This window comes from Microtus pennsylvanicus, chromosome 3 (genome assembly GCF_037038515.1).
Source record: "Microtus pennsylvanicus isolate mMicPen1 chromosome 3, mMicPen1.hap1, whole genome shotgun sequence".
Classification (NCBI taxonomy): Eukaryota; Metazoa; Chordata; class Mammalia; order Rodentia; family Cricetidae; genus Microtus; species Microtus pennsylvanicus.
Window position 1 is genome coordinate 143,317,916 of NC_134581.1, and position 143,550 is coordinate 143,461,465.

A 143,550-nucleotide genomic window follows, 5' to 3' on the forward strand; every position below is an offset into this window, starting at 1 on the left:
ATTTCTGCACTCCAGTTCCATTGGCTTAGAAATCTCTGCTCCATGGGTCTGCATGTGGGTGAGGAAGTGCTTGGAGCTGCAGAGCAGAAGGGCCACCCTAGATGATGTGCTGCATCATCTCTTCAGTCTCTCTCTCTCTCTCTCTCTCTCTCTCTCTCTCTCTCTCTCTCTCTCTCTCTCTCTCTCTCTCTCTCTCATTTTTCTGTGTGTAGTCCTGGCTGCCCTGGAACTCGCACTGTAGACCAGGCTGGCCTCAAACTCACAGAGATCCGCCTTCTCTGCCTCCCGAGTGCTGGGGTTAAGGGTGTACACCACCACTGCCTTCAGTTTTCTTTTTCCCAACCAATGGAATGATTCCAAGAAATAAGCACACAGGTTAAAAGGCTATGTAAACTGTTTGAAGTTTATTTATAAATTACAAGGATACACTTACTAGGGCTGGCATTTAAAATTTTTTACCCTTCTTTGCTTTTTAACTTAGCTAAAATTCTTGCTTGCTCTTATTTTGAAAGTAATTATTGTCTATGCTAGGGACTGAACCCGAGGCTTCCTTGCCCTCACCCAAGATTGCCAAATTAATTTTACTTCCACCAACCTATTTGCTCTTGGCCATAGCAAGGCAAAGACCAGTGCATCCTTCCCTGGATAGGAGGGTGGGTTCATCTCAGGAGACCCTCAAGGAAGCAATGGAAGCATTTGTTCTGGTCAGCTCAGGCCGGTGTGGAGCAGAGGAACTGGTGTCCTTCTTGGAGTGTTGCCTTCATCTCATTGAACTGAGCCAACTGGCAGGCCTCTTCCAGTCCCAGCCAGCGGTAGGCTTGATGCTCCTGGGAGAGGCAGATCTCTACATTGTAGTCTTTCACCTCTGCCAGCCAGTAAATCACTGTTTTCGGCTTCTTCCAGGCCACATAGTTGAGCTCCCTTCTGAATCCCTCAATGATGGTCAGCTGGCTTGCTTCTATGCCTGTTTCCTCCCGAGTCTCTCGCAAGGCTGTTTCCAAGTCAGTCTCTCCAAGGTCCACATGGCCTGGGTAGGAGGAAATAAAGAAGAATCTGACTTTCAGGACAGGTGGTAGAAAGCCAGGGACCTTCCTGGGAGTGCCTGGGCTAAAGGCAGGCTGCGGGTCACGGTACCCTAATATCCCTAGGGAGGCTGTAAGGCAGACCGTGTCAGTTCTCAGGTCTGAGAAATCCCTCCTTCCTACTCCATCTTTGTAGAGAGTGACAAAAATGTGCTTGGCAGGTCAGATTCAGATATTGCTTCGTTATTGCTGTGCCACGTGTCACACTTGGGGCTGTGTGCACAGGAGGAAGGCGCTCTACCACTAAGCTACAGCCCCATCCCAGAACACGGACTGCCTTCTGGTGTCCGCGAGATGGCTTTCCTCAGATCTCTGCTTTCCCATTCCTTTGAGTTTTCTCCCTATTTTACTCACAGGGACCCCTTTTCTTGGAGACCTTAAAGTAATTTTGTAAGGAGAGGCAGTCTCTTGCAGAGTGGGGGCCAGCTGAAAGCCCCAGTGAGGACTCAACACTCTACAGTAAACAGGCGCAAGCCCCGTACTGCTGCCCAGCAGCTGTTTCCAAGTAGCCATCAAGGCGTTCTCAAATTGTTTTCATCCTCCTAACTGAGCAAGGCCAGATTTCAGACTCACAGGGAAAGTCGTGATGGGAACTTAAGACTACGGACAAGCCAAGAGCCAGTTCTAAGAAAATTTGTTGGCAAGACCCAAATCAAAGCCGACAGCTGCCAAGAAACTGTTGCAGCAACACTTGAAGCTCTGCAGACTGTGGTGGCCCCCAGCTTTACCCCTAGGCCTTTCCCACAAATTCTTAGTGTCCCAGAAGGGCCCAGAAGCAATGAAAAGGTTCTGTTAACCTGTATCTCCTCCTGGCTCTGGCAAGTTGCTGAGGGGCCCTCCTAGTTCAGTCAGGAGCTCATGAGGAGCAGGAACTGACAGCTGTTCCCTCGTTGGCCTGAAGGTGGAGCTATACACTAGGAGTTCTACCTCTCAGGGGTCTGGGCAGCAGCCTAGAGGCTGCTGAAAGGAAAATAGGAACTTGGCACTTCTGGAATCCATTCTAGCCACCCGCTTCCGGAGAAAGTTTTTGTGCACACCACTTCCTACGGTGTGCACACACCGCACTGATAATGTATTGAGGAAGAAAAGTAGGAGGGGCCAGAAGACACTGATTCAGGGTGCACACCCCCACACAGCTATCTGCAAATCTTAGGATACCCGCCCAGGAACTCTTCAGTCTGCTGCCCACCAATGCTAGCAGGGTAACTTCATCCCAGGTCAGAGACAAAGATGATTAGGAGAGGTCCTTTGACATCTCCAAGTGAGAGGACCCGCAATGTGACTCCGGTGATCAGAAGATAAGTGTGAACACTCCTAGCTACAGTAATTTGTGGCACCTCTCTCTTACCCTGTTCTTCCCTGTGCAACTCAAATGTGCAAAAACTTCTTTTCTGTTGCCATGTCTTGTTTTCTTTCAATCTCAGCTGTCTGTCTATGCCTCCCCATCCTACCCTTCTGTTTTTATCTGTCGGGGCTGTTGACTCTGGGGCCTCATCCCAGAAAGTGCCAGAGCCAATCTGTTATTGCTCACTGGGACCATCCCAATGGCCTCAATCAAAGATGGCTTCATCCCCATCTGAAGCAGAGTTGGATTAAATAAAGACATTTTAATGTAAGTGTAGCATGAGAATTTTTTTTTTCCTTTTTTGGCGTTTCAAGACAGGATTTCTCTGTGTAGTCCTAGCTGTCTTGGAACTAACTTGTTCTATAGATCAGGCTGGCCTTGAATTCAGAGACCCGGCTGCCTCTGCCTCTGCTGGGATTAAAGGTGTTAGCCACCATTGCCCGGCAACATCAGAATTAACAGAAAAAGAGGCAGTCAGAAAAAGTAAGACACACCCAATAGCATGAGTGGGCTTCTAAGAAGAGTTATGAAAATACATACTCAGATGGCACGGGCTCAGGGGGCACTCCGTTCACCTCTTCTCACATAGTCTGCCTTCTCTTTTAGGAACATCCAAGGGGATCTTTTGTACCCTTAAAATAGCATCCAGAATGCTAGTGAATGAAAACCTACTTACATATACATCTTGGCCATGTCAAAGGTTCCAGGCCACTGGACTTTCTTTACCTTTTTGCCTTTTGAAGACCTAACTAGCTCTGTCCCGGGTGCTCAGTGAGGAGCCCAGGCAAAGGTGGCTGCTGAGACTACAAGCCCAAGGTCTCTATGATCTTCACGGCCTCTTGGTCTGAGAAGGACCCTTCCATTCCTGCCAGAATATGCCAGTGGCCTATGACCAGGAAAGCCAGCTGCTCTGCGCCTCTAACAGCCCCGAACTCATACTCCCTGGACGTGTGGTCCACAAAAGAAAACCCTAGTGACAGGAACACTAAACAAAGACGCAAAGGATCTTATCAAGTTAAATCAGAAAAAGGGCAGGAAGAAAACATGGGATTTTTTAAGTCAAGCTCTACTTTGGTAGATGAAAAACTCAGAAAGGTAGGCACACAGCCGTCATTTTACTCAGTTTCGACAGTCCCAAGTCCTGGCCCAGTGGCTCTTCTCCTGTCTAGCCATGCATGGGCTGGAGCACAGGTGAATGACAGAAATACACCAGGTGCTTTGTCTCCTGGGTCAGCTGCAGAATCCTATTTCTAGGTCTGGGCTGGCCTAGAGACCTCATACATAGAAAAGATTAAGTGCTCTTGCCTCTCCCACCTCCTCCTGCTGTACCCTTACTGGGAAACAAGCCTTGTAGGGAGTCTGTCAGGGTGGATTCCTGAGCAGAGCTCGGCATTTCCCCAAAAAGCTAACCCCTGTGCCCGTACCTTTGGGAGGAGTCCAGTGGTGAATGCCATTTGATGCCTGCAGCAGCAGGAACTCAATTGTGCTGTTGTCCACCTTGGGAATAAGGTGTCTTCGGAAGATGATCAAGCCACATGCTCTCAGGGCCATGCTCTCTCTATGAAGTTAAAAAAGAAGTGAAACACTGGGAAGCTGTACACAACAGGAAAATCCACACATGGGGCATAGCTGGAGAATAGGAAGGACTGGCTAACAGTGATCTCAACCCACAAAAGGACAGACAGCATGCCAAGAAATGGAGGTTAGTTTCTTAGTTTTGCTATTGTTGAGAAAATGCCTCTAGAAGATTAGTCTGTAGGCAAGTGGAATATTTTCTTGATTAATGGTTGATGTAGGAAGACCCAGCACACCGAAGGTGGGGTCATCCTTAGGTAGGGGGTATAAGAAAGCAGGCTGGCCAGACAGTGGTGATATGAGTCTTTCAGTCCTAGCACTGGAAAGACCAAGGCAGGCAGATCTCTGAGTTCAAGGCCAGCCTGGTAAAAAAAGTGAGTTCTAGGACAGCCAGGGCTACACACAGAAACCCTGTCTCAAAAAACTAAAACTAAAACAAAAAACTGAAAATATGTGTATATACATACATACATACATACATACATATAAATAAAACAGGCTGAACAGCCAGGCATGGTAGTGTATACCTTTAATCCCAGCACTCAGGAGGGAGGAGAAAGAGGCAGGTGGAATTCTGTGAGTTCGAGGCCCAGCCTGGTCTACAGAGTCAGTTCCAGCAGTTTCAGGACAGTCAAGGGTACACAGAAAAAACCCTGTCTCAAAATCAATCAATCGATTGATAGATCAATCAATCAATCAATCAGCCTGAGCAAGCCAAGTAAGCAGTGTTCCTCCATGTTCTCTGTTTTAGTTTCTGCCTTGAGTTCCCTGCATGACAAACTATAAACTCTAAGCTGAAATAAGCCCTTTCCTCCCCAAGTTGCTTTTGGTTATGGTGTTTGTCACAGCAATAAGAACATAACTAATACAGAGGGGCATCCAGGGTTAGGAACGAAGCTTTGTCTGTAACTACTACAGGACCCTGATAACCACCCGCATCAAGGGGCTTCTACCCTGAGGTTCAGGTCTCCCTGTGAAACTTAAGACTCGTTTGTATGCATTATGAGACTACAGGGACTCAGCAACTAACTCACTGAAACAGAAAAGACACTAGGAACGTGTTACAGTTAAGCTCACAATCCCATTTCCCTCAGCCTATATCCCGAGTCCTTAAAGCAGAGACTCCAGTGGGGTCACTTAGGTAGTCTGATACACCATGACACTTTTGTTCATTTCTCAGTCTCACATTCATGTCTATTAAGTCAAATATGCATTTGGTCCAAATGAAAAGTAAAAACCACCAATGGTTAAAAAAAGAAAGAGGGAAGGAAGGAAGGAAGGAAGGAAGGAAGGAATCTCTCCTTCACTATCACGATTGTTCACAGCATGAATCTGGGGCCTAGACTTGGAGGATAACAGTTCTACCTAAAGAGGCTGCTATGAGGGCTGCGTAATCACCATTTAGTTTTCTTCCTTCTTTTTCTCATTAATGCAGCTCTGGCTGGCCTCAAATTCACAGAGCTCCACCTGCCTCTGTCTCCAGACTTCTTAACTGTGATACAATTCTATAGTGATTTAGAAAGTGCCTCGCACATACTAAAACCTCAGTAGATTTCTGTGGAATAATATCTGGAAGGGGGCCACTGAGATGGCTCAAGGGGTAACCAAGGGTGAAATGCTTGCTGCAGAAGCCTGACAACCCATGTAAAGAGTTCACACCAGAAAAGTTGTTCTCTGACCTTTACACATGTGCTATGCAGTGCAGGGGAACATGCATGTGCACATACACACGCACACATAGAGCTAAGAAATCACAAAGGAAAAATGTGATAGGCAACAATGTGACCTCCTCTGAGGGATTCTCATAGGCTTACTGAAAGAAGGGGTGTCTGAGGAGAGAAACAAGAGACAAAAGACAAGTCCATGAAGGGAGGAGGGGAGAATGTGGTTCAAGGTGGAGGGTAGCACCCTGGGCAGTAAGGTACTGAAGTAGGATGGCAGAACCAAAAGAAAGCTACGTGCTATTTCCTTGCTGGTGTGATGGCGCACACCTGCAATCCCAGCACGACAGAGGCAGAAGCAGGAGGATCACTGAAGATTTGCAGACGGCCTGGACTACATAGCAAAACCTTGTCTCAAACTAAAGAATAAACAAAGAGAGGAACTCTTGGCTGTCAAAGGCATAAGAGTCAGGCCCACACCCCTCTTCTGAGTAATTCTCAGGATTGCTATCAAGTGCTATTTTAGGGATTTCTCACAAATAAACCAAACACCTTTTCCTCTCCTCTCCTTTTTGCTTCTTTTTTACTTATTTATTTAGGTTTTTTTTTTTTTGTGGTTGGAATCAAAAAGAAGCTTCATGCATGTTAGGCTTATCACCAAGCTACAGACACCCAAACCATTCTAAAATGGTGGGTGGGAAGGTCTTAAGAACTAGAAATGAACTCAGTGTTTTGTTGTTGCTTTTGTTCACTTTGTGTGTGTGTGTTGTTTGGGGGTTTTTTGGGGGAGGGGGGGGACGACAAGGTTTCCCTGTGTAGCCTTGGCTGTCCTGTAATTTGCTTTGTGGACCAGGATGGCCTCAAACTCAGAGATCCTCTTGCCTCTGCCTACCAAGTGTTGGAATTAAAGGTGTGCACCACCTGGTATATCACTTTTTAAAAGCATTGGTGTGGGAATGGTTAGTGACATTTCAGTATATACATCTATGTCTGTGGCACACACGCGCGCGTGCACACACACACACCATTAAAAATGGGATAGAACCAAATGTTTTGGCTGTAAGAAAATATTTTTGGATATATTAATTGAAAAAATTATGGTACAGAATATGTATAATGAGATCTTTTTTGAGTTAAAAAATTCATATGTAAAGTAGTAGTACATAGGCTTTTATGAAACACCATGTTCTATTTTCCTGGACTCCTTCTTTATGCTGAGAACACTTCCCATTCTGGAAGCCACAAAGAACACCTTGTCACTGCAGAACTACTGAACAAGTATTTTAATCACTGGCTTAGAGTTTATGTAGAAACTATGATCCTATATCCTTCCTACAATTAGAAAGTAATAAATGTAGGGTACCTTCCTCTTGCCTCTTGAAGAGCTCCATATAATGAATGCCAGAGCCCTAGGAAACCTCAGAAATCTAAAACTAGGCCGGGCGGTGGTGGCGCATACCTTTAATCCCAGCACTCGGGAGGCAGAGGCAGGCGGATCTCTGTGAGTTCGAGGCCAGCCTGGTCTAAAGAATGAGTTTCAGGACAGGCTCCAAAGCTACAGAGAAACCCTGTCTCAAAAAAAGAAAAATAAAATAAAAATAAAGACAAAAAGAAAAAAAACAGAGCATGAAAATAGAAAGATACCTTCATGAAGGACAGGAATGACAGGTCTTGGGTGGCCATGTAGACCCATAAAAAAGAGGAAAGGCTAGTATTTTCCTTTGGAGAGGAATGGGAGTAGGGAGAAAGTCTTAGCATAGTAGAAAAGGTGCATTCTAGCAGTGTGTAAAGAAGCGGCACTGAAGAAACAGTCTGGCCTATAATCTGATCAGACAGCTAAGGAAAGATGCTGATTCTATGTATGCTTGACTCACAGGGAAGACAATCTTCTAAAAAGGGAGAACTCCCCATTGCCCTTTCAATTGGCTTAAACCAGCTGTGTGTACTAGAAGCCTATTCTCAACTCATATAGACAACTCTTCCTGCTTAACCCTTTGAAAACTATTGCTTATTTATAGTTATTGTTGTGGGGGCTATAGGTATGACATGGCACATGTGTGAAATTCTCTCCTGTTTTTATCTGTTCCAGTGATTGAACTCATTGTCCAGCTTAACAGCAAGCATTTTACATCTTAAGCCACATTGCTGGCCCCATTTCTTTGCTTTATTTTGGTTTCTTTCTGTGTAACAGCCCTAGCTGTCCTGGAACTAGCTCTGTAGACCAGGCTGACCTCAAACTCACAGAGATCTACCTGCCTCTGCCTCCTGAGTGCTAGGTTTAAAGGTGTGCACCGACATGCCCATCTAATAATTTTATTTTCTATGCATTGATGTTTTGCCTGCATGTATGTCTGTGTGAGGGTGTCAGGTCCCCTGGTACTAGAGTTACAGACAGTTGTGAGCTGCCATGTGGGTGCTGGGAATGAATCTAGGTCCTCTGGAAGAATAGGCAGTGCTTTTTATGGCTGAGCCATCTCTCCAGCCCTAATTTAACTTTTTGTTTGTTTGTTTGAGACAGGGTTTTGCTGTAGTTTTGGAGCCTATCCTGGAACTCGCTCTGTAGACCAGGCTGGCCTCGAATGCAGAGATCCACCTGCCTCTGCCTCCCAAGTGCTGGGATTAAAGGTGTGCACCACCACTGCCCAGCTCTACTTTTAACTTTTGAAATAGCTCAAGTGTTACCTTTTTAGTGAGGTCTTCAGGCTTGTAATAACTCTATAAATCTCTACTTATTAGATGCCATCAGAGAAGACTCTGACTCACAGACACTTGGGATCTGGACACGAGGCAAGTACTCTAACCACTATCCTATCTTCCTAGCCCTTGGTTTTTCACGATGGGATACTGCTATATAGTTCATGCTTGGTCTTGAGCTTATTATGTAGTTCAAGCTAGCCTCAATTTTGAGATCCTCCTACCTCAGCACAAACTATGTCCAGCTCAGGTTTATATTTTGTGTATTTTGAGAGCTAGTAGAGAAATCATGCAAGCCAGTCACCTCCACATCTGCTGCTGGGCCTAAAGCCTAGTAGTACTAGCAATCTGGGGGCGGGGCTAGACGTGAAGTAGAGGACAGCAAGGAAACTACAACATGTGAGAGCACATGGAGACAGTGAGCACATCTGGAAGTCATGAAGATAAACGACAACCCTAGACTTCCTTTCATTGTTTCTAGGCTTGGTGACACAGATGGCAGTGGGTAAAACCAGAGCCCTCCAGAGATGGAGGCCATCTTAGAGCGGAAGAGGAGGATTCAGTATGAGCTGAGATTTCTTCAGGCCTAGATGCTGTCTTTCATCAGCAAGGCGAGTCAGCAGACTGGTACAAAGATGTGTGCACTACAGCCATGCCAGCTCTGTGCTGCACAACATCCTGGCTGTTTCACTCCAGCTTTCCAGATCGCATGCAGACATTTGCTGTGGGCAGTACTGAGCTAGAACCATTAAGAAGGGGATTCTGGGGCTGGAGATTTGGCTCAGTGCTTAAGAAAGCACTTACTTGTTCTTGGAAAGGATCCAGGTTCAATTCCCAACATCCACATGGAGGCTCTCCCCTCCTTGGGCGCTAGGCATGCATGTGGTTCACAGACATATATGCATATAAAACACTCATGCACACACACACACACACACACACACACACACACACACAATCCTTAAAAAAGAGATTTCTGGGAAATGTAGTTCCAGTATAGCTAGAGTCACCCAGTACAAAGCCACTTTAAGTATGCATCCCTTGTAAGGTAAGTCTCTGTTGGTACCTCTGGCGAGAAAGAACCAGACTCAGTCTGTTTCCTTGGGACCCAGCTCAGAAGCTCAACAGATGTTCATTGACTCAACAGAACTCTTTCCCCACCTCCCACTGAAACAAATGTTTAAGTATGTTCTGGGGCCCTGGGAAACAGCTCAGTGTTTTCTTGAAGAGTGCCATTTGCATAAAAGTCAATGGAGCTATTGTTGGTTTTCTGGTTTTTTGGAGAAGAAGGAGCTGGAACTATCTAGGGGCTTGATAGTATTCAGCTCTCATACATTCTCCAAGTGTATTCAAACCTCAGGGGGTTAAAGAACACAGCATCCAATATGCAAATATGCCTGCAGCCAGGATTGCAGAGGTGAGAACTCCAGGCTGACAGCAGGCAATTCACACTTCAGAAAAGTGGCAGAGTGCCTGAGGTGGTTAGAAGAAAAGAAAAGAAAAAAAAACCCTCAATGTCATCACAAGGTTCCAGAAGCTAAGGAAAAATGCTCTTGACTTTCTCCACACACAGAATTTCCTCAGTCTAGGATATTCGGGGGGGGGGAGGGGGTTACAGACAAACGGCCATGCTGCCATGGTCCAACAATTCATCAAATTAATCAAGAATGCTACTGCAGTTACCTGCAAAAGCTCTCACAAACACATATTTTTATTTGCTTGCTTATTTATTTTGTGGGGCCAGAGCGTGAACTCAGACTTCACACATGTGAGGTAAGCACTCTCCAACTGAGCCATACCTTCAGTCTTTACATAACAGATTCCCTAGACCCTCCTCACATCCCTTAAACCAGTGTTTCAAGCCACTCTGCTGTCCGGCATCAAGACTGTGTCACCTACACTGCAGCTTTTAACTACTAAAGTTGCTACAGGGCAACCCTGTAAGGCCAGGCATGGTGGCACATGCCTGTAATCCTAGCATTCAGGAGACTGAACTTGTGTTACAGATCTTGTCTCAAACAAACAAGTTCAAAGGAGGATTCTTTCCTTTTCTTTTCTTTTCTTTTTTCTTTGTTTTGTTTCTCTGAGTAACACTGGCTGTCCTGGAACTCACTTTATAGACCAGGCTGGCCTCGAACTTGGAGATCCATCCTCTGCCCACTAAGCATTGGGATTAGAGGTGGGTACCACCACCGCCCAGAAAAGGACGATCATTTAAGACCTATGTTTAGTTTATAAGGAAACAGATTTTTAAGACAGGGTCTCACTGTATAGCTCAGATGGAGAAATGTAGACCAAGCTGGTCTTGTATTCAGAGACCTCTCTGCCTTCCGAATGAAGACGAAGGCCTGCACTAATGTGCCTTTCTAAAGCTGAGATCTTAAGAAAGAGTAAGCCAGACTTAGTGACACACACCTTGCACGGGTAGCCTCAATACTTGGAAGGCAGAGAGGCAGCAGTATTAGGATATCAAGGCCAGCTTTCACTACATATAAACTTGAGGTCTTCTGGACCACATAAATCCTGTCTCAAAAAGTAAAATAAACATAAAGATTAAAATACTTGCCTAGTGGCATAAATGGCTGGTAATATGATTTGAATCCAGAGAAATCTAACTCCAAAGCTTGTAATTTTTTTTTAACAGTTCTGCTTATCATGAAATAGAGTTAAAGGTACACATGGCTCTGAGAACATGCACAAGTGATTAATAAAATCACCACCAGTTTTAAAACTCCTTTGTCTTTAATCTGGACTCATCTGGAGACTGTTTAGGATGTCTGGCTGAAACTTTTCCACAAAACAGGTTTTAAGCAGGGAAGATGGAGGTAACCAAAGCCAAGTTAGGTAGGGAAAGTGTCTCCTGAAGCTCCTAAAAGTCCAATTTGACAAGGGTGTCCTTGACTTCACTGCTGTTTTCTAAGAAATAGGAACCTAAAACCACAGGTTTTTGCCTAAATCTGGTGTCTAGAAAATTTGCACATGCTCCTGAAGAGGAAGAGCAACTCTGCTTGCTCCCAAGCAGCTCCATGGGACTCCCTGCCCATGGCCTCCTCTACTACTTCCTTCTTTGTTCTTGGAGGAAGAATGAAGCATCTGTCCAGATAAAGATTTCTTGTAATAAAAATAAAAGGAAGAAAAGAAAAAAAAGAAAAAATCCTAGTTATATGAAAATATTAGAAACAAAGAAAATGGTCCCCCAACTCTACCTTTCTCTGGGCCTCTGCTTCCTCTCTGGGAGATCAAGCTGCTGAATCACTTTGCAAACTTGGCTATTTGGCTGAGGGAGAAAACAGGAGAGTTTTACCTGCAATGACACACCGGCTTCTAGGATCAGGGCAAAGTCAAACAAGGTTGGAACAAAAATGTTTCTTAGGGAAATTTTGTTATGTGGCCTTTTGGTGCCACCTGCTGTTCAGCTATGGGAAGGAACCCTAAGTGATTCTGATACTGGCGCCTACAGAGGGATTTCCCATCTGTTGCCTGCTGAATGTGTACAGCTGGACAGAAGGGTGAATGTGAAACTGAACACTACAAATCTCTCACGTTCCAGAGGTTCACAGTCCAGTGAAAGCAAACGGCATTCAGACAGATGTTACAAAGTGTTTCATACATCATAAGGATGTATGTAAGACAGAAAGACAGGCTGGCCAGGCAGTGATGGTGCACGCCTTTACTCCCAACACTCATGAGGAGAGGCAGAGGAAGGCAGACCTCTGAGTTAAAGGCCAGCCTCGTCTACAGAGTTCCAGGACAGCCAGGGCTACACAGAGAAACCCTGTCTGGGTATGGGAGGGGAAAAAAGACAGTGAAAAAGATCTTTAGGTCAAAGGAGTACCTCGTAAGGATGTGCATGTGTGCATGCGTTTTTCACCTGGGTGTTAGGGTCAAACTTAGGCCCTCACACCCATACAGGATACTTTCTGTCCAGACTGAGCCCAGTCTGGGGCACCATCATAAAGACCTCACACATAGAATGGCGTTCCATTGGTAAGCAGCTTGGCTTACATTGGTTTTTAATATTTTATGTATTTCTTCATTTATTTTAGACAGGATCTCACTATATGACCTCTGCTGACCCAGAACTCTCTATGCAAACCAGGCTAGCTTCATACCCAGTGATCCATCTGTTTCTGCCTCTGGAGTGATGGTATTAAAGACATGCCACCAAGTCTGGCTTAATTTATATCCTGTAGACAATAAGGACTGCTGGTTTTAGGTAAAGTGTATTTTTGTCAGCTTGACATTTTACAAAAGCATTTTGGCAGTAAGCAAGATGGAGAACAAACTGGAAGAAAAAACTGCAGGCAAAGAGACCTGTTGTTATTAGCTTATTTCAGCAGCTTGCAAATGGCAGGAAACTAGATTAAGAGAGAGCCTATGAGAAAGAAGGGAGGCGTATGCAGTATCTCAAGTAACTAACATTGACAAGGTTGATATCTCATTGTCTGTCTGAGAGATTGCATGAGTTCAAGGGAACCAGAAGAGGTGTTTGGCTTGAGTAACTGGATGGATTTCCTTTTGAAACGAGTTGAATTTGAAGTGCTACAGACTGTCCGTAAGGTAAGTGGAGACCAGGTCTAAGATCAGTAATATTTTATTCTATTCTTCGTTTCCTAAACTGGATACTTTTTATGAGAAAAAGAATTGCTTTCATCATAGGTACTTTGACAATCCATGTCTTAACTAGTTTTATGTCAACTTCAAACAAACTAGACTCACTGGAGAGGAGAGAGCCTCCATTGAGAAAACGCTTCCGGAAGATGTAGGCAAGCTGTAGGGCATTTTCTAGTCACTGACGGGGAAGTGCCCAGCCCACCATGAGTGGGGTCATCCCCTGCACTGGTGGTCCTGGATTCTCTAAGAAAGCAGGCTGCCCAGGCCACAAGGAGCAAGCCAGTAAGCAGCACTCCTTCACAACCTCCGCATCAGCTCCTCCCTCCAGAGTCCAGTCCTGTTTGCATTCCTGTCCTGACTTCCTTCAATGATCAACAGTGATGTGGAAGAGTAAGCCAAGTAACCCCTTTTTTTTCCAGTCAGGCAGTGATGGGACACACCTTTAATCCCAGCACTCGGGAGGCAGAGGCAGGTGGATCTCCGTGAGTTTGAGGCCAGCCTGGTAACAGAGGGAGGAAGGACTGCACCATTCCTTCTCCAGCCCCCGTGAACTGACGATTTTTGAGCTAAAATGAGCACTGGATTAAAGAACACACGGCGCTGCATACATGCTGGCTAGTGTATTTGTTCTTAATAACGGCGGTGCCTTTTTAACCGAGAAGCTAACCTGCCAGGCACTGTGCCGCTTTACCTTAATTTCCTCACTCGGTCTTCCTCGCCAACTGGGGAGGCATTGATACCGTTTTTTTCAGAAAAGGAAAAAACTATGGTCCAGAAACACTTTTGGTAGTTACTCAAACGCAGGCATGCCAAACTTCTAACATCGTTAATATTAATACCCACTGGATAGTAAATATTTTGCGTTTGACAACTTGATTGTTCTCAATTTAAGCTGTTTCGCTTTTTTTTCTTAAGATGGGAGTCTTGTGACTTTATTATAACTGTCTCAGCCTTTATAGAATGAACAGTTGTAACAAAAAATAAAAAATCTTTGGGGGGGGGGAGCTGGAGAGACAGTTTAATGGTTAAAAGTACCTGCTACTCTTCCAAAGGACTGGGGTTCGGTTCTCAAGAACCTACACTAGGTGGCTCACAACTGCCCTTAACTCCGGCTTCTGGGATCTGACGCCTTCTGGCCTCCGAGGGACCTGATGCACTTGGTGCACACAAATTCAGGCAGGCAGGAAGGCGCGCGCGCATGCACACACACGCATATTATTTATATTATTATAAAACATATATATATATAATCTCTTGGAATGCAGGCAGGGTTTAATCGACAACAACAAGGCAATACTGAGGCCGAAGGAAAAGGTATGACTGGCTCTCAAAATCCCAAACTCGGGCCTTCCTGTATTTGGGATTCTTCCGAGCCACACCATCGCCAACTCAGAAGAGGGCGACGCCGGACCACAGAACCACTGAGCCTTTTCTTCTCCGAGGCAGAGCGGTAAACGGAGGCCCTGCGAGTGGATGGGGCCTGTCCTCCACACACCTCACTGCCAGCTCTGGTGGCGCCGCGCGGGTCGGTAGCACAGCACACCACCCGCGCCCCTGCCCCACGCCCCCACCTCCAGCCCCCGCCCTCCAGCACCGCGGCACTCACCCGCAGCTCCGAGACAGGAGGCGGGTCCTTAAGCGGAGCAGTAGCTCGCTAGCCAATCAGAAGAGCCCGGCTGGCCTTCAGCCGAGCAACAGAATTGGGCACTGGACGCTCCGACCCGCCTCCGAGGAGCGGTTCTCTGATGGGACTGTCGCGAGATCTTCCTCCAGCGGACCCATTGGTGGAAAGACGGTTACGCCCCTTGTCTCTTCGGATCCCTGATTGGCTCTTTAGAGGAGAAGGCGGTTAACGACGGCAGGCTCCTTGAATGGCCATTGGTCGGCGCTGCGGGACTACGGGCGGGCGGGCGTTAGCGCGCGCGTTCGAACGGGCGCTTGGGGGCGTTGCCATGGGGACGTGGCCCGGCAGTCGCCTGAGGCGGGTTGACAGGACGGCTGGTAGCCTGGTTTTAAGGCTTTCTCCAGACGAGATTATTTCTCGCGCCCTCCGAGGAAACTGACCGAAGAGGAGCCCAGAAGCCCCCGAGGTGAGACAGGGTTGCGGGTTTAAGCCCTGCGCCTGCGCGGGAGAGGGTGCGCCTGTCCGCGGAGCGGTGCGTGGGCGTTTGCTGGACACCTAGAATTTGGCTTCTCCTGGTTCTTCGATGGTTCACACACTCACCACGTTTCATCTCCCTAGCTACGATTTCTTCGGCCATTGTCTCGAAAACTACCGTTCTTGGGGCTTTTGAGTCCCCAAAGTCCTTGCCTTTGAAACACACTCCTCAGAGCGCTTCTATTCGACTTTGGGTTGTTTTCTATACTTCCGGGAACCTTGTTCTTCCTTTTCTCATATAATCTTGAACTCTAAAATGAGACAGACGTTTCACAATGTCTTGCACATAGTAGATTTTTAGGAAATATTTGTTCAGTTGAGTTTAACTCACTGCAAAAAGATTCTATTTTCTTTCATGCCTTGTTTCATTCAAAGATGATTTGGAGGCAGGTGGAAGAGCCTGAAAATTCGACGTTGGGATTTCCACCTTTTGTGAAAAGTAAAGGTGTGAACTGGTTGCTACAACTCTCCTCACATTGCAGTCTGATCCACCAATACCTTTTATCGGGCTCCTAAATGTATTTCCCTAAAACAGACCATTCTGGTCGGGTGGTGGCAGCGGCGCGCGCCCTTAATCCCAGCACTCGGGAGGCAGAGGCAGGCGGATCTCTGTGAGTTCGAGGCCAGCCTGGTAACAGAGCAAAGTTCCAGGACAGGCTCCAAAGCTACAGAGAAACCCTGTAAACCCTCAAAAAACAAAACAAAAAACCCCAGACCATTCTGTTGTTATTTGTGAGAGGGTTTTCTCTTTTCATTTCATGGTTACATCTTGGAAAATGTAGTTAATTACTTGAGTTTGAATTTTTCACTTGCATGCATGCCCGCCACAGCACTCAAATGAAGGTCAGAAAACAGCTTTGAGGAGTTAGTTCTCGTTTTCCATTTTGTTGAGGCAGGATCTGTTTTGTTTCTGCTGCTGCACATGTTCTCCCGTCATGCCTCCCGTTTCCCCATAGTACTGGGTTTATAGACCACATGTGACCTCTGCCTTGCCTCCCTGGGCTACAGACATGCACTACCCCATGTGACCTTTTATGTAGGTTCTGGGCATTGACCTCAAGTCATTAGGCTTATGGATTATGTGCATTTCCCTACCAGGCCATTTCCTTGGCCCTGATTTGAGTTTTTAATTTAGTTTAATTTAATTTAATTGGTTTTTCGAGACAGGCTTTCTCTGTAGCTTTGAAGCCTGTCCTAGAACTAGCTTTTGTAGACCACCCCGAACTCACAGAGATCTGCCTGCCTCTGCCTCCCAAGTGTTGGGATTAAAGGCATGCACCACCACCGGCCGGCTGAGGGTTTTTTTTTTATGTGTATTTTGTGCACCTTGTGAATGTCTAGTGAGAAGGAAGTCGGAAGAGGGTGTTAGATCCCCAGAGCTGTAGTTACAGACAGTTGTGAGCTACCATGTGGGTGCTGGGAGTAGAACCCTGGTCTTTTGAAAGAACAGCCAGTGCTCTTAACCACTGAACCTAACCCCATATATTTGGGTTTTTTGTTTGTTTGTTTGTTTGTTTGAGATAGCATTCCACACTGTAGCTAGAACATACAGTAATCCTCCTGTCTCCGCTTCTCCAGTGCTGAAATTGTTGTTGTTATTATTATTATTTTGTTTTTCAAGATAGGGTTTAGCCGGGCGGTGGTGGCGCACGCCTTTAATCCCAGCACATGGAGGCAGAGGCAGGCGGATCTCTGTGAGTTCGAGGCCAGCCTGGTTTACAAGAGCTAGTTCCAGGACAGGAACCAAAAGCTACAGAGAAACCCTGTCTCGAAAAAAAAAAAGATAGGGTTTATCTGTATTACAATCCTAGCTGTCCTGAAACTAGCTCTGGTAGACCAGGCTAGCCTCAAACTCACAGGCTTCAACCTGCCTCTGCCTCCCAAGTGCTAGGATTCAAGGTGTGCACCATTACTGCCCAACTGAATGCTGAAGCTTTCAAGGAAAATTAGGAAAATTACCCTAATCCAACAGTTTGAAACCAGCCTAGGTAGCAGCGTGGCCAAGACCTAATCCTGCAGTGCTAGGGATGGAGCCCAGGGCCTTAAGCATGCTTGACAAATGCTTCACCACTGAGCTACATCTCAAACAAGAGACGGTTTTAGTGGTAGTAATATTGGCAGTAACAATTGTAGCAGTGGTGGTGGTAGTTGTAGGAATCTAATATGCTTTCTATTTCAGGTCTGAGTGGTACCAACACCTATTTCCCTAACCCCAAAGAACAGTTCAGCAGAGGAATAGATGGTTAGTTGATGGGTTTGAGACAGATTTTTCTGTATAGCTCTGGCTACACAATTCTGGAACTCAAGACTAGACAGACTTCAAACCCAGATCTGCCTTCCTCTGCTTCCCTACTGCTGGGATTAAAACGGTGTGCCACTACCCCTGACTTTTGTAAGGAAGTGAGTGATAAGTTCTATTATTGTTACATGATTCATGTATTCAGTCATGGAATTATTTTAACTGTGATGGGTTGAAGTACTTGCTTATCTAGCATGCCTGAAACCCTGGATTCAATCCTCTGCACCACATAAAACTAGCAGTTATGGTCACAAATGCTTAACACTTAAGAAGTCTAAGTAGGCAGGAGGAAGTGTAAGAAGGCAGGACCAAAGGTCAGAGCTATTCTGGACTCTTGGAATTTAAGGTCAGCCTGGGCTACCTGAGACACCATCTCAGAAAACAAACAAATAAACAAAAAAAAAACATACAGTTGTCTATTTTACTATGAAGTGAACTTACCTAGTATTTGGAAACATTGCATAATACTGGTATTTAACTAGTATCTAGAATAGTATATTATATCCAGGCCACAATTTCGAGCTGAGAATTCACCAGCAATGAGGAGCAAAACTGAAAACTGTTTTTAGTTAGCCGTCTGTTTATGTTGACATATGATTGGTTCTTGCTGGGAGCAAGCCTTTAATCCCAGCACTTGGGAGGCAGAGGCAGGGAGATCTCTGAGTTTCAAGCCAGCCTGGTCTATAAAGCAGGTCCCAGAACAACCAGGGCTACACAGAGAACCCCTGTCTTAAAAAACAAACAAACAAGCAAACAAAAACTAGTGATCTATACTAATGTGGCCAATATATAGATAACCATTTACTCTTCTAGAAAATTCATGTCATTGTTTTGAATAAATAAAATTATTCCTCACTTTATCCATTTGTGAAAAATGAAAGATTAATTGGATAGCACCATTACATGTTAATAATTTAGATCACAGTAAATGAGGTTCTTTATATACTTTTTTTAACTTTAAAAAGCAAGTTGGTTTTTCAAGACAGAATTTCTCTGTGTAGCCCTGGCTATTCTGGAACTAGCTCTGTAGACCAGGATAGCCAAGATTCTCCTGCCTTTGTCTCCTGAGTGCCGGGACTAAAGGTACCCCACCTCTACCCAACCAGCTTGGAAATTGATAAAGGCTAATTGTAGCCATTATTTTTCCAGGAAAACACATGATATAAGGTTTGTTGACATGGTTTTATGGCTACAACTGGCAAAAAATCTTTTAAGTGACAAGTTCCTGAGATTGGATTAGACCAAAATTTTAAAGTTTAAAAATAAACCTCTGGATTTAACCCCAGCATTGGTTACTACCTGTCCCTGTTAGTGCATTCAGAATTAAACCTCTGTATATAGAGACTATTATACTTGTGTTGACTTAAGATGACTGGGTTCAGCAATTTTACTATGTTCATTTTTAGGTGATTACCACCAAACTTAAAAACTATATAAACCTGTTAAGGGCAGGTCTTGAAGCAAATCACAGAGTATTTATAGTTAATCATAAAAGAACTTTTTCTTTCAGTTACAAATCTAAATAATCTCAAAGTAGTTTTTAAAAAAGTATTATAATAGTAACTCACATATTAGTGTCCAAAAGTCCACAGCTGACCTTAGGAATTCCATTGAGTACCATCTGTTCTAGTTCCTCTGCAGCTGTTGCTTTAAACAGTTGTCCCCTCCTTTGTCTTCTTAAAGCTCAGCCATCTATAGATAGGATAATCCCTGAAGTTTGAAGTAACTGGTTCTCTTGAGACGGAAGAGTAGACTATAGTGTTTAATTTAATTTGCCTCTTGGAATATGGAATTTTTTGTGTGTTATTTGGGATCTAATACCTAACCTGAGGTACAAAAATGTTTTATGAGAAGTGATCAAGAATGTTGAGTTATATTGTATCTGTTTTTAACTTGTATGTGTGTATTTGTGTGTGTGATGTGTATTGATAATTTACATACAAGCAGGCAACATTAGAGTCCGATACTTAAAATTTTTTAAATTTTTATACTTACCCTAGGGTTCCTCATACTTGGCTGACTTGCTCCCACCTAAAGGCAGATAAACCTGAAAAAACTCTTAGCAGAAATCCATCTCATTTGCCCCTGGACAGCTTTGAACAAATGACCTTTTCTGTGTAGGGTGAAGGGAGGCCACTTGTTTGTCCTGGGTGCCCGGCTGCTCAGTCCCAAAATAACCACACAGAAATTGTATTAATTAAATCACTGCTTGGCCCATTAGCTCTATTATTGGCTAACTCTTACCTCTTAATTTAACCCATTGCTATTAATCTGAATGTCACCATGAGGTCATGGCCTACCAGCAGAGTTCCAGCATTTCTGACTCTGGTGGCAGATCCATGGCGTCTCTCTGGCTCTACCCTTCTTTCTCCCAGCATTCAGTTCTGTCTTCCCTTCCTACCTAAGATCTGCCATCAACAGGCCAGGGCAGTTTCTTTATTCATTAATGGTAATGAAAGCACACAGAGGGGACTCCCACATCACTTCCCCTTTTCTGTTTAAATAAAAAGGAAGGCTTTAACTTTAACATAGTAAAATTACATATAACAAAACAGGTATCAAATAAAAATTATAGTTACAATATTTATATCTATTTTATCTTTTATCATAACTCAGGAAAACTATATTATTCCTATCTATTCTTCAACTCCATCAAAGACTCCAGGATATAATATTACCTAAGTAAACAGGAAGTACATTGTAAGCAACTTCCAAAATTCTAGAATTGACAGAGACATCTAGCTACCTGGACAGTCACCCCAATTTCTTCTGTAACATTGGGACATCCATCTTTGGCCTACAGGCGCATAGTATCCAGCAGACTTTTCCACAAAGCAGGAAATTTCAAAGACAGGTCTGCCTGTATTGGCACTTTGCCAGTCACTTTCTCTCTCCTGCAGAATGTCTCACAGACTCTTTCATGAAGCAGGAACTCCGAAGGACCATCTCATCTTTAGGCAAGTTCAGCAGTCATTTCTCTGTGGATCCTGCATGTCTAGTTCATCTAACAAACTCCATAAGGAGCCTCTTTGATGCCCATCTTCCTTTTGAAGTAAACTGATGCTGCCAGGAGATGTGTCTCACTGTTATGAAAAGTCCTAAATTTTTAAAACATTTTAAATGCCATATTCTGAAGGTCTCTGAAAGATTTGAAGAATCCCTATCCATCTGAAATACTTCTCTGCACATCTATAAAATCTAACTAACACAACTACAAACTTCACTATTATAGAGGATTATCTATTAACCTATATTTCTTAATTATATATTACATTTTTAAAATGAACTACATAATCACAATACCTCAGTCAAGATCAGAAATACATATACATATAACAAAATTGACCTTAAATTTGTATCAATAAACCAAGATTCATGCCAATGCAAATTATTCATATCTATGTCATATCCCCCTTTAAATGTAAACAAACAATTATAAATAATAAACAATAATTGGGAATATGAGCATAGTTTTGTCCATACTGACTGCTTCCTGCTGTTTGGGGATGCTGTTAATCAGGTCTTTCATGGTGTATCCTGTGTGTATCTCAGTCCAGCAGTTGAACAAAGTAATTTTTGAGGGTGTTCACAGCAACCTTTCAGGGGGTGTGGTCTATGAACCCATATTGGTCTGGAAGCATCTCATCTTCCATGGAAACAAGAGAAGAACTTTTCCAAAGCAACATATCCTTAGACCCAAATTTGAAAGTCATGATACCTTTATAATATACATGCTGGTTTAACATAGCAGCCCATACAATGAAATGTCTCTCTGTACTTAGCTCACTCACAGTCAAATAATTCAAAGAAAACACAATAATATACATAATCCAGACTCTCTGTGAATTTTCCATCTTTACGTGGCTTATTTTTCTTTACTCCTTTTAATCTATGACTATCTGTACTCTGTCTCTTTAAAGGCTTTTTTAAACGATTTACTTCTTTTCCAACTCTCTATACTCTTGCTTCTCTCTCCCAAGCCTATGTACATTCATCCAACACTGTGACTCATTTAGAGTTCTTTTATGTCTGAATCTGTCCTTATTGCATTGTCTGTAATTCTTTGCTGTCCAGGAGCGCTTTTGCTTGCTAAGCACTTAAAAACAAAAACTAAACTGTAACATTACTAGGTCTAATACGGTACCACCTGCTTGCCTGCCCAGTCTAAAACTTAAGCTGCACCATTCCTATGATACATATGGTACTGCCAGTATAGTGGAGCCGCTGGTGCCTTTGAGAGCCACGCACACTGCTCCATTCTCAGGCACACAGCCAGTCCATGTCACCATTAAGCAAGCTGCAGCAGTCTGCTCACAAACCCCGCCCAAATGCTCTGTCTCCTAAAAGAGACAGAGGTTGCACTGGCAGCAAAGCCCAGAAAGCCAGCATTTCAAAACTGCTGCTGTGGTTGAGTCAGGAAAAATCTTAAAGGAGCAGCAGCAAGCTGCCAGCAAACAGCAAGAAGCCGTGTTAAACCCTGTATTCTTCTTTTTTTTTTTTTTTTTGGTCTAGAATTCCTTTTCAAGCCCTCTCAGGTTTTACGTGGATTTAGTTGGCCATGTGGGTGCTAATCTATAGGGGGGAGGGAGGATGCCCAGATGCTCAGCCCTGAAATAACCTCACAGAAATTGTATTAATTAAATCACTGCTTGGTCCATTAGCTCTAACTTCTTATTGGCTAACTCTTACATCATATTTTAACCCATTTCTATTAATCTGTGTATTGCCATGTGGCAGTGGCTTACTTTGCCGGCGGATCCATGGTGTCTCTTTGATTCTGCCTTCTTCCTCCCAGCATTCTGTTTAATTTTTCCCACCTACCTAAATTCTGCCCTATCAACAGGCCCAAAGCAGTTTTTTTTTTTATTAACCAATGAAAGCAACACAAAGACAGAAGGACCTTCTACATCATTTCTGGATCATTAAGTATATATGTATTTGTTTCACAGATTTGTTTTTTTGTTTGTTTTTCTTTTTAGATTGTCATAAGTTTTATTGGTATAAATGCTAGAAATTTCTTTTTTTACTAGCAGTTGTCACTTAAAAACAGGTATGAAAAACAATATAATCATTTCATCTTGTTTCCAAATTCCTAAGAAAGAAAAAGTGAAATATCCACAATATAGGAAATTTTGTTTAGTCTCCATATTATATAATTGTAAAATAATGACAGGCTAGACCTGGTCGCACATTTGTAAGCCCAGCACTTGGGAGCATAACAAACATTAAATATTAGTCTGTTAAACACTGTATAATTTTTTATAACAAATTTAAATCTTTTGCTCTTATCTGCCTTTAAAAAAACTGTATACAAATGTTTTAAATCCCCTCCCACCATCACCAGCCACAGCTAAATCTTTGTTTATGCAAAGGCCCTGTTACGGTCTTAGACTTTGACTGTTTTAAGTAGCCTTCCCCATCCCCCTTTCCTTTATTTTCTTTATGCCAATTCTTTTATTTATTTATTTATTTATTTATTAATTATGTATACAATATTCTGTCTGTGTGTATGCCTTCAGGCCAGAAGAGGGCACCAGACCCCATTACAGATGGTTGTGAGCCACCATGTGGTTGCTGGGAATTGAACTCAGGACCTTTGGAAGAGCAGACAATGCTCTTAACCTCTGGGCCATCTCTCCAGCCCCTATGCCAATTCTTTTAATTGAAAGGACACAGCACCTGTGTTAGAATAAAAACCAGGTGCATACCAGGTTAAATGCACACCTTTAATCCCAGCACTGGGGAGGCAGAGACATGATCTCTATGATTGGGAGATCAGTCTGGTCTACAGTGCAAGTTCCAGGATAGCCAGAGAAACCCTGTCTCAAAAAACAAAACAAATAAACTAGGTGTTCTTCCTGCCCTGTGTGCATGCTCTCTCTCTCTCTCTCTCTCTCTCTCTCTCTCTCTCTCTCTCTCTCTCTCTCTCACACACACACACACACACACACACACACACACACACACACACACACACAAGCAGTGCATCCTCTTGATCCAGAGTAAAGTTTTGCTTTGTCCAGACACTTCAGTTGGTGTGGTGGCCTTTATTTGCAACCCCAAACTTATTTCTAACAGAAGGATTTTTAGTCTGAAGCCAATCTGGCCTTGGTGTTTTTTATTGGGATTTATTTCTTTATTTTGGTATCGAATCTTTGCTTTGGGTTATATGTTTTAACAGTGTTGATTTTTCTGAGAAGTTCATGAAAAGTCTTTACAATTTTAGTGATCTTTCATCAATGTTTTAGTAGTTTTCATTGCTGAGATCTTCCCTTATTTCCTTCCTTCCTTCCTTCCTTCCTTCCTTCCTTCCTTCCTTCCTCTTTCTTTTTTCCTTCTCTCTCTCTCTTTTAGACAAGTTTTTCTATGTAATCCTGGCTATCCTGGAACTTGACATGTAAACCAGGCACTGACCTGAAACTGGAACTCACAGAAATCCTACTGTCTCTGTCCCTAGAATGCTGGGGTTAAAGTTGTTTGACACCGGGAGCTGGAGAGATGGCTCAGAGGTTAAGAGCATTGCCTGCTCTTCCAAAGGTCCTGAGTTCAATTCCCAGCAACCACATGGTGGCTCACAACCATCTGTAACGGGGTCTGGTGCCCTCTTCTGGCCTGCAGTCATACACACAGACAGAATATTGTATACATAATAAATAAATAAATATTTAAAAAAAAAAGTTGTTTGACACCATGCCCAACATGATCTTTGATTTTTTGTTTGGTTGTTTGGTTGGTTAAATTTATTCCTAAGTATTTTCTTCCCTCTCCCCACCCCCTTTTCTTTGAGATAATTTGCTGCTGGCATACCAAAACTATTTCTGATTGTTAGATCAACAGCTGGGAGCTAGCAGTCTCCAGGCTTGCCACAAAGGAGAGTTTCACATATTTGTGCTATGGAATACTAGGACAGCCAGTATGTAAAAAATCTGCCCATCATCCTCCCTCACCCTGGAATTCACTATTTTGCTGTTCATTTTTCTGGTAGTGACAGCTGTGAGCTATTCCATTTACTAGGGGTCAGCTGAGGGGGTAGTGACTGGGCCTGACTGAGGTAATGGAAAGAACAAATGTGAGACATGAGAAGACTTAAATTCCAGTCTTGGAAACCACTTGTTACTCTGGCCAACATACTGGTTCGTCATGGATCTTTCTTCTTTCCAGTAGAAGGAAAGGGTAATGATAGCATTGTAGATAAATCTCAAAATCATTATGGTAAACAAAAGACATTAGATACAAGAGACTATAATTCTACTTAGGTAAAATTTAGGAAATATAAATAATACATAAAGCCAGGAAGTAGGTCAGTGGTAGTCTTCACCAGGAGCAGAGGAAAGCAAGGCATGCAAACAGGCATTTGAAGTCTTTTGAGGGTAGTGGGTCTGTATCTTAATTGTGGCTCCACAGGTGAATAGAGCTATCATATAGCTTATGGAGTTATATGCTATCATATATACAAGCCAGAAGAGAAATTTGGAGGCAGTTTCATAGTACAATAAGAAAGAACATAGAAATAGATTATTTGGAATTTTGCCGCAGGTGCAAGAGGGAAGAACAGCAGCACAAATAACTTGTTGTCATTGTTCTAGTGATGCAGTAAAATTGTTGTTGCTGTATAGTGTGAATGTATGAGACCTAAACAAAATCAACAGTCATCAACTTTGATGCCCAACTTCTTTTACCTATTTGTCTTATTTCTTAGAATCTTTTTGAACTACTTTTTGTGGAGGGTGTTTGAGATCAGATAAACCTTTTAAAATTAAATATCTATTTATTTATTTAAGAAGGATTTTACTATGTAACTTTGGCTGGCCTGGAATCCACAGAGATCCTTATGTTTCTGCCTGACTGGGTTTAAAGCTGCTCTCCAACATCTCTATCTTCTAAAATATTTACATTATTAAAAGTTTGACTTGTAGGCTGGGCCATCTCTCCAGCCTCTCAGTTTTATTTCTAAAAGTATAGCTGTGGCTTCTAGAAATTTTACTAAGGAGTTTAAACTATAAATAGAGAATACAGGATGAGACCAGGTGGTGGTGACATACACCTTTAATCCCAGCAGAGGCAAGCAGATCTCTGGTTCAAGTCCAACCTGGTCTACAGAGCAATTTCCAGGACAGCTAGGACAGCTAGAACTGTTACACAAACTCTGTCTCGGAAAAACAACCAAACAAAAAATTTTGTCTTGTGGCCGGGTGATGGTGGCGCACGCCTTTAATCCCAGCACTCGGGAGGCAGAAGCAGGTGGATCTCTGTGAGTTCGAGGCCAGCCTGATCTACAAAGGGAGTTCCAGGACAGGCTCCAAAACTACAGAGAAACCCTGTCTCAAAAAAAAATAAAAAAATAAAATTTTGTCTTGTATTATACTTAACCAATTGTTTTGAATCTTATTGGTTAATGGATCCTTTTTCCTTTATGTCAAGGAACTCCATTTACATCCTTAGGGTTACAATGTAATTAGACTATTCATGGATAACTTTAATTTCTGTGTCATTGCATGTATGTAGTGTGCTTGTGTGTGGGCAGATGTGTGTGCACATGTGTGTCTGTGCATGAGGAGGCCAGAAGATTACTCTCCACAATGTTTATTGAGGCAAGGTCTCTTAGCTGAAATGAGAGCTTGCTGATTGATAGTCTTAGCAAGAGCAAACCAGCTTCTCTTAGAGAGTCCCTGGATTTGTCTCCCAAGTACTTGAGTGACAGCTAACATATCTACCCAACTTTCTTTATGTATACAGTATTCTGTCTGCCTATATGCCTGCATGCCAGAAGAGGGCACCAGATGTGGTTGCTGGGAATTGAACTTTTAGGAACTCTGGAAGAGCAGCCAGTGCTCTTACCCTCTAAGCAATCTCTCCAGCTCCCTCCCTACCTATCCAACTTCTAAATGGATCCTGGGGATCTGAACTCTGGTTTAAACTTAAGCTTATGGGGCAAGAGGACTTTATTCACTAGGCCATCTTCCCAGCCTTCATGATAAATCTTTTTAAAAACAACTTCTTAGGCCAATTGTGGTGGTGTACACCTTTAATTTCAGCAGAAGAGGCCAACATGGTCTTCATAGCAAGGTCTAGGACAGCCAGGACTGCATAGAGAATCTGTCTCAAAATACACAAAGAAAGTATTTATTTTTGTAATTTATGTGTAAATATGTGTGCCTCTGTGAGTTTCTGTGTACCGTTTAATGCAAATACCTTTAGAGGCCAGGAGGAAGCATTGAAAAGAGTTACACATAGTCATGGGCCACCATGTGGGTGCTGGGAACTGAACCCTGGTCCTTTGCAAGAGCTATAAGTGTTCTTATAATAGAATAGTGATAGATCACTAAGCCATCTATCTCTTTAGCCCTCTTAATGGTAAATTCTTAATTCCAGTGTGTAAGGAGGTAGATAATAAGTAAAATGACAATTTAGCTTTTAAAATTCTCATCCTATATTCTCTTTTTTGTCTGTTTCTTTGTTTTGTTTTGTACTTTTGAGATGGGGTTTCTCCACGTAACCCTGTCTATCCTGGAACTCACTCTGCAGACCAAGCTGGCCTCAGTTCAGAGATCTGCCTGCCTCTGACTTCCAGGGGTTGGGATTAAAAGTGTGTGTCACCACCACCTTGTCTCATCCTGTATTCTCTTAATAATTTAAACTCCTTCATAAAATTTCTAGAAGTCACAGCTATACTTTTGGAGTTAGCATTGAGGGGCTGGAGAGATGACTGAGCATGTGAAGTGAATAGCAGTGGCCCTAGAATAGTTGTGGGTGTCTGGAACTGTGCAGGTCTCCAAAGAACAAGCATTGTCAGCTTTACTCTTTCCTTTCCCCAGCTTCAGGCTCTCTGTACTTAACTGAAAGTGCATAACTTTACCTGAATTTAGCACTGTGGGTGGCTAATTATAACAGCCATGTGTTCACTGAAGGAAAGCTTATTTCCAGGTAAGACGGGTTAGCATGATGAAGCTATCAAAGGCTTAAAGCAATTTAATGAAAAACATGGAATATAAAAAAATGCTAGAATTAATCATGAATCTGATGAAAAAACATTAAAATTCTGAAATAAGTCACCTGATACCATTTAAAATAAGTAGGACATTCTTTATGAATTGAAAATTTAAAGGAAAAAAATCATTTATATTTGCCTTCATGTAAAAATTCTATTTTAGGTAACCAGACAGCCCTAGTTGTTGACAGAAAGTTTTTCTTTTTCTTTCTTTCTTTTTTTTTTTTTTGAGACAGGGTTTCTCTGTGTAACAGTCCTGGCTATCCTGGAACTCCCTTTGTAGACCAGGCTGGCCTCAAACTCCCAAGTGTTAGAATTAAAGGAATACACCAATACCTCCTAGCTCTTTTTAAAATCTTTATGAGTATGTTTAAGTGCTTGCATGTATGTCTGTGTACCACTTATGTGATTGTCTGTTGGAGGCCAGAGTAGGGTATTGGATCCCCTGGAACTGAGTTATTGTCAGTTGTGTGGCACCATGTTTATCCCTAGGAACTGAATCAAATTCTCTGCAAGAGCACAAGTATACTGAACTGCTGAGCCATCTCTCTAGTCCCCAGAAAGGTTTCCTAAGGAGAATTCCTAAAGAAGGAGAGGATCAGAAAATCACCAATTTACAGCTCCTAATGAAATAAGTAAGAGGTATTGATCACCAATGAATGAAACTCCTAGATTAATTTAAAGAGAGACTCTCTCAGCAAGGGGATCAGGCTGCAGTCCTCGCAGACATTTGTGTATATTCTGATTCTATGTGCATGAAACATGTGCTAAATAACACCGACAGAACATTTTGCTAGAAATGTAGATGCTGCTTCTAATGTAGGATAGCCAGATTTAGACCAAACAAAATTCAATTGGAATTTCAAATAAGCAGTGATTTCTTTAGTATTAAGCTCCATGCTTGGAAACAGACTGATTTTGTCTTTCTATAAGAAGTCAGGCTGGGTGGTGGTGCACACCTTTAATTCCTGCACTCAGGAGGCTGAGACAGGCAGATCTCTGTGAGTTCAAGGCCAACCTGGGAGCAGCAAGGGCTGTTACACAGAGAAACCCTATCTCAAAACAAACAAAACAAAGTTAAGAGGACAGCAGGGTAGCTCAATGTTATAGTGCTTGCCTAACATTAATAAGGCCCTGTAAGGTTCTGTTTTGGTCCCTAATGTTGCAGAAAACCTAAGACAAAACACGATCCAAGCCCCATCGTTATTAGTTAAATAACTTGACCATGTATCACATCTGCTTCTCAAGTTCTTAGCAGAGCTGGACTAGATGATGGGGATTTTTGCCTCCTAATTTAGTAATCTGTATTAGTACTCTTTGGTTTACTGACAGGTATTTAAAATAGAGATCTATCTTATTTAACATCTTAAAATACGAATGCTCTCTGCCTTTACATTTTAGTATATATTTTTATTATGTTTTAATTTATTCTCTGTGTAGACATGTGTTGCAGAGTGTATGTGTGGAAGTTAGAGGATAACTTACTGGAATTGATGCTCTTCTCTCACTGTGTGGCCCTGGAGAGCAAACTCAAGGCGTTAGGCTGTACAGCAAACTCTGCTACCCACTGAATCATGTTACCAACTTTCCACCTCATTTTTTGAAACAGACTGGAACTTAGAGTGTTGACCAGCAAGCACTGAGGATCCTTCTGTCTGTTCCCCAGGTATTGCAGACATGCTCTCTCACATCTAGTTTTATGTGGGTGCTGGAGAGCCAAACTCAGATCTCCATGCTTATGCAACAAGCACTTTACCTACTGAGCCATCTCTCCAGCCCTGAAATATGTTGTATTTTTTATTAATTAATAATAGTATAATTGAGCTGGAGAGATACCTCAATAATTAAAGAGCCCTTGCTGCTCTTGGGAGGACCCGCTCAAGTTCTAGGGATCCAATGACCTTTTTTGACCTCTGAGGGTACCAGGAACACACACATGATGCACACATATACATGTAGGAAAAATAACACATAAATTTTTAAAAAATAGTTTCAGAATTAAGCACATGCACAACAGTGTTCTCAGTCCTATTGGGTACTGGAGACATCAGTGAAATACAGATCACAATAGAAAAAACAATGGCCACCAACTTTTGCTGTAGTAGGCTACTTCTCTTGATTGCCCACCGGTAGTACCCATTTTCCTTCCTGTAGAAGACTGTCATTACTCATGCAACCTGCCAAGGACATTTATGCCTGAAAGCAATGATATGGTTCTATTTTAGATCAATTAACGTTCTCTTTAATAAATGATGCCTTTATAAACTATTCTGTACCTTGCTTTATTCACTTAGCAATATATTGGAAAGCTTTCTTTTTCTTCAATAACTATTGGAGAGTTTAGTTAAGTTTTGTAATTGGTTCATGGTGTTATTTCCCTTGAAAGGCAACAGTAATTTATTTAACCAGTCTCCGTCCTTTGCTATTACCAATAGTGATATAATGACTTTGTACTGCTGTCTTTTTATATTTGTACAGAGTAGCTGTAGGATATTTCTAGAGTTAGAATTGCTGGGGAGTGAATCTGTTTATGAAAATTTATTTATTTTTATTTATCTACTGGCTTTTTTTTTTCAAGACAGGATTTCTTTGTGTAGCATTGGCTGTCCTGGAAATAGCCCTGTAAACCAGGCTGGCCTCAAACTCATAGAGATCCGCCTGCCTTTGTCTCCCAAGTGCTGGGATTAAAAGTATGCACCACCACCGCCTGACTATAAAAATTTATTTTTATATATCTGTGTGAGTGGTATGTACAAATCACATTAGGAAAGACCTAGCTACCAAAACTTTTTGCTATGTAATAGTTGACTTCTGTGTGCACATATTGTAATATATGTGCGTATTTGCATAGATGCATATACCTGTGGTGAGCAGAGGCCAGAAGACATCAAATGCCTTGGAACTGGAAGTATAGGCATTTACAGGTTGCCCAGTTTGTTATGTGGGACTAGGATCAGAACTCCAGGCCTCTCAACTTCATTGCCTGAAAAGTACTCACTCTTAACCTCTGAACAGTTGCCTCCAGAGCCCAGGGCTTTGCTCACACTAAGCGTGTACTCTACTGCTGATTCTCTCCACAGCCTTTGCATTTGTCTTTTTGACAGAGGTAGATCAGTAAAGTAAAATTATCACCTGAGCAAAATGTCAATATATCTGTCCCCCAAATATGGGAGTTTATTTTGTTTTTCTGTGGCTCAGTAGTAGAGTTCAAATGTTTTTTGTTTGAAGTTGCAAGAGTGATTTTGATATTTCAGGAGTTAAAGGAGGGGATAAACCCTTGTAAAATGGACTACAATTACGGAGAAGCATGTTGAGTTTGAAAACAAAGGAACATAGGCTCTCCGTAGTGCCCAGAAAGGTGGAATGGCTGCAACTGTATTAGATGCATGACTCTGGCTACTTCAATTCATGTTTAATGCATGTTCAAATTATTCTTACATTTTTCTCTTCCCATATTATAGGTTATACAAGGGTTTCAAAATTAATATTTTAGTCTCATTTACTTAAGAAGCAGTGGAGGCTGTGATTATCAGAGTTGAACTGAGAAATGTTTGATATGGCATCAAGGGAATTGGTGTGCGAAATACAGAATCTTGCACAGCTTGTGCATAGCACTTACAGCCTGTTCCCATGGGTAAGCTGAGCCAAGCAGAGAGTGCAGCTGCTTAGAATTTGATTAAACCAAAACACCGAAGGTAGAATAAGTTCTGTTCTTGGTCCTGTGCTAGGTGGTGAAGATAGGAGAAATGCAGAAATAACAATAGCAATGGTAGTAACTGCCAAGGCTTATTAATTATGGAACACTGAATGTCCCAGTCATTTTGCTGGGCTTGTTTGTCTGTCTTTCACTCAGGCAGGCCTCAGACTTGCTCTATAACTAAGAATGTCTTGAATTTCTGATCTGCCTGCCTCTACCTCCCCAAGTGCTGGAATTATAGGTACATGTTAACATGCCTAGAATTTGACAGTGCTTGGAAGCAAACCTAGGACTTTATGCATGTTAATTAAGCATAATATAAACTGAGCTCTATCCCCAACCCTTACGGGTATTTCCATATTCAATCTGAAGAATTTAGAGATTTCTGTTGCCTTCTTCTCCCTTCAATGTCTTGAAGCAAGGTGTCATTATGTAGTCCAAATTGACCTCAAACTTTCTATGTAACTTTGTTGCTAGGACCTACCTCAAACTCAAGGCAGTCCTATCTCAGCCTCCCAAGTGCTTGGGTTACAGGTCCACACTACTAAACACATATTTGAGGGATGGAGGGAGGTGCACATACACATGAAGTCAACGAGTGTCTCCCTCAGCTGCTCTCCAACTTTTCTTTTTCTCTTTCTTGAGACAGACCTCTATCTTGCACAGGATCGTTTGTTTTGTTCTGTTTTTGTTTTGTTTTGTTTTGTTTGAGACAGGGTTTCTCTGTAGCTTTGGAACCTGTCCTGGAACTCGCTCTGTAGACCAGGCTGGCCTCGAGCTCATAGAGATCCACCTGTCTCTGCCTCCCGAGTGCTGGGATTAAAGGTGATCCTCCACCATCACCAGGGAGGATCATTTATTGAATCTGAAACTTTGGGATTCAGTCAGTTTGGTGGACCATTGAGTTCCAGAGAGCTTCCTGTTTCCACCTCCCCAGCGCTGACATTACAATCAAACACTACCACACTTCTTTTCTGTTTTCTTGTTTTGTTTTGTTTTGTTTTGTTTTTAAGGGAATCAAACTCAGGTCTTCATGCTGATGAGACACTTTACTGACTGAGCTGCTTCCTTATGTCCCAAATATGTTTTTAAACAAATAAACCAAAAAATGGGGTCTCATATATCCCAGGCTAGCCTTGAACTTGCAATGATTCCCTTTGCCTCAGTGTTGGGATTTCAGATGTTGGATTTTCAGAATGCTTCTATGGTATTCCTAATTCACAGTTGAAAAAGTGAGTGTCTGAAATATTAAGTGATTGAACTTGCTACACACTTACCTCCTTTACAGGATTGTATGGAAATGAACAAATACAATGCCCAGAACAGTGGCTGGTATATATTAAATGCTCAGTAAATACTAGATGCTATAGTGGTTGCTGAGGCACAGAGTGCCATGTATTCCCTATTAGGACCTATCTCCATCGTGATAGAAAACTGCAGTGTCCTTCTGACAAAGACAGGTATTCTAGGGAGGAAGAAAATAGTAGTAAGAGGATTAGTGGTTTAGTTTTGTGTTTTTTTAAATATTTTTATAATATTTATTTATTTATTTATTTATTATGTATACAATATTCTGTCTGTGTGTATGTCTGCAGGCCAGAAGAGGGCACCAGACCTCATTACAGATGGTTGTGAGCCACCATGTGGTTTCCAGGAATTGAACTCAGGACCTTTGGAAGAGCAGGCAATGCTCTTAATCACTGAGCCATCTCTCCAGCCCTAGTGGTTTAGTTTTGATACAATGTAAGGTGTTGGGGGGGATTACCACAAATTTGAGGCCAACCTGGACTGCACAGCAAACTCCAAACCAGCCTAGGCTATACAGGCTATACAAACAACAGCAGGTAGAGGCAGGGGGATCTCTGAGTTCAAGGCCAACCTGGTCTATAGTACGAGTTCCAGGATAGCCAAGGCTACACAGAGAAATCCCTCCTCTTCCAAATGAACAAAACAGAGGCTGAGGAGACAATATGTACTATTTTTCCAGAGGACTCATTTTCAAGTTCTAGCACTCCATCTCCAGTGGATCCAACACCGTTTTCTGGCAGTATAATTGTGCGCACGAGCACACACACACACACACACACATTTAAAATATTGGTTAAATATTTTAAAATGCAATTTAAAATTATTTTTTATATTCTTAGGAACTTGACCTTGATTAACAGGGTTAATTGAGAAGTACTTAGAATTCTGACTTATAATAGACAAAGATTTTGTATTAGTACCACATCACCTGTTAGTGTTTAATTAAATTTCTGATTTTAAGTATTTTATTGTATAGTTGTCCAAAGTGACTGTAGTGTTAATTTCCTAGAAAAAATTTATTTGATTAATATTCTGTTCAGTTGACATCTGTGATCACCTTTTAGAATTATCTGAAATACTGAGTGAGTTGATTCTGAATTGGTTGTTTTTACTTCTCTCTAGCTTACCAATACACAGCAGATAAAAGATGCAGTTTTCTCTGAGCTGTGTTAATTATCCTTGTGGTCACTATTTTATTCTGCTTTCTATTCTGAAAGACTTCTTAGCCTTTGTTCATTAATCTTAGGAAACAGTTGTGCAACATGCCTTGACGTTGAGTTGAACATCTAAAATTAGTCCTGCTACAGTCAGTGGTTGAGAACAAGATTTCAGCAGTGTATTGCCTGTTAAGCAGACACTGCAAAGTTAGAAGGAATTCCCAAGCAATAAGTAAGTGCTTTATGTTATATCCATGACCATATATTTACTTAAAAATATAATTAGGAAAATATATATATATAATTAGGAAACATTATTAAACAGATGAACAAATTACAACTGTTACTTCATATGCTGTTATAAAGCAGCTTTGCTTATAGACTCTGCTGTTTAATTAATCATTCCAGAGGAAACATGCCTAGGAGACCTGAGATGAGAAACATTTCCCTGCATATTTATGTTTTCATTTGTAAAGGAATATATTCTGTTTACTCTATCTTAAATGACTTCTTTTTCTCTTTTTCTTCAGAGTTCATATAAATCTAGTCACAAAAATGGCCTCCTGGTTATATGAATGTCTTTGTGAAGCTGAACTTGCACAGTATTATCCTCATTTTACTGCGCTTGGCCTTCAGAAAATAGATGAATTAGCGAAGGTTACAATGAAGGACTACTCCAAATTGGGAGTCCATGACATGAATGACCGCAAACGTCTTTTCCAACTTATCAAAATCATTAAGATTATGCAGGAGGAAGATAAAGCCCTCAGTAGCCCGGAGAATCCTCTTCAAACAAACAACATGTACACCAAGCGTCGGGAGTTCAGATCTGGCCCCCGAAGACAACTGCATTTTGATTCTCCTGCTGATAGCAAAGCCAGGACGGCCAGCAATGAAACATGCAACCTATCAGACTTATCTGTAGAGGAGCAGAAATCCACTTACCTGAAAGTGCTGGCACACGTGCTACCTGATGACTCCCAGGACCAAACAAAAATAAGAACCCCTAATGCCTCGGCTGCTGGTGCTCACATGGGGACAGAAACTGACACTTCACTCTTTTCATCAAGTTACTTTTCTCCAAAACTAGGAAACAGTGATATTCCCGTGATTCAAAGAGTCTCTCATGTTTCGGGGTATAACTATGGAATCCCTCATTCTTGTGTCAGGTAATAATTTATTTTTACATTTTTGGGAGAGGCAAAGACAAATCTCTCCTTCATGACAGAGCAGTACAATTACTCTTTATTCCTAGTAAATGAATGTACCATATGAATGATAGTTAACAAAGTTTGCATTAATAATTGAAGTAAGTGGGTAGAAACAGAATAATGAGGAACTGGAACTTTCCCGAAGCAAAAAACTGATACTGTTCATGTACGTCAAACAAACAGCTGCTACTTACCAGGGTCTGCTGTCCATCCTCTCACAGACTATACACACAGTATATTCGTGAAAGCGAAGTAGTTAACTAGCCTACAATGAAAAATCACACAATTCACAGGGTTTTATTTGTTTGTTTGTCTTTTGAAACAGGATTTCTCTGTGTAACCCTAGCTGTCCTGGAACTCACTCTGTAAACCAGGCTGGCCTTGAACCGACAGAGATCTGCTGGCCTCTGCTTTCTGAGTGCTGGGATTAAAGGCGTGCTCTACCACCATCCAGCAGGATTTTTTTTTTAAGATTACCCAATTCATACCAACCAGATGATTTACAGTTTACTTAAGGCCAAAGAGCAGGTAGTTAAATTAAGTAGTTCTTTGAGCACTTAGGTTATCTGCACAATTGAAATAGGATCCTAATTTTGACTGCATTTTTTTTTTAAATTCAGCCCTGGAGAAACAGGTGATTCTTTTGGTGATTACAAAAAGTAAGACCTTTTGATGGCAATCAGAGGTTGTGAATCAGAATGACAGTAAGCTATTTTCACCTAGTTCTTCAAGATAGAATTTTAAATAAGATCCCTGAAAGGTGAAATACTCAATAATCCCCAATGCTAAGAATGATATACTAGAAAATATATTCTTCTAAAATATATTACTTGTTATGTTATTATAAAAGTAATGTATATGAGTTACAGGAAAATAAATTCTTTCTCTTTCTTTCCTTCCTCCCTCCTTCCCTCCCTCCCTCCCTCCCTCCCTCCCTCCCTCCCTCCCTCCCTCTCTTTCTTTCTTTCTTTCTGAATACAGGGTTTCTCTATGTAGTCCTGGAACTCACTCTGTAGACCAGGCTGGCCTCGAACTCACAGAGATCCTGTCTCTGCCCTGAGTGCTGGGATTAAAGATGTGCACCCCTACTTCCTGTGGGAAGATAAAGTCTTTACATCTGGTCTTATATTTGTTAAAGTGCCAGAGTACTTCATGATCAGTTCTTTCATTCTCCAAAACTAGGAAATTTAGGTTTTTAAATTTTTTATTTTATGTTTACAAATGTTTTGCCGGCATGTATGACTTTACACTACATGTGTGTCTGGTGCCCATGCAGGCCAGAAGAGATTGTCAAATATCCTGGGAGTGGAATTATAGACAGATAACGCTGAATCACATATGGGTGCAATGAATTGAACCTGGGTCCTCTGAAAGAGTAGCCAGTACCCTTAACCACTGTGCATCTCTCCCCCTCCAAGGTGACTTAGTTTTATAGGTGAAAATACCTATAATAATTTGAGATACTTAAGCCAGGTGGTGGTGGTACATGCCTTTAATCCCAGTACTTGGGAGGCAGAGGCAGGCAGATTTTTGTGAGTTCGAGACCAGCCTGGTCTACAAGAGCTAATTCCAGGACAGGCTCCAAAGCTACAGAGAAACCCTGTCTAAAAAAAGAAAACCAAAATATATAAATAAATAGAGATACTTGTTCTAGCAGAGCACAGAGGATTTAGAGCTATTTTTCTTCTTTAATTATAGGTTGTAAATATGAAAGATAAAATAACAAGCTTTTTTTAACTATTTTAGCCTTATTGACCAACACAGAAAAATATAAATTAGAATTACTTATAAAATTACTACTTTCCGCGGGGCATGGTGGCATATGCCATTAATCCCAGCTCTTGGGAGGCAGTGGCAGGAGGATCTCTGAATTCAAGGCCAGCCTGGTCTACAGAGTGAGTTCCAGAACACAGAGAAAGCCTGTCTTGAAAAAAACAAACAAACAGGGGCTGGAGAGATGGCTCAGTGGTTAAGAGCACTGGCTGCTCTTCCAGAGGTCCTGAATTCAATTCCCAGCAACCACCTGGTGGCTCACAACCATCTGTAATGAGGTTTGGTGCCCTCCTCTGGCGTGCCGGCATACATGGAGGCAGAATGTTGTATACATAATAAATAAATAAATCTTTAAAAAAAAACAAACAAAAACTACTTAACACATCATGATTTAGAATGCATATTTTAGTTTAAATATTGCCATTACATTTATTCTGTAAATATTAAGTAATAGCTGTGATCTCTGACTCTAGGGTATGAATATATCTGGAGGCTCTTAGATATTAGAGGGCAAGGTAAGAGATGACAAGCATAGCCATCTGTACCAGGCATCGTGGGGCACACAGCAAGCCCAGCACTCACAAGACAAACACACGGCTGATGAGCTCCAGCCATCCTTGGTCTCATAGAAAGGCCCTATCTCAAAAACAAATGAACCAGAAGATACCCACTAGGAAAGAACACACTTTCATTTTTGTCTTTTGACTTAACCACAAATTACAGACCATGTGACTCCCCTAGAATTCCTGCACAACTCTAAAAATGACTGGCTGGGCGTAGTAGTGTTGTGTAATCCTAGCACTGTGGATGCTCAGACCACACTGCAAGACCCGTCTCAAACCTAACAAAAATGAAAAGGTCTAAACATTTTCCATCCTCTTTGATTAGCTTCCTGTGATTAAGCTACTAATGCTAACATCAAAGAGATTTTGACAAAAAAACCTCTTTAAAATAATGGATTAGAGTAAAACATAAAGTGAAAAAAAATAGATTTTATAAAGGAACAGATAATAATATGAAACCAAAAAGTAGAATAGATTTCAAAATAATAGATTAAAATATTCTCTCTTTTGTTGTGAAAAATTAAGCACATATGCAAAAGAGAGAACAATAAATTCCCCATATACTTATTAAGTCTCATGCCTCAAATGATACATTAGTCTCATATCTTAATTAAAATAATAAAACGTGGGGCTGGAGAGATGGCTCAGAGGTTAAGAGCACTGACTGCTCTTCCAGAGGTCCTGAGTTCAATTCCCAGCAACCACATGGTGGCTCACAGCCATCTATAATGAGATCTGGTGCTCTCTTCTGACATGCAAGCATACATAGAAGGAATGTTGTATACATAATAAATAAATAAATCTTTTAAAAAATAATAATAATAATAAAACGTGCTTTAAGATGTCTTAAAATCAAGCACTATAATTTATTGGAAAATTTCTTTGTCGTAAAACTAATTTAAATCCTGACAAAAAATAATTTTTCAGCCAGTTGGAAGGTTCAGAAAATTAAATTTTTCATTTTATTTATTTATTTTGGTTTTTCAAGATGGGGTTTCTCTGTGTAACAGTCTTGGCTGTCCTTGAACTCACAGAGATCTGCCTGGAAGAGCAGGCAATGTTCTTAGCCTCTGAGCCATCTCTTCAGCCCCTGGATCTTATTTTCTTACAACCTAGTTTTAGAGAAGTTTCTATAAGTGATTGGTTCTTAGATACATTATCACATGAAACTCAGCAAATAAACCTCATTAGTGTTTTTATCCCTGACTCGAGGAATAGTCCTTCAGGTGCTGGGCTAGCTGAAAGAATGCATTGAATAGGAGATTGAGGAAGTAGTGGATATGACCAGTCTTAAAACTGTTCTGAGAAGAAATACATGGTTATATTGCAATGAATGAATTCATATCAGTTGATAAAATGCTTGCCATGCAAGCATAGGTCAAATTCTATCTCCAGCACACATGTTAAAGCCAGTATGGTGGTACATGCTTGTAATCCCAGCACTGAAGTGTAGAGACAGGTGGATCCCTGATGCTTGCCCTACATCAAGTAAAAAATCTGCCTCAGAAAACAAGGTGGACAGTTCCTGAGGCGAAAGGACACATAAGATTGTTCCCTGACCTCTTCACACACAGTATGCGTGCACACATATGTGTGCATGTGTTCCTCATCCCAACACACACACACCAGACAGACAGACAGACAGAGGAATAGGATTCGGAGGAAAAGTACATTGATACCTACCACCTAATTCGAGTAAACCAGTAGAATTTACTTAGTAAACCAGTAGAATTTTTTTTAAAGAGGAATGTAGGGTCTGGGGGTGTCTTTCAGTTGATTGAGTGCTTACTTAGCATGCATGTACAAGTCTTAGAGCTAAAGTTTAGTCAATAGCCTGTTCCTTCCTCCTTTCTTTTTCTTTCCTTCTGTCTTTCTTCCTTCCTTTCTTTTTTTTTTCTTTGTATTGTAAGAGTGAGGTTTGCCAGTAAAAATTTTTCTCTTTGCTGAATTGTTTGAATGAGCTTGGTAGGCCTATTAATCCTAGCACACCTCAGGTGGAGCCAAGAGAAGCAGAAGCTCTAAGCTAGCCTGCACGACAGTAGCAAAGCCCTGTCTCAGAACTTGGGTTTGGTGGTACATGCCTGTAGTCCCAGCACTTGGGGGGCTAGAGTAGAAAGTTAGGGCCAGCCTGGGCTACATAGCAAGTTCTAGACCAGCTTGAGCTACAAAGTGAAACCCTGTCTTAAAAACAAAACCAACAAACCAAGTAAACAAAACCCTAGAATAATTATGTTAAATATACTCAAAATGTGCTAATACTTTGACCATTTAAGTAATTTAATCCTTTTATTAAGAATTAAAGTCTATTTGTAAACATGTTAGACAGATCACTTCAGAGAATCCGTGGACCGAAATGGAGAAAATCAGAGTTTGTGTTCGAAAACGGCCGTTAGGTGTAAGGGAAGTTCGTCGTGGAGAAGTTAATATTATTACTGTAGAAGATAAAGAAACTCTGCTTGTACATGAAAAAAAAGAAGCAGTTGACCTCACACAATATATTCTGCAGGTAGGATCTTTTATTGTGGTTCAAACTAGTATTATCAAGTTTGCCAGTTTTATGTTTAAATGATCGTTCTAAAATCCAGTTTCTGGTTCAGATATTGATTTTTTCATAATGTTTGTTTGTTTATTTATTTTCAGACAGCATCTCACCTCGGCTAGAACTCAAAGAGATCCAGCTGCCTCTGCCTCCCAAATGCTGGGATTAATGGTGTGTGCCACTGTGCTCAGCTCTTGATTGCTTTTCTGAGTTATTGATACTTTGGGCCTTCATTCTTTAAAAATGTAATGAGGTTATGATATACATAGTTGAAAAACCATAATTCCTGTAATATGCAATGAAGCTCTACCATGTATTTACTTAGCATGTTTTTTTAAATTAATTATTATTATTATTTTTGCTTTGTCAAGACAGGACTTCTATAGCTTTGAGCCTGTCCTGGAATACCTGGCTGGTCGTAGACCAGGCTGGCCTTGAACTCATGGAGAGCCACCCGTCTCTGCCTCCGATCTGCTGGGGTTAAAGGCGTGTGCCATCACCACCCAGCTTTTAACTTTCTTAATGAACACTAGCGTTTTGTCTACTTGTGAGGCAAATTTGTCCTTGTGAGGATTTTGGGGTTCCCTGAAAGTGAGATTACAAACAACTGTAAGCTGCCATGTGGGTGCTGGGAATTGAACCCAGGTCCTCTGGAAGAGAAGCCAGTGCTCTTAGCCACTGTGCCATCTCTCCAGCCCATTTATGTGAATTTAATTATATTTTAGTAAAATCAAGGGTACAGACGAGAGAATCAAAAGAGTTTAAGTAAGTAGTTATTGATATCAGTTGCTGAGAGTGATGGTCACAAACTTGGTCCCCTTTTTCCCCTACATCATGCAATATGAACTTTTTGGTTTCTTTTTTTTTTGTTTGTTTTATTTTGTTTTCAAGACAAGGTTTCTCTGTGTAACAACCCCGACTGTCCTGGAGCTTGCTCTGTAGACCAGGCTGGCCTCAAATTCACAGAGACGCACCTGTCTCTGTCTCCTGAGTGCTGGGATAAAGGTGTATGCCAGCACTGCCCAGCTGCTTTTGGTTTCTTTCTTTCTTCCTTCCTTTCTTTTTCTTTTTAACTTTTTTTTCTTGCTTTTGCTGTTTGTCTGTTTTTTAGTTAGGATCTCACTGTGTTCTGTTCTGGAACTTGCCATGTAGCCCAGGGTAGCTTTAACTTACAAAGATCTGCCTACCTCTTCTTCCCCGGTGCTGGGCTTAAAGGCATGTGCCACCACTGCCTGGCTTGTTTGTTTTCTAAACAAAATCTCATTATGCAGTCCTGATTGGCCTAGAATTTGCTAGGCACACCAGTCAAGACTTGGACTTACAGCTATCCTCCTGCCTTGTCTCCTGCATACTGGAATCACAGCATGTGCTTTCCTTGCTCAATGTTCAATGCCAGTTTATCACTCGCTGAGTGTGAGTTTTGTTGAGGACAGGCTATGACTCTGTAGTCCAGGCTAGCCTGAAACTTGCTGTACTAGCCCAATCTGGCCTTGGACTCATGACTTTTCTGATGGAGCATCCTGAGTGCTGTTACAGACAAGTACCATTATGTCCAGCTCTTGAGTATGAGTCTTGTATTTCACTATAGGTAATATATTATTAGGGATATATTTTCAAATTTAACATGTAAGGGTTTTATAAAATACTGTTCAGATACATAAAAAATTTCAAACTATCTATAAAAAGTTTGGTGTTGAAAAGAACTTATCCCAAGCTAGCAAGTACCCTTGCACCAATTCTTATAGAGAAGCAGCGATCTCCACAAATGAAGGAAAGTTATATAATCTGTAGTATATTAAGATATTGGAATCGTAGGGGCTAAGGAATTGGCTCCGTGGTTACAGTGCTGGCTGCACAAGCATAAGTAGCTGAGTTCAGACTCCCAGTACCCACATAATAAGTTGAGCATTGTAGCCCCAGCACTGGAAGACAGAAACAAGAGGTCAGCTTTGTGGCTGGTCTAGTTAATTGATGAGCCTCAGGTTTAGGGAAATAATCTCTTTCAAAACATGAGATTCAGAGTGACAGACTCCCAATATCAACCTCAGGCCTTTCCATATGCACACATAGGTGTATACACCTGTACATACACAGTGGGATTTTGTAACTCAGGGTTTCTATTACTATGAATTGCCTTCTTAAAAGAATCTGCCTCCATAAACATGTATATTGAACACTGGTTCTTCCTCTTGTTCTCTCGCAAAACCCAGTGACTGGTACCAAGAAGAATGTGGTGATTAATGGGATGTGCTCACAGTTCACCTTAGTCTGCTGAGACACTGTTCTATTGCAGTAAATTCTTTAGCACTCAAGTCAAATTGTTGAAACTTAACTCCTTCTTTCAAACTTGCATTGTTCTTCCAAAAATTGAGTTTCACAGTGACATTTCAAGTAATCCAATAGTCTTTCTATGGGCAATAAATTACTAGGCCACTGTACAGCCAACCCAATCATTTTAACAGCTTCATTGATTGTTGATCAATGCACAGTCTATTAGGTTTCAGTGGGAGATACTTACTTTGAAGATAGTCTAAATGACAAATTAGTTGTAAGGCTAGTTAGTTCCACGGCTACTATAGCCAGAGTAATCGCTCTGCCCAATCACCATCTACCCAAGACTTCCTTAATGATGCTTCAGTCACAGTAATTCCCTCCAGGAGGCATCATGTTATCTTTTGTATTTTTCCATTATCCCCAAACACAATAACCTTACTTCTTTGTCATTGCCATTGATCAATATTTATTGAATATCCATAGATCTCATAGCATTTTCTCTGCTGTTGAACTTTGGACCTTTGATCTCATAGGTCAGAGTCCTTACCTGTCAACGCTATGATATAAAAATATTGGAAGGACTTACATCCTCTCTTTTTTCCTTAAAGGAAAGTCTGTATCGAACTTGGTTCTAAATGAAAGTAATCCTAGATTCTTTAGGTTTTATTTTGAAACTTATTCAGGGAGTAAAACAGAAAATTTGTATTCGTAGTTAAATATCCTATCATTTCAAATCAAGTATGTTTGCCACTTACTCATTAAAAATTTTTTTAATATTTATTTATTTATTTATTATGTATACAATATTCTGTCTGTATGTCTGCAGGCCAGAAGAGGACACCAGACCTCATTACACCATGTGGTTGCTGGGAATTGAACTCAGGACCTTTGGAAGAGCAGGCAGTGCTCTTAACCACTGAGCCATCTCTCCAGCCCCTCATTAAAAATTTTATACAAGCACAGAAAACTATTTTCCTTTCCAAGTTTTTTTTTGTTTTTCTTTTTTGTTTTACTTTTACACCCCCACTGCCACTACATACACACCCATCAAATACTGGAAATTCAATTCAGGGCCTCACCTGTGCTAGGAAAATACTTTACCTCTGAGTTGCATCCAAGCTCTGCCCTACTTTCCAATTTTAAAAAATATTTTATATGTTTATTGAGGGAAGGTATCACTGCCTGATCTGCTGCCCAGGCTGTATACTTGTGATCCTCTTGCCTTGGCAACTCAAGTTCTGAGATTACAAGCATGTGCTGTCATGATGTTTACAGGGCCCTAGGGAGTTGGCTGGGTGGAAGAACACTCACTGCTCTTCCAGAGGATTTGAGTTCAGTCCCAGCACCTGTGTCAGGCAGGTCACAGTGGTCTGTAAGTCCAGATCCAGGGGATCTGACACCCTCTTCTGGCTTCCATGAGCACCCCCACACATACAGTAGACACTCATCTACATTAGTAAAATAAATCTCTATGGAGACTCTAGGATTTACCATCTCAGCAAAAGGCCTGTGTTTCTTGTTTCATTTTGGTTTTGGTGTTTGTTAAGACAGGTCTCACTATACAGCCCTGGATGTCCTGGAACTCGCTCTATAGATCAGGCTGACCTGGAACTGACAAGATCTACCTGCCTCTGCCTCCCAAGTGCTGGGACTAAATGTGTGTGCCACCAAGGCTGGCCAGGAGCTCATTGGCCAGCCAGTCTAGAAATGGCAAGCTTTTAGTTCAGTGTGAAATTGTCACAAGGCAGAAGAGTAATATGTGAAGACACCTGAAGTCCTCTTCCTCTGGTCTCTGTATGCACACTTACATGTATGTATACAACTCCCACCCACCCCCAACACATACACACACACACACACGGCTTATGCCGGTCTTGAGCTGGTTGTGTGTACCTGAGGTGACCTTGAACTCTTGATTTTTGTGGTTCCGAGTCCTAAATGCTGGGATTATAAGCATCTGCAGCTGCCCCTGCTTTTACTCCATGGGAGGGAATGTCCCTAGGGTTTTCCACGTGTTAGGCTAGCATTCTACTACCAGCTGAACTTCATCCCCAGCCCAGCCCAGATCTTTCTTCCATTCTGTAGATGGATTCTCTCACTTTCTAATGTTTGATGACCTTGTAAATGGCTCTGTGATCTAGCTTCTTCTCTAGTGATCTCACTTCATTCTAATGGAATGTAATGGTACATAAAAGATAGTTGAACCTGGGGTAGAGTGAGCTCATTAAATTTGCCAGTTTTCTGGTCTATCTATACAATTATCTCTAGTAAATAATTAGAGCAGGTTGAAGATGTAGCAGAAGATAGGCCCTTAATCTCACTCATCGTGTATGTACTGTCGTTCTGCTATAGTCCGTGTGAAATTACTAAGATTTCTTACTAAGTTATTCAAAAACTATAGTTATTGAATTATTGCTTTCCAGACCCACTGTAATGAAGTCTCTTCTTTTTCTAGATCAGTCTGATTTTTTAATTTATAGCCCTTTCTGTCATATCCGGTTTTTTGCCAGTTTTTTCATTTCCCCATTATTTTCACCTAATTTGAACCTTCTTACTTCACCAGCGAATGGCTGGAGTCTAGTCACAATCTAGTCACATTGTAAACTCAGGTTAGTCTTCCAGGGAAGTAGCTCAGATTATCCTTCTCTTTTGCAGAATTCTTTAATTTATCCTCATTGTTTCTGCTAATTCCTTTAAGGCTGAAGTCTCAAGACCCCTACCACATAGTCTAAGTCACTCTTCTGCTTACCAGGGTCCTGAGTTTGGTCATATTGAAATTCCCTGTTCCTAAACATAACTAAGCAGCTCATTGTTTATGCTTTCTTTCTTGGACCTTTTGCTGATGCTTCTCTGACACTCTCTTCCTTCCTCCTCCCATCTCCATCTCTCGTACCACCCCAACCAGTCTCAGTAGTCCTTTTCATAATAGCTTTCCCAGTGAGAGAAATGTTTCCCATTGAATTATACCCGCCCTCCTCTAGTGGGCAAGATTTTAATAGAAGGAACTTGAAGAAAGGCATATATAGAAATTCTGCTTTATGTTCAGTTTTTCTATAGCTGCTCAAAAGTTGTTATTAAAATGAAAATAGGGCTTGAAATACAGCTTTGTTGGTAGAGTTGGTAGAGCTTGCTTGGCATGCATGAAATCTTGGGTTTAATCCACAGCACCACATAAATCAGGCAAGGTAGTACAGTCATGTAATTCTAGCACTTGGAAGACAGAGACAGGAGAATAAGAAGTTCAAGGTCATCCTTGGCTTATAGCTTCAAAGTCAGTTGGGACATATAAAACCCTGTCTCAAATAATAATAAAAATAATCAAACAGATCCATTGAAACAAAAATTGTGACTTTCCCTATAGCTAAATACTTAATAATCCAACTCAAGAGCATCAGGAGACACTGAAGATGGGGCAAATACAGTAACTATCAGGATGCATGTTCATTTTTCTCACCCAAACCATCTCTTAAAGTTTTGCTATCAGATAGGTCATCTGTGTATTTGTATAGATCTGCACCTTCAGGAGTGGGGTGGAATAATGTCTTTATCTTTGGGCTCCTGCACACTCCTGCTACAGTATCCATCCATCAGCTAACAGTGAATGTTTGTGAACTACATATTAAGCTTTGTAACCTACAGAAGAAAATTATCTCTAGAATTCACACAAATTTTCATATATATTGATGTTGCCTAGTCTGTTAGATAATCCTTATAGAATTCATTTCCTCTCCTAGACCCAAGAGGATTGACTCACTCTTACGTTTATCAGTTTACATTCCTTAAGAGAGAACAAAAGCTGTTTAGTTATTACACTGTAAGAACGTATAAGGACAGGTGGAAAGCAAAGGCATTGTCATTTAACAGTTACTGGTTATTCATTTCTCTGCACTTGTCAGTTACTATTGCTTAGAAATATGTTTAGCTTTGGGGGCTGGAGAGATGGCTCAGTGGTTAAGAGCACTGGCTGCTCTTCTAGAGGTCCTGAGTTCAATTCCCAGCAACCATATGGTGGCTCACAGCCATCTGTAATGAGATCTGGTGCCCTCTTCTGTCCTGTAGGCATAATTGTATACATAATAAATACATAAACTTTTTTAAAAAAAGAAATATGTTTAGCTTTTTCCCATGTGTTCATAGAATGGTGGTGAAATGCAAATGTATTTCTATAAAACTCATTTATTTTTCAGCATGTTTTTTATTTTGATGAAGTCTTTGGTGAGGCATGCACCAATCGAGATGTGTACCTGAAGACTGCTCACCCGCTCATTCAGCATGTGTTCAGTGGGTGAGACAGATTTATTCCTTCTCTTACTTTTAGTTTTCTGTTTCATAAGCTGTGTTCCTTTACTAATACATGGATGCTTTTCTAGTTCTTTTGAATTAAATATGAATTTATGTTGTAACGTAGATTTACCAAACATTGAGAAATTTGCAACAAAATTTCCTTTACACTGGAGATACTGTTTCTCAGTTTCCTAGGAAAGTAGAAGCTCTCAGTAGTTTAATTTTGTCAGTATTTTCAGAATAAATATGTAAGTGGTTGTAATTAGCTTGAACTTTGGAATCTCTTAGCTAAGGTGGAAAAAAACAGGTTCAAGGTCAGCCTGGTCTATGGGGTGAACTCCAAGAGCTCTAGGCCAGCCTGGATTACGGTAATAAATGTCACAAAACAACAAAAGAAAAGCACAAAATACAAAAGGAAAGAAAAGAAGAGTCTTTAGGATACATCTAAGCATCTTATGTAGAATAGAAAGTTGGTGTTTGTTGCTGTGTGTGTGTGTGTGTGTGTGTGTGTGTGTGTGTATGCGTGTGCGTGTGTCATGCTGGGAATCAAACTCATGGCTTCCTATGTGCAAGGCAAGCATTCTACCAACTTAGCTGTATCTCTAGCTCAAGTGATGTTCAAAGTCCTTATTACCTTATATTCAATAATTATCTTATATAGTATTATCAGTTCTGTAAAATAATTCCTTTAAGAAAACATACCTCGGTTTGAGGATGTTTTTACTTTTTGTGTTTTCATAATATAAGACTTCTTAGGGCCGGGCGATGGTGGCGCACGCCTTTAATCCCAGCACTCGGGAGGCAGAGGCAGGTGGATCTCTGTGAGTTCGAGACCAGCCTGGTCTACAAGAGCTAGTTCTAGGACAGGCTCCAAAGCCACAGAGAAACCCTGTCTCGAAAAACCAAAAAAAAATATATATATATATAAGACTTCTTAATTATATGCTAGATTTCTTCAAGGATTCTATTTCTTCCTGACATCATTAAATGTCTCTATGTAAATTATCACTTCTTTAAATATTTATAAGTAATTCTAATTATTCTTTTCCCAGAGGCAATGCCACTTGCTTTGCATATGGACAAACAGGTGCTGGGAAAACCTATACCATGATAGGAACTCATCAAAACCCAGGATTATATGCTCTGGCCGCCAAAGATATCTTCAGGCAGCTGAAAGTATCCCAGCCAAAAAGGAACCTCTTTGTGTGGATCAGCTTCTATGAGATCTACTGTGGACAACTGTATGACCTCCTAAATAGAAGAAAACGGTACTAGATACGAGTCAGAAGCTGTTGGTCTCTACATCATTCTGTTTGAGCCAGAGCTCCACGGAATCACTCTGGTCACGTGACTTTAATGACCAGCATTTTTGTGAAATGACAGTCTCTTGCATAGGATGTTCTTTCTTCCCCTTTCTTCTGTTTTCTGTTTTGAGGCTGTCTGGCTGTGTAGTCCTATCTGCTATAAAACTTTCTGTTTTGCCTGGGCAGCTTTGGACTTGTGATCATCCTGACTCTCCTTCCCAAGTGATAAAATTAAAGACTTTTGCCGCAGTGCTTAGCTCGATACATATTTTTTAAACTGTTAATTCAGCTAGAGAAAAATGTAAATTAGCCATCAGTTAATATGTTTTTGGTGCTGGGGGTTGAACCTGGTACCTGACACGTCTGTAGTCATTCTGCCCCTGGGCTACAGCTTCAGCTTCCATTAATGTTTCTAAAAGAATAATATCTTAGTACACATCAAGACTCCTCCCCTTTTTCCTGTGAAAAAGGTGATAATTTCAGAATGTCAGGAAACCAACATTTATTTAAATATTTCCCTTTAAATGCTAGAGTTAATTTAATACAGTTTTCTGAAATTGTCAAAAAATGCCTTTTTTCTTCACATTCAACTTTTTTTTAGCTTTATTTTTATTTTATTTATGTGGGTATTTAGCCTACCTATATGCCTTTGTACTACATACATGTTTGGTGCCTATGGAGGCTGGAAGAGGGCATCAGAATTCCTGAAACTGCAGTTACAGACAGTTAGTTTCCATGTGAGTACTGGAAACCAGCCTGAGTCCTCCGGAAGAGTAGCCAGTGCTCTTAAATTATGTTTTAATTTCTTTATTTTGTGGGCATATGTATATGTATGTAAGTGTGCATGTGACATGATGGGGATGTGGAGGTCAAAGAATAACTTCAGGAGTCATTTCTCTTCTGTCTCTATTTTTGTGTGGGTCTAAGGCAGTGCCTCTCAACCTTCCTGATGTGGCAATCCTTTAATATGAGGTGACCCCCAACCATAACATTATTTTTGTTGCTACTTCATAACTGTAATTTTGCTATTGTTATGAACTGTAATGAAAAGATCTGTTTTCCGATGGTCTTAGGTGAACCCTGTGAAAGAGTGATTCAGCACTCCCCCTAAAGGGTCTCTGGTCTAAGGGATGGAACTCAGATTGTCAGGTTTGGTGGTGGAGCTGGCCCACTGTCCTACCTTCAGCTATTTGTGGTTTTTTTGGTTTTTGAGACAGGGTTTCTCTGTGTAACAGCTCTAGCTGTCCTGGAAGTCAATTCATAGACCAGGCTTGCAGAGATCCTCCTGCCTCTGCCTCCCAATGCTGGGATTAAAGGCATGCGCCATCACCGCCTGGCTACCTTCAACTTTTATTTGTTATCAGCCTTCAGCTTATTGCTTTTATAAAAGTAATCTAGAAGTGTATCAGTATGCCTATTACATGCGTTTCTAGAATAAAGTTTTGTTAGGGTGGGAACATGTGACTTAAACTGAACAGTAAGCAACAGAGTTGTGAAGCTGGAGCATAGGAAGGTGAGAGGGAGGTCAGGAGGTAAAGGATTGTCACCAGAGTGAACTACACCCGATACTCGAGTGGAAAGTTAAGTGTGGCGGAAGGCTAGGAGTTCTGGACCAGCACCACAGCAAAGGTGTACAAGCTTGTGGAGTCCAGTGTGACATTCAAGTTCGTGTGCTGTAGGCAAGCAGTGGAGTGGGGTGTCAGACAGTTCCTGTGCAGTTAGGAGACTGTGGGTTTTACTGATAGGAAAGGCTCCAGCAGGGAGGACACTAGGGTATTGAGTGGCATGACTGAAGAAGCCAGCAGGTGCACTGTTACCATCCCAACAAGTAGGTATGCCCGTGTGTCACAGTTGAGAGAAAATACAGTGTTCGGGGTCCATCTCTGAAACACCGCTGTCAAACTGAGGCAGTGCTACTCAGTGAATTTTTTGGGTGAGAGTTACTGTCCTCAGTCCCCATCTTTGTAATGGTGTTTAAACCTCCATTTAGCTCAATTAAGGCTTTTCTTTCAACCCCAAGAACCCTCCTTAAAAGCCCTTTCCAAGCTGAGGCTATAGCTGGGTGGTAGAACACTTAACCTGACATGTGTAAGGCCCTGAATTCAATCCTCAGTATAAAAAGAAAGAAAAAATTTACCCAGGCAAGGTAGCACAGACCTGTAATGCCAGCGCTCAGCAGACAAGATAAGAGGATCACAGTTTCAAAGCCAGCCTGAACTACACAGTGAGACTTTGCCTCATCTCCTGGTCCCCCAAAGCTCTGTCATAATGCCTACTTCTTTTAAGTAAAAGTCACTGTTGTGCATATAATCGTGTGCGTGTGTGTTTGTGTGTGTGTTCTTATGAAGAGAAAGAATATCCAGCTTTGTCAGAATGTAATTCTTTAATGAATTATCTAAATGACCACCCTATACATTCTATCCTTTCACAAGTTGGAGGCCAGCTTGAATTTCATAGTGAGGCCCTGTCTCAAACAAAACAAAAATATGCATCAGGACTCCTTCTGTTACAAATTTTTTAAAAACCCCACCCTAGGGGGCTGGAGAGATGGCTCAGCGGTTAAGAGCATTGCCTGCTCTTCCAGAGGTCCTGAGTTCAATTCCCAGCAACCACATGGTGGCTCACAACCATCTGTAATGAGGTCTGGTGCCCTCTTCTGGCCTTCAGGCATACACACATTGTATACATAATAAATAAATAAATATTTAAAAAAAATATTTAAAAAAACCCCACCCTACTGTATTTAGGGAAATCATTGGCTCAGATAAGTTGGAAGGCTAGGAAGGCTTCAGGAATATTCTGCTCCATTGCTCAGGGATAATGACATGGTTGCTTTGCATCTTTCTGCCCTACCTCCCCTCCATTTGTTACCTTCATTGTGGAGCTAGTTCTTTGTCGATACAGAATGGCTGCTGCTGCTCCCGGGACCACATGTTTTCTCTCCACAAGAGAGAAAAGGAAAGCAGCTAACAGTTAGAGGCTAGAGCTGTAGTTGATTAGACAGCAAAGATCCTGAATCCTCCTTTGCACTGGTTACTAGCCAGGACTGTGTTGTTCTTGGTTTGGAATATGTATGGATTTTATGCTCATTCTTTTGATTTTAATCAAAGATACTGATTTGTTTACAACAAGGAAGGAGCACCACGGTAGTCTGAAGCTGACGTTAGGAAGGTAGGGCTGGGGAGGGGAAGCAGATACATCCCATCCTAATGACAAAACCACTATGTAAAGACTCCTAGAATGTTTTGGGAAAGCAAGATACAACCCAGTATCTGTCATACCAACCACAGCTTTTCATCTGCAGGCTCTTCGCAAGAGAAGATAGCAAGCATGTGGTGCAGATAGCTGGCCTTCGAGAGCTGCAAGTGGACAGTGTGGAGCTCCTCCTACAGGTAATTCATCCTTCTCCTTACACCCACAGCAGCCTCAACCCAGGGTAAACACTTCAGTTTGCTTCCTAGCAAGTATGATGGCTCAGATAAATGCTGAGGACAGTGATGCCACACACCTTTGTAAAATGTGAGCCACCTTTTGAAGACAGCTTGTTTCTCCATAGTGCCCTTGAGTGTAGGAGGCAGGGCATGTTGCAGAAATGAATGCGTGGCAGAGATGCTCTTGGACCATTCTCAAAGACTGTGATTATATTTTATGTTTCAGTGGGCTTAGGAGAAAGCTGCTAGAGGCAAGTGTTCTTATTTTGGATAAAATTTTATTTTATTTTTATTTATTTATTTATTTATTGGTTTTTCGAGACAGGGTTTCTCTGTGGCTTTGGAGCCTGTCCTGGAACTAGCTCTGTAGACCAGGCTGGTCTCGAACTCACAGAGATCCGCCTGCCTCCGCCTCCCGAGTGCTGGGATTAAAGGTGTGCGCCACCATCGCCCGGCTCTGAATAAAATTTTAATAAGGAATACTTTCACATGCTCTCAAAATCCAAAGAATTGGAAAATACCTTTTTCATTCCCTTTTCCCAAACCAACTAATTTTATTAGTTTTTGTGTATCCTTCCAAATGAATTTTGAAAGTCTGCTTCTTTATTAAAAGTTGTCCATTTGCTATAATAAACATAATATTTTTCTTAAGATTTATTTATTATATATACAGTGTTTTGCCTGAATGGTCACCTTCACGCCAGAAGAGGGCACCAGATCTCATTACAGGTGGTTTTGAGCCACCATGTGGTTGCTGGGAATTAAACTCAGGACCTCTGGAAAAGCAGCCAGTGCTCTTAACCACTGAGCCATCTCTCCAGCCTAAACATAATATTTGTTCACTGTTAAATCTAAACATTGCAGAAATATATAAAATGGTAGAAAGTAAGAGCCCTTTTACTATCCTTAGCACATACACTGTCTCTGTGATATACAATATTAATCGATTATTGTTTTTTCTTGTTCAGATTTATTGATTTCTGTACAAATATATTTCTTTTGTTTGTCTGTTTCAAGACAGGGTTTCTCTCTGAACCTTTGGCTGTCCCAGAACTCACTCAGTAGACCAAGCTGACCTCAAACTCACAGAGATCCACCTGCCTCTGCCTCTGAAGTGCTAGGATTACAGGCGTGCGCCACCACCACCCAGCGGCATTGTCTTATCCTAAAGTATTGTTCCTCAAAAAAGCATGAAGGTTTTTGTTTGTTAACTTGGTTTTTGTTTGTTGGCTTATTATTGTTTTATTGCCATTGATCCCCCTAGTCTATAAAACTACAATCAGAAAGATATTAGAGATCCAGGTGGAAAGTTAACATAAATTATGGATACCTGACACAGTTACTCTCATAAACATTTATTAACTTGAAACCACAGCACTTGCCTACTTGAATGTTACACCTATACTCTCTCAGATGTCGGTGTTCATACCCAACTCAGGTATCACCCATGTGTTTGTTAAAGTGTCATCTTTAAGTGGTACCCTCAAATAACCCTCACACTCACTCCAGCACGGCTACCTGATACTGCCTGCACAACTGGCAGCTTCGTTTTTCAAACAGGATTCTCCTTTCTTTCAGAAATTTGTCCTTCCAGGTCTTTCTGGCTAGCTGACCTCAGCAGTGCAGACACCAGGACCACTCTGCCCTTATGAAGAACTAACTGCCTTGACATATTGCCCATATTTGGACTCAAGATTTTTTTATTATTATTCTTTAAAAGACTGTTTAGGGAAGCTGGAGAGGTGATTTACAGGTTAAGACTGCTCTTCCAGCAGTGGTGGCACACGCCTCTAATCCCAGCATTCAGGTGACAGAGGCAGGCCGATCTCTGTGAGTTCAAGGCCAGCATGGTCTACGGAGCTAGTGCCAGGACAGGCTCCAAAACTACAGAGAAACCCTGTCTTGAAAAAGGAGAAAAAAAACTTAAGAAAAAAGACTTTACTTTATGTTTTACCTGCATGTGTATGCAATGGGGACTGAGACTTTAATTTACTTTATGTTTTACCTGCATGTGTATGCAATGGAGACTGAGACCGGGTGCTGTGCGAGAGGAGTGCGTGCTTTCATCTGCCAGTCAGCCAGTCAGAGATCCCTGACTTACATCATTCTGATAGCTTTTTATATTTTTTAAGATTTATTTTTGTGGATGGAGAGATGACTTAGTGGTTAAGAGCACTGATTGCTCTTTCAGAGGACCTGGGTTCAATTCCCAGCACCCAGATGGCAGCTCACACCTGTCTATAACTCCAGTTCCAGAGGTTCTGACACCTCACACAGACATACATGCAGGCAAAACACCAATGCACACAAAATAAAAATAAAATTTTTTTAAAAATAATTTTTATTTATGTTTGTGTTTGTGTGAATGTATGCCATGTGAGTGCAGATGGAAGAGGCCAGAAAGCATCAGTACCCTGGAAATACAGTTATGGAGAATGGGAGCTCCCCGCCCCTCTCTGGATAGAAGCTGGGAACCAAACTCGATTCTCTTCAAGAGCAGCAAACATTCTTAGCCACTGAGCCATCTCTATAGCCCAATAGCTACTTATATAATCACAGGTTTTTATTCTCAAGAGTTGTGATACCTGCTCATGTTGTTTTTTTTTTTTGGTTTGTTTTTTTTTTGGTTTTTCGAGACAGGGTTTCTCTGTGGCTTTGGAGCCTGTCCTGGAACTAGCTCTGTAGACCAGGCTGGTCTCGAACTCATTGAGATCCACCTGCCTCTGCCTCCCGAGTGCTGGGATTAAAGGCGTGCGCCACCATCGCCCGGCCCCTGCTCATGTTTTTATCATTGCCTTGTCTGTAAAAAAATCCCTACAAGAAGATGCATCCTTAGGTGACTCTCACTTGGGTGTGGACGGTAGAGACTGAACAGTATCACTGCTTCTCAGACAAGGATGGCATGCACATCAGGTGTTTGCTGTGCTTTGACCTTTGTGTAGGAAGGCTTGGTGGTTAAAGTCTTTTTTTTTAAATATTTATTTATTTATTATGTATACAATATTCTATCTGTGTGTATGTCTGCAGGCCAGAAGAGGGCACCAGACCTCATTCCAGATGGTTGTGAGCCACCATGTGGTTGCCGGGAATTGAACTCAGGACCTTTGGAAGAGGAGGCAATGCTCTTAACCACTGAGCCATTTCTCCAGCCCCAGTAGTTAAAGTCTTGTGGCCAGACAAAGTGGGGCACTGTGGCTCTTCTTCCCATTCCCACTCCCCCTTCTTTTCTTTTTTGATGTGGACTGAGGAGCCTATGGCATCTGTAACAATTTATAAAGCTATATTTCCCATGAAATTCTGAAGGCAACCATTAGTTTTGGAAATTTATATATATAGATGTTAGTTCTTTCTGTCTTTGTAAAGTTACTACGTGAGCTTACCATATCCTGGTCATGGTCTTGTGTGCTCTACCACCGCCCAGCGCTTGGTGCTTTTTAATGGCACTACTCTGTTTAATAACCCATCCTCCTTGTTCACAGTTTTCAGCTCACTCCTTTTCTAGTCAGATTATATGTTTTTAAAATCCCCTGCTCTTTGATTCTGATCGTTACTATAAATCTAGCTGAAAACAGTGGTAACTTCTACAGCTTGGACACTATGCTTTCTTGAACCTTCAAGTCAAATTAGTCAATCACCTTTAAATTCAGCTTCTGCAAAGTTTCTGGACATGAACAAAATATAGACAAATTCTTTGCCAAAATAAATGACTTCTAGTCTTCTTCCAGTGGTGTGCTTGTGAGACGACAGTCTTTACTGCCTGCATTCCTGTCAGTGTTCCGCTCCTCTGAATTCCCACCACAGTCATGCTGTAAAGACTCCACTTACAGCATTCTAGGGCTTCAGTCTAAATCGTCTCCACAGACTCCTTTTTTTTCTTTTCATTTTTCTTTCTTTTTTTTTTTAAGGTAGAGCCTCATTATGTAGACCAGGCTGGCCTTGAACTCTCAGAAGTCTGCCTGCCTCTGCCTCCCGAGTGCTGAGATTAAGAGTGAGAAATTCTTTTTGTTTTTTGAAACAGGACCTTAAGTGTATCAGATTGGTTTCTGCCAAGCTTAGGATGGCCTTAGACTTCCTGATCCTCTTACCTTTGCCTTCTAAGGGCTAGGACTGTGAGGTGTGCAGTGTTGGATTCAAAACCAAGGCTTAGCACAAGCACTCTACCAACCTTACCAGCTTAACTGTATTCCCAACCCAGAAATTATTTTTAATTAGTTTTTTTTTAAAAAGGTGCACACACCTTTAATCCCAGCACTCGGGAGGCAGAGGCAGGCAGATCTTTGTAAGTTCAAGGCCAGCTTGGTATACAAGAGCTAGTTCCAGGACAGGCTCAAAAGAAAAAGAAAGAAAGAAAATTAAAGCCCCTGCCCCTACTTGATATTTTGAAGCTTGTTGAGTTTGATTCTGTCAATATTTGGACTCTTAATGTAGAAAACCTGACTATGTTCAACATGATATAAATTAAAATTCTGAGAGACTGGGGAAGGAAATGAGCTAGGACTTTCTTACTCTTAATTCACTGTGAAATAAACAAGTTTATCTGAAGTGCTCACAGTGTGGGGACTGGTAGAAACCACACAGACGTTGGAGTCAGATATTCCGAATGTGGGCTTTGGCTCCACCACATGACAGTTATTTGACTATAAGAAGCCACCTTTGAATTTGTTTCTCAACAGTAAATTTGGCATAGTAATTATTCTTAAGTCACATTAAACTATTATGAGGACTCTTTCAAATAATGATTAATATTTTTTTATTCTTTGTAATCAGTACTTCTCTCTCTGTCCAAAATCATGGTGACAGAGCTTGTGCCTCAGTACTTGGGAGGCAGAGTAAGGAATATGCCTAGTTGGAAGCCATCAGCTACATTGTGAGACCCTGTCTGAATTTTTTTTAAATCAGGGTAACATGTTCATATATATGATTATATTTTCATTGCTTGGAGGCTGGAAGCCTGAGACTTCTCCCTTCCTCCACTCCTTTGTGACCAAAAGATCCCAGTTAGTCTTGACTTCCAGGCAGAGGTCAGAGGGTGCTGGTGTCAAGGGGAGTTACAGACACATGAAATAACTCATTTCCCTGTTCCTGAACATCAGGTTTGGCTTCCTCCATCCCTGCATCCTGGTAGAGCAGGTGGATGTGATCAGTCATTCTGTGATGTATTTCTGTCCTTTACTCCAGTCACTAAGATAGATGAAAGGCTCTAAGACCTTGCTCTGGAGCCAAGTTTTTGCCCTGGGGATCTTGGTTAGGCTAGATCCATCAAAGATATTAAAAAGAGTGCATAAGATTAAGAAGTAAATTAGCTCTTGAGCCATTGATGTTCTCCCACAAGATTAGTATTCCACATTGTTCTCACTGTTGTTGGTACTTACTCTGTATGATTTAGTGTCTGGGCACACTTCCACCTGGACACCGAACACTGCAGTGTGCTAACAAAATTACATGCCTGGTCTCTGCTGCTTACTTAGCCGACTTTCCAGAGCCAGAGGACCTTGTTTTCTCCCAGAGGAAAGCCATCCTGTGCATTTTATTTTTAGGTGATCTTAAAGGGCAGCAAGGAGCGCAGCACTGGGGCCACTGGTGTCAATGCAGATTCCTCTCGATCCCACGCTATCATCCAAATTCAGATCAAAGATTCAGCCAAGAGGACATTTGGCAGGTGAGCTGGAACTACACTGAGCATTGCATTGTCTGCCTTTCCATATGTAACTTTGAAATATACATGCTCAAAATGGGACATGCTGCCACTTTGGATCTTCATTGCATGGATATAGAGTAAGTGTTGTTAACCCTGAAATAAATCATTGTATAAAGCGCCATCAGTTGATTAACCATGAAGTAATGACCTATTGTTGGTCAACCCGAAGTTATTAAAAGGGACATCGATTACTTCTAACGTGAAACACAGTATCAGCAGAGAAAGAGCAAGGAATGCACCTCGGAGAGCTTGCAGACCATAAATGAGGGTGGGGGAATCCATTCTTCTTCGAAGAAGATGTAAGACAATTGGATACATTCATTGCTTTTCTGGTGCTGTCTTAGCAAACTCTGCCACGCTGATGGATGAGCCTGTCTCACCTCTGAGTAATGAGTCATTCTCTTCTTTTTCATCCTTTCTTGTTAGAAAATAGCCAATAAAACTTTCTATTTAATTATCTAAGTAGTCACCTAACTGATTTGCATTATGGTCACTTACCCTTGTGGGGAAATGCTTTAATAATTTCAGTCATACTTCCTCATAACCAGCAGAGCCAATGAAAGTGTTTTAGTGAGCAGTGCTGGCTCCAGCTGACACATCAGAATCTTGTGATGTTTTTGGAAGACTAACAATAAGGCCCTTTATTTCCTGAGGATAAGCCATGCTCCTTTTCTTCCTGAGGTCACAAAATGTCACTAATATGGAAATAAACCAAAATCCCAAAGAAGTCGTTCCTGCTGTGTCTTTTTTCCTAGGATCTCTTTCATTGATCTGGCTGGCAGTGAGAGAGCAGCAGATGCCAGGGACTCAGACAGACAGACAAAGATGGAAGGCGCGGAAATAAACCAGAGTCTTCTGGCTGTGAGTTGTTTGTTTGGAATGTAAAAATCCTTTTTTTTTTCCAAAGAGATTTTACCCTAATATGAAGCCAGTTGATGAGTCTGGTAGAATCAGAAGGGCAACACACAGGCTGTCCCCTGACAGTGGGCGTCCTGAGCGGGGCTGCAAGTGCAGGGCAGCCTCTCCACAGTGCTGGGCTGTTCTTCTGTCTGCCCTTGCCTCTTTTCCTCATTCCCTACCAGTTAGACAGAGAAATGTTTCTACAGTTGCTAAATGGCTGAGAAAGCTTTTTCTTGCTCCCTAAAATTTAAAGTATACTTGAAGGATGCAAGCGTAAAAAGTAGTATATCTTTCAGTTGCTTGTCACTCAGTTTCAATAGTTGAAAAACTACCAGGGCCAGGAAGGTGGCTGTGCAGTTAAAAGTGCTTGCTGCTTAGCCCGACATCTGGGGTCTGATCTCTGGGACCCACATGGTAGAAAAATAGCAAACTCCTTTGAGCTGTCCTCTGTGTTGTGCACCATGACATGTGTGCACACACACGGATAATAATAGTATTAAAAGAAAAATAAAGGAGATGGTAGTGTGAAGCAATTGCCCAGTACTTGGGTTTCTACTGCTCTGATAGAAACACCATGACCAAAAGCAATTTGGAGAGGTGTATTTATTTGGCCTACAGGTTATAGTCCATCTTCAGGGGAAACCAAGACAGGAGCTCCTCAGGCAGGAACCTGGAGGCAAGAACTGAAGTAGAGACCATGGAGGTACACTGTTTACTGGCTTGCTCAAACTACTTTCTTACACAACCCAGGACTACCTGCCTAGAGGTGGGATTACCCACAGTGCTCTGAGCCCTCCCACATCACTCATTAATGAAGAAAATGCCCTACTGATTTGTTGTTAGGCGAGTCTGTTGGAGGCATTTTCTCAGTTGAGATTCCTCTTCCCGGATAGCTCTAACAGTTAGAGCTAGAGTCTAGCTTGTGTCAGATTGACAAAAACCAAACAGGACAGTACCATTCCGTCTCTGCTGCTCAATTTCTCTTTCCCATCAGTTTATATCCAAATTTGCACTTGAATTTATTCCTATAGGTGTACATGTATGAGAGAGAGGGACAAGAAGCTTCGGTGTGTTCTCTCCCTGAGCACGTCAGTTATTGTGAAGAGGGAAACAATAGGTCAGCCAGGTTTACCTCACATAAGCCTGGACTTTGGACCCAGGCTGGTCTCCTAGGTTTATCAATTTCACCATGGACTCAGCTAATCTAGAATCAGCCTCTGAATGTAGGGTCCTTAGCAAGACAGCACAGGATGGTGTTTTCCCATTGTTGCTTGGTTTTACTTGTTGAACAGGAAACAACAGGACATTTGACTTTCTTTTAGGAATTTCCTGAGTGTGGTTTGTTTGCCTGTTTGCTTGTGACAGGGTTTCTCTTTGTATCTTTGGAGGCTGTCCTAGAACTCACTCTATAAGACCAGGCTGGCCTCGAACTCACAGAGATTCACCTGTCTCTGCCTCCCAAATGCTGCGATTAAAGGCATGCACCACCCCTGCCCGGCAAGATTTCTTTTATTGTTTTATTTATATGTGTGTGTGATGTGTGCCACAATGTTTGGGTGTCTGAAGAGGACAGGAGAGGGTGTTAGATACCCTTGAGCTGGATGGAGCTAACGAGTGGTTGTGAGCTGCCCCATGTGGATACTAGGTACCAAACTCTGTCCTCTGGAAGAGCAGCCAGCACTCTGGTTTTTCGGGACAGGGTTTCTCTATGTAGCCCTGCCTGTCCTGGAACTTGAAGACCAGCCTGGCCTCAAACTCACAGAGATCCACCTTCCTCTGCTCCCGAGAGCTGGGATTAAAGGTGTACACCACTGCTGATCAGCAAGCAGCCAGCACTTAACTGCTGACTGCTTTTATTTAAGAAAACTAAGCTTCCCAGCCTGGAGAGATGACTCAAGGTTAAGAGCACTGGCTGCTCTTCCAGAGGATTAGTGTTCAATTCCGAGCACCCACATGGTGGGTCACAGCTGTCTGAAACTCCAGTCCCAGGGGATTCGATGCCTTTTTCTGGCCTGTGTGGGCACTCGACACACACGATACACCGAAATACATATAGCCAAAACACTCATATATATAAAATAAAAATAAACTTTAAAAGAGAAAGAAGCTTCTTAAGGATGCAGTGTTTGACTGTCCCTCACATTTTTTTTTGGTCATATTGATATATTGATATGTTGTTTATTCTCCCACTTTACAGCTGAAAGAATGTATTCGAGCACTGGACCAGGAACACACCCATACGCCTTTTAGGCAAAGCAAATTGACCCAGGTAACGTTAAACAAAAGCCTTGAGTTTATTCTGGTTCACTCATTGTTCCTTCCTCCATTACTTTGTTAATTTAGTCAAGTATCCACTACTAGTAAGACGTGATGCTAAACACACTGGGGAGACAGAATTTAGGTGTCATTTTCCTTCCAGGAGCTCTCAGTGTCCTCATGGTATATGCAGCACCAGGACAGCTGTAGTGCTAAGAAGGTGCCCAGGCTCTTCTTACCGCCTGCTGTACTTTCATTCTGTTCTGCGATAAAAATACTCTGTCCGGTTCAGTTCTCCATTGAGGAGAGTCACTGCAGGGACCCAGAAACCATGGAGCATCGTCACTTACTGGCCTGCTCCCAGACCTGTGTTTAGGTGAGTTTTCCATAAACCCAGGACCACCTGCCCAATGGTGCAGTTCATGTACCTGGGGCCTCCTACCTCAGTTAACAAGTCACCTACCCACAGGCAGATCTGATCTGAGAAATCCCTTAATTAAGACTCCCTTCTGGCCTGGTGGTGGTGGTGCACACCTCTAATCCCAACACTCGGGAAGCAGAGGCAGGTGGATCTCTGTGAGTTCAAGGCCAGCCTGATCTACAGAGCGAGTTCCAAGACAGACAGAGCAGTTAACGAAGAGAAACCCTGTCTCTCCTTTTCTGATGACTCGGCTATATAAGGTTGACAAAGCTAACCAGGATACCACCTTTCAATGTTCTTCCAGTGTGAAGAACCTTACTGCAGGGGTGGTGGTATCTTCCTGAAGCTACTCAAGATGCTGAGGCAGGAGGATTGCTTGAGCCCAGTGAGATCAGTCTGGGCAACATAATGAGATCCTGTCTGTCCACCCCCTGACCAACAAAACAATGGGGACTATGCCTGCCGGGGGTGGGGGTGTAGCTCAGTGGTAGCACTTGCCTGATATGCCCCAGATCCTAGGTTTAATTCTCAATACTGGGGAAAGTATGTATATTTATTATTTAGTAGTGTTACTGAGTCTTGAACTTGGTATCCTCCTGCCTCAGTCTTCTGAGCAGGATTACAGGCCCACACTACCAGACCCAGTCATGTGTATTCTGAGTAATACATATAAAGGAACCTTTTGCTTTCTGTTGTCATGAAAATGACTGAAAGGCACCAGGTCTCTGAGCTGCAGAGGAGCAGCATGGGGAAGGATTTGCCTAGGAAGAAATTGATGTGAAAGTCGTTATGTTGTCTTGAGCTCCTTTCAACCTTAGGTCCTATACACAGTGGAAAATAGATTGTGTGTTGAGAGGGCAGGAGGAAGGTCTTGGATGAGAACTCTCAGTAGTCAGAACTAGTGCTCTCTGCACTGAATGTGACTTCTCTCTTTCATTATGTGTATGTGTGTGTACATATGGGAATGTAGCGGATTGAGTTTAGGTGCCTGCAGAGTCTAGAAGAAGGCACTGCATCACAGAGAGTTATATATACCTAATATAGGTGCTGAGACTGAGACCCTTGGAAGAGCACAAAGCACTCCTAACCACTGAGCTATCTTTCCAACCCTGAGTGTTTCTGCTCAAACACAATTTAACCAGAAACTCAGGATACCATTCCTGACTCTGACATTTAACTTTTTGTTTTTAAATAAGTTTTTATCTCCCAAAAACATGCTTCTACTTTTAAAAAAGAATGTTGTTGAAATAAGAGTGGCGGGGCTGCATCCCCGGTACCCGGCCGCCCACATGGCTAGCTCTAGCTTATGCCCCGAAATAATTACACGGAAACCGTATTCTTTTAAACGCTGCCTGACCCATTAGTTTCAGTTTCTTATTGGCTAGCTCTTACATATCGATCTAACCCATTTCTATTAATCTGTGTAGCCCACGAGCTGGCTTACCAGGAATGATCTTAACCTGCGTCTGTCTGGAGTGGGAGAATCATGGCGACTCTCTGACTCGGCTTCTTTCTCCCAGCCTTCTGTTCTGTTTACTCCTCCCACCTATGTTTTAACCTATGAGGGCCAAGCAGTTTCTTTATTGCTTAACCAATGAAATCAACAGATTGATATATGACACTCCCACATCAGAATGTCAATAATTTGTATAGAATAGAGCCAGGCATGGTGGCACACATCTTTAATCCTAACACTCAGGAGACAGAGGCAGACAGATTTCTACGAATTCAAGGCCAGCCTGGTAGTGAGTTTTAGGCAAGCCAGGGGTTCATAGGGAGACCTTATTGCCACTTAGGGAAAAAAATAGTAGAAGATAATGGGTACCCTAAAATCTAATCAGGTTGACAATTAAAGTTAACTATCAGAGTGTGTAAGGGAGGTTCCCACTTCTGGACCTTAACCTGGGCACATTTTCACCAGACTTTCTTAAGCTTATCTACTAAAATGCTGGGTTTTCCTTTTTAAACTATTTTCCTTTATATTCATTTGTGTGCAGGGCTGTGTATGAGCATGAGTTAGTTGTATGTATCTTCACCCATGTACAGTCAGAGGCCTGAAGACCTCCATGTCTGTCACTTTCTTTCCACCTTTTCCTGTGAGATAGGATCTTTCATTGGACCTGGAGGAAGGCTGATAGCCAGCAGCTCCATCAACCCTCCCATCCCCACTGCTCAGCAGCTCTGGGACTGCAGCTCCATCAACCCTCCCGTCCCCACTGCTTAGCAGCTCTGGGGTTTATAGCTGCTCACAGCTATGCCTGGCTTTTTACATGAGGGAATGTGAACTCGTGTCCTCATGCAGGTTCTTACCCACTGAGCTGTCTCCTCAGCACCATAAATGTTAGTTTTTCTAGTTGTTTATTTGTGTTTCTCTGATTACTAGTAAGTACCTTTTGCTTTGTTTATTGGTTATTTGCATTTCTTATTCCTTCTTTTTTTAGATTTATTTTTATTCATGTGTACGTCCTGCCTCCATATATGTTTATGCTGTGCACCATATGTGTGCCTACAGAGACCAGATCCCCTGGAACTGAAGTTATATTATAGATAGTTGTGAACCACCATATGGCTGCTGGGAATTGAATCCTGATCCTCTGCAAGAGCAGCCAGAGCTCTTAACTACTGAACCATCTCCCCAATCTAATGTATTTCTTTTGTAAAATGTCTTTTGTGAACAGACAAAGCTATGGCCAGCATCTTCATACATAAGTAATCAATATGCCCATTATTCATTGGCCTGTCTCTTGGTTTGACAGGTCCTGAAGGACTCTTTCATTGGCAATGCCAAAACTTGCATGATCGCCAACATCTCACCAAGCCATATAGCCACAGAACACACACTGAATACCTTGCGTTATGCTGACCGGTAAGTTGGCTATAGGATGTCAAGTTGTGCCAGACATGGTTGCACATGCCTTCAGTCCCTGTAATTGGGATGCAGAAGCAGGCAGATCTCTGTGAGTCTGAGGACAGCAAGGGCTATACAGTTAAACCCTGTCTTGAAAAACCAAAAAAGAAAAAAATGTCAGATTGTGGGGGGGGGGGTCACTTGTGTTTGTGCACATGGCTCTCAAACATACAGTGATCTGACATTGAACTCCACAGCCGTCTTCTTGAAGCTACTATACTAGCATTTTAAAAAATACGATCAGTGAACCCTACTTTTGTGGTGTGACAAGGGAAAGATGGCACATGTGCCATTCATGAATCGATGCCTTCATAGCTTCTCAGTGTCCACTAGGAATGGTATATTAACCTAGTGTGGTATGCTCAAGTAAACTTTTCTCTCTGCTGACCTCAGCGCTGTTTGTAGGAACATGTACATTCAGAAAGGACCAATCTGGACCTGTCAATAAAGATAAAGGCCCAAAGAAGGGGAGGAACTACCCAAGGAATTACTAAAAGTTGGTGGCAGAGGTAGCACCTCTTTAAGAAAAATTGCAGGAGGTGTGGGGGTGGGGATATGTGGAAGTCAGAAGACGACTTCTGGTAGTCAGTACCCTACCATATATGGGTCTCAGGCCAAACTCAGATTGTCAGGCTTAGCAGCAAGTGCCTTTGCCCACTGAACCATCTCACTGGTTTTAAAGCTAGCACCCATTAACTGCTTGGCAGGCTTCTCTCTGAAGGGACTTTGGTATCTGACAGAATCCCTCCTACCTCTATGTACAGTTAGTCTCTTACAGAAGCAAGAACATGTTATAAAAAGGTTTTGCCTGTGTGCATGTATATATATGCACTCCATGTATTCCTGTTCCACCAGAAGTCAGAAGGCATCAGATCACCTAAAACTGGAGTTACAGAGGGTTGTGAGCTACCATGTGGGCTTTGGGGACCAAACTTGTAAGATCCTCTGCAAAAGCAGCAAGTACTCTTAAACTCTGAGCTATCTCTCCAGCCCCTGGAAGTAAGAACATTGTTGATTGTCATCACTGAGAGAGGTGCTACTGGCATCTAATGGGTAAAAACCACAGATGTTGCTAAACATCTCCAATACACAGAGCTATTATTTATTCTAAAATAAAGAATTTTACCCAGTTAGATTGTCAGTAGTACTAAGTTAGGAGATACGGGGAATACATGTCATCTTTCCCTTAGTGGAACTAGCACAATCTGCGGATCTTTAGGTTTTGGTTTTTTGTTTGTTTGTTTTTTGTTGTTTTTTGTTTTTTTATTTTTCGAGACAGGGTTTCTCCGTAGCTTTTTGGTTCCTGTCCTGGAACTAGCTCTTGTAGACCAGGCTGGCCTCGAACTCACAGAGATCCGCCTGCCTCTGCCTCTCGAATGCTGGGATTAAAGGCGTGCGCCACCACCGCCCGGCTTAGGTTTTTTTTTTTTTTTTTTTTTTTTTTTTTGTTTTTTTTGATTTTTCGAGACAGGGTTTCTCTGTGGCTTTGGAGCCTGTCCTGGAACTAGCTCTGTAGACCAGGCTGAGGTTTTGTTTTCTGAACTGCCCAGCAGATTTAGGGGAATTCATCTTCTCAGAGAAGCCCAGCATTGTGATGTCTTTGGGACTCCAGCTAAAGAGTAGACATGAGTTCCTATGGCCTATGTTCAGGAGCCATGGTAGGCCCTGCATGAACATAGCATGATTCTGATTCCTAGCTTGTCCCTCACGTAGGGACATGCTTATCTTCTCAGAAGGCACTGTTCCTCTAGTTCAAGTGCAGTAGGGAACACATGTTAAAGGGGAATGTACCTTTTCCTCTTATTCTCTCCTGTACCAGGCTTTTTCTTTTGGTCCAACCAACCAACCAGCTCCCAAATCATGACACAGACTTCTTAGTTACAAATGCTCGGCCTCAGTTTAGGCTCATTTCTTGTTAGCCTTTACAACTTCACCTGTTTCTCTTCATCTACATTTTGCCACAGGACTGTTTACCTTTTTTCTCTCTGTATATCTTACTTTCCTGCTGTCTCCAAGGATGACTGGCTGGCGGCTGCCTGACTTCTGGCCCTGGGTGTCTCCCTCTCTTTCTCCTTCATTCTCTTCTCTCCTGAGCCTAGATTTCTCCTCGTATTTATTCTCTTTGTCTGCCAGTCCTGCCTATCCCTCTCCTGCCTAGCTATTGGCCGTTCAGCTTTTTTAAAGCCAATCAGGTACCTTAGGCAGGCAGGGTGAAACAAATGCAACACATCTGTACATAGACAAATGTCACAGACCATCACATAAACAAACATAACACATCTATACCTAGTTAAGAGAGTATTCCATAAAACTCTCCTAAAGAAAGAGCTCACCCACTGTCTTTGCCATGCTTCCCTTTGTTGTTTCAGTTCTCTGAGATCTGTAGGAAAGGACTCACAGACGGAATACATAGTTAACGTTAACTGGTTATATTGCAGGGTGAAGGAACTAAAGAAAGGCGTTAAGTACTGGACTTCAGCTACCAATCGAAGTCGGGCATCTGCAAACTCCTCTCCAAAACGAATTCAGAGCTCCCCTGTTGCCCTGCCAGGGGACAAGTGCTCCCCCAAAAAAGTTAAACTGGGACTTCAGCAGTCAGTTATTGTGGCCTCAAGCCCCACAAGAGTTAAAGCCCACCCTTTGGCCAGCCATGCTCCCAATATCCCCTTTGTCTCTGAACCTAAAACCCCCAGTAAAAGGGATAGCTCCCTAGGGAGTCCTGTCCCAGAGTGGGACGCAAAGTCTAGCCTTTGGAAAGGAACTGTGAGGTCTGGCCATTTGATCAAAAAGGGAGTAGAAGAGTCAGCAGCGTTGTGCTCTGAGAAAAGTCAAGTTGGCAACAAGACTGCCATTGTGTGGGAAAGCAGGGCCTCGGGCCCCAGAGAAGGCGTACTGTGTCTCAGGATGCCTGCCAGAGGGAAGAAGGTACAGCCGGTACAGCCAGTGCAGAAGCAGCTACTGTCCCGAGCTCAGCTTCCTGGCAACCGCCACCACTTAGAAACCAGTCAGGACAGCAAGGTGGGCACATCTGCCAGGCTTGCCCCTGAAGCTTGGACAAACCCCCTTCCCCAGCAGAAGGAAAGGGAGGAACATTTGCGATTTTACCACCAGCAGTTTCAGCAGCCACCACTCCTCAAGCAGAAGCTAAAATACCAGCCACTAGAAAGGCTTTTATGTCAGCATAGGCCCTCCGAAGGTCAGCTCTCAAATGAGACCGTTTCTCCCCTCCAGTCTAATCCTGAGAGCCATGATGGAGCCCAGGCTGAGGACCTGGACGACAGTGATTTCAGTGAGGATTCTTTCTCACACGTGCAGAGGAGCACCTTGGAGAAGAGCGGAAGCTCTTTCTTCCTTCATCAGAACAAGGTGCACAGCCCTGAGGAGCAGGGGACAGAAAGGCAGCAATGTTTGCGTTTCAGCTCCCAGACGGATGGTGACGAGGGAGGAACTGACAGCTGGGTGTGTTCCAGAGGCCCCATCATAAGCCACAGAAGAGGAGCACTCAGCCAGAGCCACAGCCCAAGTAAGGTGTGCTCGGACTGGAGCAAGGAGGAAGACTCTGCCTCCTCAGGACCTTCCCCCAAGGACAACTTGGCCCAAAAGCCACCCTCCTCACAGATAGATTTTGTGCATCACCAAGAAATGGGTGGAGCTCAAGCCTCTGACATTAGACCTGAGGCCTTCAGAAGTGAGGTTCCTGGGCAGGCTGAGAGCAGCTTGCCATCCCCAGAAAATGGGCTGTCTTTGCCACTATCCCCAGATGAAAGAGCTGTCAGTGACAACAGAGTGACTCAGGCAGCAGGAACAGTGGACAGCAGTGCTCTGTCCCAAGAAGACTCTAGAGAGCAGTTATATATGGGCTCTGCGAATGCTTCTGGACTCATGGCTCCTCTCACTATGTCCCTCTTGGAGACACCCAGTCAGGAGGACTCTTCTTCCTTGGAGCAGATTGCCCAGGACAGAGCTGAGCATAGTCTCCTGACTGAGATCATAGGAGGGCCCGCAGTGGAGCACACAGTACCCCCTTACAATCAGGAGGCTGCCTTGCCAGTATCTTCAGCAACTGCGCTCCTGTGGCTGTCCTCATCTCCCCCTGACAATCGGCCTAGTGGTGATCTTCCAGCTCTTTCCCCATCACCCATCCGTCAGCACTCACCTGACAAACTGCCCCATAGGGAGGCCTGCCAGAGTAGAAGGCCTGTGCGCGTGGCCCAGAGTCACGTGGGTTTTGATCCGTACGGTGACAGTGCTGAGGAGACTGGACTGGGGGGCTCCTTGTCATTCCCTCGGAAGCCCTGCTCCATCACACATGCTGGAGTACCCTGTTCTACACCCTTGCTCACCTCATGTACAGCAAGTAGTGATGTAGCTGGCGGTCCCTGGGCCCAGGACAGAAAACATCCTGCAGGGTTTAGCTGGCAGGAGCTTGTTTCCTCCACAGATTCCATCAAGCCCTCTTACGAGGACATCTTGTGGCTCAAGCACAGGCCAATCTCAAAGTGCTTAGCATCAGACTCTCCTGTGGTCCCCAGCTGTTCTCTCAAGACCTCAGGGACCCTCTGTCCACTTACGCTGGAGCAGGCACAGTAAGTTGGACTTTGTTCTTAAGCCCCTCAACATCCCATGTCCTTTCCAGTTTGCTTGCCTCTTCAGTGGGCAGAGTTGCTGTTCCTGTTGTATTCTCTAATTAGTCGTCAGAGTCTGACCAAAGGTAGATATTCAGCTTTTAGCCCTGACCTGCTTTGGTCCTGGACTCCCCCTCACCTACCCCGCCCCAAGTAGAAATAAGAGCAAACTTTGTACCATATACTCCAGCTGTCACAGCTTGATAGCCTCTTTCAGGGAAGCCATGGGAAACAGGCAGCCCCTGAGAAGCAGCTGGGGAAGCAGGGACAAGATACTTCCTATATCTTATGGGTACTCCCTAATCCCTTGATTAGTTCTGAGAACATAACAGGAGAAAGCAAGGAGTGGCCAGCTGACCTTACTATACTGGGCAGAGGCTCCTAGTATGGAAATGAGACTCAATTTCCAAAGGCTGTCCCTGAGTATGGGAAACCAGAAAGGTCAGTTCCTTCCACATGTTCCTAGGCAGGTGATCATCCGTGCACACCAGAAACAGCTGGATGAAATGGCTGAGCTGGACTTCAAGGAGGAGACCTTAATAACCCAGATGGATTCTAATGTAAGTAGAATAGCCACACGTGCTATTGACAAGTAGCTTGTGGTTTGTTTGAGGGTCAGGTTTGCTGCGGTATTCATGACAAAGTTCTGCTGTTGTGCACTAACTGTTGAGGTCTTGTGGCCCTCAGAGGGTCGGGGTAGAGGTGGGAGATGGTGCTACACTGCTCACTACCAAGCAAGATGGTTTCCAGCCATTCTGCCTTCCTAAGGGTATGCTGGGGTTGCCTCCCTGTGATTACTGTAGCAGTAACTATCTTGCTGCTTACAACCTGCAGACACAAAACCCTGTTTATAACCACCCCTTTGCAGAATACAGCCTCCATTTATAAAGTGTCTCCAATGCAGGGAAGGGGGCCCTACCGAAAGCCATAGAAACTTTTAAGGTTTTCCCCTGAGAAGAGGGACTTGGGTTTTAAAATGTTCCTTCAAGAAGATGGACTAGGTGGCGCACGCCTTTAATCCCAGCACTTGGGAGGCAGAGGCAGGCAGATCTCTGTGAGTTCGAGACTAGCCTGGTCTACAAGAGCTAGTTCCAGGACAGGCTCCAAAACCACAGAGAAACCCTGTCTCAAAAAACCAAAAAAAAAAAAAAAGAAGAAGATGGACTAGGGGGCTGGAGAGAAGGCTCAGCAGTTAAGAGCACTCATTGCTCTTGTAGAGGACCAGGTCCTAGCACCCAGTGTGACTCACAACCATTCAAACTCCAGTCCCAGGAGATCGGATGTCCTCTTCTAAATTCCACGGGTATCACCAAGTACATACATGATATATAGACAAAACATTCATACACATTAAAAGAAAAACTACACAAAAAAAACAGACTGGAAAAGATAAAGGGTCGTCAAGATTAAACACCTCCACTGTCTTTTTTCTTCTCAGGATTTTGAAGATTTTGTGACCCAGCTGGATGAACTCATGGCTTTGAAGTCTAAGTGCATCCAGAGTCTGAGAAGCCAGCTCCAGCTGTACCTCACCTGCCACAGGCCAGCTGCAGCTCCCAAGAGAACTGTGCGGTCTTAGAAGGGCTCACCCTGGGTAGACATTGCGTGCTCTCGAGCTGGAAAAGGCTCTGCCAAGGCCTTCCTGCAGACAGCCACTCCCTGTCCTACCTCTAGCTTCATTCTAGCCATACATGGCCTTGGATGGCCACACTACTCAGGGACTGACCTCATCTTACCTCAGTTCCAACTATAGGACCCCCTGTAAGAAAAGGACCAGGTTGAAGACCTTCATGTCCCCTTCTGTTTGGGGCTCAAGAGTATCTCTTTGTTGACCTGTGTCGTCTGTAGGAACATATTTGGTCTAACTGTACATGTCCCTAAGTTTGAGGATGAAATCGGGGTGTTCACTGGTAACCTGGAAATCAGAGGTCAGAGGTTAGGACCACATGCTGAGCCAACAGCCTTATTCCTGACTTATGTGCCAGCATTGGTGCCAGCCAGGCACTTGGGTGAGCTTCTTCCTCCCCACCAGAGTGGAGATGTAGTTCTGGAAAATATAAACTGGCAACTGTTGATACCTTAAGAGTATCAACTTAAGGGCTGGGGTAGGCTTTATGTTTACAGTGCCCCTCCCTGAAACCCTGGTTTGACTTAGAGGATGCTGCTGCTGATGGCACGTTCTTCTCATTCACTTTTTGCTAAAACAGCCGGCCTGTGGACAGTACCTACTAGTCCTCCTCACTCCCAATCCTCTGAGTGATTGGACAGGCTGGAGGGTCTCAGGCAAATCCACTGCCTAGGCTTGACTCTTCCAGGACACCCGGGCCAGCCACACTTGAGGACCTTTGCTATGGGTGTCTTGGCACTGAGTGTAGTCAACAGTCTAAACCTTCTGATACAGGAACAAACATACTGTGCTCTTTAAATGAATTCTTGCTGTTATTACTATGTGTAGGCCAGATGTTATTAGATACCCACAATCCTCTTCTGTTTCACAGTTGATTTAGCTAATTATCCAAGTTCCATGGGTCCTCCTGTCTTGGAGCTCTCTATGTGGACCAGCTCACAGGGATCCCCCTGCCTCTGCCCCCCAAGTGCTGGGATTAAAGGTGTGCACCAGTACCCCCAGCTGCTCAGGCCTCCTGCATGGGTGCTAGAGATCCAACCTCAGTGCTCATGCTTTCACCTTAAGCACTTTATTAATGAACCATCTCCTCTGTCACCTTAACAGAAAGGACCTCAAGGAAAACAAAGAGCCTCCAAGAGTTTTGGAGTTCACCTGAGATTCATGTGTCACAGCCTAGGCCCAGAAGCCACTACCACATGAATTTAACAACCCATAAGGAAGTTTTAAGAGTTATGTCTAAAAGGCCAAGATAAACCAGATATGGCATTGCTCACTTGTAATTTCAGCATCTGGGAGGGTGAGGCAGGAGGACCTTGAAACCAACCTGGGCTACAGTGAGATCTGGCTCTATTTAAAAGGCATTCAAAAGGGCTGAAAGGCTCTATAGTGGGCCCCAGGCAGTGCCTGAACTAGCCACCAGAGGGTAGCCTGTTCCTAGCTTGTAACTGTACAGCACATCCTCTCATTGCCACTAAAAACCATGCCCAGCAAGAGCCCCAAAAGGATGTGGGATTTTACTAAAGAGCTAAAAACTCTAGGGATTAGTTCTGTCAGCTACACCAGTGCCACTGAGAGCTGTGGAAGCACCTTAGCTCTGCCTGTGGCTGTAGGCATGGTGGCATCCTAGGCAAAGGGACAGAGCTTCACCTGTCTCTGCCTCCCAAGTACTCCCAAGCAGGACTTTTTATTTTTTAAAGAGCACCTTGAAGTCCCGTCTGCCCTTCCTCCACTTTGGCAAGAAGACATATGCCCTTGGTCCAGAGAATGCACTAGATCAGATTTAAAGAGATCTTTGTTTGAGTCTCTATTTGTATACCAAAAAACCAGAGAAGACATGGTCCAAAAGGTATGGGTGGGGAGAGTGTACTGAAATGTGGGCCAGAAATGACTATGCCACCTACAGCCATCCTAACTCAAGCTGTTTTCTGAAATAAAGACGTTAAGGCAGCACAACGAACCTTTTAGGTTTTTATTAGTAGTTCTCTGAAGAATCAAAATAGTTAGCAAATTATTTTAGATTCAAGACTGTATTATATCTTTAATGGTGTAGAACATAATACAAACAAACCCAAGAGTGGTTTCTATGCCTAGGTGTTACTCATTGTGTCGTCCTAAAGCAGGGCTGGAGGAGGCTGTTTAAGAACTGGGGTTAGTGCTGAGTGACTAGTCGTGGCCTGTTTTCTCAGTGAGCTGAGAAGGGGCAATGGTTACTCAAACTGCCAACAGCTTCCTAGCACAGGGGCTCCAATGCCCTGGGCAGTAGAGGACTGTGTCTAATCCACAAGAAACAGTCTGGACAGGGACACATGGGACTGCCTAGCAGAAGACTTTGTCCCATGAGGAAAAGTGCATCTTTTGTACCGCAGAGACATTCCAGAACCAGTGTTAACACTAAGGACTGCTGGGGGAGGTGGGCCCCTGGAAGAACCTCTCGCTTGTATTCGACTCGGGTTGAAGTTCAATCTGCCTGTGGTGTGGCAGAGAGAAAAGCATCTAGCCCCCAAAGAGCAGTATGCCCCTCCTCTTCTTCCCACTCCTCTTGGGAGCCAGGCCAGGTTTTGGCTGAGGAAATAAGAGACCCCAGAAAGATCCAAGTGTTCTTTCTGACAGGCCAATGTGGGAAGGACACTTCTCAAAATACAGATATGTTTAATATTGAAGGAGCCAGCAGGGCATTTGTATACCCAAGTTTCCTACTTTCCCCCAGCTCGGGCCTGGGCTCACAGAGACTAGTAAATGTCATCTCCACATCTGGCCCAATCCCCAAAGAAAATCTGGAAGCATGTCCCTTCTTGCCCATGAGTGAGCTGTGCAGGGCCTCCTGGGGGATGGTGGTGGTGTGGCAGGGCCATGGCAGGGCCTGGTCTCAGCTGGCTCCAGCCCGGGCCATGAGGTCTTCCAAAGCATTGTCCTGGTTGTTGTTGTGTAATAGCAAAACTTCCTTAATGTCTTTCAGTTCAAAGCCCATTTCCTTAAACTTGCTCATCAACTGAAGAAACTCCATCATCTACGGGATAAAGAGGAACACATTTTTAAAAAGGGTCCAGCCACACAGAGCAGCTGAATGTAGAGGCATCCGGTAGGAGGAGGACCTGTATCCCTCAGAGTCTTGTGGATCTTTCTAAAGTTCCCCAGGGGTGGGCTGTGGAGCCCAGCCCCAACTCACTTGCTGACCTCTGAAAGAGTCCCACTGCCCCACGTGAATATTCCCACCAAGACAGTACTAAATCCCTAAAGGTTGCTCTTTAGGTAGAGGGGAAGGCAAAAATGCTAGCAATGGCCCAAGCCATTCAAAAGCCTGGCGTTTAGCCCAACTCAATTTTTCCTTCCTATCACTGGGAGTCAGCTCCATGCTTCATCTGTAGTATGGAAGGGCCCATCTTGTCTGGGCACAAGGGATTCTGTCTTTAACTGCTTCTGCCTGCAGTCACTGGTAAGGAAAGGTGACAGAGGACCCAGGGAGAGCACGAGGACAGATAGCTGTCCCAGGAATGGTAAAGTTCCTACCTTCTCTTCTGAACACTGATGCATTTCCAGAGCCTCCTCCACTAAAAGAGGGTCAAAGCCCTTCTCACAAAGCTGTCCATGTGCAAAGAGATAGTCGAGAATCTAAGAAAAGAAACAAAGTTTGAGCTCCTACTGCTACTCCTGTACTGGGAGTTCTAGACCATCTGTGAATTCAGCTCCCTACACCTCCCTAGTCATCAGATCCTGGGCGGTCATTACTTGGTAAATAGACTGGCACACCCCTCTAGAAATGAACAGCCACTTTCCAAAGGAGGTGCTGTCACGGCTGACCCAACTCCCAGAATGTCAACTCAGGACTCAGGGTAGGATGGTAGTCCTCTAAAATTAAACACTTATGTCAGAAAAATGTCCCCAAAGTAGAAGGCTATAGCACACTATTCATAACTTCCTGTACAGCCATGACAAAAGTTTCTGGAGGCAAGATGGGAACAGTAACCACACCTATATGGTGGAGACGAATGGCCGAGTCCAATGGCGGCCTCAGCTACTTCAGTTCCAAGCAGCCTGGGCTGGCTACACAAGTCCTACTGCTGAGCTTCCAGCTTCCCTGTCAACAGCCCAGGGGAGGAGCCTGAAGCTGCAAGCACTCTAGGACAGACAGGCAGATCACAACTGTGACTTGAGGCCACCATGCTCTACCACCCACACCTTGCATACTAGCACCTACCTGCTCAATATTCTCTCCTTTCTTCTTCATGGCTCTCAGGACACAATCATATGAGTAGCCCATGTTGACTACCGTCTCTACACACTGCCGCTCACTTGGAGACAGTGCCTGCAGTTCCAAATAGGCTTGGGGACAGCTGGGCATGTTGGGCACTTGTGACACTGAGAAATTTAGAGGGGTGACCTAGTAATAAAAAAGCAAGATCAAAAACAAGATGAGCTGAGGCCTAGGTTGCTGACCAGGCATTGTGGGGTGGGAAGAAGAGAGGTACCAAGTACCAGACAAGGAGAAAAGCTGGGGGGGGGGGGCACCTCCAACCCTTGGAGCCCTTACCCACAGCCCCTACATGTGAAAATACAGACAGCACATGCTGCTGCATGCCCCGATCCCTGTGACTTAAAAAGTAGTTCAGAGTGTGAACCTACCTGCAGGATTAATGTTGGAATAGGCTATGCATTTTCTCCCTAGCACTCCATCAGCCTTAAGGGTCTTTCCCACTCTGGACCTGACTCTGTCCTAGCCTCACCCCTGCTTATCACTGGTCTGGGCTTCCTATGCACAGTCAGCGGAGGCCTCAGGATTTTGAGGGCACTTACCTTTGCCCCACACAACACACTCCCTTCATTTTCTGCTAACGATGCTGTCCTCTAGAGCCAAGGCAGGAATATTTGCCACACTAGGCTGGACTCCTGGCCACAGTGTACTTACACTGGCTACAAGCAGTTTTACTGCCTGCCACTGGACCTCCCTAGTTCTCATCTGACTGGTTACATCTCTGATAATGAAACCTAAGGTACAAGGGCAACTCAGCTCACTCCCAGACCCAATTCACCATGGGAACAAAATCCCAAGTTGTTCATGGTAGTTTGGCTCCCAAGTTTTCTTTTTCTATTGGGTAGAATTAAGGCAATGTATAGTCCTCTGTCCTAAAACAAGTTCTGCTATAACCAGATGTTCTCAAACTCTGCTGGGGAAACCCAGGAAGACCACAGGCCTGTAGACTAGCAGCTTCCATTGAAATACCACCCATAACATACTCTAAGCATCCATTTCCAGGGACTTCAGCAAGGTGCAGGCGCCATCCTCATAAATCAATCTAGCCCCTTTGCAGACTCAAAGACTCTATGAGCCTTCTCGGAGGCTGGCTCTAAAGCACCAGCTCCTCAAACAACAAAGGCAGCTCTCACATGAGCCCGGCCAGGAAGCCAAAAGCCAGGACTATTCTAATAGGTGTATCTCTCCCTTTAAACAGCTCCAAGAGCTGGGAGTGGTGGCGCACACCTTTAATCCCACTACTTGGGAGGCAGAGGCAGGCAGATCTCTGTGAGTTCGAGGCCAGTCTGGTCTACACTGAGTTTCAGGATTGCTGCAACTACATAGAGAAACCCTGTCTCAAAACAAAATGAAAAAATAACAAAAATATCTCTAGAAAGTACTTTTGGAGTGTGTGCAGTCCTCTAATACACTGTGCTTTTGGAACTGTTATTACCTTCAGGTAAATGTGGCTATATGGAAAGCCTGATAAAATTCTTTGTTCTAGTTACACATCTAGGGACCGAGTCTTTGGGAGTATTAAAATACAAACCCAGGTCACTGGTTAAGAGCACTTGTTGGTCTTGCAGAAGACCTGAGTTTGGGTCCCAGCATCCACACAGTGGCTCACAACTGTCCATAACTCCAGATACTTCTGAACTCCACAGTGCCAGGCATGCATGTAGCATACAAACATATGTAGGCAAAACACTCATACACCAAAAATAAATCTATAAAAATGTAATATATATATATACATACACATATATAAATAAAATAGTCATTTCAACATCATTTGTCATAAACATTAGAGATAATGTAAATAGCCAACAGGATATTTAATAGTCATATGACTATTAGGTAGTTTTGTTTTACTATTTTATATAAATGAGTGTTCTGTTAACTTTATGCCAGAAGAGGGCATCAGATCCCACTATATAGATAGATTGCTGTGAGCCACCCTGTGGTTGCTGAGAATTGGAACAGCAGCCAGTGCTCTTAACCTCTGAGCCACTGCTCCAGCCCCAGTTTTTGTTTGTTTTAAAGATAGGGTCTCACTATGCAGGCCTAGGATTCTCTGTGTAGATCAATTTGGCCTCAAATTCATTCCCTCTGCTTCCAGTGTGCTCTGACTAAAGGTTTTTAGATTTGTATTTCCTTTCTGCTGGCCTGCATTTATGTGTATGTACCATGCGCATGTCTGCTAACTGCAAAGCCCAGAAGATGATGTGAGATTTGGAAGTGGAGTTACACATAGTTATTAGCCATCATGTAGGTCCTGGGAACCAAACCTGGGTCCTCTTTAAGAGCAGAGAAAATGCTTTACCACTGAGCCATCTTTTCTCCAGTTCAATGCATAGGATTTTAAATACTAGGAGACAGGAAAGTCTCTTCTTTTTTAAATATTAGGACTGAGAATACTTCCTGAACAGAGAAAAATGACTGCCTCCTTCACATAATGCTTTATTAACCACACACCACTAAGGATCCCTTATTACTGGGGCTTAGGAAGGAGGAGGATCCTGAAGTTAAGGCAGTCTGGGCTACATATACATAGCAAGACTATCTACAAAAATAAAAAAGGACCCCTTGTCAAAATCGCTAATACTAGAGTGTTTCACATCCTTCATCAAGGTTATCTGGCATGATTATGATTACTACGGGTAAAGTTCTGTGTGTGCAGCACGATACTACTGTGCTGCATCCCAGACTCATGTAAACGAGACACCATTACCACAGTTAGGCAGTTCTTTCTCATTAGGAACTTTCTCAGTAAAAATATATATTTATTGGCAAGCACAAAATGCGATTTTAATTTTTCATAGTCAGTGACTAAAACCTGGCCTAACCCTGATCTTGTAGAGACCAGAAGGGCCCAACACAGTAAATGATAAGGCAAATCAACAGTAAAATTCAACTCTCCAAAGATTGACAGAGGGTATCAAAAGCTTCTACAGGTGGAAGTGGAAGTACAGAAAACCAGCCACAGAATAACTGAAATGCTAGACTCTGTGGGATTTAGGAGAGGCTGGAGACAGCTCAGCACCTGTGCTCTTGCAGAGGATTTAGGTTTGCGTCCCAGCGCAGGCATGGCCACTCACACTGTCTTTAATTCTGGTTCCCAAGGATCCAACACACTGACTTCCTCAGGCACCAGGCACACACATGGTGCATATATATATGCAGGCAAATCATGAAAAATAAAGCAATCTTAGAAAGAAAAAGGAAGGGAGGGGAGAGGAGGGAAGGGAGAGAGAGAGGAGAAAAAGAGGAAGGAAAGAAAGGAAGAAAGAAGGGAGGGTTAGTCCTCTGGTTTTGGTCTCTAAGGGGTTCATCTAAACAAGGCTGGGCACTGGCTGAACCCCCATCATTTCAGGGTGCTTTTCATTTACCTAATGCATGAGAAGGAATACAGTGCTGACCAGAGGCCAACAACTGACCAAGAGGAATCAGGATCCAGCCCACTCCAAGGACCAGGATGCTCAGCAGTCTGTCAAGTGTCCCTGGGCCAAGGGGCTCCCTGAGAGTGGAGGCACTCACACGTCATTCACAGGAGGGCCACTGCTGGGAAGGTGCACTAGTGAGGCAGGCAGGGTTCTGTCTTTCTACTGGCTGACAAACAGCTTGCTGTGGTCTCTACCAATGCAACTAGGCTCCTTCCTGGCTCTACACAGCCTCTTCACACACTGCCATTTAAAACATCTATGAGCTAGTATAGAAAGAGACTCTGCGGCTTCTATTTATATATTTATATAGCCAGGATACGGAAATGCTGTTCTGGGGTAGAAACACACATCAGAGCAGAGCTTATACTACCTGACAAAGAAACTGCCCTGTTTTACCATCATTCTGTATAGCAAAATAGTATTTTCTGCTGAGGGTAAAGGCACACGCCTTTAATCCCAGCACTCAGGAGGCAGAGGTAGACAGATCTCTGTGAGTTCAAGGCCAGCCTGGTCCACAAAGTGAGTTCCAGGACAATCAAGGGTACACAGAGAAATTCTGTCTCAAAAGACAAAAATAAATTTAGATTTTCTTCAGGATGAGAAAGTTGCAATCTCTTTATCAATCCATCCTAATGCATCCTTCGACCCACTTTCCAGACTGCCTAACACATACTGCTGAGGAGGATAACAAAGAATCACACAATTACAATCTACAGTCACCATTCAGTCTGAAGAAATGTAGATCCTACAGAGCCACATCATGATCAGAAAAACAAAAACAGGGTACATGAGAACAGGAGGAGAGGAGAGGGTGTGACCAGGAGTATCTGCAAGGAAGATGGGCAGAGAGACAACAGCCAGACAGCCAGGAACAGGGGTGGGCACACACTGTGATCCCAGCTCTTACCAGGCGGAGGTAGGAGATCTAGGCCATACAGTAAGACCCCGACTCAACTAAAACCACCAAAAACAAAAACAAAAAACCTATTAAGACATAACAGGGGGCTGGAGAGATAGCTCAGTGGTTAAGAGCATTCATTGCCTGTTCTTCCAAAGGTCCTGAGTTCAATTCCCAGCAACCACATGGTGGCTCACAACCATCTGTAAAGAGGTCTGGCGCCCTCTTCTGGCCTTCAGGCATACAGACAGAATATTGTATACATAAATATTTAGCCGGGCGGTGGTGGCGCACGCCTTTAATCCCAGCACTTGGGAGGCAGAGGCAGGCGGATCTCTGTGAGTTCGAGACCAGCCTGGTCTACAAGAGCTAGTCCTAGGACTGGCTCCAAAACCACAGAGAAACCCTGTCTCGAAAAACCAAAAAAAAAAAAGACATAACAGTACAAAAAAGGATCAAGATTCAGACAGAGAAATACCATTCCTAGGGGTTGTGTTATCTCTTACATTTGCAAAGGAAAAGCACCTTAAAGGTGCAGGGAGGTGAACATTAACCAAGTTTTAGCTGGGAATGTAGGGCAGTGGCAGAGTCCTTGTCTACCATGGCAATGGCCTGGCACTGAAGAAGAACCAAAAATAAATATCAAAGCTGGGTTCAAAAGTAGTAATCCTGGTCCTCAGAAAACTATCTGGAATTATAGCTACCACATAAAAAAAAAAGCCGTTCTACAGAGCCCCGTCAAACATTAGGCCTTGTGGGGGACTTTTGCTAAATGGGATCACTGAGACATCTCTGGGACTATAAGTTAGGACTGAAACTTACCGTGGGACATGTACTTGGAGGTGATGGTTCTTCTGTACACACAGACAAGACAGACAGGGAAGGCATCTGGGAGGACGTCGTCAGGGTTGGCACCTCTGTGCCACTGTTCAAGTTCAAAGCGGAAAGCCCAAGAGTATGGTCCCCATTGAGCTCACTGGCACTGCTTTGGGTGGAAGGCTTCAGGAAATTCCGGGGTGTGCCACTTCGGAGGCAGGATGTGCTATGGAAAGTGCTTGCAAGCTTGACTGTCTTCTGATTGCTGTCATCAGAGTCAAGTTTGGGGAAGGAGAGAGATTTGATATTGCTTACTGTAGGGATAGGGGGGAGGGACACTTTGGAAGACAGCGACATCTTTTCACAGTTGCCCAACTGCGGTAAGGTTATAAAGCCATTGGGTTTATGAAGAGGCTTGAAATCTAAGGTTGCCTGCTCCAAGGAGGCCAAGACCTCCTCATCCTGTAACACAGAACCCGAGCCTCCTCTGGGTGAGTTACTGTCTAGTAACTGAGCCATTATGGGTCCAGTGGTTCCTACCAGAATGTTTCTCAGTTCTTCCTTCTCATCGATGGTTTTTAATTCCAGATTATCAAACGGGTCCTCTTCGCACTCAAAGTCAGCAGGATTGAAATCCGCTTTTGTGTGGGGTGGGCTGAGAACTTTCTGCTTTGTGGCACTACTGCTGACTCGAGTTGGAGTGAGGATGCTGTTGTGCTGTAAGCTGGCAAGGATGGGGTTAATCGGAGGCGGCATTGTGGCTGGATTATGAGTCTTGGAGAAGCTCATTTTGCTGTCACCCTCTGGGCCACTCTTAGAAGTCACTTTAGCTTCCGCATCCTCAGCCTTCCGCTCTGCTTCTCGCTGAGCTTCTTGGATTAGCTTAATATCTTCAGCCCACTCAATGGTTTTCTTTTCCAAGGAAAAGTCATACTGCAGGGATACAGCAGAGAGAGGAGGTGTGAGCCCAGGGGTTTCCCTGTGTAGCCCTGGTTGTCCTGGAACTCACTCTGTAGACCAGGCTGCCTTGAATTAATCCGAGTGCTGGATTAAAGGCGTGTGCCGCCACCACCATCCAGCAATTATCTTTAACTCTAGTCACAAGAGATCTAACACCTTTTCTGACCTCTGTAAGTAACAGGCATGTATGTGGTGCATCCACTCATATAGATTATCTATCCAGTATTCAAAACCACTTAAGATGCTTAGTGTCATTAGTAAAATGAAAATCAAAGCCACAAAATACAACTTCACACCCACAAATACATAATGAAAGAGGCAGTTACCACAGGCAGGTAAGACGGACACAATTGGAACACACCTCCAGTGCTAGTGTGAATAAAATGACACAGTGATTTGGAATATCATCTGGTAGTTCCTTTACACAGTTATAGGAAGGCCCAGTGATTCCACCTTTGTACATCCAGAAGAATGAGAAAGAAGGGGAAGCCTGCATGTAAACCTTCATAGCAATACATGTCAGGATAGTCAAAAATAGAAACTACCAGCATGTTTATCAACTGATGAATACACAAGTGTGGCATACCCACACAAGAGCAATACTACTCAGCCATAGCAACGTAACAGGGACGGAGAGGCTGCTTTTATTAAAATCACTGACTCTCTCCTTGGGTTTGAAGGTGTCTGATGAGGAACTAAAAGCAAGATAATTGTGAACTGGCCTTTTCTGAAGTGTTCTTTCACACTCACGTGGATTCCAGGAACAAAAAGTCTAATATATCAACACCTTTTCTAAAGGCTCAAAGTTCCCTGCCAGGCAGCAGCAACTTTTCCTTTCTTTTCTTTTTTGAGAAGAACTGAACATTTCAGTAAAGCTCTCTGGGCAGGAGAGAAAGAAGTGCTCAAAAGGAGTCACACTTTCTGTCTCGCAGCAACTTGTTTATCATTTTTCTGAATGTTCAACCAGACAAAATGTCTAGCTGTGCAAACCTCCAGCTTATACTGCAGACCAGGATAGTTATCAGCCTCCTGGGATAGACAGGCTTTATAACTAGACTGCTGGTATTTAGTCATTACCCTGAGAATACATTATGTTCATGTCTTTACCACCATTCATCTCTTCATTTGACCTTTCAGGATGAAGGAGCAGACCTGATTCACTGGGAGTCTCCAAATTGAGACCTCTGACCTAGGACTCCAAGTACAAAAACCTAAATTAAATGTGTCTGTCACAAAGACCACAGAGGGTTTCTTTTGGGGGCGGGAGGAATAAAATACTCTAAAAGTTTACACAACTGTGAATACTAAAAACTGACCAGGGGACTGGAGAGATGGCTTAGCAGTTAAGAGCACTGGCTGTTCTTCCAGAGTACCCTGTGTCAATTTCCAGCACCCACATAGCAGCTCACAACTGTCTGTAACTCCTGTTCCAGGGGACCTGACACCCATGGCAAAACACCAAAGCACACAAATTAAAATTAATTAAAAAAAAAAATCAGGTGGGGTGGTAGTGGCTACATCTTTAATCTCAGCACTTGGGAGACAGAGGCAGGTGGATCTCTGAGCCTGGTCAGAGAGATCAGTCAGCCTGGTCTACAGAGCTAGTTCCAAAACAGCCAGGGCTAGAAATCCTGAAATCCTGTCTCAAAAATAAATAAATAAATAAATAAAACCACTGAAGTATATAGCTTGAAAGAGTTCATTTCAAGGTATGTAAATCTTATCTCAATAAAGTTATTAAAACAAAGCAACTGAGAGTTGGACAGCACACCTTTAATCCCCGCACTCGGGAGGCAGAGGCAGGCGGATCTCTGTGAGTTTGAGGCCAGCCTGGTCTACAAGAGCTAGTTCCAGGACAGGCTCTAAAGCTACACAGAGAAACCCTGTCTTAAAAAACCAAAATAAAAACAAAGCAACTGAATTCTGCACACAGACTCTATAAGGCAAAATCCTTTTAAAGTGACATGCTGATGTTCTAATGAGTCCCCAGAAACAAAATTTCCTTTCCAACAAGGTGGAGTAAAGTTCTGTGAGCGGACTGTGCTCTTCTGGGTTTCTCACAATACCTCTAAGCTGTAAATACCTCTGAGGACACTGAGCTGACTCTCTCCTCAGTCCCCACAAGAGCACATCCCAAAGGCAGGCACTTATGAAGCAACACTCAGCTTTTTGGTGCCTTCAAAAAGTAATTTCATGGGCTGGAGAGATGGCTCAGAGGTTAAGAGCATTGCCTGCTCTTCCAAAGGTCCTGAGTTCAATTCCCAGCAACCACATGGTGGCTCACAACCACCTGTAATGAGGTCTGGTGCCCTCTTCTGGCCAGCAGGCATACACACAGAGTATTGTGTACATAATAAATAAATATAAAAAAAAAGTAAATTTCATGCATTTCTATATAACATAGCTCTCAAGAGGAGAGAGTTGAGAAAGAAACCCTGGAGAACATTTAGGCACAGTTCTGTACAGTCAGAGAGAGACTATTCCACCCAGAGACAACTCACAAGGAAAGCTAGGTATAGGAAAAATGCACAAAGTATATTCAACAAACTCTTGCTCGGAACATGAAGATGGTCGAATGTGCTCTGACAAAACCTGACGTCCCTATGTCTGATTTAATAATCATTGAATTATGAACTTTCAAAAATAATTTTAAAGACTTAAAATCATTACTCTAGAAATGATGTGAAAAACCTTGCAAGCAGCAGAGCCAACTGCTGCTCTAACAGCCTGGGTGAGAACTAAGTGTGAGCAGAACAAAAGAAACATTATCTGAAAGACAATGAGGACATCAACAAAGGAAAGAGGCAAGTGTCTGAAATGGGTAACTGGAATTTGCTTTGTGCAAATTCAGTGCAAGGAAAGCACTAAGACCCAATATATCACACACACACACACATATAATGAAATGGGCTAAACAAAATCTATGCATGTGTCAAACAATAAATGGAGGTCTGGGTACCACTGTAAACCAGGCATTAATAGGAACAACAAGAAAAAAATGAAAGGTGTAAGAACAGTTTATCCAAGTTTAGCAATGCACTAAACACTAAGTAAAATTCATGACTTACCTGCATCTCTCTGATAACCTGTAAGCAATCAGGCAAGGAGAAGCCAATAGGTAGACCAACTTTAGCTGGTGTTTTGAATTTGTCTCCTATTTTGAATGGGACATCATCAAGGTAACTGAAAGTCCCTATAATAATAATAATAATAAAGGAGAAAACATTAACAAATAACCTTAGTACTTATTTTGCTATAACTTAGGTAAACGTACATTTAGGCTCTCCTAAGACTTGAGTCCCTTCTCCAACAGCTTACCTGACTACTTGGTCTACTTCACTATCTTCACTAGGAGGGTTTGTTTTCAATTATACTCAATGTAAAATCCAAAGAACTTGTAGGGCCTGGCGCATGCCTTTAATCCCAGCACTCTGGAGGCAGAGGCAGGTGGGTCTCTGTGAGTTCAAGGCCAGGACAACCAGAGCTACAAAGAGAAAACCTGTCTCAAAAAAAATAAATAATAAAAAAAGATCCAAAGTACTCACAGTCGCCTAAAAAAGCCTCCTAGGATCTTTCTGTCCACATCTCCTAACTGTCCTTTGGATTACTGCCTGAGTCACAGGGACCTCTGCCTGAAATGATGTCAAGCTCAAACCTGCCCTAAAGTGTTCCATACCCGCTGTTCCTTTATCTGGAATGCTCTTCTCTTGGATTCACAACTCACTCCTTCATGACTTCAACTCTGCTCAAACGTTTCTGAACCAGGTTTAACTGCAGCACCCTACCTCACTATGTTGTCTGACTTGACCTCGCAGTATTTTTTTTCTTCTAACATACTACATAGCTGTTTTATTATACTTATTGTCTGTCTTGTCAAAGGAAACATAGGCTTCTTGTAGCCAAGTCAAGTCTTATTTGAAGGTGTAGTCTCAAATCATTTTGTTTGGGTTGTTCTGTTTTGTTTGGGAGACAAAATATTGGTACCTGACACGGATGGTCTTGAGTTCACAACCCAACCTTGTCCTCAAGTAGTTGGGATTACACTGTGTGCCACTATGCCACGTCTGTATTCTCAGAATCTACACCACTGTCTGATTGATACACATCCGTCTGAACTGATGAGACTCCTCACAATAGGTGTCTTTAAGAGTTCTCTACGAACTTTTTCTTGCCTTCTAGGGGGTGAGGGCATGGGTACCAGTGAAACAATCATTTTTTTAGCACAAAGAATAAAAGTATTATTACTTTCTAGAATAATATGGATTTCCCACCACACCCCCAGTACTAGAGAATCAAACCCATGACCATGGCTCAGATATGTGAAGCATTCAACTGCTGTGAAATATCACTTTAACTATGTAAAGGTGTGTTACCTTTGTCTATGATGTAGAACACTACTCTAACTGTGTAAAGGTGTGTGTTAAATTTGCTTATGGTGCATCTGTTTAATTATGTACAGATGTATTGCTTTTGTTCCACCCTGCCTGCCTAAGGCACCTGACTGGTCTAAACTGAAAGAGAGAGAGAGAGAGACAGACAGAGACAGAAAGAGAGAAAGAAGAAAGAAAGAAAGAAAGAAAGAAAGAAAGAAAGAAAGAAAGAAAGAAAGAAAAGAAAAGGAGAAGAAAAAAAGCTGAATGGCCAATAGCCTAGGCAGGAGAGGGATAGATGGGCCTGGTGGGGAGAGAGAATAAGCAGCAGGGCTAGAGAGATGGCTCGATGGTTAAGAGCACTGGCTACTTTTCCAGAGGTCTGTGAGGTCAAGGCAAGGCTGATCTACATAGTTCCAGGACATGCTATGTTTTGTACAACTTTGTTTTACTTAGGCTGTTCAGTATAAAAAAATAACAAAATACTAAAGCAATTTATATTTTCTGATGATCAAATCATAACTTAAACCATAATATTTAACGCTTCACTTACCATGAAAATCTGTACCCAACTTCTTAGAAGCCATTTAGAACCTAAAAAACAAGGAAAGATTTCTTGAGTACCATGTCTTGAGACTAAACAAGAAAACAAAGGCAAAAAAAAATCAAGACAGAAAACTAAGGACTCACAAAGTCTTTACTTCTCACTCCTGAAGTTCAAAAGAAAGCCCAATATAAGAGAAGCTAATTTGTTTGCCTTTTCTTTTCCTCCCACCCTCCCCCCCCTCTCTCTCTCGTGTGTGTGTGTGTGTGTGTGTGTGTGTGTGTGTGTGTGTGTGTGTGTGTGTGTGTGTGTGTGTGTGTGTGTGTGTGTAGATAGCCCTGGTTATTTAGGAACTACTTCTGTAGATCAGGCTGCCCTCAAAACCACAAAGATCTGCCTATCTCTGCCTCCTGAGTACTAGGATTAATGACATGCGCCACCAATGCCCAGCCTTATTATTTAAGATACACAGTGATGTGTAAGTAATCAAACATTTTACCTCAGCACAATAACAATGAATGAAGAAGAGCCCAATGACTGCTAGTCCACTAAGAACACCCGAACACTCAGGGGTGGGTTGGAGATCTCTTAGAGATTTAACAGTTATTAATTACACAGGGTACAACCCATGAAAATCTCAGTTATAAATTGACACAATACACAAAATGACCACTCATAAATTGCCAAAGATAGTAACTATGCAAGCACTAGACTACTGAAATCTATGTCCAGCCTTTGATGTTATGGTAATTTTGTTTGTTTTTGAGGTGAGATCTCACTGAACTAGTCTTGTACTATGTAATCCTAATAGTCTCAAGCTCTGTCTTCCTGCCTCTGACTGCAAATACTGAAAATGAGGTGAATACCACCATGCCCTATCAGAATACCCTTTTTCATTTTTACTTTAAAATCTGTATGTCTATATGCCACGTGTGTAGAGGTGCACACACATGCAGTGCACCAGGTTCCTGAAGCTTAACTACTGGAATGTGAGAGTCAGCTGAAGTGGATGCTGGGACCTAACTTGTTCTTAACCACAGAGTCATCTCTCCAGCCCCCAGATGCCTTCTGAAATAGCTGTAACAACACTTCACAAAACCTGAGTAAACACTGCTGAACCAACAAAATGACAATAGATCACCCGAAGCAGGAGTATCACAGATACTACATTTCAGACCCCAGCATCTGAAACAAGGCTGGGATCTGAGTTTCTCAGGAGGCAGAGGCAACAGGACTGAATTCAGAGAGGCAGTCTTGTCAGCAAGACTAAAAAGCAGCAGTCAACACACCAGAAATAAATGTGCTTCTACATGCTTCCTTTCCTTTTCTTTTTCTCTTAGGAAGGGGGTCACGAGGACCAGGTGCCATAACTTAATCCAAGGTCTTGCAATGCTAAGCAAGCATTCTACCCATGACCTACCTAAAATTTTAACTACTCTCTAATAGACTCCAAGGTCACCCACTAAGGGACAGGGTCACCTATGGAGAGATAGGGTCACCCACTGAGGGGCAAGGTTACCTACTGAGGCGCAGAGTCACCTACTAAGGCTAGTGACCCTGTCCTGTCCCTTGGTGCTATGCAATCATGTGGATCTGGAGGGCTCCCATAAACAAGCCAGTCACACATTCATACACATAGACAAAGCACTCATACACATTCTGTTTTGTGCACAGAAAAACCCTGTCTCAACGAGAGAGAGAGAGAGAGAGAGAGAGAGAGAGAGAGAGAGAGAGAGAGAGAGAGAAACAAAAGGTTCAGTGAACTACATCTTCTAGCACACCTGTAACCTCACACCCCTGAGGCTGAGGCAGGAAAATTCAAGTTCAACACACAGTTAATCTCAAAAACAAAACCAGCTGGGTGGTGGAGGCACACGCCTCTAACCCCAGCACTCAGGAGGCAGAGGCAGGTGGATCTCTGTGAGTTCAAGGCCAGCCTGGTCAACAAAGTGAGTTCTAGGACAGGTTCCAAAGCTACCCAGAAATACCCTGTCTCAAAAGCCAGGAAAACAAAAAACAAAAAAACCAAGTGGATTGATGACTGAGCTCTTAGATTTTCAGGTGTATACACGTAGAGGTCTGCACCTATCTTAAAAAGAAAAAAGATACAGCTTAAACCAATGAATAAATAAACAAATAAAGATAAAACAGATATAGAAAACTAAAAGAACACCAAAGACATTGTTGGTTTTTCAAGACAGGGTTTCTCTGTGGCTTTGAAGCCTGTCCTGGAACTAGCGCTTGTAGACCAGGCTGGCCTCGAACTCACAGAGATCCGCCTGCCTCTGCCTCCCGAGTGCTGGGATTAATGGTATGCACCACTACCGCCCAGCAATAGAAAATGGCACTGTAGGTACACTTGGAAACTTGGATAAAATAAATAATTCAGAATATATTATATCAGCCGGGCGATGGTGGCGCACGCCTTTAATCCCAGCACTCGGGAGGCAGAGGCAGGTGGATCTCTGTGAGTTCGAGACCAGCCTGGTCTACAGAGCGAGTTCCAGGACAGGCTCCAAAGCTACAGAGAAACCCTGTCTCGAAAAACCAAAAAAAAAAAAAAAAAAAAAAAATCATACAGAATATATTATATCAAAGCTCAACTCAAAATCAAAATAGGAAAAAAGGTAAGTTTCTTATTTCTTTTTAACAAAGTATGTGTAATGTTTTGAAACATAAGCTATCACACCCAAAAGACTTAGTACAAAACACAACTTTTCTGTTCTTCCAGCAGTTTTCAAAGGCTGCGACTGGGAGCACACATCTTTAATTCCAGTAGTGGCAGGCAGATCAAAGCCAGTGAAGACCACAGTAAGCCCTTGCCTCAAAAGCATTAAATTAGGGGCTGGAGGGATGGCTCAGCAGTTAAGAGCACTGACTGCTCTTTCTTCCAGAGGAGCTGGGTTCAAGTCCCAGCAGCTCACAACTGCATGTAACTATTGTTCCAGGGAATCTGACACCCTCACGTAGATATGAATGTGGACAAAAACATCAATGCACTTAAAATAAAATTAAATAAAATCTTTTTAAGAAATTAAAAAACTTGAATGCTACCTTACAATTTGTTATTTCTTTTTGATTAATTTTAATAGAACTTAAATACAGGAACCCATATGTGACTAGCTGGCAAACTGCCATGTCATTGTCATCTTATAAAGACAGAAAATCAATCTACTGACAGTGTTCATACTAACAGCTCATTTGGTAACAAAAAGATACTTAGAAATAGGAAAACAATATCAGTAAATGGGCAAAAGCAGAACTTGAGGGGAAGCTTTTTCTTAAATTTTTTTTAAAAAAAGAACTATCTTTTTTTATTTTACATACCAACATGAGTCCCCACTCCCTCCCCTCCTCCTATTTCCTCTGCCTTCTCTCCCCTCCCCCCATTTACTCCTCATCAGAGAGGGTAACGCACATTGCTTTAGGGAAGGTCCAAGGCCCTCCCTACTATATCCAGGCTGATCAATGTATCATCCAAAGAGAATGGGTTCCCAAAAAGCCAGTACAAGAAGTAGGGATAAATCCTGGTGCAACTGCCAGCAGCCCCACAGTCTGCCCCAGCCATTCAATTGTCACTCACATTCAGAGGGTCTAGTATGGTCCTATGCTGGTTCCTTCCCTGTCTGGCTAGAGTTAATGAGCTCCCATTAGCTCAGGTATTTGCCTTTCTGGGAAAGTGGTTTGGTTTGGTTTTTACAGTACAGGACTCAAATCTGCCTTCACATGCTAGGCAAGCACTCTGCTACCCAGCAACACTCCCAGCCCAAAAGCATGACTACATTGTACTTCTGCTTAACTCCAGACCAACCTAGCCTTTCTAACCAGTTCTGATTTATCTAAGGACATTTTGCTACACTATCCCAGTCAAATTAATCAGAAGCAATCTAAGATATTTTTCTAAATTTAATTATGTCAATACATCAAAACTGTCTTCCTGAATACTTTAAATATATACTTAAAATTATGTACCTAAATTTTCTGCACCCTAAAAATGGGTCTATATTGCTATATTCAAGATACTTTTTATTTTGAAAACAAAGCAAAAACAGCTTGGAGACACACTCCTTTAATCCCAGCACTCAGGAGGCAGAGACAGGTGGATCTCTATGAACTGGGCCAGTAAAAACCTTAGCTATCCTTGAACTAGCTCTGTAGACCAGGCTGGCCTCAAACTCACGGACATCAGCCTGCCTCTGCCTCCCAAGTGCTGGGATTAAAGGTGTGTGTGTGCCACCACAGATCAACTCTAACAACTTTTAAAGGAAGTTTGCTATCTTAACTGAACTACTAATCTAAAGCCCTGTTGCATGCCTCCATTCCAAACACTTAACTGGGTACCAACTGAAACTTCAGTTCACAAGCAACTATGTCCCTCCGCCAAAAATTCACAAAATCTGGTCTTCAACACCCGTATCAAAGAATTTCAGGAGCACACCTGTAGGAGGAAGAAATGGAAGCAGGGAATTCAGTTCAAGCTCATCCTTAGCTACCCATAACTTCAAGGGCCAACTTAGTCTACAAATATATTTTTAAGAAGAAAACAGGCCAGGCATGCCTTTAATCCCAGCACTTGAGAGACAGAGACAGGGGAATCTCTGTGAGTTTGAGGCCAGCCTGGTCTACAAGTTCCAGGACAGACTCTAAAGCTAAAGAGAAACCCTGTCTCAAAAAATAAATAAATAAATAAATAAATAAATAAGTAATAAATAAATAAATAAATACCAAAGCTAAAGAGAAACCCTGTCTCAAAAAAAAAAAAAAAAAGGAAAGGAAAGGAGTCAAGCATAGGGACACAAGCCTTTAACCTAAGCACTAGGGAGGGAAAGACAGGCAGATCTCTTGAGTTAATGGCCAACCTGGGATACATAGACCTGCTGTGGGATGCCTTTCTGTACACTATGAGTATGTTACTCTCACTGATTGATAAATAAAGCTGCTTTGGCCTATGGCAAGTCAGGATAGAGCCAGGTGGGAAACCCAAGCAGAGATAGAGGTGAAGGGTGGAATCAAGAGAGACACCAGCCAGCCATGGAGGAAGCAAGACATGAAGAAAATGAGATAACACCATGGTCATATAACAATACACAGATTAATAAAAATGGGTTAATTTACATATAAACACTAATTAGTAATAAGCCTGAGCCATCGGCCAAACATTTATTATTAATATTATGCCTCTGAATGGTTATTTGGGAACTGGCAGATGAGAGAGAAACCTCCAGTTACAGAGACACTGTCTCAAAACAAACAAAGAGAGAGGTGAGATGGCTCAGTGACTAAAATGCTATGCAAAAATGAGGACTCAAGTTCGGACGCCCAGCACCTATGCAGAAAACTGCACAAGGGGTTGAAGACATGGTTAAGAACACTTACTGCTCTTCCAGAATACTGAAATTTGGTTCCTAACCCACATAACTACCTGTAACTCCAGGATACCTGAAACTCTCTTCTAGATTCTTTTTTTTTTTTTTTGGTTTTTTGTTTTTTTTTTTTTCGAGACAGGGTTTCTCTGTGGCTTTGGAGCCTGTCCTGGAACTAGCTCTTGTAGACCAGACTGGTCTCGAACTCACAGAGATCCTCCTGCCTCTGCCTTCCAAGTGCTGGGATTAAAGGCGTGTGCCACAACCGCGCAGCACTCTTCTAGATTCTTCAGGCACCCATACACTCACATGGATGGATATACTCATACACATAAATAATATAATTTTTAAAAATTAATGAAAGAAAGCCTAGAGATGGTGTCTCACACTTATAAGCCCACAGTGGACAGAGACTGGATGATCTTTAGGGCTTGCTGACTAGCCAGGCTAGCAGAAGTACCATGAGCCTGATTCAGTGAGACCTTGTCTCAAAAACAAAACCAAAGTAGAGAATAAAAACACCCAATGTCATCCTCCTCTGACCTATACACACAACTGAGTACACCACATTCACAAACACACACAAAATGGGAAGAAAAAAATCTAAGTATGTGATTCATAAAGAAAAGGAAATGACAAAATTTCAAGAGGACAGACAACTCTGAAATAAAGGGATGGGATAGGAAAGAATCAGGTGAATGAACGGCACACCAGGGCTCTAAGAGTCCAAGGAGTATCATCTGTGTAATTTAAATGCTTCAAATGAAATACCTGTTTTATACAAAGTATACTAGAAACCTAGCTCTTTTAGCCACCTAATATTCTGCCAAAAATTGATAGTACTAGATCAGGTTAACAGACTGAACAGCTACCAACTATAATGACAATCTCCAAACCATACTACCACTCCCACACACAGCCTCTAGTTACCCAACTGAAGTGTTCCAGTAAAACAGAAAGTCATCAATACAAGCCTGATAAAGAAACACTTTAAAAGTCCTAACCCTATTCTCTGGAGAAATGGCTAATTAAGGTTTTGTTTTGTTTTTGTTTTTTGTTTTGTTTTTTTTTTTTTTTTGATTTTCGAGACAGGGTTTCTCTGTAGCTTTTGGTTCCTGTCCTGGAACTAGCTCTTGTAGACCAGGCTGGTTTCGAACTCACAGATATCCGCCTGCCTCTGCCTCCCGAGTGCTGGGATTAAAGGCGTGCGCCACCACCGCCCGGCCCGGCCTAAGGTTTTTGACTCTGAAAAGCATTCCCCGTGGCCAGTCTGCAGGTCTCAGAAAGCAGTACAGAACATTTAACCCGAAGCGAAGCGTAAAGTAAGCGCACTGAGGCACACACCGAGGTTGTAACAGCTAACACTTACCTCAGCTCTACCTATTTTTTCCAAAAACAGATAAATCAAAAGTGAAGTCCATTCTCCAAAACACCTGACAGTTTCCCAAGGTTTTTTTTCTTTTTCCTATTTATTTATTTGTTTGTTTGTTTGTTTTTGGTCTTTGTGAGATAGGGTTTTACTTTGTTGCTCTGGCTGTTCTGGAACTCACTCTGTAAACCAGACTGGTCTTGAACTTGGAGAACAGGCCTCTGCCACTCAAATGCTGGGATTGATTACCCCAATCCAAAACTCAGATTGCAGAGTACATCTGCAATTCCATCCAATCACAAAGCCCAAGCTCAGCCACTCTGGACCTGAACAGCCAGCAATCCCACTAAACTTTAGAACACTGTTTGCCAATAGCCCTATTCAGAGATTGCAGCCAAATAACCCCACCCAACATTATAGGATATAACATGCAGCTCACATTATTCCAGACCCCCGTTTACAGCCAGTTCAGCTATGAAGTAGAACTAAAGCATAGCCCAATCTGCTCGCAGACAATTGCCGCACCCCGCTTACAGTTCTTCGTATCACAAAATTCAGTCAGTAGCATCTCCCGAGCAAGGGCCCAGCCAGAAGCCCTACTCAATCTCAAAACAGACAGCATTTTGGTTCCAACAAATCCCAGCATCAAGCTGTTGAAAATGCATATATAATAAAAAATATATAATGTATACTTATATATTTTATATGTATATGTTTATATCTATAAATTTCATATATATATGACCCTCCAACCTGTGCACCACCTCCAGAATTCAAGGTCAAAGAAAGGACTCAACTCTCAGAAGCTGTTTTCTAACTTCCACACATACACACGCACCATTGCATATGTATACCCAAACGCAAGCATGCATACACGCATACACACACACACACACACACACACATCATGCACGCACTCACAATAAATAAGTAAAATATGTGGGTGGCTTAACATCTTTTTTCCAAAACATGGTCTCACTATGTAGTTTTGGACGGACTCAAACTCACAGAGATCCGCCCTTGCTGCCTCCCAAGTGCTGGGATTAAAGGCATGCAAAACTATGCCCCATATACATCTTTTCAAGCATACAATTAAGCAAAAATAAATAAGAGCAGATATGTCATGTTTTTCTGTTGGCTTAATGGCTGCAGATGAATCTACTGATATTTTAATTATCGTCTGCAGCCCCCACAGCCCCCCCCATCAGTGCCCCACCCCAAGGCCTGGTGGGGCTTCCAATCCCACCAGCCCCAGCCCAAGTGGCCAGTGGGGTACTGACTGAGGGGTCATTGAGCAGCAGACGATAGTTAAAATATCAGTAGATTACCCAGGAGGTGGCCCAGAACTCGGGAGGAACTCTGTGAGTTCAAGGCCAGCCTGGTCTACAGAGCGAATTCCAGAACAGGCTCCAAAGCTACAGAGAAACCCTGTCTCAAAAAAACAAAACAAAACAAAAAAAACAAACAAAAATCAGATTAATGTGTAGCCACTAAGCCAACAGAAAAATATTATTTGGCCCCCATGTTGGGCACCATATATAGTTGAAGTTTCCTCACAAATAATGACATGGTGACTTATTAATTATGAAAGCTCAGCCTTAACTTAGGCTTGTTCCTCCTTCTAGTTCTTATAACTTTAATTAACCTGCTTTTATTAATCTATATTTTATCATGTGGCTTTTTACCTTTCATTCTGTATGTCTGACTCCCTCTGTGTCTTGCTGGTGTCTCCTTGGTTCCTTAATTATCTCCTATTTCCTCTCTCTACCTGGAAGTCCCGCCTATATCTCCTGTCTTGCTATTGGCCATCATCTCTTTGTTAAGCCAATCATAGCACAATACCTTCATACAGTGTAGAAATCTCCCACAACAGGTATCGTGGCACATGCCTTCAATACCAGTACTCAGGAGGCAGAACAGGATATTACTAATTATGAAGGCAGCCTGGTCTATAAATACTGAAACACTGCCTCCAAAAGGGTGTGAGGAAGGAATGATGGTCACACTTCACAGTGAACAGGCAGACACATGATGCACATATATACATGCAGGCAAAACACTCATACACATAAAATAAAAAATAAATCTTAAAATAAATATATATGTAAGAGGAGGCTGAAGAGATGGCTCTGCAGTTAAAGAGATCTTGATGTTCTTGGAAGAGGACCTGATTTGGTTCCAAGCACCCACACATGGTGGCTTACAACAATCTGTAACTCCAGTTCCAGGGCATCCAAAACCCTCTTTCAGCCTCAATGAGCACAGCACACAGGTGGTACACAAACATATAGCCAATCCCTTGTACACATATAATTAAAAAATAAATCTCAAAAAAAATCTGGAGGTAAAGAACAAATACCTGAAATGAAGAAGAAACAGCTTCAACAGAAATCTCCATCAAACAAAAGAATACACAAAATAGATTATACAAAAATATCCAAACAGCTGGGCAGTGGGGGAGCAAACCTTTAATCATGGTAGCAGAGGCAGGAAGTCTACAGAGCAAGTTCCAGGACAGCCAATGCCACAGAGAAACCCTGTCTTAAAAAGAACAAAAACAAATATATGTATGATACATATATATATATATATATATATAATGCATACATATATTTAAACAAATAGGTGTGATGGTGGGATTCTGCCTCAATACTTAGAAGCCTGAGGCAGGAGAGCTATAGTGAGTTCAAGACCAGCCTGGGCTACATCCATATCAAGTAGCAAGCCAGCCAGAATATACATAAACAAGACCAGGTCAAAAAAAAATGGATTAGAATTAAAATGCTTCTGTCCAACAAGGCAGGCAAAGCCATGTAGATCATGAATGCATCCCAACAGGGTATTAAAGGAGGCTGAGGTCCGGTCACTGAAGCAGCAACAAACAACAACGTATCCAGTTAAAGGTAGCTGAAACTCAAATTAGCATTCAGATTACCAGCTGTTTTGTTGCTCTCTTCTGATTTACCCACCCCTTTCTTTCTTCAGAATTTATTTCCATTAGTTCTAATTATGTGTATGTGTTTATGTGTACAAGTTGGGTCCCTGGGAGTTGAAGTTATAGGTAGTTGTGAACCACCCAATGTGGGTATTGGAAACTGAACTTGGATCCTCAACAGCAGTGTCTGTTCTTAGCTGCTAAGCCATCTCTCCAGTCCCTGCTTTTTCTTCTCAGATAGTCTCACTACGAACCCTGACTGGCCTAGAACTTGCAGTACACAATCGGCTGTAAGGAGCAGTCATTTCTCCTAATTCTGCCTCCCATGTACTGTAGGCTTGTGTCACCTCACTCAGGGAGCTGGTTGGTTTTTGTCACCTTAATACAAACTCCAGTCATTTGGGAAAGGGCCCTCAGTTGAGGAGTGCCCTCCATCAGATGGGCCTGTTGGCAGGTCTGTGCAGCATTTTCTTGATGTGGTAGCGCCTACAGGACAGCACCACCCCTGGGCAGGGGTCCTGGGAAAGCAGGCTGAACTAGACATGGAAAGAAAGCCAGTAAGCAATATTCCTCCGTAGTTTCTGCTTTGGTTCCTGCCTCAAGTTTCCGCCCTGGCTTCCCTCAGTAATGACCTGTGACCTGTGAGCTGTAAGATGAAATTCTTTCCTTCCCAGGCTGCTTTTGGTCAGTTTCATCACAGCGACAAGAGAAGCATCTAGTTCAACCAGCTGTAACCATTTTCTCAGTGTGCTTTTTACTGCTAACTCTGAGGCTGTGCGCTATAGGAAAGACAGCAGGACATGGTAATGAGCACGTCTAGTCCCAGCTACTAGGAACGCAGAAGAAGGGAGAAGCATTTGAGCCATGGGTCCAAGACCACCCTAAGCAACAAAATAAAGCACTTTTTAAAAAAGAGGTAAAAGTAACTCAAGGCTGAAAAGTCCAAACAGCTTCCGTGAAGACCTCATTGTGATAGCAGCACCTGCCATCTCACAGTGAGACAGAAAAGCAACAGATGAAGAGAGGCCAATTCTGCTGGGGGTTTGTTGGTTGTTTTTTCGAGACAGGGTTTCTCTGTAGCTTTGGAACCTCTGCTGGAACTCGCTCTGCAGGCCAGGTTAGCCTCGAACTCACAGAGATTCATCTGCGTGTGCTATCATTATTTGTAAGTATGTGTCCACACACAGGTATGTGCACATGATGCAGATGCCCGCAGAGCCTAGACACCCATCGCCTGGAGCTGCAGGTAAACACAACTGTGAGACTCCAGAGTGTGAGTGCTGAGAACCACACGCAGTCCGCTGAAGAGAGCAAAAGCTCTTATCTAGGAGCCATCCCCCTTTGCTCTTGCTCTTTGTTTGTTTTTTTTTTTTTTTTTTTTTGGTTTTTCGAGACAGGGTTTCTCTGTGGCTTTGGAGCCTGTCCTGAAACTAGCTCTGTAGACCAGGCTGGTCTCGAACTCACAGTGCTCTTGCTCTTTTATGATCAGAAACTTTCCGGCACTAACTGGCATTCCATGGGAAGTATTTCATTGCCTCCAAGGACAACACGTCCAATGTCCTAGTTTCTACTACTAAGCTCCACTTTTTTTTTTTTTTTTTTTTTTTTTTTACTTCTAGGTTTCTTCCCTTTTTTAATTTTGAGACAGGATCTCATTCTGTATCCCTGGTTGACCTGAAAGTTGATATATTACAGATCAAGATGAATTCATAGAGATTCACCTGCCTCTCTGCCTCCTGAGTGTTTTTTTTTCCCCCTTTCTTCTTCCACTCCCCACCCACAATCTTCAGAGACAAGTCCAGTCTGGCCCCAAATTAACTATGTAACCACAGATGACTGGTCCTCCTGCCTCCACTTCCAAAATGCTGGGATTACAGGCGTGCATCACCATGTCCAGCTTATCCCACGCTGAGGACCAAACCCAGGGCTGTGCGTATACCACACAAGCACTCTGCCAACTAAGCTACATTCTGCAGACTCAAAAGGCCAGGATGAGGATGCAGCTTAGTGAGTAGAGTGCTCACCTGGAGAGCATGAGGCCGGGGGACCTGATTTGTCTACTGACCTCCTGCGGGCACCAGGCACACACACGGTGCACATTCCATACATGGGCACTCACTCACACAAATAAAATAATAATTAAAAAAAAAAACAAGCCAAATGGTGGTGGTGCATGCCTTTAATTCCAGTACTCAGGAGATAGAGGCAGGCAGATCTCTGAGTTTGAGGCCAGCACAATCTACAGAGATAGTCCCAAGCCATCTGGGGCTACACAGAGAAACCCGGGCTCAAAAAAAAAAAAGTTATAAAAGACAGAAAAGCTCATTTCATTAAAATGAGTTTTAGCAAGATGTGGGACTGCACACGTAGTCCCAGCACTTGGGAGGCAGAGAAGAGTACACTGGCTAAAGTTCAGGCCAGTCAAAGCTATGTAACCAGACCCTGTCTCAAAACTAAGGCTGGCAAGATGACTCAGCAGTTGTCACCAAGCCTGATGACCAGAGTTCAAACCCCAGGGTCCACAAGGTGGAATAAACCAACTCCCATAACTCATCCTCTTACCTCCAAACATGTGCCTGGTCATATAATTTTCAAAAAAATCAACAACATTAAAAAAAAAATCATGGGCTACTCTCACCAGAAGGCATAAACAGATTAAAAAATGACAGTCATAAAATATAGGAAGATATTCATAAGTCATACATTAAAAAATTAATTAAGAGGCGGAGCGGTGGTGGCGCAAACCTTTAATCCCAGCACTTGGGAGCAGAGCAGATCTCTGAGTTCAAGGCCAACCTGGTCTACAGAGTTCCAGGACAGGCTCCAAAACTACAAAGAAACCCTGTCATAAAAAAACCAAAAAAAAAAAAATGCTGAATGTGTGGTGTTTTACACCTGTGACTCCCAACCTGAGAAACGAAGGCAGAAGGATTAGGAATTCTAGGTCAGTCAGGGCTACATCAAGACCCTCTACCAAAAAAATAACCAGAATAAAGAAAGAAATCTAACTCAACCAGGAAGAGAAACAACCCAAAATAATGACAAAAAATTAAATATACAAACTTCCCAGAAGTACAAATTGCCAACAAATACATGAAAACAAGTCCAACTTTAGAAAATACCAATTTAAAAATCACACAACAGATACCATTTTAAACCCCCTCCCCAAATCATTAAACAGTTTAAGTTTCCCAATCTCAAGTGCCAAAGAGGAAAATGAAGCAACAAAACACATACTGGCAGCCTCTTGACTCAGTCATCACAAGATTCTACCAGGAGCCAGTGCAGTGACTCAGATGCTGCAAGTGTTTAGTAAGCATCAGTAACTGCTATTGAGCAAAGCATGGTGGCACAAGCTGCCATCCCAGAAGCTGAGGCAGAAGAAGTCTGAGGACAGCCTGGTCTACATAGGGCGTTCCAGGCCAGCCAGGGTTACACAGAAACTGATTAAGAACCAATATAGATACCAGAATGTGTGTACCTGGTGGTGGTGGTGCACGCCTTTAATCCCAGTCTGCAAGACAGAGACGGGTGAATCTCTGTGAGTTCAAGGCCAGTCTGGACAGCCAGGGCAGCCAGGGCTACAGAGAAACCTCGTCTCAAAAAAAAAAAAAAAAACAACTTAATATAACAGAAAAAAATATATCAGTGCCTATACTCAGAAATATTGATATATTTACAATGCTGAAAATATTCAAAAGAACTTGTATCATCAGTTAAACTTCAGGAACCCTAAGCTTTTTGGGGCAGTAGGAGAGGTAAAGTCTCACTATGTAGTTCAAGTGGGTCCTGTACGACTCAGAAGTGCTGGGATGACAGGAACATGACACCACTCCTGATAGATTTTAAATACAATAGTCAAAAGGTAAAAGAGGAACCCACACCTGACAACCTAAGTTTGATTCCTGGAACCCACAAGAGGGGAAGGAAAGAACCAATTCCTGCAGGTTGTTCTGACTGTCCTGGAACTCGCAACTCACTCTGTAAACCAGGCTGGACCTCAAACTCAGAGATCCACCTGCCTTGGCCTCCCTCCCTGAGTGCTAAATTAAAGGTGTGCGCAACCACCACCAGGACATGGTCATTTAATTTTAAAAACTAAAAATAGGCAGGGCTGGGCGGTGGTGGTAAACACCTTTAATTCCAGCACTTGGGGTGACAAAGGCAGATCTGGTTTGCAAGAGCTAGTTCCAGGACAGCTAGGACTGTTACACAGAGAAACCATGTCTCAAAAAAAAAAAAAAAAAAGGAAAAAGCCAAAGACACAGATGACATTTGTCAAAGAAATGTGCACTGACAATCACTGACAATGTCTATCTACTGTATCTTACTAGGATACTGTTTTCCCAAATCAAAAGGAAAAATAAAGCCAGCCAAGTGTGGTACTGACAAATGTCTTTCATCCTCAAACTCTCTCAGCAGAAGGAGGAGGATCTCCATTCTTTAAGCCAGAATGGTTTGCAGGGTTCTAGGTCAGCCAGAGTTACATACTAATGCATATTAAGAGAGTATCAAAAGAGGGGTGTTGGAGAGAGAGCGCAGAGGTCAAGAGAGAACACTACCTCCTCTTCCAAAGACCCAAATTCAAGTTCCAGCACCCACACAGAACCTTAGAACTGTGAAATTCCAGTTCCAGAACACACTCTTCTGTGCAGACATACATACAGGAAAGACTCCCATACACATACACACATAAATAAACTAAAAAAAAAAAAAGATTAAAAAAGGAAACAAAAACAGACACATGTCACAATTAAGTAAAAAGTTTTGAATACTAAAAAAAAAAGTTTAAAAGAATTCAGCAGGGCAGTGGTACTGCACTCAGGAGAGGCAGGCTCATCTCTGTGAGTTCGAGGCCAGCCTGGCTTACAAAGTGAGTTTCAGGGCAGGCAAGACAACACAGAGAAACCCTATCTCAGAAAAAAAAAAAGTAAAAATTCAGGGAGTTTTTATTTTTACATACTTCAATCTTTGTAAATTAATACTTTTTTCTCCATGAGGCCGTTGGTTATTTACCTGCTATGCAGTGACAGGGACATTTACTAGAGAACTACTAATTCCTCGGTTCCATAACTATGACTCACTGATGAAACACACAGTAGGTTTTCAGTAACAGAATGAATAGAATGAATCAGAAACAAAAACTCAATCTATAAAACTTCACTTACGATACCTAAGGCAATCTTTTTCTTATTGACTTTAGACATTTTGTGGCTTAAGATAATGCGGAAACTTTCAGTTTAACTAGGCTGGGATACTAACTAGGAAGAAAAATGTTTATAAACCCAGAGATCATGCCTTTGATCCCAGCACTCGGGAGGCAGAAGCAGGTGGATCCTCTGTGTGTTCGAGGGCAGTCTGTTCTACAGAAAGAGTTCCAGGACACCAGGGATATACACAAAAACCCTGCTTGGGGGAGGAGGGGAGGGGGCGTGGGTGGGTAATGTTTTAGACTGGGTGTGATGGCAGGTGGAAAAATAAAAATTTTGTAGATTTACTTATTTTATTTGTATGAGTGTTTTGCCTTCATGCTGTATGTACGCACCATACTCCTGCCTAGTGGTCATGGAGGTCAGAAAAGGTTTCATAGCTATCCCCTGGAACTGGAGTTATGGATGAATGTGAGCCACCATGTAGGGTCAAGAGCCAAAATCAGGTCCTCTGCATGAATAAGTGCTCTGGATTGTTCAGACCCTAAAAAGAACTATTTATCAATGAAAATGTAATACCTTGCTTTATCATCAAATCTGAAAAAATTCAACAGAGAAGCATCCACCATATTTATTAAAACAACTACAACTGAAGAAACAGATAAAGCGCTAAGAATGAGAATTAGAACATTATATATAATACACGACAAATTTTGGGTTACAACACGCTATGATGTCTAAAAAGTATCAAAATCTTACTCTAGTTCAACACAAAAAATTTTAAGTCTCAAGTCAGAAAACAATTACATGAGGTCAAGGACCGCTGGTAAAAAAGCAAATGCTTGGCTTCAAAAGACAGACTTGGGGTTGTTTATGAGACCCAGGTGGGTAACCCAGGTATTTCCACCCAGGAAAAAAAAAAGAGGAAACTCTAGGGAAGATATAGCTAGAGAAGACCAGACAATGCCAAAGATTCCACCCAAAAGCATTCACCCTGGTCTGATCTCTTTTTCTCCCTCATCTCATCGCCCAATTAACTAAATGCTCACCATTCCACGCTCGCCCTCAACTCCCCAGCACTCTTTCTTTCCTATACCTGGGTTCCGCTCCTCGACCTGCTCTAGCTCCCACTGAGCTCCCACTGGAGCGGCAGAGAGGTCTACTGCGTCCGTCTCCTAGGAGAGAATTAGTCCCCTTAATCCCAACTCATTTGCCCGCACCCCGTCTGCCGTCTGCCCCCCGCCCCTTCAACTCCGGTCCCGTCACTCTGACCCTTCGCCCAGAATCCGCCCTAGACGTCGGTCGCCGTCCGGCTCTTTCTCCTTCCCTCCCCGGTACTCCAGCTCCTTTCATCCTGCGGGGCCCCCAGGCACCGGGTCCCCAGCTTCCCCCCCCCCCCCCCCACGGTCGCCGGGTACCGGCCCCTTCCCCCAACTCCGCCCCTCTCCCCCTCCCCCAGAGACAGGCCCCCTCACCTGAATGCCGCTGCCGTCCAGAAAGCTGAAAGGTGCTGGCTCCGCCCGGCCTCCCGGGCTCAGTCCCCGCCTGGCTCCCGCTGTCCCTAGGGAGAGCGAACAACCCCCATTCCAACTCTGTCCGCCCCGGGCCAGACCGTCACCGTAGCCACCGCCAGTACCACCGCCGCCATGTTGAAGGCCTACTTCCCTCCTCCTTCCAGCCGTTGCTCCGCCCCTTTAGGCGTCTGACATCATGGCGTTGAGCCCCACCCGCCCGGACCAATGGGAGGAGCCGACAGTGACGTAACTAAATCCCTCTTCTGGAGTTGAAGGATTCCTGCAACCCTGAGCTTTGATTGTGAAATGACAACCCTGCTGACCCAGGGAAGAAAGGAGGGGACACTGAGAGGTTAAGACTCAGGGTTAGAGACAGGGCCAAAGCGAGAACCCTAGAGACTTGAATCGCGAGGGCACACCCAAAGGCTTAGCCGTGAATCCTTGGAAATTAGAAAAATCTCTAAGATTCCCGGACCGGTTTCACCCCTGTCAGGTCTCACTTTCTGCATTTATTCCTGGGCTTTGTTGTTTTTCAGACAGGGCCTTAGGTATCCCAGACCCACGTTTATATACAAATTGTCTAAACAGTAACTCTAAATGTCTCCTCAGTTTTAACATCCAGTACATTCAAACCAGAAATGCAGTCCCACAGCCTTCACTGCTTTCTTGATCATTGGAGAAATTAGAGCATAAAGAGTTAACTCTTGGCTGGGCAGCGGTGACGCACGCCTTTAATGCCAGCACTGGTCTTGAACTCACAGAGATCTGCCTGCCTCTGCCTGCTGTGTGTTGGAACAAAAGATATGCACCACCTGCCAAAGCTATCCAAAAAAAAATCTAAGAGAAGGAAGGGAGGGAAGGAGAGAGTGAGAAAAGGAAAGAAGAGAGAACATAGTGGTTTGAAAGGAAATGGTCCCCATGGGCCCATAGGGAGTAGCACTATTAGGAGTTATGGTCTTGGAGTAGGTGTAGCCTTGTTAAAGGAAGTGTGTCACCAGGGCCAGGCTTTGAGGTCTCAGAAGCTCAAGCCAGGACCAGTGTGTTTCTGTCTTCCTGCTTCCTGGGGATTCAGATGTAGAACTCTCAGCTCCTCCAGCACCATGTCTTCCTGCATGCCTGCATGCTTCCTGTTATGATGATAATGAATGAAACCTCTGAACTGTCAGCCACCACCCTCACAAGGACATACAGATGGTATTTACATCTTTGCTCCTATCACATGTTTCCTTCTGGTTTCCAAGATGGTGTTATTAGATCTAAAAGCTTCCTTGCCCCAAGATAGTGAAATACACAACTTGCCCCAAATACTACAAATACATGGGCAACTGAATGCTATGCCAGGACAGCAAAGTATGAGCCCAGTGTTTGGAGTTGGCAGTGGAGTCTTACCGTTCCTCCCTCTCCCTCTGTCTTAGAGTTCTATTGCTGTGGAGAGACACCAGGACCACACTCAGTCATATTTCATCTTTTTTTAAATTTATCTATTATTTTAATTTCATTTTACTTTCCAACCACAGTTCTACCTGACCCTCCTCACTTCCCTCCCCCCAGCCCACCTCCCACCGGGAAAGGGCTCCCATAAAAAGTCAACAAAGTCATGGCACATTAGGTTGGGGGTAGGACCAAGCCCCTCCCTACTCCATTAAGGCTAAGCATGGCATCCCAACCTAGGGAATGGGCTCCCACAAGCTAGATCATGCACCAGGGATAGATCCTGGTCCTACTGCCAGGGGCCCCTCAGATAAAACAACCTACACAACTGTCTCCCACATGCAGAGGGCACAGTTCTGTCCCATAGAGGCTACACAGCTGTCAGTCTAGACTTCCTGAGTTTCAGCTGTCTCTGTAATTTCTCCATCATGATCTTGACCTCCCTTGCTCATATGTTTCCTCCTTCCTCTCTTTAACTGGGTTCTCAGAGCCCGACCTGGTGCTATGTTGTGAATCTCTGCATCTGATTCCATCAGTTACTGGGTGAAGAAGGTTCTACGATGGTAGTTGGGGTATTCACCATTCTGATTACAGGAGAAGGCCAGTTCGGGCACCCTCTCCACTATTGCTAGGAGTCTTAGCTGGGGTCATCCTTGCAGATTCCTGGGAACCCTAGTATCAGGTTTCTCCCTCCATAAAGACTCCCTCTATCAAGATATCTCTTTCTTTGCTCTCCCACTCCATCCCTCCTCCCCTTGACCATCCTGCTCCAGGGAATTCAACACCCTCACACAGACATACATGCAGGCAGAAAACCAATACACATAAAATTATTATTAAAATATTAAAATTTTAGCCGGATGGTGGTGGCACACACCGAAGATCTTTTCCCATTCTGTAGGCTGTCGTTTTGTCTTGTTGACCGTGTCCTTTACTTTACAAAAGCTTTTCAGTTTCAGGAGGTCCCATCTATTAATTGTTTCTCTCAGTGTCTGTGCTGCTGGGGTTATATTTAGGAAGTGGTTCCCTGTGCCAATGCGTTCAAAAGTACTTCCCACTTTCTCTTCTATAAAGTTCAGTGTGGCTGGCTTTATGTTGAGGTCTTTGATCCATTTGGACTTGAGTTTTGTTCATGGTGATAGATATGGGTCTATTTTCATTTTTCTACATGTTGATATCCAGTTAAGCCAGCACCACTTGTTAAATATGCTTTCTTTTTTCCATTTAATATTTTTTGCTTCCTTATCAAATATAAGGTGTTCGAAGATGTGTGGATTGATATCCAGGTCTTCTATCCAGTTCCATTTGTCCTCCTGTCTGTTTTTATGCCAATACGAGGCTGTTTTAAGTACTGTAGCTCTGTAGTAGAGTTTGAAGTTAGGAATTGTGATGCCTTCAGAAGTTCTTTTATTGCCCAGGATTGTTTTGGCTATCCTGAGTTTTTGCTTTTCCATATGAAATTGAGTGCCGTTCTTTCAAGGTCTTTGAAGAATTTTGCTGGGCATTGCGTTGAATCTGTAGATTGTTTTAAGTAAGATTGCTATTTTTACTATATTAATTCTGCCTACCCAAATGCATGGGAGGTTTTTCCACCTTCTGGTGTCATCTTCAATTTCTTTCTTCAAAGATTTAAAGTTTTTTTAAATATTTATTTAAAAATTTATTTATTATATTTAAATATTTATTTAAAATACATACATTTATTATGTGTATAGTGTTCTGTCTATATGTATGCCTGCTGGTCAGGAGAGGGTGCTAAATCTTATTACAGATAGTTTTTTTAAAATATTTATTTGTTTATTATGTATACAATATTCTGTCTACATGTATGCCTGAAGGCCAGAAGAGGGCACCAGACCTCATTACAGATGGTTGTGAGCCACCATGTGGTTGCTGGGAATTGAACTCAGTACCTTTGGAAGAGCAGGCAATGCTCTTAACCTCTGAGCCATCTCTCCAGCCCCAGATTTAAAGTTATTGTCATACAAGTCTTCCACTTGTTTGGTTAGAATTACTCCGAGATATTTTATGCTATTTGTGGCTATTATAATGGGTGTTGATTTTCTGATTTCTTCCTCAGCCCTTTTATCATCTGTGTACAGGAGGGCTACTGATTTTTTTGAGTTAATCTTATATCTTGCTACATTGCTGAAAGTGTTTATGAGTTGTAGAAATTCCTTGGTAGAATTTTTGGGATCACTAATGTAAATTTTCATATCATCATCAAACAGTGAGAGTTTGACTTCTTCTTTTCCAATTTGTATCCCCTTGATCTCCCTTTGGTGTCTTATTCCTCTAGCTAGGACCTCAAGAACTGTTGTGTGGTCATTTTCATTGAATTTTAGGAAGTCTTTAATTTCTCCCTTTATTTCTTCCTTGACCCATTGATGATTCAGGTGAGCATTGTTTAATTTCCATGAGTTTGTGGGCTTTCTGGAATTAGTGTTGCTGTTGAATTCTAGTTTCAATCCGTGTCATAGGGTTCCTATTGCTATGATAAAACACCGTGACCAAAAACAACTTGGAACAGAGAGGGTTTATTTCACTTTACAGTGTATAAATCAATCACTGAGGGAAGGCAGGGCAGGAACCTGGAAGTCAGTCAGAACAGATGCAGAGGCCATGGAGGAATGCTGCTTACTGGCATGCTCATCAAGGTTTACTTAGCTGCTTGCTTGCTATGTTCTTTCTTTTCTTTTTATTTTGGTTGGGCTCAATTCCTAGCACCCATATGGCAGCTCACAATGGTCTGAAACTCTGGCTCCAGGTGATCCAACACCCTCACATAGACATACGTGCAAAATATACATATTAATAAAAATAAATGAGTCATTAAAAAATTAAATTGTTCCTGGGCATGATGGAGCACACCTTTGATCCCAGCACTTGGGAGGCAGAGGCAGGGGGATATCTGTGAGTTTGAGGCCAGTCTGGTCTACAAAGTGAGTTCCAGGACGGCTAGGACTACACCGAGAAACCCTGTCTTGAAAAAAAACAAAACAAAAAAATTAAATTGTTATACTTGGTAGTTGTTTTTTTTTGTTTTGTTTTGTTTTTGTTTTTCGAGGCAGGGTTTCTCTGTGGCTTTGGAGCCCGTCCTGGAACTAGCTTTGTAGACCAGGCTGGTCTCAAACTCACAGAGATCTCTGCCTGCCTCTGCCTCCCGAGTACTGGGATTAAAGGCGTGCGCCACCACCGCCCGGCTATACTTGGTAGTTAACAGAATAACTATACTGGTCAGATGACTTGGTTAAATTGCAAACCTTTAATTCCAATACTCAGAAGGCAGAGACAGTAGGATCTCTGTGATTTTAAGGCCCACCTGGTCTAGAAGGTGTGCTCCAGAACCACAAGGACTGTTACACAGAGAAACCCTGTCTTGAAAGACCAAAAAAGAAAGAAGGAAGGAAAGAAAGAAGGAAGAAAGGAAGGAAGGAAGAGAGAGAGAGACTCCTAAACCAACCAAAAATAATGATAAAAAACAAGCCTGAGGATATAGCTCAGAGGCAGGAATCACCTATTATGTGAAAGGATCCGGGCACCACACAAAAATCACATCTTATCCCAGCACTCGGGAGGCAGAGGCAGGCGGATCTCTGTGAGTTCGAGACCAGCCTGGTCTACAAGAGCTAGTTCCAGGACAGGCTCCAAAACCACAGAGAAACCCTGTCTTGAAAAAAAAATCACATCTTGTGGATAAGGACAGAAACCAATGATACCCTGGAGGAGTTAAAAGATGAAATATGATTTATTTTTTAAGATTTACTTTCATTTGCATGTGTTTTGCCTTTATATAGTTCTATACTATGCGTGTACAATGTCAGTGAAGGCCAGGAGAGGGCACCAGATCCCATGGAACTGGAGTTACAGGTGCTTCTAAGCCACCATGAGGGTGCTAGGAGCAGAACCTAGGTCCTCTGCAAGAGCAGTCAGTGCTCTTAACCACTGAGCCATCTCTCCACCCCCTCAACCTGCTTTCTTATTGCATCCAGGACCACCATCTCAGGACTGGCACTGCCCACAGTGAGCTGGGCCCTCCCATAGTAAGCATCATCAAGAAAATTCACCACAGGCTTGACCACAGGTCAATCTGGTGCAACCATTTTCTCAAAGTTCCCTCTTCCCAAATGACTCTGGCTTGTGTCAAGTTGTCATAAACCTAGCCAGCACAGTGACACCTGTAATCCTGTAATCCCAGAACTTGAGAGGAAGAGGCATGAAGATCAGAAGTCCTATGTGATGTTTGGCTACACATTAAGTTGGAAGCCAGCTTGGGCTACTGTAGTATGGAGGCTGTTTGTTTGTTTTCTGGTCACCCAACTAGAATAATCACACAGAAACTATATTAATTATAGCACTGCTTAGCCAGCAGCTTGGGTATATTTCTAGCCAGCTCTTACATCTTGAATTAACCCTTTTCTATTAATTTGTGTATCACCACAAGGCTGTGGCTTTACCAGTCAAAGTGCTGACATCTGTCTCCTTCGGCAGCTACATAGCGACTCCTTGACTCTGACTACTTTCTCTCTATATCTCTGTTCAGATTTCCCACCTGGCTTTACTTTGCTCAGTCATTGGCCAAAACAGCTTTATTTATCAACCAATAAAAGTAACACATATACAGAAGGACATTCCACATCAGAAAACACAGGACACTGTCTCAAAAACAAGAAACAGGGACTGGAGAGATAGCTCAGCCATGAAGAGTGCTTGCTGGGCTGGAGAGATGGCTCAGCGGTTAAGAACACTGCCTGTTCTTCCAAGGGTCCTGAGTTCAATTCCCAGCAACCACATGGTGGATCACAACCATCTGTGATGAGATCTGGTGCCCTCTTCTGGCCTGCAGACAGAATATACTGTATACGTAATAAATAAATATTACAAAAAAAAAGAAATGTACATATTTTAAAAAAATATTTGAAAATGAACAAACCAAGTATACTTAGGGCTGACACTTGGGATGAATCAATTCCAGCCATTTGCTATCACCATTTTACTCTGAAAAGGAATCAGATTACAGAAATCAAGTGTGTGACTGGCCTGTCTTGGCTTATAACACATAGCCTGGGCAGTTGGGCATCTCTTGTCCATTTGTTTTGACACCCTGAGTGAACGGCAGGGCATCTTGACTAACACTTCCATAATTACAGTGTTCAGAAAAGGAGTTGGATGTGCTAACACATGCCTGGGATTCCAGTACTAGTGAGTTTGAGGCCACCCGGGATGTGTAGATAAAGGGTTCAAAACAACCCTGAGCCACACAGATAGTGAATTCAAAGACACATTAAGAGGTGGGGTGGAGAATGGCTCAGCAGTTAAAAGCACTGGCTGTCCTTCCAAAGTAACTGGATTTGGTTCTTAGCACCCATACGGCAGCTCACAACTGCCCTTAACTCCAGTTCCAGGGGATCCACCACCCACTTCTGACCTCCATGGGCACTTGCACATGGCTCACATATGTGCATACATGCAGGCAAAAAAAATTCACACACATCAGCACTCAGGAGGCAGAGGCAGGCGGATCTCTGTGAGTTCGAGACCAGCCTGGTCTACAGAGCTAGTTCCAGGACAGGCTCCAAAGCCACAGAGAAACCCTGTCTCGAAAAACAAAAAAACAAAAAAAAAATTACACATATAAAATAAAAATAATGTAAACATTTTTTAAAAGATAGGCAGTAAACCCTACATAAAAAAAAACAATCAATCACTTTCAAAATAACCTAGCATTTGTTTGAGATAACACACAGACCTTTTCATATGATCCTCACAGTGCCCCCCCCCTCCATAGTATGCATTACTATCCCTGAGAAAAGCCCCTGGTCACTAGGCAGCATTGATAGTAAGAGGAAGAAGAAAAATGGGAAGAAAAAAAAAACCCTCTGGGGACTGAAGCAATTGCTCAGCAGTTTAAGAGCATTGGCTGTTCTTCCAAAGCATCCAGGTTCAATTCCCAGCCCCAGTAAAAGTCAGTTACTTCAGTTCCAGGGGTCCATCACCCTTTTCTGTCCTCCTCAGACATTGCACACACACGGTGCACAGGCATACAGGCAAAACATTCATAATCACAAAATAGTTTTTTAAAAAACTTAAGACTTCTGTTTTCAAAATCCACACTAACTTGTATCTGTTAGGAAAAATTGTTTTGTGTGTTTGTTGTACTACAAGGGATTAAATTTACAGACTTGGGCCTATTGGTCCAAACTGACTCTTTCTTCTGCTGTGCACAGATCACATGCTATAACATGTCACAGAACATTTCTCTGACCAGACGCGTGTGTGTCTCTTCCTCACTCATACTATGCATACCCATGGGTGTTCCTATAATGCAATTCAGTTATGACATTATCTTCATGGTGTTGAAGGAGCTGCGGGCTGCATTCCTGCCACCTGGCTCCCAGCCGCCTGGCTAGCTTATGCCCCGAAATAACAAGACACAAATAGTATTCTTTTAAACACTGCTTGGCCCATTTCTATTAATGTGTGTAGCACCACGAGGTGTGCTTACCAGGAAGATTCTAGCCTACGTCCATCCTAGGTCGGAGCTTCATCACGTCTGCCCTGAAGAGCAGAAGCATGGCGTCTTACCTCACTTCCTCTTCCTCCCAGCATTCTGTTCTGTTTACTCCACCCACCTATGTTCTAACCTATGAGGCCAAGCAGTTTCTTTATTAATTAACCAATGACCTTCCCACATCAACATGGAGTCAGAATCCAGTCTCTGAGATCGAGAACTCAGTTCCATAAACCTGTTCATCCTCACCATGACTCTACCCCACCTCTCTGCTCCAAATGTCAAACCCAAATCTGGGCATCCATAACTCCTGCCCTACTGCCTTGACATTGGTGGCTCCCATCACCCTCTCCTTAGATTTGATAAGTCTGAGTTCATAGAACTCAGAGAAGCAGTATATTTACAAATATCAACTTATTATAAAGGATATTATGGGAGTGGAGTTATGGGGATAGCTCAGTCAGGAAGGTATTTATATCACCACCATGAGGACCTAACCATGTAAACCTGCTTGGCACGGTGGTGTATGCCTGTAATTCTTGTGCCGAGGAAACAGAAACATGAAGATCACTGGGACTGGGGCTCACTGACCAGCAAGTCTAGACTAGTTGGTGATCTCAGGCCATAGGAGACCCTGTAAAAGGAGGGGGTGATGTTACTAAGGAATGACAACTCAAAGTTGCATATGAGTGTACACACACACACACACATGCATACACATATACATACACACATACATGCACACATACACACATGCACACACATACACGTGCACGTGCATGCACAAACACATTGTTAAAAAGGATATAAGGAGGGGGAGAAGAGTGGGAGGAGAGGGAGGGAAATGGGAGGCTGGGAGGAGGTGGAAATTTGGGTTTTTTTTATTCTCCTTTTATCAATAAAAAAAAAGGGAAAAAAAGGATATAAGGAGCCAGGCGGTGGTGGCGCACGCCTTTAATCCCAGCACTCAGGAGGCAGAGGCAGGCAGATTTCTGTGAGTTCGAGGCCAGCCTGGTCTACAAGAGCTAGTTCCAGGACAGGAACCAAAAAAGCTACAGAGAAACCCTGTCTCGAAAAATTTTAAAAAAAATTTTAAAAAAAAAGGATATAAGGAAGGGTGTAGATAAGCAATAGGAAGCAAGGATGCATAGGCAAGTTCTAGAGGGTCCCAGCATAGGTACTTCTGCACACAACTGTGCTCACCAATCCAAGAGCTCTCCAATACATACTTTTGCAATTAAAGTGAGGCTTAATCATTTAGGTGTAAATATCTGTTAAGTCTATCTCCATATCATCATGGCTTCATCTTTCTGGGGTCTGGTGTTTATTTACCAACAGTCACTTCAGTAGAACAAGTGCTCCCCCCCCACCCAAGAGAATCCAAGCTATTCAAGAGCTCTCTGTCTGAAATCTAAAAGTCTCTTTTGGTTTTGTTTTGGTTTTTTAAGATAGGTTACTCTGTATAGCCCTAGCAGTCCTGGAACCCAACTCTCTAGAACAGGCTAGCCTTGAACTCACAGAGAGCCACCTTCTGCCTCTTGAGTGCTAGGATTAAAGGTGTGCACCATCAGCCAAAATCCAGCAGTCTTAAGTATTCTGGAGATAGTGAGATGGTTCAGCAGTTAAGAGCACGTACAGAGAAATCAAAGTGGTTCCCAGGACACCCAGTCGATGAACTCCAATTGAGGAAAATCAGCTCCTTCTTCTGATCTGTGTGGGTACCTGCACACACTGTAGCTCACATATACAGAAATAAAAAGAAAATGTAAAAAGATAAAAAGTTCTGTGGTTCATAATAGCTCTTGCCTGGACTTCTATCACTTGGGAGACAGAAGCAGGGGGATGACTCATGAATGCAAAGACAGCCTGGTCTACCTTGTTCTAGGTCAGCAATGACTGCATCAAAAGACCTTGTCTCAAATAAATAAATAATAAATAAAATTTCTGCGTCAAGAACTGGGGCCAAGGTCAATACCAGTGGTTCCTGGCTTTCACTGATATAACTGACAATTTTTTGGTTCTACGGTGGCATAAAAACAACACCTGTTCACCAGAAACCACACTTAGAGCCAGGGCAGTGGCACGTTGTTATCCCGGCACTTGGGAGACCTGGGCAGAAGTATATTAAGGTCAAGGTCAGCCTGAGCTACAGAACAAAACTCTGACTCAAACTACCAAAGAGGGCCTGAAGAAATGGCTCAGGGTTAACAATACTTGTTGCTCTTGTAGAGGACCTGGGTTCAATTCCCAGCACCTACATGGTGGCTCACAACCTTCTGTGATTCACGGGGTGTACACTTATATAACATAAAATTAATCCTATCCCCTTCCAAAAATTTTTTAACCACAAAATGAGGAAAAAGGAAGGGAAGGAGGTAGAGATGGAAAAAAGGGAGGAAAGAATGGAGGGATAATACTTCAAATTTAGGTATTTTGAGGAGCTAGGAATCCTGTGCACAATCCTCTGTTGTTCTGACAATGCAGGGAGACCTACTTCAGTCTATCTACCTGTCAATCATATATATATATATATATATATATATATATATATATATATATATATACATATATGTGTGTATCAATCATATATACATAAATCTATCATCTATATCTATCTATTGTCTATATCTATCATATCTATCATCTTTATCTATCATATCACTCTATCTATCCATGTATCAATCATCTAATTTTTATAAATATATTTATTTGTATATAATACATACATAACAAAATACTATATAATAAAAAAGAGGAGTACATGCTCACATAAATATATGTTAATATTACATTTTTTAATTCTTTTGTTTATTTAAAACTTATTTATTTATTTGTTTGCATACCAATCCCAGTTCCCCTCCCTCCTCTCCTTCCACTTCCTCCCCTCCCCCACCCCCTCAAACATTATTGATTTTTTGTATGTATGTGGACATGGTCGGAGGATAACTTGCAGAAGTCACTTCACTCACCACATAAATTCCAGGGGCTGGATTCAGGTTAGGGTTGGCTGCAAGCACTCTGGTCTACTGAGCCATTTCAGCAGCCTTAGCAACACTCTCAATAACCTCATGAAATAGACAATATTATTATCTATAATTTCAGTACATAAACAGGTCTAGAGAGTGAAGCTACGACTCAGTATCATTCGCAGCATTGGATTCATAAGGAAGAATGGCCTTGCACTTCCAACCCTCCCACCCCCACCTGCCAATCCTAGGGTTACAGGCGTGCGCCACCACAGCTGGCCATCACTGGTTTTCTTATCCAAGTTGAACCATGACTCTCAAACCCCATCGATGACACCCCACTGTGTTCATCTGGAATAGCCCTTTGCTACTGGGCGAAGGGTCAGTCGTCTCAGAAGGAGGATGGTTTCAGTGTCTGTGGCTTATGAATTAAAGTGTTAGATTTGCCTGTCTCTGGAGGGTCCTTCTACCTCTGATTTCTCTATGAAAGGCACAGAGCCGAGTTCTGTGTTAAACGGAAGAGCGAGAGCAGGCTGCCAATAAGGCTCAGTGCTAAAGAGCTGGCCCAGCACATCTGAGGACCAAAGTTCAAGCCTCGCCTATTAAACTTTGCACCCCAGCTGGCTCTGAGCCTTGTTCATGCGTAGGGCACTCTGTATGCCAGGAGGGGGATGGCGGAGGCTGCACATCTGCCATTGAAACAGCTGGCATAAACAGTAATACTGGAGGGAAGTTTTTTTTTTAATTATTATTTTTAACAGTAATTATTGTTTTTTTAATAGTTTATTTAACTTTATGTGCATTGGTGTGAAGGTGTCAGACCCCCTGAAAACTGGAGTTAAACACAGCTGTGAGCCGGGCAGTGGTGGCGCACGCCTTTAATCCCAGCACTCGGGAGGCAGAGGCAGGCGGATCTCTGTGAATTTGAGACCAGCCTGGTCTACAAGAGCTAGTTCCAGGACAGGCTCCAAAACCACAGAGAAACCCTGTCTCGAAAAACCACAAAAAAAAAACACAGTTGTGAGCTGCCATGTGGATGCTAGGAATTGAACCTGGGTCCTCAAGAAGAGCAGCCAAGGCTCTTAACTGCTGAGCCATCTCTCCATTCCCATGGAGGGATGTTGATGAGAAACACAGGGCATCCTTTCAAATAGCCCTCTTCCTGATCTCTTGCCCTCCTTTCTGATTCTGTTTCTTTCTTCCTCATTTTTAAATTTTTTTATTTTAATTTTTTGTTGTTGTTTTGTTTATTTTTAATATTTATTATTTATTATGTATACAATAGTCTATCTGTGTGTATGCCGAAGGCCAGAAGAAGGCACCAGACCCTATTACAGACGGTTGTGAGCCACCATGTGGTTGCTGGGAATTGAACTCAGGACCTTTGGAAGAGCAGGCAATGCTCTTAACCACTGAGCCATCACTCAAGCCCCTATTTTTTTTTTTTTGAGAAAGGGTTTCTCTGTAACTTTGGAGCCTGTCCTAGACCTAGCTCTTGTAGACCAGGCTGACTTTGAACTCACAGCCCACTGCTTCTGCCTCCTGAGTGCTGGGATTAAAGGCGTGCGCCAACACCGCCAGGCTCCTTCCATATATTCTTGAGAAGGAAGGAAAGAGTGGAGGAAATTGAAAGGAAATTTCTGTTCAATGACAAGAAGATAAACAAAATATGTGATAACTTAAGTCAATATTTTTATCCTTCTGAACAGCCTGTAGTCTATCATCTTCTAGATAATAATAAAACTGGAAACTCAGTTTTCCTCATGATTTTTCATTCTAGAGAACGCATTTTAATTGAATCAGCACACTGTAAGCCTACCAGAGTTCTGATGTAATTTGTATTTACACATCACAAAAATATTCCCACGCCCACATAATGACTCAGCCGTAAACTCAAGTCAGGTCTGAGGAGAGGAGATAAAAGGGCAAAAGTCTCCTCCAGGGGAAAACACTTTCCACCCAGATACACCCAGATACAACTTGGCTAGTAGTTGCCAGCCAAGGCTGCCTAATGGCAAGTGCTCCTCTGGTGATTGCCAGGCCCCTGAGGACCAGGGATGCCACAGCAGGCGGGGAGGATTTCTGTCTAAAGTCTCATCTACCCCTCCCACTCTCTGACAGGTGGTACGGGACAGGGACTAGCGAAGGATGGAGAAGGGAAGGCCCGGTAGGAAGGTCAGCACGTGGTTCCCTGCAGAGAGCAGGGTTTGTACATCCAAGCAGAAGACAGCAACTTCATCCTCATACAGCTCTACTGTGAGTGGAGGAGAAGGGAAGGAGCTTTGAGAGTAAGGAAGAAAGGGAGGGAGGAGAGAGAAAGAGAAAGCACATGATTTGAATCACTTGGGCAAAGTACATCTTAACATTCTTTCCCAGAAATACTATAATGTCCCATTGTCTACTCTCATGATTTTCTGAGTTTCATTTTTGTCTCTTCCTGCAGCTGGCCCATATAAGTATTCTCTCTCTCTCTCTCTCTCTCTCTCTCTCTCTCTCTCTCTCTCTCTCTCTCTCTCTGTGTGTGTGTGTGTGTTGTGTGTGTGTGTGTGTGTGTGTGTGTGTGTGTGTGTGAGAGAGAGAGAGAGAGAGAGAGAGAGAGAGAGAGAGAGAGAGAGAGAGAGACTTTAGTGCACCTGAGACAGTTTTTTTTTTTTTCTTTTGGTTTTTTTAGAGACAGGTTTTCTCTGTAGCTTTGGTGCCTGTCCTGGATCTAGCACTTGTAGACCAGTCTGGGCTATATATGGAGACACTGTCTTCTTTGTTGTTGTTGTTGTTTTGTGGGTTTTCTGTTTTTGCTTTTTGGAAACAGGGTTTCTCTGTGTAGCCCTGAGTGTCCTGGAACTCTGTAGAGCAGGCTAGCCTCAAACTCACAGAGATCCTCCTGCCTCTACCTCCCAAGTGCTGGGATTAAAGGCGTGCACCATCACTGCCCAGCTGGGGACCCTGTCTTTAAAAAAAAATAAAGAGAGAGAGAGAGAGAGATGGGATGAGCTGGCGAGATGCCTCAGCAGTTAAGAGCGTTGGCTGCTCTTCCAGAGGACCCAAATTCAATTCCAGCACCCACATGGCAGCTCACAACTCTTGTTCCAGGGGATCTGACATCCTCACACAGACATATATGCATGCAGAACAGCAATGCACATAAATAAATCATTAAAAAATGTTTTTAAAATTTTGGAAAACTATTAGACAATATACTCATCAGCAATAAGACTTGACCTAGAAACCTGAGATAATGATTACCGCTTGATTTCTGCTTCAATCAAGCTAGTTAGGAGTAATAGGCTCCCGAGAGGTGGTTCACCAGGAAAAGGCACTTGCCGCAAGGTTTGACAGTCTGAGTTTGATCTCTAGGACCTACACTGGGGAAGGAGGAAACTGTCTCTAATTTGCTCTAACAAGACACTCTTCTAGATAAATGTTGATGGAGAATTTTTTTGAGGTTTTTTTTTTTCTTGGGAGTGCGTTCTGTTTAGCCCAGGCAAACCTAGATCTTTTGTTCTTTCCTCTAAAGTGCCAGTGTGCAGGCGTGCCCCATCAACCACAGCTGCTCTGCAGTATCTAGGGTCAGACAACCCGTTTGGGCATGGCCAGGACAAAGAGGCATTACAAAGACCCAGAGGGCATACGACTTCATAACAGCCTGTGCTAGGACAACGTCTTGCTTTACAATGGGCCATTTCCAGCACTGATCCCACCACGACAGACAGTGAACTGTGTTCTTAAACCAGTGTTTAAAACAAATAAAGTGGAGTTGAGTAACTCTGGTTTTTGTCCTGCCTCTGTCATTTATTCACTCACCCTATGTCGTTGCCTGGCTTCTGCCTGACCTCTCCCTGACCTCCGAGACTCAAATTTCCCCTTCGAATAGCAATGATAATTTTTCTCTCTGGGAATTTTTGAAAAGCTCAAACCAGATACTGCTGTTATTGTTTTTTAAAAATGCTTTTAAAATGTTTTTAAAAGCTTTAAGCCTAAAATATATTTTATTTAAGCTGGATGGTGGTGGTGCACGCATGCATTTTTCCCCCAAGAAAGGTTTTCTCTGTGTAACCCCAGCTGTTCTAGAACTCATACACCAGGCTGACTTCAAACTCCGATCTGCCTGCCTCTGCCTCCTGAGTACTGGGACCAAAAGTACACGCCACCACCATCCTGCTTGTCATGCCGTTTGTATCTCATGCGAAAATCCAAGCACACACTGGAACACAGAAACAGGAGGTGCACAAAGTGGCACACACCTATAATCCCAGCACTCGGGAGGCAGAGGCAGGCGGATCTCTGAGTTCGAGGCCAGCCTGGTCTACAGACACATTAATGCATAGTGGTGCACTTCTCTAATCCCAGAATTTGGGAAACAGAGGAAGGTGGATCTCTGTGAGTTTCAGGCCAGCCTGGTGTACATAGTGAGCTCCAGAACAGCCAGACTACATAGAAATCCGTCTTAAACAAATTAAGCATTCAGGATTATAAGAGAGAACTGAATGTGATTTACTCCTTCTCTCCCACCGCTCCTTTGCATTTCATAAAAAAATGATAATTAACCCTTTATCCTAGATTATTACCCAGCAGAAAGAAATTATTCAGAGACAAGCATTGACTACAGAAGGTACCCAGGAGAGCGTAAACAGAAACAGATTGATGAACCATGATTTCACCAGTTCCCTGAGGGCATGCCTGCATTCATAAAGCAAATTGACAGAAGGGAGATGTGGTGGTTTGAATGAAAATGGCCCCCAACACTCATAGGAAGTAGTGCTACTATTTGGAGGTGTGGCCTTGTTAGAGAAAGTGTGTGGAGAAAGGGGGGGCGGGGAGCTCTCAAGTCTCAGATGCTCAAACCAGGCCCAGTGACTCACTCTGTTCGTGCTGCCTACTACTGATACAAATGTTGAACTCACAGCTACCTCTCCAGCACCATCTCTGCCTGCCTGTCACCTTGCTCACCACCATGACAGTGATGGACTAAACCTCTGAACTGTAAGCCAGCCCCAGTTAAGTGTTTCCTTATAGAGTTGCCTTGGCCATGATGTTTCATCACAGCAATGGGGCAGTGACTATACAGGAGGTGTTCTTTTTTTTTAAATTTATTTATTTATTTATTATGTGTACAACATTCTGCTTCCCACACACCAGAAGAGGGCGCCAGATCTCATTACAGATGGTTGTGAGCCATCATGTGGTTGCTGGGAATTGAACTCAGGACCTCTGGAAGAGCAGTCAGTGCTCTTAACCTCTGAGCCATCTCTCCAGCCCAGGAGGTGTTCTTTTTTGTTGCATAACATTTTATAAAGGCCTCTGGCAAACTGAATCAGCTCTGGTGCCGAGTTCTCAATCAGCCTGTGTCAGAGCAGAAGAAAAATAGCGGCCGCGCCCATGTAGAGGTCAGAGGACCACTTTCAGGAGTAGTTGGGACTTGAATTCAAGTCCTTAGTCTTGACTGGAGTAGTGGTTAGTTTTGACATCGTTGTCTGGTCAACGTGACACAGACTAGAGTCATCTGGAAAGAAGGAAGTTCTGTTGAGAAAATACCTTCCTCAGAACGACCTGTAAGCCATCCTATGGGACATTTTCTTTTTTTTCTTGACTAATGATTGATATGAGTGGGCTTAGGTAATAGCTCAGGTAATACCAAGAGTAATAACAGCTCAGTGGTTAAGAGCACATACTGTTCTTGCTGAGGACCCGAGCTTCATTGCTAACATCCACAACAGGCAGTTTGCAATTGCCTGCAATTCCAGCTCCAGGTAATCTGATACCCTCTTTGACTAACTCCTTCCCCAACAGGCACAAATAAGTAACATTTTGTTGTTGTTGTTGTTACTGTTTTTTGAGACAGGGTTACTCTGTATAGCCTTGACTGTCCTGGAACTCACTCTGTAGAATAGGCCAACCTCAAACTCAAAGATCTGTCTGCCTTTGCCCCCCAAGTGCTGGGCAAAAGGCTTGCTGGCTTGACTCTTCCCTCTCTCTTTTGACACAGGTCCCTAGTAGCCTAGACTGGTTTCAAACTCATCTGTAGCTGAAAATGACCTTGGATTCCTGGTCCTCCTGCCTGCACCTTCCTAGTGCTGGGATTACAGACAATCACCATTACACCAACCTTTTGTTCTTTTCTTTTCTTTTGTTTGCTTTTAGAGACAGGGTTTCTTTGTAGCTTTGGAACCTGTCCTGGAACTAACTCTTGTAGACCAGGCTGGCCTCGAACTCACAGAGATCCACCTGCCTGCACCTTCCTAGTGCTGGGATTATAGACAATCACCATTACACCAACCTTTTGTTGTTTTCTAAAGCCTGGAGGTTCAGCACTTTGAACACTTCTATATCCCCCAAAGAATTCCTTTCCTTCCTATCACGTTAGTCACAGTCAGATCCTGTCACTTATGATCGGGCCATAATCTTATGATCACAGCTATACCACTTTAGCATGTGGGTGAGTTTGAACTCGAGACAGGTGAAAATTCACAGATTCAGAAGGAAACAACGCTGGCACTTCTCTGCCTCCTGATTGCTGCAGTTATAGGTGTCTTACCTCATTATGCAAAAAGTTGCTAATATTACACGTCTTAATATACTACTTTCACTTTTCTCTTTTGAGACAGGTTCTCTCTCTTGTACCCTGGGCTGGCCTTGAATTTTCTATACAGCAGAAAATGATCTTGAGACTCTATCTCAAAAAACAAAAACAAACAGGGTCTGGAAAAATGGCTCAGTAGTAACAAGTACTTGCTACTCTCAGAGGACCCAGGTTTGGTTTACAGAATACACCTGGTAACTCCCAACTGTTCTGTGATGATTTTGTTCTTCTAGCTCTTGAGACTCTTGGGGGGCCCCACCCAGCTCCCAGATGAATGACTCACATAGGCTTATTCTTTGTTATGAATGCCCTCCTTAACTTGGCTTGTTTTTGTGTGTTTGTTTGTTTTGGTTTTTGGAGACAGGGGGTTTCTTTGCGTCACTTTGGAGCCTATCCTGGAACTAGCTCTTGTAGACCAGGCTGGCCTCAAACTCACAGATGTCCGCCTGCCTCTGCCTCCCAAGTGCTGGAATTAAAGGCGTGCGCCACCACTGCCCGGCTAAAACTATTTATTTTTTTCTATGACTATCTATACTCATTTTCTTTTCATTCTTCAGTATCTAAGCAGATTTTTAAACATATTGTATCTTTTTACAGATTTTTTTTATGTCTAAATCTAGTTTTACTGAGCACCTCCAGTGTTCTTGGACCATGTGAGATAAATCTTAAACTGCCATGTCAGCTGCCACTGATTAGCATATGGCCAGCAGCAGCTGGCAGCTGTACCTCTGTACCCTGAGCATCCTCCCCTCTGACAGACCGTAGGACTAGAAAGCCACATCGGCTCCTTGTCCAGAACTTTTCTTAGCTTTCCCAGGTCCTATGTTTGGATATTGAGCCCCACATTGGGTGCCATTTGTATGTAGCAAGTCTTTCTCTGTGCCACCAGCCAGCTCCCAAATAACACAGAGACTTATTATGAAAGCCAATAGCTTAGGCTTGATCCTAACTAGCTCTTATAACTTAAATTAACCCATTTATATTAGTCTACATTTTGCATCATGATTTTTTACCTCTCTTCCATCTTGTACCTTCCATTTCCTCTCTGTGTTCTCTGGCATCTCTCCAGTGCTCAGAGGGAGACATCTTGGCTTAAAGGGATAGACCTCCTTTGAATAGCACTATTTCTGCCTGTATGCTCAAAAGAAATTTTCTGGGACAGACCTTAGACACCTAAAGTGCTGGATTTTTCCTCTCTTCTTTTTGGAGAAAAAGAACAGGACAATTGTATTTACTTATTTCATTTTGTCAATGCAACAGAACTGCTTTTGCACTAAACAAGTTGCTTAGATTTTGCACACTGAAGATAAGCTGTGACACTAAATGTTTTTGTGTATGTGGACATGGATCTCAGACTCTAAATGCAGGACTTGGAACCTCTGCTGAGTTTGTAGGTTCAAGGGACATTTCTTTGTGTTTTTTTTCTTAATTGTCATTAAATCACATCCTCCCTTCCCATGTTCATTGTACATGTCACCTTTTAAATTTATTTTTCAATCTATTATGTATGGGAATTTCAGTATGTCGGTGCACTATGTGTGCAGCACCCAAGCAGGCCAAAACAGAGTGTTATATCTCCTGGAACTGGAGTTACAGCTGTGAGCTGCCATGTGGGTGCTGGGAATTGAACCTGCGTTCTCTGGAAGAGTAGCAACACTCTGGAATGCTGAGCTGTCTCTCCAGGCCCTCCTTCCTGTCACCTTCCTTCATTCTACTGCCAGCACTTTTCACCTATGTGCAGTTTACAAGGGAAGAATAAAGAAGGATTTTTTTCTCGGTGGGATATGTAGAACTTGGAATATGTGTATGAAAATATATGTAATATGCATGATGCTGACTTAAATCTAATTTTTCTACATCTTAGTTAGGGTTTCTATTGTTGTGAAGAAATACCACAACCACGGAAACTCTTATAAGGAAAACATTTAATTGGGGGGCTGGCTTACAGATTTAGTCCATTATCATCATGGCGGGAAGCTGGAGATGTAGCTGAGAGTTCTCATCCTGATTGGCAGACAGCAGTAAAATAGTGAGACTCTGGGCCTGGCTTGAATATCTAAAGTTCAAAGCCCACCTCCAGTGACATAATTTCTCCAACAAAGCCACACCTACTCATGTAAGACCACACCTCCTGATAGTGCTCTCCTGTGGACCTATGGGTTTCATTTCACTGTCCATCCCTGGCTGTCCTGGAACTCGCTCTGTAGACCAGGCTGGCCTCAAACTCAGAGACTGGGCAGCCTCTGCCTCCCGAGTGCTGCGATTAAAGGTGTGCACCACCACTGCCCAGCAGAAAATCTTATTTTCATACAGACCAAGCTGACCAGTGAGACTAGCCATATCATCCAGCCCCACGTTTGACTGCAACCCTGCCTCATTGAAGAAGGTGGAAGATGGAGGATGATTTCCAACATCAACCTTGGGCCTTAATACGCAGGCACGTGTGTGTCTTAATTACTTTTCTATTGCTGTGAAGAGACACCATGACCAAGGAGAAAAGCATTTAACTGGGGGCTTGTTTACAGTCTTGGAGGGTGAGTGCATGGCCATATGGTATGAAGCAAGAACGCAGCAGGCAGGTACGGCACTGAGTAGTAGCCGAGAGTGAGACTGGGCCTGGCATGAGGTTTTGAAACCTCAAAGCACACCAGAGTGACCACATCTCTGTGGAGGATCAAGATAAATTAGTCCCACACTAGCTCAGAATTGAATATAATAAAGGGTTCTTTATTTAGGAGTAGACTCACTGATCAACAGTCCTCTACATGAGTGGGGAACAGGAACCGAATCCAGCCACCAAGAGAGAGTGCACTGAAAAAAAAAATTGTTGTAAGGCTGAGGGCATAGCTCAGTGGTAAAGAACTTGCTTAACATAAGAAAGGCCTTGAGTTTGAGGCCACAGCACTATAAGCAATTATGAACTGTCACTCTTCTGAGCGGGCCTTTACTCATTTCCAGAGACCTGTGATGTGGAGGTGTGATGGAGGAAGGTCATTGGTTAAATAAAAAGAAACTGCTTGGCCCTCATTGGTTAGAAGATAGGTGGGAGGAGTAAACAGAACAGACTGCTGGGAGGAAGAGGAAGTGAGCTCAGACTCCACAGCTCTCCTCTCGGGAGCAGACGCCTCAGAGAGAGACGCCATGCCCCACTCCCGGGCAGACACACTCGATGAAGCTCCGACCTAGAATCTTCCCTGTAAGACCGGTGCTCACAGATTATTAGAGATGGGTTGATCGGTATATCAGAATTAGCCAGTAAGGGCTAAAGCTAAAGGGCCAAACAGTATTTAAAGGAATACAATGTCCGTGTAATTATTTCGGGCAAAAGCTAGCCGAGCAGGCGGCTGGGGTGTTGGGGACGCAGCCCCGCCGCTTCTTATTACTACAGAGGTGATGTTAATCCTGGAATGTCAATGTGCAGAACATCTTACGGAATGAACCTGCACCGCTGCCCTGCGTGCCCTACCATGAGAACTGAAGACACCGAGATCCCAGCCCCATGCAGCCCGAGACAGAGATCCTCAAAGGATTCCAGATTCTTGTCCAGTGGACCCCTGGGTCATCCAGAGCATTGTGAGGCAAGACAGAACCAGAACAACAGACTCAAAAAAGGAAGCTGCTGCCCTACCCCTTCACAGTGTGTTTATCTCTGAAGGGGCAGGCCTGAAGCCTGAAGCCACCAGCAGGTAACCAGTCAGGCTCAAGCAAGAGCATCCTGCTTCCTCCAAGGGTTTCTATGACTGAGGAAAGTGGAAGCTGGCACTCACATTCCTTCAGAATCTTCAGAAAATGGAGGCAAGGGTGATCCTGAAGCCCTACCTGCTTTGTTTGGTGACCCAGTGCCAGTCCAAACTAGTGACATGCCAGAAATGACCACTCTTTCCCGTGGCTCAGGCTTTCAATCCTTAATGGAGAGGGCACCCGGGCTCCAAGACAGAGGCAGTCAGTGACGTGAATTACAGCCCCAGGCCTCTTTCCTGAAGCACAAGGACAGTGAATCTGTGATGGCAGACCTTGGAGACTAACAGGGGTGATGTTGAATGGAAGGAAAATGGCTTGCCTGTCTCGGTGGAGGTAGAGTCTTTGTGAGGTGAGCCTGATCTAGTGAGTTCCAGGCCAGCCAAGATTACATAATTAGACTGTCTCAAAGAAAAAGGTGGGGGGGGACTCGAGGTTCGGACAGGAGTCAGGATGGAGAGAGGGTTAGGGAACAAGGAAGAAGCGGAGAATGGGATCTAACAACTCCCCAAATGGGGGTGACCTGTGCCGCAGGAGTTGAGGCAGCTGCTTAGCGCCGGTAAGGTACTTAGGCATCTGAAGGATGCTGCTGTGGCTGGAAGTAGGGCTTTCTGCCTCCCTCCCAGTGTCCAACCCTGTGAGCCCGGTGATCACTTTGAGAGATTTGGGGAAATATGCTCAAGTTAAGACAACTAGCTACAGGAGTAAAAGCTGTTATCAGAGATGCAAGAGTCACAACCCGAGCCTTGGCAGTCTTTATTTTCTTTTTCTTCGGTTTTTCGAGACGGGTTTCTCTGTAGCTTTGGAGCCTGTCCTGGAACTAGCTCTTGTAGACCAGGCTGGCCTTGAACTCACAGAGATCTGCCTGCTTCTGCCTCTTTAGTGCTGGGATTAAAGGCGACCGAACCACCAACAGCCTGCAAGCCTTGGCAGTTGTAACTATCTAAGTTGGTCCACTCATCCTCGGCAGGCCAATTAAGAAGACAAAGGTGAAGTGAGAGAGAGAGAGAGAGAGAGAGAGAGAGAGAGAGAGAGAGAGAGAGAGAGAGAGAGATTTTTATTTAGTTAATATGGCTACATCAGAAAGAACAATGACCTCTACTGATATTCTCTACTCCAAGTCCATCTCCAGGGTTCTGACAAGTGGTTTAGTTTAGGCTTACATAGACGCCAAGAGGTATGTGTAACTAAGCAGTCCTTTGTCGAGGTGTGGTCACATCCATCATCGCTTCATTTCCAGTTTCTCTGGTAAGGTAGTCTGACAAGTTTTGGAACTGTGAAACATCTTTCCTGGAGTCAAGTTCCTCGGTTGGCCCTAGTCTTTTCCTTCTCCCAGCATGGACTCCCAGGAAAACTGCAATTTCAGTCCAGTGTTTTAACAGTCTGATTGCAAACGAGCATCCATCGGGGTCTCTAGAATACCTTTAATCCAGCCAGGATGGTTACAGAGGCCCAAGATTGGAAGGGCTTCCCACAGGCAGCGAGACAGCTCATACTTAACTTCCGCATGCCAGAGGATGAGCTGGCTGAGGTAGGAAATGCCCCGCGAGAAGGCTAGATTCCTTTGGCCACAGCTTGGCCACAGCTAAACCGCCACGGGCAAGAGGCAAGCGGAAGTTCTCCGTGGACACCAATTTTCCTTGCAGCCCTTAAGTCCCACCCCTCTGGTCAAGGCGGCGTCTCCGTGGCGACACGCTGAGATGTGCGGCTGCGCAGGAGTGACGGGGCTCGGGCAAGTAGGAGGGGGTGTTTTGGTTCTCACCGCTCGCCGTCCTTTCCAGACCTGGCTGTCGGAAAGCTGCCTGATCCTGCTTTGCCTTTCCCTTCCCTTCCCTTTCCTTACCCGGATTTTCCCTCCTTCCCTTTACGCGCCTTTCTTTGATCGCCTGCAGCCCCAGGGCCGGGCCATTTTCCGGGCCGGGCGCACGAAAGCGCGCGGCCCCGGGGCCCGGTATATGACCCGCCGCCCTGCCGCCCCTTGCTTCCTCCGCCCCATGTGGCTGCGGGGCCACGGCGGCGCTGCCCACTATGGCCCGGAAAGCAGTTAGCAGGAAGCGGAAAGCGCCTGCCTCGCCTGGAGCCGGGAGCGACGCTCAGGGCCCGCAGGTGAGGGCTTCCAGGCCTGGAAGATGGCCAGAACCCCAACAGAGGCTTAGGGAGTTCCAGCTGGGGACAGGAACCAGGGACCAGGGCGGGACAAGAGCCGGGGTCCGAGACTGTAGAGTCGTGGCCGGTCCTCCTGCAGTTTACTGGCGTGCAGGCGGGCCGGAAGGGTGAAGAGCCAAAAGGAAACTCCAAAATGACGCCTTCCGCTGGAAGTCTGCAGCCAGGGATAGAGCTGGAGGAGAAGATAGGACCTCCTCGGCTTCTCAGAAAACTGAGTTCAAGGGGAATCTGGGAAGGAGAGCGAAGTCAGCCTTTCAGTGGCACCGTGAATGTGGGCCGATTGTCTCTTATCAAGGAAACAATGTCCGAATGTGGGCCGATTGTCTCCTAACAAGGAAACAATGTTCCAAGCTGGATGCTGGTCCTTTTGGCTATTTAGACACCTAAAAGAGACACTAGGTGTCGCCTCTATACTGCCCCCTTTGGAGAGCAGGGCCCCTCGGACTTGTGATTCCGACGCTGGTCACTCTTCCTGTTCACCCCGTTGGTATTTGATTTTTCGAATTCTAAAACTGCCCTCAGCGCAGGTCGCGCGGTGTCCGATGAGCGGCCATTGACTTACAGCCCTGGAAGATCCGGGATCCCACTCTTGGCTCTTTGAATACCCTTTATGCTCTTCGGGGAGCACAGGCGGAGAGGGAGAAGGGGGCTGGGTAGAAATGCAGCCCAGGTGGGTTCGGTACTCTGGGCCTCCTTTCCTTCCCTGACAGGGACACCTGCGTATATAGGGTTTCTGAGTCCTCCACTTTCCTCAAAGGCCTGGTAATCCTTTCATCCTGTTTACCCATTTCCTAAGTGGGCTTCACTGTGAGAACTTTATTTCAGTGCAAGATGAGTTAAGATGTATTTTCTGGGCTGTGAATCTTCCGTGACGTTTTTGATTGTGTGAATCTTGAAGGACGAATTCTTGGTGGTGGTTCTCCAATACAGTGGGATTTCTTCCCTTCGAGGAAAGGGACCAAAGCTCTGATTTCTGGTGTTGATTTCCACAGTTTGGCTGGGATCACTCACTACACAAACGGAAAAGACTCCCCCCAGTGAAGAGATCCTTAGTGTACTACCTGAAGAACCGGGAGGTCAGGCTGCAGAATGAAACCAACTATTCTCGGCTGTTACATGGTTATGCGGCACAACAGCTTCCCGGTCTCCTGAAGGAGAGAGAATTTCACCTTGGGACCCTTAATAAAGTGTTTGCTTCTCAGTGGTTGAATCATAGGCAAGTGGTGTGTGGCACAAAATGCAACACGGTAAGTGTCAGGAGCTCTGTTCTCCTGGGTCTGAGACGCATGGCTTCACCCGCTCGAGGGCCTTCCCGTGCATCTGCCCCCTTTTGCATTTACGTCTTTTATATGAGCAGAATTGGAATTTATTAAGAGATTTTCAGTAGAAGTGTTAGGGCAGAGAGGTGCTCAAGGAAAGAACAAACCCAAGTGTGGGTCTGGGCTCTTCAGGGAGAGGTGGCTCCATCTGTTTCTTTTAGAAAGCCATTGTCTCGCTCTCCATTCCTTTCCGCTAATGGCCTCGTCCCCTTTTTCTCCTCCTCTCACTTCTGCATCTTTGGATGGTGTCACATGAACATGTGTCTTTAGGCCCCCGGATCTGTGTGTGCCGCTGCTTCTAGTGCTTTAGCCTCATCTTTTAAGTAGGAGACCTCAAAGAAAGGATAGAAATTGATGCCCGGAGCACGTTTAGGATACATGCATGGTAATGACAGCTTAATGGCCGTGTACCAGCCTTTGACACATGGAGGAGTGTTTAGAACTTGGCTGAAAGTAGAAATAAGGCAAAGATGCTTTTTCATGTAGTAGAATCCAAACGTAGCACTTGGAGGACTAGGCAGTAGATGAGCTTAAGTTCCAGGTAGGTCTGTATACTGTGATCCTGTCTCGGAAGAAACAGAAAGGAAAGATCTGAAGAGTTTCCTGTAAGACAGACAAGACGTGCTGGGTGGTGGCGGTGGTGGTGCAGACTTTTAGGCAGAGGCGGGTGGATCTCTGAGTTCAAGACCAGCTTGGTCTACAAAGAAAATTCCAGGACAGCTGCACAGAGAAACTCTTTCTCGAAAAACAAAAGAAAAAAGACAAGAAATGGGTGTGCCTGATGGCATATTTTAGGGTATGAGCATTTGTGAAGAAGAGAGGAAAATTAAATATATGAGGATAGGGAGCAGTTTGAAAGAGTAACAGTTATAATGATTGGAGGGGAAGTCTTACCTGTAAGCCATATAACCGCATGGTTATAGGAAGAATAAAGTCCACAGTGGATGTAGCGCGTGCTTGAGCAGGGTATACTAAAACTGAGACACTGCAGAGATGGGCATGGCCCTGCACAAGGTTGGCAGGCGAATCTGGCGCGTTTGTGGTGATTTGAATAAAGGGTACAAATGGCAAGACCGTACAGAAATGGTCGGTGCCAGAAGAGACAGCTTGTGGTGGATAAAGTCTTCCGTCTCTCCTAGGGTGGCTGGACGAGTGATGTTATAATGGTGAGCAAAGTGACTCTAAACCAAAACATCTGGGGTTACTTAAAAGAGAGGTTACTCTCTAAGTTTGAGGTCAGCCTTGGTCTACAGAACAAGTTCCAGGACAGGCTCCAAAGCTACTCAGAGAAACCCTGTCTCGAAAAACAAAAACAAAACAAAAAAAGAAAAAAAAGAGAGATTTGTCTATATCAAGAAAACCTTGAGCCAGTGAGAGTGTTCAATGGAAAGATGCTTACTGTCCAAGCCTGGCAACCTGAGTTTGATCCCTGGAACTCACAGGAAGGGTGGAAGACAAGACCTGTTTCTATAAAGTTGGTTTTTCTGACTACCACATGCCTACCATGGCACACTTTCTGAGATACACACCACACTCAACCACACAAACACTAATAAGAATAATTTAAAAAAAAATCTTGGTTACTCAATGGGCAAAAGCTACCAAGCCTGCCAACCTGAGTTTGACCCTCAAAACCCATGTGATGGGGCTGGGAAGATGGCTCAGGGCTTAGGAACACTCTTGTGACGGCTCTTCCAGAGGACCTGGGTTCAATTCCCAGCACCAACATGGCAGCTCACACCTGTCTGCAACTCTGGTTTCAGGGGCCCTGACACCCATGGCAAAAACACCAGTGCACATAGAATTAAGGACTCGTGATGGAAAGAGAACAAACCACCAAAGACTGAACTGCAGAGCTTGGTGTGGCTGTATACCCACCGCCAAACATAGAAAAAAAAAACGTGCCAAATACCTTTAGTATTAGAAGTGTCTTTATAAAGACCAGTTTTGAGGAAGGAAATAATACTATGGTGGTTGGGGCTAAACTTTCACTTCTTCTGTTCAAGGTTGTTTGTCTTACACATAACACTTTCAAAACTCTGTGCTGGTAGGAAGCCTGCACAAACTTCCTTTTTCTGATTTCATTTGTACCCTGGTGGCTTAGGAAACTGGCATTGCTGACACTTGGAGTAGAAAAAGTGTCCTGCTTCTTTACCTATTGATGATATTTTGAAGGTGAGTGTATCAATTAATAATTGAGTTTATTTAAGACTAGAAAGATGGAAGCCAGGTGGTGGTGGTACACACCTTTAATCCCAGCACTCGGGAGGCAGAGAAAGGTCGATCTTTGTGAGTTCAAGGCCAGCCTGGTCTACAGAGCTTCCAGGACAGGCTTCAAAGCTACAGAGAAACCCTGTCTCAAAAAACCAAAAAAAAAAAAAAGAAAAAAAGAAAAAGAAAGAAAGCTGGCTCAGCCTAAGTTTGATTCCAGCCCTACATGGCTCACACGCATCTATAACTCAGATCCAGGAGATCCGATGCTCCTTCTGCTTTCTGTGGGCACCAAGCATATGTGTGCTGTTTAGACGGACATGTAGACCAAACAAAGTTTTGGTTTTTTTTTTTTAATTTACTCTTAATACCTACTTCTGTTTTTCTTTTTTTTCTAAATTTTATTTATTTATTATGTATACAATATTCTGTCTGTATGCCTGAAGGCCAGAAGAGGGCACCAGATCTCTTTACAGATGGTTGTCAGCCACCATGTGGTTGCCAGGAATTGAACTCAGGACCTTTGGAAGAGCAGGCAATGCTCTTAACCGCTGAGCCATCTCTCCAGCCCCCTACTTCTGTTTTTCTAACTTAAAAAAATGTAGTTTAGCCAGGCTGTGGTAGCACAGGCTATTAATCCCAGCACTCAGGAGGCAGAGGCTGGCAGATTTGTGTGAGTTCAAAGCCAGCCTGGTCTATAGTTATAGGATAGCCAGAGTTACACAAAGAAATCCTGTCTCGAAAAACTGAAAACAAAACAAAAAGCCCATTTTCATTTTTTTAAAATTTCACGTGTTGATGAGTACTGCATTGGCCACACTGGGCATGTGGGGGTCACCGTTCACAGGCGTTGGTTCCCGCCTTCCACCACATGGGCTCTGGGGTTGGAACTCAGGTCCCCAGCCTGTTGAGTTCCGTACCCTCCTAACTTCATCTCTCCTCCGCTCATTCTCTTCCTGGGACTTGGTGGAGACCAGGCTAGCTTTGACCTCACAGAGATCCGCTTGCTTCTGCCTCCCCAGTCCTAGGGTCACAGTAGTGTTTGATCACTCCTGACCCCTAACTTAGACTTAATAACTGTTTCTGCCTTCCTATATCTTCATGACTTAAAATGCTTTGAAGTAGAGGAGGCTGTCTTCTTTTGTTGTGTTTTGAGACAGGGTTTCATGTAGCCCAGGTTGGCTTGTGTTTTACTATATAGCAGAGAATGACCTTGAAAGTACCAGTCCCTGTGTGGTGGTTGCTGAGATTATAGACAGGTACTCTTAACTCTGCCTGTGGGTATGTAAGAGCGCTGGTACTTGAGGAGGCCGGAAGTGGGTATTGGATCCCCTGGAACTGTACTTAGAGACACTTGATAGCTATCATGGGAATCAAACCTGGGTCCTGTGGAAGAGCAGCCAGTGCTCCAGAACCAGCTGGTTTTCCTTTTTTGTTTGTTTGTTTGTTTGTTTGTTTTGGAGGGTGGGGGACAGGGTTTCTTCGAAGCCCTGGATATCCTGAAACTTTTGTAGACCAGGCTGGACTCTAGCTCAGAGATCTGCTGCTTCTGGCTCCTGAGTACTAGGGTTAAAGGCGTGTGCCACCATGTCAAGCTCTGGTTTTTGTTATTTTTTTTGTTTTTGTTTTAAATGGTATTATTTTTCTGTTTCTCAGCTTCTAGAACCAAAGTAGGGAACCAAGGAGGAAGTGTGTTGTTGTTTGGCAAATACTTCTTACTTTTGCCTTTGTTATTTAGTTCTGTTGCAACCCGATCTTATGCAGCCAGAGCCTGCCTTGAACTCCTGAGCCTCTTGCCTCTCCCTCCGAGCTGCTCTTGGGCTCATTTCTGTAAAGAGCATCGCATTATCTGATCTGCTGGTCCCCTGGAAACTAGCTGGCTGAGGCCCTAGCACTTGAGGCTGAGATACGTGCATCTCCTGAGTACATTATCTGGTGTGACAGTTCAAAGTTGAAAACTATCTGGGAGGCTGAGGCAGGTGAATCTCCTGAGTTCCGGGTCAGCCCAGGGTGTGTAGTGTGACCTTGTTTCAAAGATAAAACTCTGATCTGTGAGGGAGGTTTCAGTTCCGGTGTGATAGGCCTCAGCAATCTAAAGAGAGTTGGAATGGGCTTGGTTGTGGAAACCTATCCATTTTACATAGGGGTTTGAGAGACATGGGGATGATATGGTTAGGGGCCTGCTCCAGGGAGAGACCTTGGATTTTACTGTGAGTGAATGGACTAAGTCCAAATGATGGACTGAGCACGTAGAGAGATGGAAGGCATTGGCTCAGGTAGAATCCCATAGTTGGCCTTTGGGAGAAGGTCAGTCTGTATTGGGAGTTAGTAGTTTATAAGAGTTTTTTTTTTAATTTTTTAATTTTATTTTTGGTCTATGAGAGCTAGTTTCAGGACAGGCTCCAAAGCTACAAAGAAACCCTGTCTTGAAAAACCTAAAATAAAATAAAAAAAAAAAAAAGAGGAGCTACATAGTAACCTTTGGAGGAACACGTGATTGACAAGGCCGGAACTGCTGCAGAGCAAACAGGGAGCCTGGAGGGAAAGCCGGGCAGTGGTGGCGCACGCTTTTAATCGGGAGGCAGAGGCAGGCGGATCTCTGTGAGTTCGAGACCAGCCTGGTCTACAAGAGCTAGTTCCAGGACAGGCTCCAAACCACAGAGAAACCCTGTCTCGAAAGACCCAAAAAAAAAAAAGAAAGAAAGAAAGAGCACAGAGTCAGGAAGTTTTCCCTGGCCAGATATTATTCAGCTCCCCTGACACATACTTTTTTCCCTGTTGTGAGTATGTGTGTTTTGTTGTTTTTGAGGCTGGATTTCATTGTGTAGCCATGGATAGGTCTTGGAACTTGCTGGGCAGATCGTATTGGTCTTGAACTCAGAGATCTGCCAGCCTCTGCCTCTTGAGTGCTGAAATTGAAGGCGTGTGCGACAGGATGGATTTATTAGCCGATGTGGCGGTGCCAGCCTGTAATCCCCTCTACTCAAGTGACTAAATGAGGGAAGAAGATCAAAGTTCTTGGCCAGCGGAGTTAAAGACATGGCTCAGTGGTTAAGAGCACTTACCTGCTTTTTTATAGAGTTTAGGGCTGGGTCAGTTGGTGGTGTCTTCCTGTCATGCAGGAGACACTACTTGATTTCCAGCACTTCTTAAAATTATATATGGTGTTGTATATTTATGATCCCACTGTTAGGGAGAAAGAGACAGGAGCATCTGAAATTCAAGGCAGTCCTTGGCTACACAGCAAAACCAAGACCAATCTAGATGACATAAGACCCTATCACTAAATAAATAAAAATAGGGGCTGGAAAGATGGCTCAGCGGTTAAGAGCACTCACTAACTGCTCTTCCAAAGGACCCGAGTTTAATTCCCAGCACCCACATGGCAGCTCACACCTGTCTGTAACTCCAAGCTCTGATACCCTCACACAAGGTGCATGCAAGAAAAACACCAATGCACATAAAATAATAATAAAGCTGGGTGGTGGTGGCGCACACCTTTAATCCCAGCACTTGTGAGGCAGAGGTAGGCAAATATCTGTGAGTATGAGGCCAACCTGGTCTACAAGAACTAGCTCCGGTACAGCTAGTGCTGTTAAACAGAGAAACCCTGTCTCGAAAAACCAAAAAAGGGGCCTGGTGGTGGTGGCTCACATCTTTAATCCTAGCAGTTTGGAGGCAGAAGCAGGTGGATCTCTGAGTTTGAGGCCAGCCTGGTCTACAGAGTGGGTTTCAGTGCAGCCAATGCTATACAGAGAAATCCTGTCTTGAAAACTACATCAATAAAAAATAAAGGTTCAGTGTTGAGGCTGGAGAGATGGCTCGGCAGTTAAGAGCACTGGCTGTCCTTCCAGAGGACCCAGGTTCAATTCCTAGCATACATGTGGCAGCTCACAACTGTCTGTAACTCAATTACCAGGGGATCTGACACCCTCACACCAGTGCACATAAAATCAAATAACTTATCTTGAAATAATTTAAAAAGTTGAGTGTTAGCTTGAGTTACAGAATGAGTTTCGGCCAGCCCAGGTCAGTTCGTGAGGCCCTGTCTCAAGGTAAAATGTAGGGGCAACTGAGATCACTGTGGGTAAAATACGTACAGTGCAAGCAGAAACGAGTGAGATGTTTGCTTCAACAAGGTAGATGAGCTAATTTCCTGATATCTCCTGGCCTCCATATGTGCAGCTGTGACGTGTGTGTGCTGTTACACTCACACCTATAAAGAGCTGGCATATCGGAAATCCAACTATTCAGGACATAAGGCAGGAGGTTCTCCAAGAGAAAGCCTGGGTGATACAGATTCCACGTTGCAAAACATTTCGAAAATAATTAAGTGTCTTGGGTTTAGCCACCAGGTATGTATCTTTATTCTCCCTTCCCACCCCATGGCTAACAGCAGTACTATCAGGTGAACTTGCCCTCCCCTCCCTCTTTAATCCCAGAATTAGCGGTTTCCCTATTTTTAGAGCTAATTTTGTTTTTGTTTTGGACACAGGTCTTGGGGTCTCAGTAAGGGTCATGGCTATCTTTGAACTTTATACTAAACAGGGTAGCTTAGAATTTATAAAAGTGTGCCTTCTTCTGCCTCCCTAGAATTGGGTTTAAAGGTGTGTGCCACCACTTCCAGCAGACAATTGAATCTGATTGTTTTTGCTTTTTGTTTTTCGATATAGGGTTTCTCTGAGTAGCCTCACTTGTCCTAGAAATCACAGAGATCCAACTGCCTCTGCTTCCTGAGTGCTGGAATTAGACAATTTGATTTTATTGGGAGGATATTTAGGTGTAGGATTGCCATGTGTAAAGCTTTAGGAAGAGCAGGAGTTAAGAATGAGCTTTTGCCTCTATGTGTGATGATAGTAGACTTGTTTTTTACTGCCTTTTGTCTTTTGGAATGCATTGCTCGGATGAGGTTTGGACCTGTTTATGTAGTGCTTTTCTCTTCTCAGGCTGTCCTCTTTATGTAAGGAAACCGATGATGCTCCTGTATTCCCCAGCTGTGCAGGTCATGTAGCTCAGTAACACCCTGCTTAGCATGACGAGGTCCTAGTTTCACCCCAGCACTGCAGACAAACAAGGTAGGGGCTGAGCATGGGGAACAGGAGGAAGGAACAAGATGTCACGTAGAGCAGCTTTCATCCTTTGAGATAGGGATGATTTCTTTGTCGTCCAGGACCGTGCCACTTGGAAGGAGCTGGCAGACTTGGGGGCCAGAAATCTCTTTCTTTCTCCGCATCTTTCGTAACGCTAATGATTAGATTCATGTAAATTCATAGATGCACTACCATGCATTTTTTTAAACACTTATCCTTCCATTTGATAAATAACATCTGCATAATTTGATGTGATCTGAGCCCTTTATTCAGGGAGAGTTTATTTGTGGTTTCAGCTGCTGGATAGTGAGTAGGGAAGGAGCATGTTGCCGCCTTTGGTGCTCATAGCCTTTATCCAAACTTGCATCTTCAAGAGGCATTCTATTCAGTACCGGGACCACAGGTGTGTGCCACCGTGCCAGCGAGACATTTTCCTGTTCAAATCCCAATGTGGTTGGTGAGAGGGTGGGTGGGGTATAGCCCAGTGGCCAAGCTTGTGCTCGCTATGCCTGACACCAGCACCGCAAATGAAAACTGTGTGGGAGGTTAGACAGATCAGTTCGTCCTGACCTGAAGCACAGGACTGTAAGAGAAACTCTGTACGGACTGTCAGAATTCTTTATATGAGATCATACTTCCCAGACTTTTCACTGCAATACCCCAGGCTGCTCAATATCTGGGCCAGTGTGAAATTTCCTTAGAGTTCTAAGATAATATTTAAAATATTGTAAGCCAAGCCAGGCAATAGTGGTCACACCTTTAATCCCAGCACTTAGGAGGCAGAGGCAGGTGGATCTCTGTGAGTTTGAGGCCAGCCTGGTGTACAAGAGCTAGTTCCAGGACAGCCAGGACTGTTACACAGAAAAACCCTGTCTCAAAACAAACAAACAAACAAAAAAGCCTTGTTTCTGGGACTGTAGTTCAGGAGAGTACATGAGGCCCAGGGTTCAATCTTCAGCAACACACACACACCCTAAGTACTGTATTGAGGTATGGAAGTCTTCTGTCGTCTACCGATTAAATGAGTGTTCCCAGATAAGGTACTGGTTTGTTATAGAAATCAAAGCACTGAATACATATACATGCTACCATGTCCAACTTTTGATCTTGCATTTATATTATAAAAATTTGGGGATTGGAGTTAGCTCAGAGGTTAAAAACATTGGCTGCTCTTCCAAAAATCCTAAGTATAATTCCCAGCAACCACATGGTGGCTCACAACCGCTTGTATTAAGATCTGATGCCTTCCTCTGGTGTGCAAGCATGCACGCAGGCGGAACACTATATCCTTGATAAATAAATCTTCAGAAAAATGTTGAACACAGCATAAATGTTGAAGAGCGGGGAATTTATTCATTCCATGCTAGTTTATCTATGCAGTGAAGTACTCTGTGGCCATGAGAAACTGCAGAAAGCTGGGGTTAGTGGCGTACACCTCTATTTCTAGTACTTGGAGGTAGAATCATTTCGGGGCCACCTGCTGCTACATGGCAAGTTTGAGGCCAAGAGGCTACATGAGACCTTATTTCAAAAAATAGGCAAACAGTAATGTGACCAGTCCTGTTGGTGCGGGCTTGTAACTCCAGCACTCAGGAGCTAGAGGCAGGTTGTCTGTGAGTTCGAGGCCAACCTAGTTTACATACTGGGTTCTGTGACAGCCAGGGCTATGTAGTGAGACTCTTTTTTTTTTCTTCCGGTTTTTCAAGACAGGGTTTTTATGTATAGCCCTGGCCGTGGGAATGAACTCAGCACTGGGCAGTGGGCTAAAGAACTCAGAGATCTCCCTTCCTCTGCCTTTTGAGGGCCGGGATTAAAATATTAAAGGCATGCACCACCACTGCTTGTCAAGACTCTGTCTTAAAAACAAACAAAAAAAATCAAAGCTAGCTTACGCTATAAAGTAAGTTTAAGGCCAGCTCTGGACAATGTTGTCTGAGGACACTCCACCCTCCAAAAACAAATGTGTAGAGGCACCACGAAGCCCTGGTTCAAATCCTGAACAGACATACACCAAGGAAGTTTGGTGAGTCAACATGGGTCCAGCATCAGGTAAAGACATCCAGTTTGACCTGAGTTTACTATCTGGGACTTACTGGTAGAAGGAAAGAGCTAACTCCTGCAGGTTGTCGTGTGGCCTCCGTAGGTATACCATGTTACTTGTGTGTACGCATGCACGTGTGCACACACACATGAACAAGTAAGTATGCATGTATATGACTGGGATTATCTGGGTTAGGTTGATTGAGGTGGAAAGGCCCACCTTAATTGTGAGCAGCCCCACTCCATGGGTTGGGACAGAATAAAGAGGCAAGCGCTAGCATCATCACTGCCTCTGGTCCGTGGGTGCGGTGTGACCAGCTATCACCACCTCTTGATGCCATGACTTTGCCATCAGGATAAGGCAAGATCTTGGAGCAGGGAGCTAGAGAACCTTCCTTTGGCTTCTCTTGTCTGGTGGATTCATGCAGCCTGTTTTCCTTCTTGGCACACGAACTGTTGTTTTTTGATCTTGACTCTCCCTTTTGTTCCTTACTGTTTTAGTTTGATAAAACGACTGGATCCTTCTGTCTTTTTTGTTTGTTTGTTTGCTTGTTTTTTGAGACAGGGTTTCCCTGTGGCTTTGGAGCCTGTCCTGGAACTAGCACTGTAGACCAGGCTGGTCTCGAACTCACAGAGATCCGCCTGCCTCTGCCTCCCGAGTGCTGGGATTAAAGGCGTGCGCCACCATTGCCCGGCTCCTTCTGTCTTTCTATCTGACTGTAATAATTTATCTTTTTCTTTAATATCAGTATCGAGATCTCTGTATTTATTTATAGAGATCAGAGGAAGACTTTTGAGAGAATTGATTCTCTCCTTCCACCACATTGGCATTGGGAATCAAACTCAGGATGCCTGACTTGGCATTAGGTGTCTTCACCCACTGAGCCATCAAGCTTGGACCAGTGCAGTTTATCTTAGTGTCTGGAAAGCGGACACATCCACTCTCCTTTCTGTGCTGGGGTCCATTCTACAAATGGGATTCTGTGTTTCTAGTGCAGTTTATCTTAGTGTCTGGAAACCGGCACACATTCACTACAAATGGGATACTGTGTTTCTAGTCACTTTGTATGTTTCTCTTCCCTTTTGAAAACCATTGTCCTGTGGGTGCATTCATGTGTTTTTACCCCCACCTACATTCATTGCTTCCTAACCTTACATCTTTCTCAGTAACCTTTTACTTGCTCTTTCCCCTGTCCAAGAAGGGAAGATCAAGGGAGCCAGGGCTTTAGCTGCCAGTTTCTGGCTGGGGGCCCAGTAGGTTAGTGTGGAACAGCAGCACTGAGTGTGGAACAGGGATCCGCATTGAAGCCTCTGCCCTTGTCAGTGTGAGCAGTTCTGTGCCAGTCCACCCACATCTCCGTGCATCCTTGTGAAGAGGCAGGCCAGTCAGTCCTGCACCAGGTGCTTGGCCATTCCTCTGTACGCTCAAGAGTGACGGTGTGGGTATGACTGGTTTCCTGAGCCCTCTGCATTCAAGTCACCTCAGTTTTTCATTGGTTTTTGAGCCTTTCTTAGTACCCTGTAAAACTAATTAGTAAAATAATTAGATACAACTATTTTAAAGTTTCTTTTACTTAATTGTGTGTGTGTGTGCGTGTGTGTGTGTGTGTGTGTGTGTGTGTAAAAATATGTGCATGTTAATGAAGATGCTTATGTAACCAGAAGAATTAGATTCCCTCTAGAGCTGCAGTTACAGGTGTTAGTGAGCCGCCTTACCTGGATGGTGGGAATCACACTCGGGTCCTTTGCAGGAACAGTACCTGTTATTGACCACCGAGCCCTCTCTAGCTCCTTGCTCTTTCTGAGATAGGCTCTCATGTACCCCAGGCTGACCTAAAAAGTCTGTTCCCCCTGCTTCTGTTTTTCAGAGCTGAGAGTCTGGGTCCACCCTTATACAGTTTGTGCCAAATATTTGTAGTACCAGTAAGAAAGATTAAGGAGCAGCTAGAAGGCTGAGTGGGTAAAGAGGTTTGCCTCTCAGCGTGAAGACAGATGTTTTCAGTCCTTGGATCCCCCCCCCCCGCCCCTCCTCCCCCTTGGTTGTTTGTTTTATCTTTTTTGTACTAAACAGGCCCAACCCTGCTTAGCTTGTGAGATCAGAGGAGATAGGGTGCGTACAGGGTGGTTTGACTGTAGACAGAATCTTTCTAATATGTTAATGTAAAATGTTAAACTTGGGGCTGTGAGATGGTTGCCCTTCCAGAGATCCTGAGTTCAATTCCCAGCAACCGTATGGTGGCTCACAACCATCTGTAATGAGATCTGGTGCCCTCTTCTGGCCCATAGGGATACATGCAGGCAGAATATTGTATCTGTAATAAATGAATGAATGAATGAATTTTTAAAAAAATGTTAAACTTTAATCTTATGTCATTTTAAGTTATTTCATATTTCGTTTGACTAATGGCCTTAGTTATGCCATTATTCTGCTGGGTTTGGCAGTGCACGCCTTTTAATATGCATAGAGGCAGGTGGATCCCTATAAGCCTCAAGGCCAGGTTTTGGTCTACATAGTGATTTCCAAGTCAGTCAGGGCTACACAGTGAGACCTTGTCTCCAAAATAAATAAATGCTGGCCATGGTGGCTTATGTACTTGGGAGACAGAAGAAGACAGATCTCTTAGTTGGAGGTCAGCCTGTTGTACATAGTGAGTTCCAGGCTTACTAGTGCTACATAGTAAGACCTTGACTCAAAACAGAAAACAACAATGAAAATCCCTAGGGTCTGCTATATAGTAGACTCTAATTGAACAAATGGGTGTTTGTACCAGTGTTGACCACATGAAGTAAAAACTATGTTTTGTGCACCTCTTTTCTCTTGCAGCTCTTTGTAGTAGATGTCCAGACAGGCCAGATCACCAAGATTCCCATTTTGAAAGACCGGGAACCTGGAGGTGTGTCTCAGCAGGGCTGTGGTATCCATGCAATAGAGCTGAATCCTTCTAGAACACTCCTAGCCACTGGAGGAGACAACCCAAACAGTCTGGCCATCTATCGGCTGCCCACATTAGATCCTGTGTGTGTGGGTGATGTAAGTTTTTCCATTGGTTGTCGTTAGAACTAACCTTGTTTTAAAACATGATTCTCTCCTAACCTAGAAAGGAATGGTTTTCTCTAGAATTCTCCTGACATGGGATGAGGGGTGGAAGAGAGAGCAGAAAGGAGATTAGGACCCCAGAGGTAAGAACCAGGATGTGTGTTTGGTAGAAGGGACAAGTGGTTCCTCTCTGTGGTGAATAGTGGGGTGTTTTTCAGTTCACAGGGTCCACATATCTCCCACTGCCCTGTCAGAAAATAGCTTCCCAGTTCATCTGTAGTCAGGCATTGTCTTTGGCTCCAGGAACATAGCAGTGAATAAAATCAATAAAGCCCTTGTCTTCAGTATAGTGTTGAGTGTGACCCGTGAACCAATATGTATATCATTCAAGTCAGTAGCACATCAGTGTGACTTATACCACAGAGTAGCAGGAGAGTAAGGAGAAGATGGTGTTTGAGAGGGAGGCAGGAGACCTAAAGGAGACATGGGTGGCACTGGGGAGTGTTCCCGGCAGAAGATAGGACTCTGAGGTTGGAAGCTGGAAGCTCTGTCCTCTGGACGTTCTGTTTTTGTTGTTGCTTTTGGATTTTTGTTTGTTTGTTTTTGAGTTTTGGTTTTTTGAGACAGGGTCTCTATGTAGTCCTGGCTATCCTGGAACTCCTTGTGTAGACCAGGCTGGCCTCAAACTCACAGAGATCCTCCTGCCTCTGCTTCCCCAGTGCTGGGATTCAAGGTGTGCACCCCTTTTTGGAATTCTTTTTGTCTGCAGGAGTGCCAGTTTTGTTCTACCTTGGGTTCTCCCCAGATAGTATGATCTACAGTTAAGATCACCAGAGACCATGCTTTTGTTTGGTCGTTGTTGTTTTACATTATCTTGGGGGGGGGTGCACATGTGGAGGTCAGAGGACACCAAGAGATAATTCAGTACTCCCCTTCGTGGAGGTCAGAGGACACTGAGAGATAATTCAGTACTCCCCTTCGTGGGGGTTTTTGGAATCAAACTTGGGTCATCATACTTGGCAGCGAACACCTTGCTGAGCTCTTTTGCTGGCTCTATTTGTTTTGTGGCAGGGTCTCCATTTGTTGCTCATGCTGTTCTGGAACTTGGGATCCTCTGCCTTAGCTTCCTGACTTACAGGCATGTGTAGCCATGCCCTTTCATACATAAAGGTTTTACAAGATATTTTTTAGTCAGACCTGTATGCTTTTCAGAAGAATTCATTGTGGTTCTTATTTTACTAATCTTTTGTTGTTGTTGTTTTTGTTTTTCCTCTCTGTGCATGTCACTTACCCTCTAAGGATGGACACAAGGATTGGATCTTTTCCATTGCATGGATCAACGATACTATGGCAGTGTCTGGTAAAGTTGCCCTCCTCTAGGAAGCTTTGGTGGTGCAAAGAGGAAGTTTAAGTTATAGTAGTGTGATAGAAAATAAACTTGTTGGGTGGTGGTGGCGCACGCCTTTAATCCCAGCACTTGGGAGGCTGAGGCAGGTGGATCTCTGTGAGTTTGCAGCCAGTCTGGTCTATGAAGGAAGTTCCAGGACAGCCAAAAGCTGTTACACAGAGAAACCCTGCCTTGAAGAAACAATGATAGATCGATAGATAGATCGATCGATAGATAGATAGATTTTTTAAAAAATTGTAAAAGTAAATTTAACAATTCAAAAAAATTGCAAGAGATAGGAGAGTGGGAGGACAGAAATATAAGTAAATAGATATCTTTGTGTATGGGCTTTAATGTTATGAATTGTTTCTAATGAAAATGTAAATGTTCGGTGTTGCTGTAGATGGATGGCCTCATTTTATTTTGGCGAACAATCCAGGGTAGGCTCAAAGAAAAGTTTTCCTTGAATGTGTGAGGCCCTGGGAATTAATTCAGCACTGGTCAAGGAGCTAAAGAAAAGAAAGCTTCTTGTTCATTGTTGTTTCCTAAGAAAAAGAATGAATGGGTTTTATTTGGCTTGGCTTATGGTATTTAAAATTGAATTCAGGAGCCACGTATGGTAGGGCACACCTTTAATCCCAGCACTCCTGGGGCAGGAGCAGGCAGATCTCTGTGGTTTTGAAGCTATGCTATTCTGTCAGGAGGCCTGGAGAGCTAGGAGGTCATAGTAAGACCCTGCCTTTAATAGATAAATAAGTAAGTAAGTAAATGAATGAATGAATGAATGAATGAATGAATGAAGAGCGGTAGGTGAACAGTCCTTGTGCTCAGGCAACTGTTCTGCTTCTGAGTTACAGTCCCAGCATATAAAAACAACCATCTCGGGGCTGGAGAGATGCTTCAGGGGTTAATAGCACTGACTGTTCTTCCAGAGGACCCAGGTTCAATTCCCAACTCACACCTGTCTGTAATTTCAGTTCCAGGGCTTCTGATATCCTTGCACAAATATACATGCAGTCAAAACACCAATGATCATAAAATTAAAAAAAAAAAACACATCTTTTTCCTTTTCTTTCTCTTTAAAAGAAAAAACAACACCTGAGATGGCCTTATATGTGTTTATCTCATGTTCACTGTGTAGCGAAGGACGACATTGAACACACCTGATCCAACTGCCTCCACCTCCAAAGGGCTTAGATCATGGGTATAGACCATCATATCAGGTTTTCTGTGATGCTGGGGATTGAACCTAGGACTTCCATGCATGCTAGACAAGTGCTCTGTCGGGTTATAGCTCCAGCACTAAGAATTCCTTCTTGCTGGGCGGTGGTGTTGCACGCCTTTAATTCCACACTCAGGGAGGCAGAGGCAGGCAAATTTCCTGTAAAGAAATGTTTGTAGAAAAAGACGTCTAGATGAAGAAATCTGAACTGAGTGTGATGGCTCATGCTTGCAATCCCAGCACTCAAGAATGGAGGTTGAGAGTCATGCTGCAAGTTTGAGGATAGCCTTGGTTACAGAGTGAGATCTGGCTTAATGCATGCCACCCAGGTGATGATGGTGGCACACACAGGTAGCAGGCAAATCTCTGTGTCTTCGATGCCAGCCTGGTCTACAGAGTGAGTACCAAATCAGCCAAGATGACACAGAAAAACAGAAAGTAAACAAAAAACAAAAAACAAAACATACTGTATGTAGTATTTGGGGTAGGCCACGTAGCCAATCTTTAGTGCCAGGTAGTATGTTGAAAAGTAAAGGCCCGTGTAGTCTTCTGTGGGGTTCTCTCATGGAGGGTTAAGTATATTTGACATTTGTGAATCTACTGTGCTGCAGGCTCGCGTGATGGTTCTATGGGACTCTGGGAGGTGACAGATGATGTATTGACCAAAAGCGATGCAAGACATAACGTGTCACCAGTCCCTGTGTATGCTCACATCACTCACAAGGCCTTAAAAGATATCCCCAAGGAGGATACAAACCCGGACAACTGCAAGGTGCGGGCTTTAGCCTTCAACAACAAGAACAAGGTATGAACAACCAAGGGACCTAGAAGCCTGTCTCTCCTGACTTTATCTAGGGGATCCTTTCTCCTCCATGGTAGGGCACCGTGGCCTTTTAGAGTCTAGGAGGCTGGGGAGGAGTGACGGGCTGTCAGGCTCAGGCTCTGTTTCTGTTGGCTTTGTCTGGGTAGACCACATCTGTGGTCCACTCTAATCTGACACTGCCTCATTTGCATGTCCCTTTTCAAGGGCTCTATTTTGGATTTGATTTTCATACTTACTGTAAAAGCCATCCTTGTTTTTAAGCTCCTCGTCTTTCATTAATCCTTTATCTCACACTTGCTACTGAGTTTCACCTAAAGCACTGTGCCACATCTTCTGATGGTGAGGTTGTAAGCTGAATCTAAGTCTAGAACGAGAGCCCAGAAAGGAGACTGGCTTCTGCAAAACCTGGGACAGGCCCCAATTCATTTTTTTTTTAATTTTATTTATGTGTAAAGGTGTTTTGCCTGCACATGTGTGTGGGTATGTGTGGTTTACTAGAAATAGATTCTCTGTACCTACAGCTCCCACGTTGGGACTGAGAAAACAGCCTTTCCCTTGCGAGCTCTGCTCTAGCAGTCTTAGGATGTCAGGGCACTCATGACCTGCAGAGGTTGTTAGAGACTATGCTTGCTTTGTGGAATTGAATATACTACCTGGCTGCCATTTGTGGAGTGAGGCTAATGCACCATGGAATAGGAGTGGAGGACAGGAGAACCCCAGCCCTCAGGCTCGCCCCCTGCACATCCTGCTACTTCAGTTTGCTGCAGATCATATTATAACTTCTTTTTCATTGCTTTTGTAGGAGTTGGGAGCAGTATCACTGGATGGCTACTTTCATCTCTGGAAGGCTGAAAATACATTGTCTAAGGTGTGAACATGACTCAGTAGTTTGGTGGGGTTTTTTTGGCGGGGGTGGGGGTGGGGGGATGGGGTGGTGGTGCTTTGGAATACATTGTCTAAGGTGTGAACTGTCTAAAGTGTGAATATGACTCAGTAGTTTGGGGGGGTGCTTTCGAGACATTGTTTCTCTGTGTAATAGTCCTGGTTGTCTTGGAACTGACTTTGTAACCCAGAATGGCCTTGAAGTCACAGAGATTCACTTGCCTCTGCCTCCAGAGTGCTGGGATTAAAGGCGCACAATGCCACCGCCTGACATGACTTGGTAGGTTTATGTGATAATTTATCATAGGTTTAGAATACTGTAATTGTTTCAGAGTCATAGTGGATTTGTCCAAAACACCTTTTCTCCCAAGGTCTGGGAATAGAACTGCATAGGGCATGAAGTTGTGAGTCTAGCATGCGTTTTTTGAAGAAAAGTCTGTATATATTTTAAATTTATTTTTGAGACATCTCTTTATGTAGTCCAGTCTTGTCTTAAATTTGTGATCTTCCCACTTCTAAAATATCTCCCAAAGACTGGAAATACTGACAACCACCATGCTTAAGCAAGAAAAGGCCTTTGTTGTTATGTTTTTTTTTTTTTCAAGACAGGGTTTCTCCGTAGCTTTTTGGTTCCTGTCCTGGAACTAGCTCTTGTAGACCAGGCTGGCCTCGAACTCTTTGTTGTTATGTTTTAAGACAGGCTTTCTCGGGTGGGAGGAGGGGGAGAAGGGTGGGATGAGGAGGAGGGAAATGGGAGGCTGGGAGGAGGCGGAAACTTGTTTTATTTCCTTTTCTCAATAAAAAAAAAAAGAGAGAGAGGCTTTCTCTATGTAGCTCTGGCTATCCTGTAACTTGTTCTGTAGACCAGGCTGGCCTAAACTCAAAGAGATCTGCCTGCCTTTGCTTCCCAAGTACTGGGATTAAAGACATATGACACTACCACTTCTTTCTTCAAAGATTAGCTATGAGCTGGAGAGATGACTCAGAGGTTAAAAGAGTACTGGCTGCTCTTCCAGAGGTTCTGAGTTCAATTCCCAGCACCCACATGGTGGCTCACAACCATCTGTAATGAGGTCTAGTTCCCTCTTCTGGCCTGCAGACATATATGCAGACAGAACACTATGTACACACACAAAAAAAAATCTGTCTCCAACTTGAGATCCTT

The 143,550-nt window shown here is 43.4% G+C and overlaps 4 protein-coding genes across 7 annotated transcripts in view; 2 read left to right on the top strand and 2 right to left on the bottom strand.

The window, feature by feature from the left end:
- Nucleotides 1-389: 389 nt before the first annotated feature.
- On the bottom strand, nt 390-14,662 carry Nudt2 (nudix hydrolase 2). 2 transcript variants are annotated; one of them, XM_075968086.1, is made up of 4 exons: nt 14,578-14,662; nt 11,564-11,634; nt 3,852-3,985; nt 390-1,027 (listed from the first exon to the last, which is right to left on the bottom strand). In XM_075968086.1, the coding sequence occupies exons 3-4, from the start codon at nt 3,976-3,978 to the stop codon at nt 711-713; spliced, it is 444 nt and encodes a 147-aa protein (XP_075824201.1). In that variant the 5' UTR covers nt 3,979-3,985; nt 11,564-11,634; nt 14,578-14,662; the 3' UTR covers nt 390-710. The 2 variants fall into 2 exon arrangements, with proteins under 2 accessions (XP_075824201.1, XP_075824203.1); XM_075968088.1 differs by lacking the exon at nt 11,564-11,634 and having other exon boundaries at nt 14,578-14,659.
- A 261-nt stretch (nt 14,663-14,923) lies between these two features.
- Kif24 (kinesin family member 24) lies at nt 14,924-71,347 on the top strand. The gene is made up of 13 exons (XM_075967482.1): nt 14,924-15,061; nt 34,109-34,747; nt 39,448-39,631; nt 46,126-46,223; nt 47,275-47,490; nt 50,831-50,918; nt 56,495-56,616; nt 57,411-57,516; nt 59,753-59,824; nt 62,989-63,098; nt 65,579-67,726; nt 68,232-68,325; nt 69,204-71,347. Exons 2-13 carry the CDS (start codon nt 34,134-34,136, stop codon nt 69,342-69,344), a joined length of 3,993 nt encoding a protein of 1,330 aa, XP_075823597.1. The 5' UTR covers nt 14,924-15,061; nt 34,109-34,133; the 3' UTR covers nt 69,345-71,347.
- Nucleotides 71,348-101,164, bottom strand: Ubap1 (ubiquitin associated protein 1). 2 transcript variants are annotated; one of them, XM_075967484.1, is made up of 8 exons: nt 100,947-101,164; nt 100,568-100,646; nt 84,664-84,704; nt 82,809-82,933; nt 78,787-79,713; nt 73,588-73,770; nt 72,900-73,001; nt 71,348-72,399 (listed from the first exon to the last, which is right to left on the bottom strand). In XM_075967484.1, the coding sequence occupies exons 3-8, from the start codon at nt 84,695-84,697 to the stop codon at nt 72,259-72,261; spliced, it is 1,512 nt and encodes a 503-aa protein (XP_075823599.1). In that variant the 5' UTR covers nt 84,698-84,704; nt 100,568-100,646; nt 100,947-101,164; the 3' UTR covers nt 71,348-72,258. The 2 variants fall into 2 exon arrangements, with proteins under 2 accessions (XP_075823599.1, XP_075823598.1); XM_075967483.1 differs by lacking the exon at nt 100,568-100,646 and having other exon boundaries at nt 100,947-101,143.
- A 22,756-nt stretch (nt 101,165-123,920) lies between these two features.
- The window catches only part of Dcaf12 (DDB1 and CUL4 associated factor 12), a 25,448-nt gene continuing 5,818 nt past the window's right edge, over nt 123,921-143,550 (top strand). For both annotated transcript variants that reach the window (XR_012910084.1, XM_075967485.1), the window contains exons 1-6: nt 123,921-124,314; nt 125,367-125,621; nt 137,859-138,065; nt 139,371-139,431; nt 141,292-141,485; nt 142,306-142,371. Coding sequence is in view for 1 of the 2 variants with exons in the window: in XM_075967485.1 (XP_075823600.1) it covers nt 124,237-124,314; nt 125,367-125,621; nt 137,859-138,065; nt 139,371-139,431; nt 141,292-141,485; nt 142,306-142,371 (861 nt within the window). In the remaining variant the exon portion in view is untranslated. The remainder of the gene's footprint in view (nt 124,315-125,366; nt 125,622-137,858; nt 138,066-139,370; nt 139,432-141,291; nt 141,486-142,305; nt 142,372-143,550) is intronic.

Bases quoted from the DNA above. Each gene is read 5' to 3' on its own strand.
- Nudt2 (XM_075968086.1), bottom strand. From the start codon at position 3,978: ATGGCCCTGAGAGCATGTGGCTTGATCATCTTCCGAAGACACCTTATT. The intron at 1,028-3,851 runs GTACGGGCACAG...CCTCCTACCCAG, and splicing joins CCACTGGACTCCTCCCAAAG to GCCATGTGGACCTTGGAGAG.
- Kif24 (XM_075967482.1), top strand. From the start codon at position 34,134: ATGGCCTCCTGGTTATATGAATGTCTTTGTGAAGCTGAACTTGCACAG. The intron at 57,517-59,752 runs GTGAGTTGTTTG...CCCACTTTACAG, and splicing joins TAAACCAGAGTCTTCTGGCT to CTGAAAGAATGTATTCGAGC. The intron at 68,326-69,203 runs GTAAGTAGAATA...TTTTCTTCTCAG, and splicing joins TAACCCAGATGGATTCTAAT to GATTTTGAAGATTTTGTGAC.
- Ubap1 (XM_075967484.1), bottom strand. From the start codon at position 84,697: ATGGCTTCTAAGAAGTTGGGTACAGATTTTCATG. The intron at 79,714-82,808 runs GTAAGTCATGAA...GTATCCCTGCAG, and splicing joins AGGTTATCAGAGAGATGCAG to TATGACTTTTCCTTGGAAAA. The intron at 73,002-73,587 runs GTAGGTGCTAGT...TTCTTTTCTTAG, and splicing joins AAGGAGAGAATATTGAGCAG to ATTCTCGACTATCTCTTTGC.